The 144,179-nt window shown below is 45.3% G+C and overlaps 1 protein-coding gene and 10 non-coding genes across 11 annotated transcripts; 4 read left to right on the top strand and 7 right to left on the bottom strand.

Moving 5' to 3' along the window:
- Nucleotides 1–23,590: 23,590 nt before the first annotated feature.
- trnay-gua (transfer RNA tyrosine (anticodon GUA)) lies at nucleotides 23,591–23,683 on the bottom strand. Its single transcript has 2 exons — nucleotides 23,647–23,683; nucleotides 23,591–23,626 (listed from the first exon to the last, which is right to left on the bottom strand). It is a non-coding gene; the product is annotated as a tRNA-Tyr (tRNA).
- A 9,669-nt stretch (nucleotides 23,684–33,352) lies between these two features.
- Nucleotides 33,353–35,456, top strand: LOC137335641 (zinc finger protein 271-like; the record flags this gene model as incomplete). Its single annotated transcript, XM_068000937.1, has 1 exon — nucleotides 33,353–35,456. A coding segment is annotated over one exon (1,692 nt), but the record flags the coding sequence as incomplete, so codon positions are not given.
- A 14,005-nt stretch (nucleotides 35,457–49,461) lies between these two features.
- On the top strand, nucleotides 49,462–49,543 carry trnas-cga (transfer RNA serine (anticodon CGA)). The gene has a single exon. It is a non-coding gene; the product is annotated as a tRNA-Ser (tRNA).
- Nucleotides 49,544–52,487: 2,944 nt separating this feature from the next.
- Nucleotides 52,488–52,561, bottom strand: trnat-agu (transfer RNA threonine (anticodon AGU)). Its single transcript has one exon. It is a non-coding gene; the product is annotated as a tRNA-Thr (tRNA).
- Nucleotides 52,562–57,458: 4,897 nt separating this feature from the next.
- Nucleotides 57,459–57,543, top strand: trnak-uuu (transfer RNA lysine (anticodon UUU)). The gene is given in 2 exon segments: nucleotides 57,459–57,495; nucleotides 57,508–57,543. It is a non-coding gene; the product is annotated as a tRNA-Lys (tRNA).
- A 7,356-nt stretch (nucleotides 57,544–64,899) lies between these two features.
- On the bottom strand, nucleotides 64,900–64,972 carry trnar-acg (transfer RNA arginine (anticodon ACG)). The gene has a single exon. It is a non-coding gene; the product is annotated as a tRNA-Arg (tRNA).
- Nucleotides 64,973–73,518: 8,546 nt separating this feature from the next.
- trnag-gcc (transfer RNA glycine (anticodon GCC)) lies at nucleotides 73,519–73,589 on the bottom strand. Its single transcript has one exon. It is a non-coding gene; the product is annotated as a tRNA-Gly (tRNA).
- Nucleotides 73,590–76,532: 2,943 nt separating this feature from the next.
- On the bottom strand, nucleotides 76,533–76,603 carry trnas-gcu (transfer RNA serine (anticodon GCU)). The gene has a single exon. It is a non-coding gene; the product is annotated as a tRNA-Ser (tRNA).
- A 7,565-nt stretch (nucleotides 76,604–84,168) lies between these two features.
- Nucleotides 84,169–84,250, top strand: trnas-gcu (transfer RNA serine (anticodon GCU)). The gene has a single exon. It is a non-coding gene; the product is annotated as a tRNA-Ser (tRNA).
- A 17,317-nt stretch (nucleotides 84,251–101,567) lies between these two features.
- trnas-cga (transfer RNA serine (anticodon CGA)) lies at nucleotides 101,568–101,649 on the bottom strand. The gene has a single exon. It is a non-coding gene; the product is annotated as a tRNA-Ser (tRNA).
- Nucleotides 101,650–113,025: 11,376 nt separating this feature from the next.
- On the bottom strand, nucleotides 113,026–113,099 carry trnan-guu (transfer RNA asparagine (anticodon GUU)). The gene has a single exon. It is a non-coding gene; the product is annotated as a tRNA-Asn (tRNA).
- Between the last annotated feature and the right edge of the window lie 31,080 nt (nucleotides 113,100–144,179).

Below are 144,179 nucleotides of genomic sequence, written 5' to 3'. Positions count from 1 at the left end.
AAAGGTTTCCATCTTTAAGATGTCCTGAAATCCTTGTTCTTTATTTACACATACAGACTGAGAATATTGTATATATTATAATTATATTTACACATTTCTCTCCAATATTTAGCTCAATGTATTTGGTTTTAAATTTAATTCCTATCTTTATATATTTGTATATTTAAATTATCGTTTACATTTATATCTTTGTTTCTATTTCAAATCGTCATTTATTGTTTATTTTTACATTCAGATCTTATATTTCTCTTTATTTATATTTGATATCAATATACTCAGTATTTATAGAGTATATTCGTTATAGAATTTATACAAAATATGGTTAAAATACGATTCATATTCAGTCTCCAATTTATTTATAGATTCAGTGTTGATATATTCAATTTGCATATATAATTATATAATTTTATATTTTTATTAATGAAGAACAGACAAGATTAGTCCTAATCTAATTTCACCTGAGGACTGAGTTACCCCATAATAACTCTCACTAACCATCGATTGTCCCTCAGCAACTACACTCAGTGTTCACCTGGAGACTGAGATACCCCATGATATCTCTCACTGTCCATCGAGTGTCTCTCACCATCTACACTCAGTGTTCACCTGGGGACTGAGATACCCCATGATATCTCTCACTGTCCATCGAGTGTCTCTCACCATCTACACTCAGTGTTCACCTGGGGACTGAGATACCCCATGATATCTCTCACTGTCCATCGAGTGTCTCTCACCATCTACACTCAGTGTTCACCTGGGGACTGAGATACCCCATGATATCTCTCACTGTCCATCGAGTGTCTCTCACCATCTACACTCAGTGTTCACCTGGGGACTGAGATACCCCATGATATCTCTCACTGTCCATCGAGTGTCTCTCACCATCTACACTCAGTGTTCACATGGGGACTGAGATACCCCATGATATCTCTCACTGACCATCGAGTATCCCTCACCATCTCCACTCAGTGTTCACCTGGGGACTGAGATACCCCATGATATCTCTCACTGACCATCGAGCGTCCCTCACCATCTACGCTCAGTTGTAGGTTAGAGAAGGAGGAAACTTTCCAGCTTTCATTTGAGAGGATTTTCACCCCGGGCGGAGAGTGAATCTGAGGTTATTGGTGCTTCGGGGTGGGGGGTGGGTATAAGCCGCTGCGTAACATTAACTGTACTTAATATTAACATTAAACATCTTTCTGTCACTCAGCCACAGACTCCGCGCTCTCTGACCCGTGTGAAGATCATACAGTCCTGGACCAGTCCTGGAGGAGCACGGATTGTGTTGAGACTCAATGCACCGGTCAGTTGCAGGGTGATGATAAACTTGTCCGAGGATGGTTCAGATTTAAAAGGTAACGTGAATGGGAAATTTCAGGTAAACCAGTCGATAAGGGAGGAGGAAATGTACAAAGGAGAACAGAGTGTGAGTGTTGGACTGAGAACGACAGGGAGAGCGGGGTCATCAGTCAGAGCAATGGGGCAGGGAGTGGATACAGGGAAAGGGGAACAAACGGACTCAACAGAGAGAAACAGGGGAATAAAGGGAGATACACAGCGTAGAAGGAATATAGAACGGGAACAGAGAGTAAAGGGAGATACCCGGGGTAGAGGGGGACATAGAATGGGGACAGAGTAAAGAATGTGCCCCAGTTTCCTATGCTTTTTCCCGGTTCCCGTCTCTCTCTCCGTTAATAAGTTCAATCAGTTCATGGTCTGACTCTGTGATTGTTTTTTTTCAGTTCTGGTGGATGGAAGATTCCGGAGACTGCTGTCCCATTCCGTCACTGCTCCACAAAGTCCCCAGGCTGGTTAAATGGTAATTTCAGACTTTCTAATCTCAGATTTACACTCACTGTCCAGCATTATTCAGATCGCTCACATTCATCAATATTTACAATCCTCATTTCAGGTTCTCATCCCTCCGTGGGACAGGGAGAAGTAAAGAGGACAGTTTGTTTTCACTGGGATGGAAATACCTGCAGGTGGACCCACGAGGCAACAATTAAAAACTGTGCCAGTTACTTCGTTTATGAGTTGGGACCAACAGGCAAACACGTTGTTTATTGTACAGGTACATTGCTTTTTTTAATGTCCCAGGAGGGTGACTCTAAGAAGCCCCCGTATCATCATGTAGTGAGTGAGGGGAGTGGAATGCAGTGACTCTGGGGAGTGGAATGTAGTGACTGAGGAGAGTGGGATGTAGTGACTGAGGGGAGTGGGATGTAGTGACTGAGGGGAGTGGGATGTAGTGACTGAGGAGAGTGGGATGTAGTGACTGAGGAGAGTGGGATGCAGTGGCTGAGGAGAGTGGGATGTAGTGACTGAGGGGAGTGGGATGTAGTGACTGAGGAGAGTGGGATGTAGTGGCTGAGAGGAGTGGGATGTAGTGACTCATGGGAGTGGGATGTAGTGTCTGAGGAGAGTGGGATGAAGTGATTGAGGGGAGTGCGATGTAGAGGCTGCGGGGAGTGGGATACAGTGGCAGAGGAATTGGTTGGAGTGAATGAGGGGAGTGGGATGTCGTGACGGAGGAGTGTGGGAAGTAGTGACTGAGGTGATTCGGAAGTAGTGACTAAGGGGAGTGGGATGTAGTGACAGAGGGGAGTGCGATGTAGTGACTGGGGGAGTGGGATATAGAGCCTGAGGGGCATGGGATGTTGTGACTGACGGGAGTGGGATGAAGTGAATAAGGGGAGTGGAATATAGTGAGCTAAGGGAGTGAGATGTAGTGACAGAGTGGAGTTGGATGTTGTGACTGAGGGGAGTGGTATGAAGTGACTGAGGGGAGTGGGATGTAGTGAGTGAGGGGCGTTGAATGGAGTGACTGAGGGGAGTGGGATGGAGTGAGTGAGGGTAGTGGGATGTCGTGTCTGAGGGGAGTGGGATTGGAGTATTATGAGTTATATTAAGACCAGTTTCTGCCATTCTCCGGACTCCAGTACTAACCCGATGACCTTTTCTTCTGTTCTCCACTCCTGCACTCTCCCATGTTTATGTCCCTTTATTACAGATCCAGAGACATCCACAAGTCAGGGACCCAAGGAACAAAAGACTCGAAAATCCACTGAGAGTCCGTCCTCTATCAAAACGGGGTCTGCAGACTCAGGTATCTGTCTTGTGGGTTCATTCAAACAGACTTATCACCCAATGTGACTCCTGAAATGCTCAGTCCCTGAGTCTCATCCAGTCTCGAACAGACGGGTGTGGGATGTAGTGAGTGAGGGGAGTGAGATGTTGTGACTGAGGGGAGTGCGATGTAGACACTCAGGGGAATGGGATGTATTGACTGAGGGGAGTGGGATCGGGAGAGTGAGGGGAGTACGATTCAGTGACTGAGATGAGTGGGATTTAGTCACTGAGTGGAATGGGATGGAGAGAATGGGGGGAGTGGGATGCCGTGACTGAGAGGAGTGGGATGCCGTGCCTGAGGGGAGTGGAATGCAATGACTGAGGGGAGTTGAATGGATTAACTGATGGGAGTGCGGTGTAGCTAATCAGGGGAGTGGGATCTAGTGACTGAGGGGACTGCGTTGTAGTGACTGATGAGAGTGCGATGTAGTGACTGGGGGGAAGTGTGATGTAGAGGCTGAGGGGATTGGGATGTAGTGACTAAGGGGAGTGGGATGTCGTGCCTGAGGGGAGTGGGATGTAGAGGCTGAGGGGATTGGGATGTAGTGACTAAGGGGAGTGGGATTTCGTGCCTGAGGGGAGTGGAATGTCGTGTTTGAGGGGAGTTGGATATAGTGACTGCGGGGAGTGGGATGTCGTGTCTGAGGGCAGTGGGATGTAATGACTGAGGGGAGTAGAATGTAGTGTCTGAGGGGAGTGGGATGGAGTGACTGAGTGGAGTGGGATTGGATGAGTATGGTTTATATTGAGACGGTATCTCCCATTCTCCGGACTCCAGTACCAGCCCGACGACCTGTGCGAGTGTTCTCTAGTCCTGCACTCTCCCATTTTTCTGTCCCTTTATTACAGATCCAGAGACATCCACAAGTCAGGGACCCGAGGACCAAACGACGCTTGAATCCTCTGAGAGACCGTCCACTATCCCAGCGGGGTCTGCAGACTCAGGTATCTGTCTTGTGGGTTCATTCAAACAGACTCTTCACCCAATGTGACTCCAGAAATGCTCAGTCTCTGAGAATCATCCAGTCACGGACAGACGGGAGTGGGATGTAGTGACTGAGGGGAGTGGGATGTAGTTTATGAGGGGAGTGGGATATAGTGACAGAGGGGAGTGCGATGTAGTGACTGAGGGGAGTGGGATAAAGTGGCTGAGGGGATTGGAATGTAGTGAGCGAAGGGAGTGAGATGTAGTGACAGAGTGGTGTTGGATGTTGTGACTGAGGGGAGTGGTATGAAGTGACTTAGGGGAGTGGGATGTAGTGAGTGAGGGGCGTTGAATGGAGTGACTGAGGGGAGTGGGATGGAGTGAGTGAGGGTAGTGGGATGTCGTGTCTGAGGGGAGTGGGATTGGAGTATTATGAGTTATATTAAGACCAGTTTCTGCCATTCTCCGGAATCCAGTACTAACACGATGACCTTTTCTTCTGTTCTCCACTCCTGCACTCTCCCATGTTTCTGTCCCTTTATTACAGATCCAGAGACATCCACAAGTCAGGGACCCAAGGAACAAATGACTCGAAAATCCACTGAGAGACCGTCCTCTATCCCAACGGGGTCTGCAGACTCAGGTATCTGTCTTGTGGGTTCATTCAAACAGACTCATCACCCAATGTGATTCCTGAAATGCTCAGTCCCTGCGACTCATCCAGTCTCAAACAGACGGGTGTGGGATGTAGTGTGTGAGGGGAGTGAGATGTTGTGACTGAGGGGAGTGCGATGTAGACACTCAGGGGAATGGGATGTATTGACTGAGGGGAGTGGGATCGGGAGAGTGAGGGGAGTACGATTTAGTGACTGAGATGAGTGGGATTTCGTCACTGAGTGGAATGGGATGGAGAGACTGGGGGGAGTGGGATGCCGTAACTGAGAGGAGTGGGATGCAATGACTGAGGGGAGTTGAATGGATTAACTGATGGGAGTGCGGTGTAGCTAATCAGGTGAGTGGGATCTAGTGACTGAGGGGACTGCGTTGTAGTGACTGATGAGAGTGCGATGTAGTGACTGGGGGGAAGTGTGATGTAGAGGCTGAGGGGATTGGGATGTAGTGACTGAGGGGAGTGGGATGTCGTGCCTGAGGGGAGTGGGATGTAGAGGCTGTGGGGATTGGGATGTAGTGACTAAGGGGAGTGGGATTTCGTGCCTGAGGGGAGTGGAATGTCGTGTTTGAGGGGAGTTGGATATAGTGACTGAGGGGAGTGGGATGTCGTGTCTGATGGCAGTGGGATGTAATGACTGAGGGGAGTAGAATGTAGTGTCTGAGGGGAGTGGGATGTAGTTAATGAGGGGAGTGCTATATAGTAAATGAGGGGAGTGGGATGGAGTGACTGAGTGGAGTGGGATTGGATGAGTATGGGTTATATTGAGACGGTATTTCCCATTCTCCGGACTCCAGTACCAGCCCGACGACCTGTGCGAGTGTTCTCCAGTCCTGCACTCTCCCATGTTTCTGTCCCTTTATTACAGATCCAGAGACATCCACAAGTCAGGGACCCGAGGACCAAACGACTCTTGAATCCTCTGAGAGACCGTCCACTATCCCAGCGGGGTCTGCAGACTCAGGTATCTGTCTTGTGGGTTCATTCAAACAGACTCTTCACCCAATGTGACTCCTGAAATGCTCAGTCTCTGAGAATCATCCAGTCTCGGACAGACGGGAGTGGGATGTAGTGACTGAGCCGAGTGTGATGTAGTGACTGAGGAGAGTGGGATGTAGTTACGGAGCGGAGTGTGATGTAGTGACTGAGGAGAGTGGGATTTAGTTACTGAGCGGAGCGGGATGTCGTGACTGAGGACAGATGGATGTAGTGACTGAGGGGAGTGGGATGTTATGACTGAGGGGAGTGGGATGTAGTGACTGAGGGGAGTTGGATGCAGTAACTGAGGGGAGTGGGATGAAGTGATTGAGGGGAATGCGATGTAGAGGCTGCGGGGAGTGGGATACAGTGGCAGGGGAATTGGTTGGAGTGAATGAGGGGAGTGGGATGTAGTGACAGAGGGGAGTGCGATGTAGTGACTGAGGGGAGTGGGATATAGAGCCTGAGGGGCATGGGATGTTGTGACTGAGGGGAGTGGGATGAAGTGGCTGAGGGGATTGGAATGTAGTGAGCGAAGGGAGTGAGATGCAGTGACAGAGTGGTGTTGGATGTTGTGACTGAGGGGAGTGGTATGAGGTGACTGAGGGGAGTGGGATGTAGTGAGTGAGGGGCGTTGAATGGAGTGACTGAGGGGAGTGGGATGGAGTGAGTGAGGGTAGTGGGATGTCGTGTCTGAGGGGAGTGGGATTGGAGTATTATGAGTTATATTAAGACCAGTTTCTGCCATTCTCCGGACTCCAGTACTAACCCGATGACCTTTTCTTCTGTTCTCCACTCCTGCACTCTCCCATGTTTATGTCCCTTTATTACAGATCCAGAGACATCCACAAGTCAGGGACCCAAGGAACAAATGACTCGAAAATCCACTGAGAGACCGTCCTCTATCCCAACGGGGTCTGCAGACTCAGGTATCCGACTTGTGGGTTCATTCAAACAGACTCATCACCCAATGTGACTCCTGAAATGCTCAGCCCCTGAGACTCATCCAGTCTCAAACAGACGGGTGTGGGATGTTGTGACTGAGGGGAGTGCGATGTCGACACTCAGGGGAATGGGATGTATTGACTGAGGGGAGTGGGATCGGGAGAGTGAGGGGAGTACGATTTAGTGACTGAGATGAGTGGGATTTAGTCACTGAGTGGAATGGGATTGAGAGACTGGGGGGAGTGGGATTCCGTGCCTGAGGGGAGTTGAATGGATTAACTGATGGGATTGCGGTGTAGCTAATCAGGGGAGTGGGATCTAGTGACTGAGGGGACTGAGTTGTAGTGACTGATGAGAGTGCGATGTAGTGACTGGGGGGAGTGTGATGTAGAGGCTGAGGGGATTGGGATGTAGTGACTAAGGGGAGTGGGATGTCGTGCCTGAGGGGAGTGGGATGTAGAGGCTGAGGGGATTGGGATGTAGTGACTAAGGGGAGTGGGATTACGTGCCTGAGGGGAGTGGAATTTCGTGTTTGAGGGGAGTTGGATATAGTGACTGAGGGGAGTGGGATGTCGTGTCTGAGGGCAGTGGGATGTAATGACTGAGGGGAGTAGAATGTAGTGTCTGAGGGGAGTGGGATGTAGTTACTGAGGGGAGTGCTATGTAGTGAATGAGGGGAGTGGGATGGAGTGACTGAGTGGAGTGGGATTGGATGAGTATGGGTTATATTGAGACGGTATCTCCCATTCTCCGGACTCCGGTACCAGCCCGACGACCTGTGCGAGTGTTATCTAGTCCTGCACTCTCCCATGTTTCTGTCCCTTTATTACAGATCCAGAGACATCCACAAGTCAGGGACCCGAGGAACAACCGACGCTTGAATCCTCTGAGAGACCGTCCACTACCCCAGCGGGGTCTGCAGACTCAGGTATCTGTCTTGTGGGTTCATTCAAACCGACTCATCACCTAATGTGACTCCTGAAATGCTCAGTCTCTGAGAATCATCCAGTCTCGAACAGCCGGGAGTGGGATGTAGTGACTGAGGGGAGTGGGATGTAGTGACTGAGGAGAGTGGGATGTAGTTACTGAGCGGAGCGGGATGTAGTGACTGAGGAGAGATGGATGTAGTGACTGAGGTGAGTGGGACGTAGTGCCTGAGGGGAGTGGAATGGAGTGACTGAGGGGAGTTGGGTGCAGTAACTGAGGCGAGTGGGATGTAGTGACTGAGGGGAGTGGGACGCAGTGACTGAGGGGAGTGTGATGTAGTGACTGAGGTGAGTGGGACGTAGTGCCTGAGGGGAGTGTTTTGTTGTGCCTGAGGGGAGTGGAATGGAGTGACTGGGGAGAGTGGGATGTTGTGACTGCGGGGAGTGGTTGTCGTGACTGATGGGAGTGGGTTGTAGTGACTGAGGGGAGTGGGATCTAGTTACTGAGGACAGTGGGATGTAGTGCCTGAACGGAATGGGATGTAGTTACTGAAGGGAGTGGGATTTAGTGACAGACGGGAGTGGGATGTAGTGACTGAGGGAAATGGGATGTAGTGTCTGAGTGGAGTGGATTGTAGTGCCTGAGGGGAGTGGGATGCCGTGCCTGAGGGGAGTGGGGTATAGTGGCTGAGGGGAGTTGGATGCAGTGACTGAGGGGAGTGGGATGTAGTGATTGAGGGGACTGGGATGTAGTGTCTGAGGGGAGTGGGATGCAGTGCCTATGGGGAGAGGGATGCAGTGCCTGAGGCGAGTGGGATGCAATGCCTCAGGGGATTGGGATGCAGTGTCTGAGCGGAGTGGGATGCAGTGCCTGAGGGGAGTGGGATGCAGTGCCTGAGGTGAATGGAATGCAGTGCCTTTGGGGTGTGGGATGCAGTGTCTGAGTTAATGTGATGTAGTGCCTGAGGGGAGTGGGATGCAGTGCCTGAGGTGAATGGAATGCAGTGCCTTTGGGGTGTGGGATGCAGTGTCTGAGTTAATGTGATGTAATGCCTGAGGGGAGTGAGATGTAGTTACTGAGGGGAGTAGGATGTAGCGACTGAGAGGAGTTGGATGCAGTGTCTGAGGGGAGTGGAATGCAGTGCCTGAGGGGAGTTGGAAGCAGTCCTTGAGGGGAGTGGAATGCAGTGCCTGAGGGTTGTGTGTGCAGTGCCGCCGTTAAAGTGATGTAGTGCCTGAGGGGAGTGGGATGCACTGCCTGAGGGGAGTGGGATGCACTGCCTGAGGCGAGTGGGATGCAATGCCTGAGGGGAGTGGGATGCAGTGTCTGAGGGGAGTGGGATGCACTGCCTGAGGCGAGTGTGATGCAATGCCTGAGGGGAGTGGGATGCAGTGCCTGAGGGGAGTGGGATGCAGTGCCTGAGGGGAGTGGGATGCAGTGCCTGAGGGGAGTGGGATGCAGTGCCTGAGGGGAGTGGGATGCAGTGTCTGAGGGGAGTGGGATGCAGTGCCTGAGGGGTGTGGGATGCAGTGCCTGCGTTAATGTGATGTAGTGCCTGAGGGGAGTGGGATGTAGTTACTGAGGGGAGTGGGATGTAGTGACTGAGAGGAGTTGGATGTTGTGACTGAGGGGAGTGGAATGCAGTGCCTGAGTGGAGTGGGATGCAGTGTCTGAGGGGAGTGGGATATAGTTGCTGAGTGGAGTGGGATGTAGCGACTGAGAGGAGTAGGATGTAGTGACTGAGGGGAGTTGGATGCAGTGCTTGAGGGGAGTGGAATGCTTTGCCTGAGGGTTGTGGGATGCAGTGCCGCCGATAATGTGATGTAGTGCCTGAGGTGATTGGTATGTAGTGACTGAGGGGAGTGTGATGTAGTGACTGAGGGGAGTGGGATGTAGTTACTGACGGGAGTGGGATGTAGTGACTGAGAGGAGTTGGATGTATTGACTGAGGGGAGTGGAATGCAGTGCCTGAGGGGAGAGGGATGTAGTGACTGGGGGGGAGGGGGTGGGATGTTGTACCTGAGGGGAGTGGGATGTAGTGACTGAAGTGAGTGGGATGCAGTGCCTGAGTGGAGTGGGGTGCAGTGACTGGGGGTAGTGCAGTTTCTGGTGATATGAAGGCCCTTGACCGTGAGCTATTTCTCCTCCCTCCAGTTCCCATGTGACTCTTCTTGCGTTACAGATTCGGAGAGGAAGACAAGTCCGAGAGCCGATGATCAGCCGACATCAGACCGTCTTTTGAATCCGGCAGAGAAGGGTCATTTCAGACCAGGTATCTGTCGTCTTCTGGTCGGCACGATCCAATCAGACCCATTCCAGGGTCCGAACCCAGAAACATTCTGTCCCCGACACAATCCCCCAACATTTAGTGATTGGACCTCCCTAATCTCCTGGTTTATAATCCGACATCTTAGTCCATGTGATCATTGCAAGTCTCTCCCAAAATGAACCTGGAAACCACATCCCATCCCTTTTACTGCGTTTTGGTTGTCGTGCGACTGTGGGTGGGTGGGTGGTCCTCATTTATTGCCCCCTCCCCCGTTGCCCTTTGAAAGTGGAGGTGCGGTGGGAGGGATAGCGAAAGCAGTGACCCTCGTTGCCTCATTCAGCTCCCAGAGCAGAAGACCTCGGGTTGGCCTGGCGCTCCGAGATTGCCCCCTCCTCTCCTCCCCTCCCCTCTCCTGTACCCGGTTGGTGTTACAGACTCTAACTCTGCTCAGGGGTGGGTGGTGCGGCTGAAAACATATCCACTCCATGTTCCAGGGGCGCTGGTCCTGTCGGACGAGGCGTGTGAGCAGGTCAGTGCCGAGGTCCAAGTGATGTACTTCGGGAAAACCAAACTGGACACCCCTGAGAAAAAGGAAGCCCATCTCCGTCAGGTGAGGGATTGATTCTTCATTCATTCTCGGTGTGTGGGCATTGCTGGGCAAGGCTGGCATTGATTGACCATCTCTAATTAGCATTGAATGAGCATCTGTAATTGGCATTGATTGACCACCTGTAATTTGCATTGATTGACCACCTGTAACTGGCATTGTTTGACCACCTGTAATTGGCATTGATTGACAACCTGTAATTGGCATTGATTGACGACCTGTAATTTGCATTGACTGACCACCTGTAATTTGCATTGATTGACCACCTGTAACTGGCATTGATTGACCACCTGTAATTGGCATTGATTGACAACCTGTAATTGGCATTGATTGGCGACCTGTAATTTGCATTGATTGACCACCTGTAATTGGCATTGATTGACAACCTGTAATTGGCATTGATTGACGACCTGTAATTTGCATTGATTGACTATTTGTAATTTACATTCATTGACCATCTGTAACTGGCATTTATTGACCATCCCTAGTTTACATTGAATGACCTTCCCCAGTTTACATTGATTGACCATCTCTAGTTTACATTGATTGACCATCCCCAGTTTACACTGATTGACCATCCCCATTTGACATTGATTGACCATCCCCAGTTTACAGTGATTGACCATCCCCATTTGACATTGATTGACCATCCCCAGTTTACAGTGATTGACCATCCCCAGTTTACATTGATTGACCATCCCTAGCTTGCATTGATTGACCATGTATAGTTTACATTGATTGACCATCCCCATTTGACATTGATTGACCATCCCCATTTGACATTGATTGACCATCCCCAGTTTACACTGATTGACTATCCCCAGTTTACATTGATTGACCATCCCCAGTTTACATTGATTGACCATCCCCAGTTTACAGTGATTGACCATCCCCAGTTTACATTGATTGACCATCCCTAGCTTACATTGATTGACCATTTTTAGTTTACATTGATTGACCATCCCCAGTTTACATTGATTGTCCATCCATAGTTTACATTGATTGACCATCCATAGTTTACATTGACTGACCATCCCGAGTTTACATTGATTGGCTATCCCTCGTTTACATTGATTGACCATCCCTAATTTACATTGATTGGCCATATCCAGTTTACATTGATTGACCATCTCCAGTTTACATTGATTGACCATCCCTAGTTTACATTGATTGACCATCCCAGTTTACATTGATTATCCATCCCTCGTTTACATTGATTGACCATCCCTAATTTACATTGCTTGACCATGTCCAGTTTACATTGATTGACCATCTCCAGTTTACATTGATTGACCATCTCTAGCTTATATTGATTGACCATCCCTCGTTTACATTGTTTGACCTTCTCCAGTTTACATGGATTGACCTGGTGTTGTGGGGAGGAGATTGACCTGGTGTTGTGGGGAGGAGATTGCCCTGGTGTTATGGGGAGGGGATTCTCCGGGTGTTATGGGGAGGGGATTCCCCTGGTGCTAGTGGGGGAGGGATTCCCCTGGTGTTGTGGAGAGGGGATTCTCCTGGTATTACAGACAGTGGATTCCCCTGGTGTTATGGGTAGGGGATTCCCCTCGTTTTATGGGGAGGGGATTCCCTCGTATTATGGGGAGGTGATTCCCCTGCTGTTATGGGGAGGTGATTCCCCTGGTTTTAAGGGGATTCCCCTGGTGTAATGGGGAGGGCATTCCCTGGTGTTATGGTGAGGTGATTCCCCTGGTGTTAAGGGGATTCCCCTGGTGTTATGGGGAGGGGATTCACCGCTGTTAATGGTAGGGGATTCCCCCGTTGTTAAGGAGATTCCCCTGCTTTTATGGGGAGGGGTTTCCATTGGTTTTGTGGGGAGGGGATTCTCCTGGTTTTATGGGGAGGGGATTCCCCTGTTGTTATGGGGAGGGGATTGCCCAGGTGTTAAGTGGATTCTCCTGGTGTTATGGAGAGGGTATTCCCCTGGTGTTATGGGGAGGGGATTCCCCTGGTGTTATGGAGAGGGTATTCCCCTGGTGTTAAGGGGATTCCCATGTTGTTCTGGGGAGGGCATTCCCCTGGTGTTATTGGGAGGGGATTCCCCTGGTGTTATGGGGAGGGGATTCCCCTGGTGTTATGGGGAGGGGATTCCCCTGGTGTTATGGGGAGGGGATTCCCCTGGTGTTAATGGGATTCCCCTGGTATTATGGGTAGGGGATTCCCGTGGTGTTATGGGGAGGGGATTCCCCTGCTATTATGGGGAGGGGATTCCCCTGTTGTTCTGGCGAGGGGATTCCCCTGCTATTATGGGGAGGGGATTCCCCTGGTGTTTTGGGGAGGGGAGATGTTTCCTGAGAACCCCTGGTAATGTGCGGTATAACTGTGATCCCTCTATCGTACCTGACTCCTCACCGCGTAGTTCTCACCCGTTCCCAGATACAAGAGATGCTGAAAGACCATCTCCCCTGCAAGAGATACACGCTGATGGTTAACGGTGAAGAGGAGGATGTGAATGGGAAGAAGTAACAGGTCGGATCCAGGAGATCAGGGAATGTCAGTGAGTGGGTTTCAACCCGACTCTGGGCCAATGTGTTTAAAAGGGGTGTTTAAAGGGTGTTTAAAGTGTGTTTAAAAGGGTGTTTAAAAGTGGTGTTTATTAAGGTGATTTGTAAAGAGGTTTTTGTTAAGAAAGGGTTAATCAGACAGTCTTGAAATGGGCGAATGTAACACTGGGGATGGGTTTCTCTTTATACTGCAGTAATGTCAGTTTTTAGCCTTTGTTTGTTCCGTAGGGAAGTAAGATTCTTAAATTGTAAGCTCTTCACATAGTGAGAATTATACAGCAATTCGAAAGTTGTAACCATCTGTTTGATGGGAGAAGTTAATCGGAGACTCGGGTAAGACGGGATTCAGCACAGACACAGGACGGGCAGAAAGGTTCCTTTGTGAGGGAGAGAAAGATTCCATTCATTAGAAGGGAGGACATGAAGCCTTTCATGCAACGAGAAGAAGGTGAATTTATATAGTGCCTTTAACGTAGTAAATCGTCCCAAGGGGCTTCACAGGAGCGATTACCAAACACAATTTAACACCGAGCCATATAAGGAGTTATTAGGGCAGGTGATCAAAAGCTTGGTCAAAGAGGGAGGTTTTAAGGAGAGTCTAAAAGGAGGAGAGAGGGAGAGAGTCGAAGAGGTTTGGGGGGGTGGGGGGATGCCAGAGCTGAGGCCCGAGGCAGCTGAAGGCACGGCCGCCAGTGGTAGAGCGATGCGAATCGGGGGCTGAGCAAGAGGCCAGAATTGGAGTAGTGCAGAGATCTTGGAGGGATGTAGGGGCTGGAGGGGGTTACAAAGATGGGGGGGGGGGGGGTCATGCAGAGATCTCGGAGGGTTGTCGGGGCTGGAGGAGGTTACAGAGATAGGGAGGGGGCGAGGGCCATGCAGAGATCTGGGAGGGTTGTAGGGGCTGGAGGAGGTTACAGAGATAGGGAGCGGGGCGAGGGCCATTGAGGGATTTGAACACGAGGATGAAAATTTTAAAATCGAGGCGTTGCCGGACCGAGGGCCAATGTAGATGATGATAAGCACCAGCCTGAGAAAGAGCTGAGCCTCGAGCTGGACAGTTAGGGAGAGTGAGTTAAGTTAAGGGAGTTCGGGATCTGTACCCTGAAAGGACAGAACATCATCAATCAGCGTTGACTGAAACATAATCCAAGGCACCTCTTGATGTAACTATGAAAGGGAAGAATTGTGGTGTAGAAGGGAGAGGAAAAGATCCAAAAAGTGGGGGTTGAAACCGAGACTTTGGAATTGGATGAAGATTTGATCAACCTGTATACTGAGCTCAGGACTGGAACGTGTTTGAGTTCTCAAGCTAAAACTCGTAGGGTTTTATTGTAAGTATTGCTGTAAAGTCAGTGTTATTATTGTCTGCTTAATAAACTTGTGACATTGGACATTCTGGGAATCCTGTTGATTTGAGGATTAAATTATCAGTAAGAACAAACACATTTGACTTCGTCCTCACCAATCTACCTTTCGCAGATGCATCTGTCCATGACAGTATTGGTTGGAGTGACCACCGCACAGTCCTTGTGGAGATGAAGTCCCGTCTTCGCACTGAGGACACATCCAACGTGTTATGTGGGACTATCACCGTGCTAAATGGGATAGATTCAGAACAGATCTAGCAGCACAAAACTGGGCATCCATGAGGTCCTGTGGGCCATCAGCAGCAGCAGATTTGTATTCCAGCACAACCTGTAACCTCATGGCCCGGCATATTCCTCACTCTACCATTACCAACAAACCAGGTGATCAACCCTGGTTCAATGAGTAGTGAGGAAGAGCATGCCAGAAGCAGCACCAGGCGTAACTAAAAATGAGGTGCCAAATTGGTGAAGCTACAACTCAGGACAAATTGCATGCTGAACAGCGGAAGGAACATGCGATAGACAGAGCTAAGCGATTCCACAACCAACGGATCAGATCAAAGTTCTGCAGTGCTGCCACATCCACTCGTGAATGGTGGTGGACAATTCAACAACTAACGGGAGGAGGAGGCTCTGTAAATATCCCCATCCTCAACGATGGCGGAGTCCAGCACGTGAGTGCAAAAGACAAGGCTGAAGTGTTTGCAACCATCTTCAGCCAGAAGTGCCGAGTGGATGATTCATCTCGGCCTCCTCCCAATATCCCCACCATCACTGATGACAGTCTTCAGCCAATTCGATTCACTCCACGTGATATCAAGGAACGGCTGAGTGCACTGGATACAGAAAAGGCTATGGGCCCCGACAGCAGCCCGGCTGTAGTGCTGAAGTCTTGTGCTTCAGAACTAGCCGTGCCTCTAGCCAAGCTGTTCCAGTACAGCTGCAATACTGGCATCTACCCAACAATGTGGAAAATTGCCCAGATATGTCCTGTCCACAAAAAGCAGGACAAATCCAATCCGGCCAATTACTACCACATCAGACTACTCTCAATCATCAGCAAGGTGAAGGAAGGTGTCGTCGACAGTGCTATCAAGCGGCACTTACTCACCAATAACCTGCTCACCGATGTTCAATTTGGGTTCCGGCAGGACCACTCAGCTCCAGACCTCATTACAGCCTTGGTCCAAGCATGGACAAAAGAGCTGAATTCCAGAGGTGAGGTGAGAGTGACTGCCCTTGACATCATGGCAGCATTTGACTGAGTGTGGCACTAAGGAGCCCTGGTAAAATTGAAGTCAATGGGAATCAGGGGGAAAACTCTACAGTGGTTGGAGTCATACCTAGCACAAAGGAAGATGGTAGTGATTGTTGGAGGCCAATCATCTCAGCCCCGGGGCATTGCTATAGGAGTTCCTCAGGGCAGTGTCCTCGGCCCAACCATCTTCAGCTGCTCCATCAATGAACTTGCTTCCATCATAAGGTCAGAAATGAGGATGTTTTCTGATGATTGCACAGTGTTTAGTTCCATTCGCAACCCTTCAGATAATGAAGCAGTCCATGCCCGCATGCAGCAAGACCTGGACAACATCCAGGCTTGGGATCATCAATGGCATGTAACTTTCGCTCCAGACAAGTGCCAAGCAATGACCATCTCCAACAAGAAAGGGTCTAACCATCTCCCCTTGACATTCAACGGCATTACCATCGCCGAATCCCCCATCATCAACGTCCTGGCGGTCACCATTGACCAGAAACGTAACTGGACCAACCACATAAATACTGTGGCTAAAAGAGCAGGTCAGAGTCTGGGTATTCTGCGGCGAGTGACTCACCTCCTGACTCCCCAAAGCCTTTCCACCATCTACAAGGCACAAGTCAGGAGTGTGATGTAATACTCTCCACTTGCCTGGATGAGTGCAGATCGAACAACTCTCAAGAAGCTCGACACCATCCAGGACAAAGCAGCCCGCTTGATTGGCACCCCATTCAGCACCCACAACATTCACTCCCTTCACCACCGGCGCACTGTGGCTGCAGTGTGTACCATCCACAGGATGCACTGCAGCAAATCGCCAAGGCTTCTTCGATTGCACCTCCCAAACCCGCGACCTCTACCACCTAGAAGGACAAGAGCAGCAGGCACATGGAAACAACACCACCTGCAAGTTCCCCTTCAAGTCACACACAATCCCGACTTGGAAATATATCGCCGTTCCTTCGTTGTCGCTGGGTCAAAATCCTGGAACTCCCTTCCTAACAGGGCTGTGGGAGAACCGTCACCACACGGACTGCAGCGGTTCAAGAAGGCGGCTCACCACCACTTTCTCAAGGGGAATTAGGGATGGGCAATAAATGCCGGCCTCGCCCGCGACGCCTACATCCCATGAACGCATTAAAGAAAATAAATAAATGCAGTTCAGAGCGCATCTTTATTGGGATGATTCAATGATTTTACATCTTTACCCAATGCTTGTAATTTGTTCACTTGGACTTCATTAATCAAACCATTAAGAGATGCCGCCCCAGCCCTACTACGGCCGCTAGGGTATCGAGAAGGTCACGTTTTACACAGACGTGGACACTGGACACGGACTGTGAGCAATTATTGTAATTCCGCAACACATCAGCAAAGAAAATGCACTATTTTCCAATTCATAACCTGATACAATGCAAGATTCAGGAGGAGCATCGGAACAATAGGACCTGCCCTGATCTGGGCGGGCTCACATCAGGCAGTGACACTGTTTTGCCACTTCCCGGTACAGGAGTTGTTTAGGCATCCACCTTGGGGCAGGGCAAGGGGTTCACCCTTATAGAAACCGACATCCTTTCACCTGCTCTCCCACACAGGACGGTGGGAGCGTTACATGTGACCTCCCAATATTGCCTGTGCGAGTATGTGAAGAATGTACACAGATGTTCACGGCAATATTCTGGTGTTTATTGAAAAGGTTTACGTGTAAGAGGTTTCATTATCATGCCACCACACAGAGAGCAAGACACTGAGGGTCGTTCCGTTATCAGACAGTTACCTCAGATCACTGATGTCACTCCACATGGAGGCCTTTTTGTGAACGACTTCATAATGGATATTGTAACCGATCATAGTGGCCCCTACGATCGTCACTGCAACGCTTAATAGACTGTACCCGCGACGCACATTCCTCTTTCATAATGTATCAAGCCTGAATCATTAATTAATTTACACCGGAAGCACCCTGGCGTAAACATATTATTGTCCCCGCATTCCATACCTGTAAAGATCTTAATTCTGCGACCTCAATTGATCCATTGACTCTCCAAACATTTCACCAAGCCATTATACACAAAGTCTCATTTCGGGTCACATCGGTAAAAGCAATCCCAGAGATACGACATTGATCATTTACTCCTTCCACCCAGTCAGCCCCATGTTTATTAGGGCTCGATGGGACAGAGTCAGAAGTTTCAAAGATGAAAGATTTCTGCGTACTAACAGACACCAACAATATTGTCCCCACCATGAGCAACAATAGACCACAGACAAGAGAGTTCGACCCCGGTCCTTTTTCTCTCCATCTCCTTGGATCGTGGCTGGATTCATTATCGGAGATTCTTTATCAGCGGTCATCTGTAGGAGAAACAAAGTTTTCATCGCTCACTCCAACATTTTCTCCTTCTCCTGATTGTTGTCAAGATTTAAGCCGAGTCAAGCACATACCAGAAACCAAAAAAAGACACAGCTGCTTGTGGAAGGCGTCAATTTCTTATCAGGAAGAAGACGGACCCAGACATGACTAGCCAGTGTCACACAGCTTCTCACAGGTTTCAATTAAACTTTTCTTTTAAAACTTTGCCAAATGAAAAAGAAAAAATATTTCCACTTTTTCAGTCTTTGTGCCTGCAAAAGGTGCACAAAATTCCTAAAAAAACTAAATCCGGATTTCTTTTAAAATGGTCTACTCTGTGAAACAATGCTGCAGACCAATCTACAAGATTTCACCAGTTTGTTATCACAGAGACACCTAAGTTCCTTTGGAACTGCACAGTTTCGAATTTTTCACCTTTTATAAAGTATTCTGATCTATCCTTTTGAGGTCCAAAGTGGATGACCTCACACTTGCTTATATTGAAATCCATTTGCCACAGTTTTGCCCATTCATTCATTGTATTAATGTCTCTCTGGAATTTACCAGAATGATACCCGAACTTCAAGGGTTAAGTTACGAAGAGAGATTACACAAATTGGGGTTGCATTCTCCAGAGTTTCGAAGGTTAAGGGGTGATCTGATCGAAGTTTATAAGATATTAAGGGGAACAGATAGGGTGGATAGAGAGAAACTATTTCCGCTGGTTGGGGATTTTGGAAGTAGGGGGCAATGTCTAAAAATTGGAGCCAGACCTTTCAGAAGCGAGATTAGAAAACATTTCTGCACACAAAGGGTTGTAGAAGTTTGGAACTCTCTTCCGCAAACGGCAATTGATACTGGCTCAATTTATAAATTTAAATCTGAGATAGATAGCTTTTTGGCAACCAAAGGTATTAAGGGATATGGGCCAAAGGCAGGTGCATGGAGTTAGATCACAGATCAGCCATGATCTTATCAAATGGCGGAGCAGGTACGAGGGGCTGAATGGCCTACTCCAGTTCCTGTGTTCCTATTCCTATATAATCTACACTGCTTATAACGCTGCCCATTTTGGTGTCATCGGCAAACTTCCATATGTCGCTCTCTATCCCGTCATCTAATATCAATGAGACCGCCTGAATGGGGGGAATTCACATTCAGCATCAATCTCTGCATCATCTTGAGACATTTTATTTACTTCACATGTGTTGCACTTTGGAAACTTCAGCTTTCTCTCCTCTGGAGCTCAAACATGCACTTTAATCCTACCAACAGGAACACTGAAAAGATGTCAGAAGCTAATTGGTGAATTTTACACTCAACGAAACGGAACAGCAAGAGCTTATCGGGGATTTGAGCCCGGGACTTCTCGGATATTAATCAACCAAAGCCCCCGAAACAAGAATCATACATCGAGACCAACCAGGCGCTGTTACTTGCATCATGCAGCCAGTGTAAAGTTTCGCTGTCTCCCATAGCCGATCCAATCTCGTTTTCTATTCCGGTATACAGCAATATCAAGTTGTACGCTAACTATTTCCAGTCACCAATATTAGTTTCCCTTTACTAAATTGGTTTCGTCTCTACGACTTATATTATCAAGCAAGACGTTTCAGAATTATTTGCTCGGAAACTACATTGCTTTGGAGGATACTGAGGGGTGTGAATAAAAAGAGGGACCTTGGAGTGCATGTCCACAGATCCCTGAAGGTAAGAGGACAGGTAGTTAAGGTGGTTAAAAAGGAAAAAAGGATACTTTGCTTTATTAGCCGAGGCATAGAATGTAAGAGCAGGGAGGTTATTCTAGAACTGAATAAAACACTAGTTCGGACACAGCTGGAGTATTGCGTACAGTTTTGGTCACCACATTACAGGAAAGATGGGACTACACTCGAAATGGTACAGAGATTTACGACGATGTTGCGAAGAGTCGAGAATTTTGGCTATGAGGATAGATTGGATAGGCTGAGGTTGTTTTCTATGGAACCGACGAGGCTGAGGGGAGATTTAATTGAGGTGTATAAAGTTATCACGGGCCTCGATAGAGTGGATAGGAAGGACCTGATTCACGTAGCAGAGAGTTCAATAAAAAGGGTCATAGATTTAAGGTAATTGGTAGAAGGATTAGAGTGGAGCAGAGGGGAATTTTTTTCCACCCTATGGGTGGTGAGGGTCTGGAACTCACTGCCTGAGAGGGTGGGAGAAGCAGAAACCCTCATCGGGTTTAAAAAGGACTTCAATATGCACTTGAAGAGCCGTAACCTACAAGACTACGGACTAAACGCTCGTAAGTCGGTTGATGCTGGATATCTCTTTTCCGGCCGGTACAAACATGATGGGCCGAATGGCCTCCGCTAACGTAAATTTTAATGATTCTATGATTATTTGATATAATTGCCGTCTGTCTCGGCATGGTGATAATATACACTATACTAAACTTTAATCATGAGGGGGAAAACGTAGCGACAGCCAATAACATCGAAACATTGACACCGGCTTTTTAAATAAAAGACAGTATCACACCGACTTCTTATAGAGATAGGACACTGAAAACAAAAGAACTTCTGCCATAGACTAAAGAATCTTACTCCTGTTTTTTCCCCCTCATTTCCCCTTCTGTGTCCCAAACGTTTTAATTTGCGTTACATGCTTCTATGAGACGCCCAATTACCCCATGTTGACAGCATATAAAGAGGGGCACAGTCTGTCAACGACTGTAAACCGAACTTTCCATTTTGTGGAACCAAAATGTACCAAAGGCCTTGTCATTCAGGACCATAACCTTCTGTCCAATCTCCATTTCAGAAATATCTGACCTATCATCACACCGTACAATCCTACGGACAAGGTTAGTTTCATCAGTAGCTCCCACACTCACTTGTACAGCGAGGAGATGCTCTTTAAAGCGTTGCATCCACTCCTGATACAAGACCTGTGTCTGATCATCAGGGGCAAATGGAGGAAGAAGATTCTTCCAGAATTGCATTGGACGGCCCGTGCTTCGTGCCAACCCTGTAGATTTGCACATTCCAGCACGGATCCGCATCAAAACAAGGGGAAGGACCAAGCCCCAATTGGAACAGGTCCGATTCAGAGATTTGACCAGTTCCTTTTTGATGGGGCCATTCATACCTTCCACTTGTTCTGCTGTTTGGGGTGGAAAGTAATATGGAACTTCTGATCAATCTCGAGTATTTCCAGGATACCTTACCACAGTCCCGACAAATGAGGATCCATTATCAGAATCCACTATCCGAGGAATTCCACACTGAGTAAAGACATCATAAACAAGTTTAGTAGCGGTAATTTCAGCTGTCTGATTGCAGGTGGGAAGAGCCTTAAGAGTGGATCTCCCCCAACCAGGAGATATTGATGACCGGGTGAGGTAGTCGGTAAGGGACCTGTATAATCAATCTGTATCCGATCCCATGGACCCGAGGGTGGTTGTCACATCCGAGCCGCCCGTTTGTGTTTCCTTACAGGGTCAGATCGAGCACCAATCACACATCCCGCCACAAGATCTTTAATATCCTGTCTCATACCCGGCCACCATCCAATTTATCCTAATTTTTCCTCCATATCTTCCCATTTAGGGTGTCCGCCTGCGTTAGAGCCACGGATGCACAGCATTTCCGAATCGAATTGGGAAACTCTTGAAGTAAATCACTCTCCTCCTCACAGTTTATTATCCTCACTGTTCACTGCACTTTTAAGTTTTGTGTCATCTGCAAGTTTGGAAATTGTGCCCTGTATACCCAAGTCCAAGTCATTAATAAATATCAAGAAAACCAGTGGTCCCAGCACCGATCCCTGGGGAACACGACTGTATACCTCCCTCCAGTCCGAAAATCAGTCATTCACCACTACTCTCTGCTTCATGTTATTCAGCCAATTCTGTATCAATGCTGCCACTACCCCTTTTATTCCATGGGCTTCAATCTTGATGACAAGCCTATTATGCGGCACGATATCAAACGCCTTTTGAAAGTCCGTACACACCACATCAACCGAATTGTCCTCATCGAATCCTCTCTGTTACCTTATCAAAAAACTGTATCAAGTTAGTTAAACACGATTTGCCTTTAACAAATCCGTGCTGGCTTTCCCTAATCCTTGTCCAAGTGACTGCCAATTGTGCCCGGATTATCGTTGCTAGAACTTTCCCCACTACCGAGGTTAAATTGACTGGTCTGTAGTTGCTGGGTTTTATCTTTCACCCTTTCTTGAACAAGGGTGTAACATTTGTAATTCTCCAGTCCTCTGGCATCACCCCCATACCAAGGGATGTTTGGAAGATTATGGCCAGTACTTCTGCAATTTCCACCGTTATTTCCCTCAGCAACGTTGGATGCATCCCATCCGGACCAGGTGACGTTTCTACTTTAAGTTCAGCCAGCCTTTCAAGTAACTCCTCTTTATGAATTTTTAGCCAATCCAGTATCTCAACGATATCTTCCTTTACTGACATTCTGGCAGCATCTTCTTCCTTGATGAAGACAGATGCAAAGTGTTTATTTAGTACCTCCGCCATGCTCACTGCCTCCCACTGCTACTCCCTCGTTATAACAGGGGCTGGTGGTGCAATGGATAACGCATCTAACTATGGATCAGAACACTGTAGGTTCAACTCTGACTTGGCTCGCATTTTTTTTTGCAAACTGTGCATTATTTTATGGCTTTCAATACCTTGCAAGCTGTCCAACTTGGTGGTGCTGCCTGGCTCCATAAGTGCCTTCTCAGTGCCAGCAAGCAGTGCATCATTGTCATAATCTGAGGGTCCTGAATTCAATCTTCAGAGAAGGCATCAGGGATTACGAAGCTTTTTTTCCATCTCTCACCTCATCTTTCCATCTTTGCTGCAGAGCAAAATCAAGAGCTTTTGCTTACTGCAGCCCATCAAAAGATTTGCTGCCCCTTGACCTCTCTGCACCCAAACAAACAGTGAAGTTTAGGAAGTTCATGGGCTATGGAATCGCTGACAACACTCTTGTTTCTGTATAATTGCACCAAGACAAACGGTGAGTGGAGAATATAATCAACGGTCCCGCTACTTCTCACATGCCAAGTGAGCGCTCGACCAGTTGATCTAATTCCTCGTTTGCTGTTTGTAAATCGCCCTTCACAGTTCCCGCCTCGCACTCGCCTCCAAGCTGCTCCACGACCAGCAGAGAAATCTTGCCTTGGGTTGCTGCACCCTGAATATATTAAGTACTTTGCTCCAATCGGCGGTATTGAGCATCAGCAAGTGAGGAACAGCAGAACGGGAAGCCACAGTAATCATGAATGATGCTGAGAAGAGCCCGAGCCTGCGGAAGGAAGACGAGGTCACTGGAAAGCAACAGCCGCCCGAGCTTGAGGGAACAGCGTGAGCCCTGACTGACTGACTGATCGAAGATCTTTTTTGCCTGAAATTGAGGGCCGTTTGAAGTGTTGCTGCTCAAAGGCACTCCCTGCTGGTGAGCAGAGGCAAATGCTCGAGTGAAACAGCCATGCTCGGGCAGAGACAGAAAGCTTCAAGAAAGGAAAAGTGGTGTCCTGTGCCTTAGTGGCAACATGTTAATCTGCAAACTGCCTGCAAAGTTAAGAGAGCGAACTTGAGGTAATTGCTGCTTATTGCAAAAACACACTCACTCCTTCGAGCCGGAATTAAACCAGCGACCTAAGGATTACTTCAATTGTTTAATTCACTACAGTCCTCCGCTCTACCAGCTGAGCTATCGAAGGGAAGCGAGAGAAAGGATTGTCTTTGGTGATTGTTCACCGTGCGCCTGTTGACATGTTCAGACTCGTGGAGTCCGGTGCTGATCGAAGACTACTTTTGCCTGAAAGCGAGAGCTGAGTGTTTTGAAGTATTGCTGCTCAAAAGCACTCCCTGCTGGTGAGCAGAGGCAAAACAGCCTTGTTTGGGCAGACACAGAAAGTTTTAAGGTTTGAGAAAGGAAAAGAGGCGTCCTGTGCCTTCATGGCAACATGTTAATCTGCACGTTGCGTGTAAAGTTAAGCGAGCGACCTTGAACTCATTGCTGCTTATTGCAAAATCATGCGTACTCCTTCGAGCAGGAATTGAACAAATGACATCAAGATGACTTCATCTTATTTTCTACGATAATCTTTTCGCGCTACCTACTGAGATATCAAAGGGAAGCGACTAAAATGTTTCACTTTGGTGATTGTTCACCGTGCACCTTTGACACACCCGGACTCGTGGATTCCAGTGCTCATGACTGAGGCTGACTCGGTACCTGCTCATACCGCAGCGCTGTGAGAGTGTGAGCTGCTCCGTGTTCTCCACAGCCTGGGCCAGACACAATGAATAATGTGACTGATTATTGATCTGGAGATTGTGGGTTCAAGTTTACGGAGGGTGTAAAGTGGAAGGCCGGGCCTGGAGAGCATTGGAATAGTCGAGTCTAGAGATAAACAAAGGCATGGATGAGGGTTTCAGCAGCAGAACTTCATTCTGGCAATTGGGATTTGTTTCTGCTGATGTTAATAACCGCTATAACTGGGCTGAAATTCAATATTCTGGATTTATGTCAAATAAATCAACTTTGTTTCAAACGGAATGGTTCAATTACTTGCTGAATTCAAGATAAGAGACTAATTGATGTCCTAATTATCGATTATTATGCCTTTTCTCCTTTCTCACTGTAAATTATTTCAGTTCCCATACCTTCAATTACTCTCATGGCCAAGTCCCAGTTCCCCGTTCCTTCCTGAGTGCATTTTCCAGCCTTGGGATCCAGGGAAGGTATCGGTAATGTACCCGGGATCACTAAACACAAAACCCAGTCTCTAAATCACTTTCAGCTACTGGACTTATCGTGTGTCCCACAGCATCTCTCTCACCTTCAATGCGTGAATAGAGCATCAGGCCTGGGAATTTCGGCTTAAATTTAAATCCACTCTGCAAATGTATTTAACAAAATACAAACAAGAAAACACATCACGGCTCAATAATCCAGCAATAAATTCAAAAGAGTAAGTCTGTTATCAAACTCCTTGAGTGGACAGAATAAAGAAAAATCCCAACTCTAAGATTCCCTCGAATCCTTTGCAAATACCTTACAAATCTTGACAATAATCAACAAGTCTAATTTAATGTTGACCTTTATCTTGAGTGGGGTTGGAATACAGAAATGATGCTTCAGTTGTAAAGAACCGTGGTCAGACCCCACCTGGAGAACTGGGCACCGAACCGAGAGAGAGATCAATCGGCCTTGGGAAAGATACAGTGCAGATTCACCAGAATGATGCCGGGGTTAAAGGGATTAAATTATGAGGACGTGTTGCATAAACTTAGTTTTTATTCCATTGATTTTAAAACATTGAGATGTGATCTCATCGAGATGTTTAAGATAATAAAGGTTAACAATAAGGTAGATACAGAGAAATGATTTCTTCTGGAGGGGGAATCCAGAACAAGAGGGCAAAAGAAATAGAAGCAGGAGTGGGGATACGGCCCCTCGGGCCTGCTCTGCCATTCAGTAAGTGCATGGCTGATCTTCTATCTTAACTCCACTTTCCTGCCTGATTCCTTGATTCCCTTGGTGCACAAAAATCTCTTGATCTCATTCTTGAATATACTCAATGACTGAGCATCCACAGCCCTCTGGTGTTGAGAATTCTAAGGATTCACAACCCTCTGATTAAAGAAATTTTTCCTCATCTCAGTCCTAAATGGCCGATCACTTATCCTGAGACTATGCCCCCTCATTCTAGACTTTCCAGCCAGTGGAAACAGCCTCTCAGCATCGACCCTGTCAAGCCCTCCAAGAATGTTAGATGTTTCAATGAGATCATCTCACATTCTTCTAAACTCCAGAGAATATAGGGCCATTCTACTTAATCTCTCCGCATACAACAACCCTCTCATCTCAGGAATCAATCTCGTGAACCTTTGTTGCACCCCCTCTAAGGCAAGTGTATCCTTGCTCGGGTAAGGAGACCAAAACTGTACACAGTACTCCAGGTGTGGTCTCACCAAAGCCCTATATAATTGCAGCAAGACTTTCTTACTATTATTCTCCAACCCACTTAAAATAAAGCACAACATATTATTTGCTTTCCTAATTGTTTGCTGTACCTGCATGTTAACTTTCTGTGCTCTGTGTACAAGGACACACAAATCCCTCTGAACACCAACATTTCTTAGACTCTCACCTTTTAAAAAATATTCTGCTTTTCTATTCTTCCTACCAAAGTGAATAATTTCCACATTTCCCCACATTGTACTCCATCTGCCACCTTCTTCATAATCTTAAAATTAGAGCGAGGTCATTTACGAGCAAAATAAGGTGGCAATTTTTCACACAAACTCACTTCCCTGAGAGGCTGTGGATGCTGGGGCTCGATTGAAATTTTCAATATTGAGATTGATAGATTTGTGTTGTGTGAGGGTTGCAAGGGATATGGAGCAAAGTCAAGTAAATGGAGTTGTGATACAGATTAGTCCTGATCCAATTGAACGGCGGAGTAGGCTTCAGGGGCTGAATGGCTAATTCCAGTTCCTGAACCCAGTCATTGACACCAATCGCCTCCAGTCTGATAAAAAAAACACCACAGGCACTGACACAAATCTCCGCCGAACTGATTAAAACCAACTCCACAGTCACTGATACCAACATCCTCCTGTCTGATATAATCCAACCCCACAGTCACTGACACCCATCTCACTGAATGGTGGAACAGGCTCGAGGGGCTGAATGGCCTACTCCTGTTCCTTATGTTCCGATGCCACACTGAATTTGCTAACATTCCTCTTCACAGTTCATAATGCTCCCTATCTTGGTGTTGTCTGGAAATGTTGATCTTATGCCCTTGTTCCCAAGCCCAGGTCATTTCTCGATATTGAGAAGAGCAATGGTCCCAACACTGCCCCTGGGGGACACCACTGTTTACATCCCCACAGTCTGAAAAACATCCATTAACCACTACTCTGCCCTTTATCCAACTTCCCATCCACACTGACCCACTCCCTTTAATACCGTGAGCTTTAATCTGATCAACAAGCCTCCTGTCCGGCATCTTCTCAAACACTTTTTAACAATCAATCTTCACAACATCTATTGCATTTTATCCCTACACTGTGTTATTCCCTCCAATAATCCCTGCTGTCTGTCCTGAATTAATCCATTTCATTCCCAATGTTGAAATCTTTGCTCCACCCACACGGTTCCATCGGTTTTTCGCCACAACAGAAAGGGCCAGTTTTCCCCAAGAGTTTCACACCAATCAGCTTTCAAAATGAGGCAGAGTTTCAGCCAATGAGGGAGATCCGGGCTCAGCCCCGCCCACTCGGTGCCGCAAGTCCCGCCCCTCACACACTCCCATTGGTTGGAGGACCAACCGCCCGCTCGGTCCTCCAGTCCCTCTCCGCTCTTCCTATTGGTCCGGAGCTCCCGTCAATCACCCGGGCAGTGTGAGCTGAGCATGCGCGGCGGGCGGGGAGTGAGGCCGAGATCGTGTCCGTAACAGGTGAGAGATGGGCGGGGGGAGCGGGTTAATAAACCCCGGGGGAGGGGGCGGGGGCTTCACAAACCCCGAGTGCGGCCCCGGGCCCGAATATCAAACAGTGAACATTCTCCTCTCTCTCTCTACACTCCGGGGGCTCCGGTTTAGATCAGACCCGAAACTCAACACACGGCCCGCGGCCTCCGAGCATGCGCAGAGTCAGCGTCAAACCTCGTGACTCATCGAATCAGGGAGCGTCTGTAAATGAAGGAGAAATGGTGATCGGTCAGGGAGCGTCTGTAAATGAAGGAGAAATGGTGATGGGTCAGGGAGCGTCTGTAAATGAAGGCGAAATGGTGATCGGTGAGGGAGCGTCTGTAAATGAAGGAGAAATGGTGATCGGTCAGGGAGCGTCTGTAAATGAAGGAGAATTGGTGATCGGTAAGGGAGGGTCTGTAAATGAAGAAGAAGTGGTGATTGGTCAGGGAGCGTCTGTAAATGATGAAGTAATGGTGATTGGTCAGGAAATGTCTGTCAATGAAGGAGAAATGATGATCGGTCAGGGAGTATCTGTAAATGAAGGAGAAATGGTGATCGGTCAGGGAGTATCTGTAAATGAAGGAGAAATGGTAATCGGTCAGGGAGAGTCTGTAAATGAAGGATAAGTGGTGATCGGTCAGGGAGCATCTGCAAATAGACGATAAATGATGACAGATCAGGGAGCGTCTGTAAATGAAAGAGAAATGGTGAAGGTCGGGGGAGTCTGTCGATGAATGAGAAATGGTGATCGGGCAAGGAGCGTCTGTATATGCAAGAGAAATGGTGAAGGTCAGGGGGCGTCTGAAGATGAAGGTGAAATGGTGATCGGTCAGGGAGCAATCCCCATATCCCTTGATTCCCTTAGAGTCCAAAAATCTATCAATCTCAGCCTTGCATGTACTCCACAGCCCTCTGAGGTAGAGAATTCCAAAGATTTACAACCCTCCCAGTGATGAAATTCCTCCTCATCTTAGTCTTAAATGGCCGACCCCTTATCCTGAGACAGTGCTAGTACTTCTACACTGTCCAGCCAGGGGAAACATCCTCTCAATATGTACCCTCTCAAGCCCTCTCAGAATCTTACAAGTTTCAATGAGATCACCTCTCATTCTTAGAACCAGAGAAAAGATACAGCACAGAAGGGGGCCATTCGGCCCATTGTGTCCGCGCTGGCTCGAAGAACAACCAGGTGCCCATTCTAATCCCACCTTCCAGTACTCGGTCTGTAGCCCTGCAGCTTACAGCACTTTAGGTGCAGGTCCAGCTACTTTTTAAAAGAGTTGAGGGTCCCTGCCTCAACCACCAATTCGGGACGCGAATTCCATACACCCACCACCCTCTGGGTAAAAAAGTTTTTGTATTATCTGCACATTTGCCAATCATGCTCCTGACATTCAAGTCCAAATCATTAAGATATACCACAAACAGCGGGGACCCAACACTGAGCCCTGTGGCACACCACTGGAAACAGATTTCCATTCGCAAAGATATCCATCAACTTTTACCCTTTGTTTCCTGTTACTGAGCCAATTTTGGATCTAATTCACCACATTTCCCTGTATCCCATGGGCTTTTACCTTTCTGACCAGTCTGCCACGTGGGACCTTGTCAAATGCCTTACTACAATCCATGTAGACAACATCCAACAGCACTACCCTCATCAATCCTCCTCGTCACTTCCTCAAATAATTTAATCACATTTGGAAGGCATGACCTTCCCTGAACAAATCCATGCTATCCCTGATTAAACCATGCCTTTCCAAGTGACAGTTTATCCTATCTCTCAGTATTGATTGTAATAGTTTGCCCACCACCGAGGTAAGACTGACCGGCCTATAATTGTTCGGTCTTTCCCTTGTAACCTTTTTAAACAATGGTCTTATGTTTGCAGTCTTCCAGTCCTCCTGTACCTCCCCTGTATCTAATGAGGATTTGAAAATGATCCTCAGAGCATCCGCTGTTTCCTCCCTGGCTTCCTCTAATAGCCTTGGAAACAATCCATCTGGCCCTGGTGACTTATCAACTTTCAAGAATTCCAGTCCCTCTGGTACTTCCTCTCTCGTTATGTTTACCTTATCCAATATTTCACACCTGTCCTCTTTTAACTACTACGTCCAGATCATCCTGTTCCTTTGTCAATACGGAGAAAAAATATTCATTTAAAACCCTACCCACGTGTTCTGCTTCGACACACAAGTTACCCTTATCATCCCTGATAGGTCCCACCTTTTCCTGAGCTATCCTCTTGTTCTCAATGTACTGATAAAATATCTAACATTCTTCTGAACTCCAGAGAGTATAGGCCCATTCTATTCAATCTCTCCTCATCGGACAACCGTCTCATCCCAGGAATCAATTTACTGAACCTTCGCTGCATATACCCTTCCTTAGATAAGGAGAGCACAACTGTACACAGTACTCCAGGTGTGGTCTCACCAAAGCCCTGTACAATTGCAACAAGACTTCCTTATTCTTCTACTCCAACCCCCTTGCAATAAATTCCAACATTCCAGTTGCCTTCGAATTGCTTGCTGTACCTGTATGTTAACTTTCGGTGTTTCTTGTACGAGGACACCCAAATCTCTCTGAACACCAACATTTAATAGTTTCTCACCATTTAAAAAATTATGTTTTTCTTTTTTTCCTACCAAAGTGAATAACCTCACATTTCCCCACATAATACTCGATCTGCCACCTTCTTGCCCACTCACTTAACCTGTCCATATCCCTTTGCAGACTCTTTGTGTCCTCCTCACAGTTTACTTTCCCACCTAGCTTCATGTCGTCAGCAAACTTGGATACATTACACTCGGTCCCATCATCTAAGTCATTGATATATATTGTAAATAGCTGAGGCCCAAGCACTGATCCTTGCGGCACCCCACTAGTTACACGTCCAGGCCATCAATATATATCAAAAAGAGTCATGGTCCTAATACCCACCCCTGTGGAACACCACTGTATACTTCCTTCCAGTCTGTAAAACAATGGTTCACCACTGCTCTCTGCATTCTGTCTCTCCGCCAATTTTGTATCCATGCTGCCATGGGCTTCAATTTTACCAACAGGTCCATTTGGTGGCACTTTACCAAACGCCTTTTAAATGTCCATGTACACAACATCGAGTCACTACCCTCTCCGTGAGAGAGCGAATGTGAGAGGGTGAATGTGGGAGAGCGAATGTGAGAGGGTGAATGTGAGTACAGCAGTGGGCTCGGTGTGGAGAATGAAGTGGGGCAGGTGGAGCATGTTTCAGTGGGGCAGCAGTGATCATAATCTCATTAGGTTTAGAATAGTTACGGAAAAGGACAAGGAACAATCAAATATGAAAATACTTAACTGGAGGAGGGCTAATTCCAGTGAGTTAAAAAGGGATCTTGTCCAGGTGGATTGGAATCAAAAATTGGCAACAAAACAGTAATTGAACAATGGGAGGCCTTGAAGGAGGAGTTGGTTCAGGTACAGAGCAGACAGATCCCCACGGGGAAGAAAGGAAGGGCATTCAAAGCTAGAGCTCCCTGGATGACTAAAGAGATAGAGATTAAAATGAAACAGAAAAAGGAGGTTTATGACGAATGTAAGGTTCATAATACAGTAGAGAACCAGGCTGAACAAAGAAAGTACAGAGGAGATCTAAAAAAGGGAATAAGAGGTGCAAAGAGAGAGTATGAGAATAGATTGGTGGTTAACATAAAAGGGAATCCAAAAGTCTTTTATAAACATACAAACAGTAAAAGGGGAGTCAGAGGAAGGGTGGGGTCGATTCGGGACAAAAAAGGAGATCTTCTTGTGGAGGCAGAGGGCATGGCTGAGGCACAAAATTAGTACTTTACATCCGTCTTCACCAGAGAAGAGGATTCTGCCATTGTAACAGTTAAGGAGCAGGTAGTAGTGATATTGGAGACGATAGAAACAGATAAAGAGGAGGTACTTAAAAGATTGGCAGTGCTCAAAGTAAAAAAGTCTTTCGGTCCAGATGGGATGCCTCCTAGATTACTGAGGGAAGTAAGGGTGTAGATAGCGGAGGCTCTGACCACAATCTTCCAATCCTCCTTGGATGTGGGAGTGGTGTCCGAGGACTGGAGGATTGCAAGTGTTACACCCCTGTTCAAAAATGTGGGAGAGGGATAAACCCGGCAATTACAGACCAGTCAGCCTAACGTCGGTGGTGGGAAACTTCCAGACACCAGAATCCGGGAAAAAATTAATAGATTTGTAAAAAGTAGATTTGTTAAAAGTAAAATCATTTAATTTGATTGAGTTCTTCAATGATATAACGGAGAGAGTGAATGTGAGAGAGTGAATGTGACATTCACTCTCTCACATTCGCCCTCTCACATTCACCCTCTCACATTCGCCCTCTCACATTCACTCTCTCACATTCACCCTCTCACATTCACCCTCTCACATTCACCCTCTCACATTCGCCCTCTCACATTCACCCTCTCACATTCACCCTCTCACATTCACCCTCTCACATTCACCCTCTCACATTCACTCTCTCACATTCACCCTCTCACATTCACTCTTTCACGCTCTCTCACATTCACCCTCTCACATTCACTCTCTCACATTCGCCCTCTCACATTCACTCTCTCACATTCGCTCTCTCACATTCACTCTCTCACATTCCCTCTCTCACATTCACTCTCTCACATTCACTCTCTCACATTCACTCTCTCACATTCACTCTCTCATATTCGCCCTCTCACATTCGCTCTCTCACATTCACTCTCTCACATTCACCCTCTCACATTCGCCCTCTCACATTCATTCTCTCACATTCCCTCTCTCACATTCACCCTCTCACATTCACCCTCTCACATTCATTCTCTCACATTCCCTCTCTCACATTCACTCTCTCACATTCACTCTCTCACATTCACTCTCTCACATTCACTCTCTCACATTCACCCTCTCACATTCACTCTCTCACATTCACCCTCTCACATTCACCCTCTCACATTCACTCTCTCACATTCTCCCTCTCACATTCACTCTCTCACATTCACTCTCTCACATTCACTCTCTCACATTCCCTCTCTCACATTCCCTCTCTCCCATTCACCCTCTCACATTCGCCCTCTCACATTCGCCCTCTCACATTCACTTTCTCACATTCACCCTCTCACATTCACTCTCTCACATTCATTCTCTCACATTCCCTCTCTCACATTCACCCTCTCACATTCACACTCTCACATTCACTCTCTCACATTCGCCCTCTCACATTCGCCCTCTCACATTCACCCTCTCACATTCACTCTCTCACATTCGCCCTCTCACATTCACCCTCTCACATTCACCCTCTCACATTCACCCTCTCACATTCACTCTCTCACATTCACACTCTCACATTCCCTCTCTCACATTCCCTCTCTCACATTCACACTCTCACATTCACACTCTCACATTCACTCTCTCACATTCACTCTCTCACATTCACTCTCTCACCCTCTCACTCGTGGTTTAGGACCACTGAAAGAAGATGCGATGGGTTTTTGAGTTCTGTACAGGGAGGAGGGAGAGTGCGCGGGATGGGGGATTTGCAGCTTTGAGGGAACAAGAGAGGAAAGAATGTTCCGTAGACACTAACATAGCCTGTTCTGAATTTTGATCCTGTATTTACAGTGATGACTTTTAAACCTCTAAATGTCAAGATCTGACAGAGTCATTCGAATCATCAGGACCTGAATATCATCGGCCTTTGAATGTGGAAGGAGAAATGTTCGTCTGTTCTGTCTCTGGGAGAAGATTTCAAACACCCGAGTGAGAGTGTTCCAATGCACTGACTGTGGAAAGAGCTTTAACCAGTGACACAGCCTGAAAAAACATCACATCATTCACAGCGGGGAGAAACCGTCCACGTGTTCTGTGTGTGGACGAGGCTTCAACTGATCGTCCAACCTGGAGAGACACAAGGACACCCGGACCACGGAGAAACCGTGGAAATGTGGGGACTGTGGGAAGGGATTCAATTACCCGTCAGAGCTGGAAACTCATCGACGCAGACACACCGGGGAGAGGCCGTTCACCTGCTCCGTGTGTGGGAAGGGATTCACTCGGTCATCCAACCTTCTGACACACCAGCGAGTTCACACTGGGGAGAGACCGTTCACCTGCTCCGTGTGTGGGAAGAGATTCACTCATTCATCCCACCTTCTGACACACCAGCGAGTTCACACAGGGGAGAGGCCGTTCACCTGCTCCGTGTGTAGGAAGAGATTCACTCAGTCATCCAACCTTCTGACACACCAGCGAGTTCACTCTGTTGAGAGACCTTTTAAATGCTCTGACTGTGGGAAGAGATTTAAAAGCAGAAACGATATGCTGTCACACCAGCGAGTTCACACTGGGGAGAGGCCGTTCTCCTGCTCTGTGTGTGGGAAGAGATTCACTCAGTTATCCAGCCTTCTGACACACCAGCGAGTTCACACTGGGGAGAGGCCCTTCACCTGCTTTGTGTGTAAGAAGAGATTCACTCAGTCATCCACCCTGCTAATACACCAGCGAGTTCACTCTGTTGAGAGACCTTTTAAATGTTCTGACTGTGGGAAGAGGTTTAAAAGCAAAAGGAATCTGCTGACACACCAACACACTCACACTGGGGAGAGACCGTTCACCTGCTCTGTGTGCGGGAAGGGATTCACTATTTCATCTGAACTGCTGTTGCACCACCGATTTCACACTGGGGAGAGGCCTTTTAAATGTTCTGACTGTGGGAAGAGATTTAAAATCAGAAACGAACTGCTGAAACACCAACGCACTCACACTGGGGAGAGGCCGTTCACCCGCTCTCAGCATAAGAAGAGATTCACTCGGTCATCCACCCTGCTGACACACCAGCGAGTTCACTCTGAAGAGAAACATTTTAAATGTTCTGACTGTAAGAAAAGCTTTAAAAGCAGAAACGAACTGTGGAGACACCAACGCACTCACACTGGGGAGAGGCCGTTCACCTGCTCCGTGTGTGGGAAGGGATTCACTCGGTCATCCCACCTACTGAGACACCACCAAGTTCACACTGATGAGAGACCTTTTAAATGTTCTGACTGTGAGAAGAGGTTTAAAAGCAAAGTTAATCTGCTGACACACCAACGCACCCACACTGGGGAGAGGCCGTTCACCTGCTCCGTGTTTGGGAAGAGATTCACTCGGTCATCCACCCTGCTGACACACCAGCGAGTTAACTCTGAAGAGAGACCTTTTAAATGTTCTGACTGTGAGAAGAGGTTTATAAGCAGAAACGAACTGCTGAGACATCGACGCACTCACACTGGGGAGAGACCATTCTGCTGCTCCGTGTGTAAGAAGAGATTCACTCGGTCATCCCATCTTCTGTCACACCAACGAGTTCACTCTGAAGAGAGACCTTTTAAATGTTCTGACTGTGAGAAGAGGTTTAAAAGCAGAAACGAACTGCTGAGACACCGACGCACTCACACTGGGGAGAGGCCGTTCACCTGCTCCGTGTGTAAGAAGAGATTCACTCGGTCATCCCACCTTCTGACACACCAACGTACTCACCCTGGGGAAACACCTTTAAATGTTCTGACTGTGAGAAGTGTTTTAAAAGCACAAATGATCTGCTGAAACACCAACACACTCACACTGGGGAGAGACTGTTCACCTGCTCCGTGTGTGGGAAGGGATTCACTAATTCATCCCACCTTCTGAGACATCAACTTGTTCACACTATTGAGTGACCTGTTAATTCACTGACTGTGAGAAGAGCTTTAAAAGCAGAAATGAACTGCTGACACATCAACTCACGTCCATTGGTTGAGAGACTGTTCACCTGCTCCGTGTGTGGGAAGGGATTCACTCAGTCATCACACGTGCTGAGACACCAGCGAGTTCACATTTGACTGCAGGGGTTGGATTCTGCTGTTAATCCCATCCAGGACTGAACCATGTTCATTCTGACAGTTGGGGTTTGTTTCTGCTGATGTTAATAACTGCGATAACTGGGCTGGAGTTTAATATTCTGGATATCTGCAAAATAAATCAGCTTTATTTTAAACCCTTGTTGTAGATTTTGGTCTTTCCCACCTGAGTGTTTAGCATCACCTGACTGGAGCTCAGAAAGGACAATCTCGGGGGAGGATCGCCCGGTGGGAACAGAACTTCAGCCTGGACACAGTCCTTCAGGGCACACTGAGAGGGGCAAACGGCACTTTGGTCTTTCTGGTCTCTCTTCACTGACAGCAAAGTCACTGTGCGGCGTCTAGTCTAAAAATGACTGTGGTAATTATTCTATGGAGATTTCAACTGTTTGTGTGACAGTCCTGAGTCTACCATTTAAGGCAGTCGTTAACTCATTTAAAATAAACCCGTTAAAAATAAATGTTAAAGTCTGCATTAAAATAGCAGAGGGAGGAGTTTACAGGAGCCTGTTAACTGCTGGTACAATTATACAACAGTCATTCGATCTCCAGATAAAGAAGGACCTGCAGTGTGTTTCCAGAATTCATGGTTTTATTGCTGTTTGCGTGTTGGACACCAGGATCACTAAAAATACACAACCCTGACCATCCACAGGGTGGGGGCGATCCCGACAGTTACTCTGTGATCACTCCCACTGCAGAACTCCACCACTGACCCTGCTCAAGGTTGCAGGCTCAGGGAGTGGGACCTCCAGAAGTGGACTGTAAGAAAGCTGGGTTTCAGTATCCTGATAAATATATGCCGAGGAACCAGAGGAATCCTTACGAAGGAACCGTCTGGGATTTTACCTGTCAGTGTGGGTCTCGGGGTGAATGATTCCTGACTCCCTGAACTGTCTTACATTTAACCCAGAACGGATCAGGATGAATTCAGTTTACAGGAGAATTGGGACAAATACCACCCACAATCGAGGGAGACACAAGCAGCCATTAGAGAAACTCAGAGATCTTTGGAAAAGAAGATGGTGCACAATTGTGGGAATAATAGCAAACGCCTTTCCAGCTACGTCAGGATTCAGAAGACCATTAAAGATGGTTTTAGGGCCACTGAGAGACAGTTCAGGACAGATTCCCGGGCTATGGCAGAGATGTTAAATGACTATTTCTCATCAGCCTACACTCCTGTGGATGAGGCTCGGATTCCAGCTGTGGGATGTGCTGTCGACAATAACATCATAAATATTAAAATAGAAAGGGATGTCATCTTGGATAAAATATGAAATCTCAAAATACTTTGTGCTCCAGATCCAGATGATATCCACCCACGGGTGTTTAAAGAGATGGGACAGGTGCTCTGTGAGCCCCATGCCTGTATCTTCAACTGCTCAATAGAGTCAGGGATTGTCCCCTGAGATTGTAAGGTAGCTCACGTAGTTCCCATTTTCAAGAAAGGGGATAAGTCAGAGCCGGGGAATGACAGGCCCTTCAGTGTGACCTCGATCAGAGGGAAGATGCTTGAATGGATCCTAAGAGATGCTGTTTATGATCACAGGGAAAGAGAAGGGACCGTTCGAGATGCTCCACACGGCTTCTGGAAAAGAAGTTTGTGTCTTTCAAACTTGCTTGAGTTTTTTGAAGAAGTTGCTGGGTTTGTGTATGAGGGTAATCTGGTTCACATTGTTTATCTCAGGGGTGTCAAACTCATTTTCTATGGTGAGCCTGACCCGATATCCTGACACTTGGCCTGGGCCACATTCAGCAAAAGTTATTAAACTAGAAATAGATGATGATGAACTATATTGGTACTTAATTACATTTAGATTTTATTTACAGCTGCTGCTGCTCCCGATACCTGGCGCCTCTTAGCTTGAATCATTCCATCAACATTTGGAGTAAATGACTGGGCTGAGGCCTGCTTTGGATAAAAACACGAGGAGAACTTGTCACGACAGAACTTTGGAAGTGAATTCCTCAGTCTCACAACTCCCTCTGTAAAGAAGTTTCTCTTGATCACTGCTCTACTCAGACTGGTAAAAGGTGGAAGTTGGTGTTGCACAATGATCACAATTTATATAAACGATTTGGACTCGGGAATCGGATGTACAATTTAAAATTTACAGATGACACCTGATTGGAGGGGTGGGTATAATTAATACTGATGAAGACTAAGACAAAATACAAGAAGACATTAATAAACTTGCAGAATGGGGATGTAATTGGCAAAGGAATTTTGAAAAGATGAGTGTGAAGTCGAGCATTTTGGTAACAAGAACAAGGAGGCCACATAATGCATGGATAATAAGTCTAAAAGGGGGTTCGAAGAGCAAAGGGTTCGAGGGCCACAGATACACAAATCACTAAAAGTAGTGACGCAGGATGAAAAGGCCACAAAAAAGCAAACCAAGCACTGGGGTTCATTTCTCGAGGGATAGAATTGAAAAGCAGAGAAGTTATGTTCAACTTGTAGAGAACCTTGATTAGACTGCACGTGGTGTACTGTGAAAAGTTTTGGTCTCCATATTATAAAAAGGATATCGAGATACTGGAGAAGGTGCAAAAAAAGGATTCAAATGGATGTCACCATATAAGTTTTCCCTGTACTTGGTGTCCCAATGGAAGTTGCCCCTGGATTGGGTGTCTCAGTGTAAGTGGTCCCTGGATTTGGTGTCTCAGTGTAAGTGGTCCCTGGATTTGGTGTCCTAGTGTAAGTGGTCCCTTAATTTGGTGTCCCAGTGCAAGTGGTCCCTTAATTTGGTGTCCCGGTGCAAGTGGTACCTGGATTTGATGTCCCAGTATAAGTGGTCCCGGGATTTGGTGTCCCGGTGTAAGTGGTCCCGGGATTTGGTGTCTCAGTGTAAGTGGTCGCCGGATTTGGTGTCCCAGTGCTCGTGGTCCCTGGATTTGGTGTCCCAGTGCAAGTGGTCCCGGGATTTGATGTCCCAGTGCAAGTTGCCCCTGGATTTGGTGTCCCAGTGCAAGTGGTCCCTGGATTTGGTGTCCCAGTGCAAGTGGTCCCGGGATTTGATGTCCCAGTGCAAGTGGTCCCGGGATTTGGTGTCCCAGTGTAAGCGGTCCCTGGATTTGGTGTCCCAGTGTAAGTGGTCGCCGGATTTGGTGTCCCAGTGTCAGTGGTCCCTGGATTTGGTGTCCCAGTGTAAGTGGTCCCGGGATTTGATGTCCCAGTGCAAGTTGCCCCTGGATTTGGTGTCCCAGTGCAAGTGGTCCCTGGATTTGGTGTCCCAGTGCAAGTGGTCCCGGGATTTGATGTCCCAGTGTCAGTGGTCCCTGGATTTGGTGTCCCATTGTCAGTGGTCGCCGGATTTGGTGTCCCAGTGTCAGTGGTCCCGGGATTTGGTGTCACAGTGTCAGTGGTCGCCGGATTTGGTGTCCCAGTGTAAGTGGTCGCCGGATTTGGTGTCCCAGTGTCAGTGGTCCCGCGATTTGGTGTCCCAGTGTAAGTGGTCGCCGGATTTGGTGTCCCAGTGTCAGTGGTCCCGGGATTTGGTGTCCCAGTGTAAGTGGTCACCGGATTTGGTGTCCCATTGTCAGTGGTCGCCGGATTTGGTGTCCCAGTGTCAGTGGTCCCGGGATTTGGTGTCCCAGTGTAAGTGGTCGCCGGATTTGGTGTCCCAGTGTCAGTGGTCCCGGGATTTGGTGTCCCAGTGCAAGTGGTCCTGGGATTTGGTGTCCCAGTGCAAGTGGTCCCGGGATTTTGTGTCCCAGTGTAAGTGGTCCCCGGATTTGGTGTCCCAGTGTAATTGGTCCCCAGATTTGGTGTCCCAGTGTAATTGGTCCCTGGATTTGGTGTCCCAGTGTAAGTGGTCCCTGGATTTGGTGTCCTAGTGTAATTGGTCCCCAGATTTGGTGTCCCAGTGTAATTGGTCCCCAGATCTGGTGTCCCAGTGTAATTGGTCCTCGGATTTGGTGTCCCAGTGTAAGTGGTCCCTGGATTTGGTGTCACAGTGTAAGTGGTCCCGGGATTTGGTGTCTCAGTGCAAGTGGTCCCGGGATTTGGTGTCCCAGTGTAAGTGGTCCCCGGATTTGGTGTCCCAGTGTAATTGGTCCCCAGATTTGGTGTCCCAGTGTAATTGGTCCCTGGATTTGGTGTCCCAGTGTAAGTGGTCCCTGGATTTGGTGTCCTAGTGTAATTGGTCCCCAGATTTGGTGTCCCAGTGTAATTGGTCCCCAGATCTGGTGTCCCAGTGTAATTGGTCCTCGGATTTGGTGTCCCAGTGTAAGTGGTCCCTGGATTTGGTGTCACAGTGTAAGTGGTCCCTTGTGTTTTGAGGCATCGCTCGTGGCATTTTTCTCCTCTTTCCACCTTTATAAAAATTGTTGCCAGCTTATTAATGCCATTAACCGGCTCTCGGTAGGGCACAGAAAAAATTTGACCTCCTAAGTTTCCCTGAGAATGACAGGTCTGAATTCTAGTTGGAGAACATTTAGCAATTAAACCAGACTGGGCGGGGCGGGCCTGAGGTGCGAATTAGCAACTGAAAAGTGGCGGCACCACGGGGGAGGGCCCGAGCACTCGGGTTTCTGTATTATTTATTATTTATTTTGTTCATTGCCTACCTGGCACAGACCTCGATGGGATGACAATAATTAATGTTCTGTTCACTAATTCCAGCTTGCAATGGTTCAGTATTTCCCCAGAATCCCCCGCGGTTCAGAATGTGCCCTATCAATGACGGCAGGAGACCAGTGCGCAGGTGCAGGACCGGACCGTGCTCTGAGCATGCGCAGTGCGAGTGGTGGAGATGCACTGAGGCCGGGGAGGAATTGGATCTGTGGGTGGGCGGGGAAGTTTCACAAACACCTGGGGGCGGCTTGAGGCAACGAAAAAGAGTAAAAAGGTCCCGTGTTTGCACTTCGGTGACAGGCCTGTCCGGCGGCCGCCCGGATGAGCAGTGTGACTGGCCGCCATCTTGGGAGAGGAAGTCATGGTGGAATTATGGCGCATGCGCGGCCATCTTGGTACGGAACAAAGAGTGGGCGGGGCTTCAGGGTCCCAGTGACCGGTCACAAAGAGTGTGCGGGGCTTCAGGGTCCCAGTGACCGGGAACAAAGAGTGGGCGGGGCTTCACGGTCCCAGTGACCGGTAACAAAGAGTGGGCGAAACTTCAGGGTCCCAGTGACCGGGAACAAAGAGTGGGCGGGGCTTCAGGGTCCCAGTGACCAGGAACAAAGAGTGGGCGGGGCTTCAGATTCCCAGTGGCCAGGAAAAGAGTGGGCGGGGCTTCAGTGTCCCAGTGACCAGGAACAAAGAGTGGGCGGGGCTTCAGTGTCTCAGTGACCGGGAACAAAGAGTGGGCGGGGCTTTAGGGTCCCAGTGACCAGGAAGAAAAAGTGGGCGGGCCTTCAGGGTCCCAGTGACAAGGAACAAAAAGTGGGCGGGGCTTCAGGATCCCAGTGACCGGGAACAAAGAGTGGGTGGGGCTTCAGTGTCCCAGTGACCAGGAACAAAGAGTGGGCGGGGCTTCAGGGCCCCAGTGACAGGCAACAAAGAGTGGGCGGGGCTTCAGGGTCCCAGTGACCGGTAACAAAGAGTGGGCGGGGCTTCAGTGTCCCAGTGACCGGGAACAAAGAGTGGGCGGGGCTTCAGGGTCCCAGTGACCGGGAACAAAGAGTGGGCGGGGCTTCAGGGTCCCAGTGACCGGGAACAAAGAGTGGGCGGGGCTTCAGGGTCCCAGTGACAGGCAACAAAGAGTGGGCGGGGCTTCAGCGTCCCAGTGACCGGGAACAAAAAGTGGGCGGGGCTTAAGGGTCTCGGTGACCGAGAACAAAGAGTGGGCGGGGCTTCAGGGTCTCGGTGACCGAGAACAAAGAGTGGGCGGGGCTTACGGGTCCCAGTGATCGGGAACAAAGAGTGGGCGGGGCTTCAGGGTCCCAGTGATCGGGAACAAAGAGTGGGCGGGGCTTCAGGGTCCCAGTGACCGGGAACAAAGAGTGGGCGGGGCTTCAGTGTCCCAGTGACCGGGAACAAAGAGTGGGCGGGGCTTCAGGGTCCCAGTGACCGGGAACAAAGAGTGGGCGGGGCTTCAGTGTCCCAGTGACCGGGAACAAAGAGTGGGCGGGGCTTCAGGGTCCCAGTGACCGGGAACAAAGAGTGGGCGGTTCTTCAGGGTCCCAGTGACCGGGAACAAAGAGTGGGCGGGGCTTCAGGGTCCCAGTGACCAGGAACAGAGAGTGGGCGGGGCTTCAGGGTCCCAGTGACCGGGAACAAAGAGTGGGCGGGGCTTCAGGGTCCCAGTGCCTCATTTATTTTATTCTCACTCTGCCCACAGCGGGTTTAGAACTGAACCCAATCAGAGGAGAGGGAGGGAGAAAACTGGGAGTGGAGGGAAGAAATATTGGAGATGGTGGGATGGGTTTGGATTTCAGCACAGGGAGGAGGGAGAGTGTGTGGGACGGGGATTTACAGCTTTGGGAAACAAGAGAGGAAAGAATGTTCCACAGAGACTAGAATTGTCTGTTCTGAATTTCGATCCTGTATTTACAGTGATGACTTTTGTAAACTCCTTTTACAGGGTACGAGAAGGTGAGGATTTGCAAACATCAGTGTGAGTGGAAAAGCACCGAGACACACACCCGAGTGAGAGTGTTCCAGTGCACTGACTGTGGAAAGAGCTTTCACCAGTTCCACAGCCTGAAAAAACGCCGCACCATTCACAGCGGGGAGAAACCGTACACGTGTTCTGTGTGTGGACGAGGCTTCAACTGGAGAGACACAAAGACACCCGCAACACGGAGAAACCGTGGAAATGTGGGGACTGTGGGAAGGGACTCAATTACTCTCTGAGCTCGAAACTCATCGACGCAGTCACACCGGGGAGAGGACGTTCACCTGCTCCACACGGAACAGGAAAAGCACAGTTTCTGGTCTGGGGTGCGCTTCCTGATCTCACCCGGAGTGGTATCAAGCATCAGAAAGCAGGAAACGCCCAGGCTCAGTCCCAGGCCTGTGCGGAGTTAGCTGTTCTCAGGCTCGTGGGTTCGAGCCCCACTTTGGGTGGTTTATGTTTTAATATTTCGGCTGATTTCACAGGCGATCCCCAGTTCGAAATTCCCAAGGCAGAGAGTTCAAGGAGTATTTGATATAAAGTAGATTCAAGGGCAGTATCAGAAATGTCCTCCTTGATTCTGGACCTTGATCTCTCTCCAACCGCTCGCTGCTACAGATTCAACTTTATTTCAATTCACCTGCAGCTCGGCGTCAGTGCGGATCAGAGGGGATTCGGGCCCGTCTCTCCCTTCACAGCCCATCAGAGGGTCTTCGGGCCCGTCTCTCCCTTCACAGCCCATCGGAGGGTCTTCGGGCCCGTCTCTCCCTTCACAGCCCATCGGAGGGTCTTCGGGCCCGTCTCTCCCTTCACAGCCCATCAGAGGGTCTTCGGGCCCGTCTCTCCCTTCACAGCCCATCGGAGGGTCTTCGGGCCCGTCTCTCCCTTCACAGCCCATCGGAGGGTCTTCGGGACCGTCTCTCCCTTCACAGCCCATCGGAGGGTCTTCGGGCCCGTCTCTCCCTTCACAGCCCATCAGAGGGTCTTCGGGCCCGTCTCTCCCTTCACAGCCCATCAGTGCGGAGAAAACAAGGGAAACTTTACACACATAATGTTTCTTCAACTTTTCATAAACACTTCAGTATTTTTCGCTCCACGTCCAATATTGTGAGTTCTCCCCTGGTGTGTCCACTTTCTGTGTTTATAAACACTTCAGTGTATTTCGTTCCGTGTCCAAAACTGTGAGGTATCCCCTGGTGTATTCGTATTTAGTGTTTATAAATAGTGTAAATTATTGACCGGGGGTTTGTGTGTAGGGGGTTTGAGGGTGAGCTCTGATTCCCGCTCCCTGATGGATTGAAAGAAGGAAAGAATGAATGAGAGGCGCGATGTGGGAGACGGGATGATGAAAGAACGTGTCCACAAACCTGGTTAAAAGTGGCCCAAGCACAAGATAATATTAAGATATCCTCAGCAGAACATGAACATAACCTGAGCTCCGAGATCTGGTCGGGTCCCATTCCCCCGAAGTAAGGAATGAGCGGGAGAGGCAATTCCGCCCGGTTTATATTTTCTTCCAAGGCGATGCCAAAAACTCCCACTTGCGATGGAGCCGAAATTGGGAATGCGAAAATCTAAACGTCCCCGTTTCAATTCCGAATTTCCGCAATATTTGGTTGTTTTGCTTTCGTCCTTCTGGTTTAAACTCGCATTTATTTACACTGAAACTTTAACCGGCACTGGAGGCTTGTGGAAGTAGTAGAGAGGCATCAAGGATGAGAAATACTGATAGCATCTTTATTTAGCTTTTTTTCTCTATTTCGTTCTGCATTTTTCTCTGTTTTTTGCCTCTCGGTGCCAGGCGAACATTTGATTTGAAGCATTTTATTCCAAAACTGATGCCTTTTCCACATCTCGGGGCGGTCAGACACGCTCTGTCTGTTTGTTACTCCTTGTGACCATTAAAGGGAACAGGCCCCGAGTTAAACGTCTATCAGCAAATCGACAGAGAGATAACACAGCGGGAATAAAACTCGATGCCTCACATTGTTAGATACTCAGTGATACAGATTGTAATGTCTGTCAGTAGACATACCCGGATACTGAGTATTGTAAACAATTTTACAACAAATTTTATAGTCCAACAAATTTATTTTAAATTCCACAAGCTTTCGGAGGCTTCCTCCTTCGTCAGGTGAACGGTGTGGACTGAGTGACACAGATTGTAATGTGGGTCAGTAAACATACCCGGATACTGAGTGACACAGATTGTAAAGTGTGTCAGTAAACATAACCGGATACTGAGTGACACAGATTGTAATGTGTGTCAGTGAACATACCCGGATACTGAGTGACACAGATTGTAATGTGTGTCAGTAAACATAACCGGATACTGAGTGACACAGATTGTAATGTGTGTCAGTAAACATAACCGGATACTGAGTGACACAGATTGTAATGTGTGTCAGTGAACATACCCGGATACTGAGTGACACAGATTGTAATGTGTGTCAGTAAACATACCCGGATACTCAGTGACACAGATTGTAATGTGTGTCAGTAAACATAACCGGATACTGAGTGACACAGATTGTAATGTGTGTCAGTGAACATACCCGGATACTGAGTGACACAGATTGTAATGTGTGTCAGTAAACATAACCGGATACTGAGTGACACAGATTGTAATGTGTGTCAGTAAACATACCCGGATACTGAGTGACACAGATTGTAATGTGTGTCAGTAAACATACCAGGATACTGAGTGACACAGATTGTAATGTGTGTCAGTAAACATACCCGGATACTCAGTGACACAGATTGTAATGTGTTTCAGTGAACATACCCGGATACTGAGTGATACAGATTGTAATGTGCGTCACTAAACACACCTGGATAGTGAGTGACACAGATTGTAATGTGTGTCAGTAAACATACCAGGATACTGAGTGACACAGATTGTAATGTGTGTCAGTAAACATACCAGGATACTGAGTGACACAGATTGTAATGTGTGTCAGTAAACATACCCGGATACTCAGTGACACAGATTGTAATGTGTGTCAGTAAACATACCCGGATACTGAGTGACACAGATTGTAATGTGTTTCAGTGAACATACCCGGATACTGAGTGATACAGATTGTAATGTGTGTCAGTAAACATACCCGGATACTGAGTGACACAGATTGTAATGTGTGTCAGTAAACATACCCGGATACTGAGTGACACAGATTGTAATGTGTGTCAGTAAACATACCCGGATACTGAGTGACACAGATTGTAATGTGTGTCAGTGAACATACCCGGATACTGAGTGATACAGATTGTAATGTGTGTCAGTAAACATACCCGGATACTGAGTGACACATATTGTAATGTGTGTCAGTAAACATACCCGGATACTCAGTGACACAGATTGTAATGTGTGCCAGTAAACATACCCGGATACTGAGTGACACAGGTTGTAATGTGTTTCAGTGAACATACCCGGATACTGAGTGACACAGATTGTAATGTGTGTCAGTAAACATACCCGGATACTGAGTGACACAGATTGTAATGTGTGTCAGTGAACATACCCGGATACTGAGTGACACAGATTGTAATGTGTGTCAGTGAACATACCCGGATACTGAGTGACACAGATTGTAATGTGTGTCAATGAACATAACCGGAGAAATGATTCTGGAAATGGAAAGAAATAGAGAGATAGAAAAAGAGAGAAAAGAGACAGATCGAAAGGGATGGAGACACAGAAAGGTGAGTGGGGAAAGAACGTGAAAAGAAAAATAAGAAGGTGTCTTTCTCCGCCCCAAGGGCAAAGACATGTCAAACATTGTAATGGATGTTATTCAAAAAATACTCCTTATGACTTTTTGTTTGGATTTGCTCGTTTGTAAAGTCTACCAAACTTTGAAAAGTTACCAAAACAACATAAGAGAAATCTCACGGCCCATACAAGGATCAAGCCCGCGACTATGGTGTTATTAACATCACGCTTTAACCAACTGAGCTAACCGGCCATGGATGGAGTGCCATGGTCATGGGCTTAGCCACGTGTTTTGGGTGGTCTGTGTTTTATTTTTTGCACAGGGTGATATGGTTATCGCACAAACATTGAATAAACCACTTCCGGTAAACATTGTTACTTCTTTCTGTATAAAACTTACCATGGTGTAAATCAAAATTAACAGATAAAGAGCACGTTACTGTAAAGAATTAAATTCTGATAAATATTATTTTACTAACAATGAACAGCCCATCCCCCAAACTCTGCCACGCTATAAAACCTGAGGGCAGGACCCTGAGCTACTGTGAGGATGATATCACCCCAACGTGATTCTATCACGCTTCGTTTTGACGTGTTGTCAGATGTCTGTCTGTCTGTCTATCTGTCTGTTTATCCGTCTGATTGCGCCTCTGCCTTATTCTCGGGCTTTTTGTTTGCGGGCTGCAGGCCTCCATCCCAGACTGACCGTCTAACCTCCCGGACCGTGTGAAGGTTGATGTGTATGTGGGCTTTCAAAAGGCGTTTGATAAAATGCCAAAGAAGAGGCTTTTCAGCAAAATTGAAGCCCATGGAATAAAAGCATGGATACGAAATTGGCTTCGTGACAGGGAACAGAGCAGTGGTGATCTTTTGTTTTTCGGACTGGAAGAAGGTATACAGTGGTGTTCCCCAGTGCTCGGCACTCGGATCACTGCTTTTTTCATCTATATTAATAACTTGGACTTGGGTGTGCAGGCACAATTTCAAAATTTGCACATGACACAAACCTTGTAAATGCAGTAAACAGTGAGGAGGATAGTAATAGACTTCAAGAGGCTGGTGGAATGGGCGGACAGATGAAATTAAACGCAGAGAAGTGCAAAGTGATAGGTCTTGACAGGAAGAATGGCACAATTCTAAAGGGGGTGCAGGAACAGGGGGTATGTGTGCACAAATCGTTGAAGGTTGCAGGACAGGTTGAGAAAGTGGTTAAAAAAGCAAACGGGTCCCTGGGCTTTGTAAATAGCGGCATAGAGAACAAAATCAAGAAAGTTATGTTGAACCTTTATAAAACACTGGAGCACAGCTCCATGTGTGTTGCGTCGACAAACCCTCTGCGTTCTGGCCCCTAAATGTCAAACATGCTCTAGAATTAAGTCAATCCTGTTTTCTGCAGCGCTGAAATGTCTCACGGCGGTATATAGATTGAAGCGGAAGGTGAGTTTATCACAATTCAGGCGATCTCATAGGTGCAGAATGAAAATGCTCCTTTCATTGGCCGGGAATCAATTTCCGTTTCCTCGGGTGGCAGGTGAGAATTCGACCAGTGAAACAGCTCCGTCCACACATTAGCGGGCTGCATGTGTCCAGTTGGAAACCTGTCTGAAAGAACATTTAGTCTCACAAATCTCCTCTGCTTACCCTGCACATTCTGATTTGCATCCCTGCAGTGGAAACGCTTGCAACTGCCGTTGTCGTGTAGTAGGGCGTTGGACAAATTTGGAATCGCGCTACCGGTGCTATTTTATATAAGTTTTGTTCAATGCTCAAATAAATATGAACTGGAGATAATGGGCCGCATTTCCTTCTCTCAGAGAGATCCTCCACCGCGGCAGAGCCTTTTAATTGGGAGCACAGTGATCTCTTGCAAAATTTCAAGATGCGTGAAGGAAACTTCACAATATTCCACAATTGGAGTATGGATAGACTGGAGAAGCTGGGATTGTTCTCCTTAGAGCAGAGAAGGTTGAGGGGAGATTTGATCGAAGTGTTCAAAATCATGACGTGTTCAGATAAAGTAAATAAAGAGAAACTGTTCCGATTGGCAGAAAGGTCCAGAACCAGAGGACACAGATTTATGGTGGTTGACAGAAGAACCAAAGGCGATATGAGGAAAACCTTTTTTTACTGAGCGAGTAGTTATAAACTGGAATGCGCTGCCAGAAAGGAGGGTTGAAGCAGATTCCATCGTGGCTTTCAAAAATATTTGAAGGGAAAATATTTGCGGTTCTCCGCGGAAAGAACGGGGGAATGGGACGAACTGGATTGTTCTGACAAAGAGACGGCACAGGCTCCATGGGCCAAATGACCTCCTTCTGTGCTAAAGCGATTCTATGATTCTATGATTTTATCTCTCCCAAGCTCCATCTTAAATTCTGCTCAATTGATATTTAGGTTATTTTTTCCATACTTTTATCTCTCTGTCTCTGTCTCTCTCTATGTTTTCCCCTGATGGACTCCTCAGGCTTCCTTGAACGGTTAAGGCTGATCGAACCAGCGACAGCAGCAGAGAAGGGTAAAGATAGAAAGACAGAGACGGTAGGAAAAGTAAACGGCCAACCCAGAAGAGGAATTCGTAGCTAACGTCTACGCATTCATGACTCTTTGTCCTCACAGTAATTTTAGCCCAGTATAAAAGGAAAGACAGTCTTGTATTTATAAAGCGCTTTTCACGACCTCAAGACGCTTTACAGACAATGAAGTATTTTTGAAGTGCAGTCATTGTTATACTTGTGGTAGAGTGGATAATCTGCGGATGCCGAGGGAGACAACAATGTAGCTTTAGAGCAATTAATTCTGTAAAGTCTCACTTGATAATACAAGTCGCACATTCAAAACGAATGTGGTAAAGAGAGGCTAATATTGTTGATATGAAATAGAATACAACTAGACATTGCTGTACATCGGAATAGAAAATCTGATCAGATGGACCGGTCGGCTGTGGGTGGCACCGAATTCTGGGTTGGTTGAACCCCTCTGTTATCAGTGGCTCATTGATCTTGGGATGATTCTCGCTTTGAGTATTTGCTGATTGACATATGAGAGAACCCGGTCGAGCCCTGCCGTGTTACCATTTTTAGTGCAAAATCACTAATTGGCTTCTCACGTCTTGTCAGCGGTGTAGTCGGCAGGATTGACTTAATTCCAGTGCATGGAGGAGGACAGAATGCAGAGGTTCTGTCGACGACAACACACATGGAGAAAGGAAAATGTCTCAAGATGGTGTTAAGATTGAAGCTGAATGTAAATGTATCCCAATTCACGTGACCTCATGAATGGAGAATGAAAATGCTCCTCCATTGGCCGGTAAAGAAACGCGAACATCCCGCATGGCAGGCGAGAATTTTGCCCCTGAAACAGCAATTCCCGCACAGGAGTCGGCTGCATGTGTCCAGCTGGAAACCGCTCTGCAAGAACATACAGTCTCATAGATCTCCTGCGATAACCTTCCGCATTCTGATCTGAAGCCGTGTAGGCTTCGTCGTTTGCAGCTGCGATGACCCAAAGATTAAGGCGTTGGACTCGCAATGTGATTTTCCTACCCAGCTTCGACGCAACACACGTTGAGAAAGGAAGATATTACAGAATGGTGAGCAGATTGAAGCTGAGTGCGAATAGATCCCAATTCACCCGATTTTATGAATGGAGAATGAAAATAATCCTGAATTGAGCGGGAATCGAAGTCCCACCTCACCACGTGACAGAGGAGGATTTCCATCACAAAAACAGCAATGCCCGCGCGTGAACAAGCTCCAACCATCGAGTTGGAAACCTGTGGGAGAGAACACAGTTTCACAGATCGCTTGTGATAAATCCACGCATTACAGCCGTGCACTACCTATGTTTGTGGCTGCGATGGCCGAGTGGTTAAGGCGTTGGACTCGAAATCCAATGGGGTTTTCCTGCGCAGGTTCGAATCCTGCTCGCAGCGCTAGTTTTTGAAGTTATGTTCACTGCTCAAACAACGATGAACTTGAGTTGACGAACCGCATTCCCTCTCTCAGAGAGATGCTTCAGCACGGCACATGCTTTTAATTGGGAGCCCAATGGTCTCTTGCAAAATTGCAAGACACGTGAAGGAATTTCTCCCAAGCTCCATCTTAAATTCTGCCCGTTCGCAGAACTTGACATTTGTACGATTTCTTCCTATACTTTGATCTCACCTTGTCTCTGTCTCTTGACTCTTTGTGTTTCCCCCTCATGGACATGGCAGGCTTCCTTGAACGGCCACGGATGATTGAACCTGGAACACCAACAGTGAAGGGTAAAGATGGAAAGACTGAGAGGAGGGGAGAAGCAAAGGTGCAACCCAGCAGATGAATTCGTAACTAATGTCCACACATTTATGTCTCTTCGTCCTCACAGTGAAAAATCAGCAATTTGAGTACAGTACACTTATGGTAGAGTGTATAATATGCGGATGCTGAGACCGACAATCAAACCGTTGTCATGGTGATGAAAGCGCCGAATCCTAAACACTGGACCGCAAGGAAACCCATGAAAATTATTTGCTGCGAACAAGCAGAGCAACGCGGCCTTTCCCACTCGCCCCTTTGAAATTCAGGTCATTTTTGTGGCAGACAAGCTGCTCGCACAAAATGGCATTTTCTGTTCGAACTTCTATCGCGACAGAAGGTGATGTTCAGGCAATGACATCACCAAGTGCAACTAGGCATGTACATGAAATGGAAAGTGATTTATAATACTACCACAATCTGCTGATGGACATGTTTCCATTTCCAAAATTCACGCACCGAATCAATGGAAAAACTGCAAGGCAACGCAGGTCCATCGTGCATCATTTGAAGCAACTGGCAGTTTAAAGTGGCATTTCCTGCTGCTCCTGTCGGGGGTGAGGGAGAGACACTGTCGGTACCTGCGTACAGTTTGATTTTGTACAGAACTGTCCAGTAAAGGAGCAAATATACCGGGGCTGTGAGATATTCTATATTATTCATATTTAACGACAGGAATATCCGCAATCAGAAGCTGAAAAGAAGGGAGAGATAAGAGGCCTGAGAATAAACACAGAGCTGAATGAATCACGGAAGTGTGAAAGTAAAATAAATTTCATCAGTTCCACTTTATTTCGTGCGCAATCCTGGGAGCTCCCCGGTGGACTGATGGTTAAAATTCAGTGCTCCCACCGCCGCGTGGTTCCATTCCCAATCAGGGAATTAACTTCAACAAGAGTTATGAACTTATTAAATTAACCACATGAAGCGAATTAAACCCTGTTCGTAGTTGAATGACTGTTTTAATCACCATTAATCAAACGATAACTTTCTATTTCAGACTGAAGGAGATGCTGACTTGATTACCGAGAGACAGTCAAAACTTTAATAAGATTGTTGTGCTTTGCATGCGATGAAATTTCTTCATTTTATAGACTGAATCTTAAGAGTGCGATTATAAGCTCAGTGCAGCCGTTGTTAAATTTCAAATTAACAGGCAATTGTCGCCGTTTATCACAGGAACGCCCGAACTGGTTCTACAATCAAGATGAAAGTAACGCAACGAGGAACATCTGATACAACAGGAGAGGCATCGGGCGATGACAAAAATCGCCACCGTTTTGCTTTTCCAAAATAAAGGGTGTGACATTTCTTCTCTGAACATAGAAAGAGTCTGGTCTCGCTCATCACAGAAATCTCGATGTCACAACGAACCTTCTCTCCTGCAGCTAGTGCGGCCTCCCTTCGGGCCTTTCGGGGGCTTGTCTCTCAAGATGAATTGTGATTTCCGTGAAGCCAATGTTCCATTCCTTTATATGATTCATGTGGCTGATTTCCGACCGCAGGGTAAATGGCGGACTATCAGCCCTGCTCAGCTGGCAATGATCACGGTACATTTTCTTGCAGACAAAACACACATTGAAACCCTGGAATTGTGAGGCGATGAATCCTGAGGAAAAATAAAAAAAAGGACTCGAACATCAAACTTTTGCACCACTGAAACAGACGGAAAAGCCCTCTGCTAAATGCGTAATTCACTGAGCTAAACCTTAAGGCGGCAACAGCCTATTTAACAGCTGTCAATGTCAGTTCACTTTTGCAAAATCAATAGTTGAAGCTTGCAGGAGTGAAAATCCAACGAGCCGCTCTTCACTCTTAAACCAGCAACTGTGAAGTTAAGAGAAACGTGCCGGAGAAATACTCGATTTCAGCGCGGTGACACTGGGCCAGAGTAAAGCTCAGTTAATATGATCACCGAGTGGCTGGCTGGTGGATTTGGAACTCCTGAGCGACTGCACTGCGCAATTTCCAGATCCGCTTGGAGCACCAATCCCTTCACTTCATCACTGACAGGGACAATTCGATTCTCGGTTTCTTTTCCCAGAGCTTGGAGAGATCTTAAAAATTGAAAGCGACCAATATCAAAGCTAACCTCGTCACCGACATGCTCACAGATACAAAGTGGCCACACTCTGCTTCAGTGAGATGAAAGCCCAGAGCGGTTTCAGGGTCGAATGCAATTGTAAGCAAAGCTCGTTCAATGAAAGTGCAGGTCATTGAGGTGTCTTTAAAGTCCTGATTGTTTGAACTGAACTTCTTCCGAAAGCGTTTGAGATTCAGGTGGAGTGATTTGGGGACTCCTTTTCCCTCTTTGCAAAAGTTTGAACCGCAGCTCAAGATCCAAAATCTCGGGCTAAATTAGGGTTTCTCCGGGGTATGAACCATCGAATCAATAATTGTACCACGACCTGAAGGAGCGCAGAAACAAGAACGTGTCACGAAGACATTCTCTGAGAGGGCTGTCCGTACGATGAAACGGCATTTCTGAAGAGACTTGCTGATCAGTTCCGTGTTTGCTCCTGAACAAAACACAGCACTGCATGCTTCTCAAATTCACGAAACACCATGAATTACAAAAAAAGGCACCGCTGGGAGTTGAACCCAGGATCTCCTGTTTACTAGACAAGCGCTTTAACCAACTAAGCCACGGTGCCAATTCACGGGGTTGCTTCCCACCTCCTCATTAATATCTATCAGCTACACGTCACATTCTGTTGTGGGTTCAGACTGTTTTATCTTTGTCGATTTCGCTTGCCAGTTCACCTGTGAATCCCGATACTGCCTGCATTTCAAGCTGTGTTTGCCTTTCTGTGTCCATCAGTGCTTTGATACACGAATGAATATGTGTGCTTCTGTTTGTTTGTTACTTTAAATAAAAATTAGTGATGGACAATTCTCGCTCTGACACTGAAGAACTAATTAAGCAAATTTCACAGCGAAGTGTTGTTTATTGTGGTGCTGAAACTAAAAAAAATCGCAAAAGGTGCAAAGAGGGAAAACGAGAAAAACTTGTGATTGAAATTAAGGACAACTTTCAAGGTTTTTACACGTATATTAAGAGACAGAAGGGTGACTAAGAGTAATGTGGGCCCCTTAAAGACAGATGGAGGTTATATTGTAATTGAAAATCAGGAAATGGCAGACTTGCTGATACTCACAGAAAGGCATGAGGACAATATACCACAGACAGAGGAAAACTGAAAATAAATCAAGGAGATTCAGTGTAAGTAAAATAATGGTAATGGAGAAAATAATTAGACTAAAGATAAACAAATCTCCAGGACATAATGTTCACCACCCTAGGGGATTAAAAGGAATCGGTGAGGACATTGTACATGCTTTCGTCATGATCTTTCAAAACTCTCTTGATTCAGGAATTGTTCCACGGATTGAAAAATTTCAAATGTCATTCCATTATATACGAAGGGTGGGAGAGATAACGCAGGAAATTATAGACCTATTAGTCTGACGTCTCTTGTGGGGGAGTTACCACTATCTGTCATTAGGGAAAGAATAACTGAGCACTTGGATAAACATGAATTGATCAGAGAGAGCCAGCATGGATTTGTAAAGTGTAAGTCAAGTCTAACGAAACTAGATGAACTTTTTGAAGATGTAACTAACGTAGTAAATAATGGAGTGTCTATGGGTGTTATATGCATATTGACTTCCAGAGCCATTCGATAAGGTTTAGCATCAGAGACTGTTAACAGAAATGAGAACATGTGGAATTCAAAGCAACCCATTGCCATGGGGAGCGAGTTAGTTCGGAGGTAGGAGACAGAGAGTCGGGTTAATGGGTATGTACACAAATTGACAGGATTTGATTAATGGTGTCCCCCAGGGATCTGTACCGGCGAATCATCTTTTTATTTTTTGTATAAATGAGGGAGATAAAGGAATAGAGAGCGGTATATCCACGTTTGTCGACGACACCAAGTTAGGTGACTCAGTGAGTAGTGTCGATGGGAGCATAAAGTTGTAAAGGGAAATTAACAGATTAGGTGAGTTGATAAAAGTGTGGCAGATGGAGCTTACATAGAATTACATAGAATGTACATCACAGAAACAGGCAATTCGGCCCAACCAAACTATGCTGGTGTTAATGCTGCAGACGAGCCTCCTCCAACCTCTCTTCATCTAACCCGATGAGCAAACCCGAATATTCCTTTCTCCTCCATGTGCTTATCGAGCTTCCCCGTAAATGTATCCATGCTATTTGTCTTAACTACTCCCTGTGGTAGCGAGTTGCACATTCTAACGACTCTCCGGATAAATATGTTTCTCTTGAATGCGATATTTGATATATTGATGACTATTATATTCATGGCCCTAAGTTTTGACGTCCCCAATCCCAAAAGGAGAAACGCCTAATCTACATCTGTCCTATCAAACCCTTGCATAATCTTAAAGTCCTATATCAGGTCACCCTCAGCCTTCTATTTTCTATAAAAAAGAGCCCCAGACTGTTCAAAGTTTCAATATGGGGAAATGTGAGGCCATCCACTTTGTCCCTAAGCAAGATAAATCAGAGTATTTCCGAAATGGTGAGAAGCTAGGAACTGTTGGTGAGCAGAGATATTTTGGGAAATCAAGAAGAGTTGGCAGACAGGTGCAAAAATAATTAAAAGGGCTAATGGAATGTCGGCCTTTATCTCAAGGGAGCAGGAATTCAAACGGGTGGAAGTTATTTTACAATTATATAAACTCTGTTGAGACCAAATTTAGAGTACGGCTTTTAGTTCTGAGCACCATACCTCAGGAAGGATATATTGGCCTTGCAGGAGGTGCAGCGCAGAAAGACCAGAATGCTACCGGGGCTAAAATGGTTACACTGTGAGGACAGGTTGCGTGGACAAGGCTTGAATTTCTTTGTGTATTGAAGATTAAGTGGTGATGTAATTCAGGTGTTGAAGGTGATTAAATGATCCAATGGTGTGTGAGTTGGTGCTGAATTGGTCCCCTTCAGTGAAGAGAGGGTCGGCAGGCGCCCAGCAGACACGGCTCGGAACAGGACTCGCTTCTCTCCGGCGGCAGCGGCTGGTTTAGAGAGATCACTCTGTGTGCTGCTGTTATTCCGCCTCCCGCACTCTTGGAGAACCGCGGAGATCGGTCCTCATTTTTCTGTTATGAATCCGGCTCCATCTGTTTACTTTTAACGGGAGTGCGTCTGATCTCAAGTCAGTCAGAAGCGGGTGCAAATCATACCACAAGCACAGCGGCTCGGGGACTGGCGACTGTTTTTTTATTGGGTCTTTTTTAAGGAATAAGCTGTGCAATGTTTGTATAATAATAATAATCAGAATTAAGTTTGATGCAATGAAGGTTTCTTCAGTTATTTTCCATTTCCACCCTCACCAGTTTTATACAGTAACAGGTAACAATGTTTAAGGGATGTGATGTACAGTGTTGGTAGAATCAGTGTAATTTAACTTGATACATTGAAGAATCTCTTGTCTATCCCAGACTCGTATCTTAGGTTTAGACCCTCACCTAGTTTAAAATCGGTCACTCACTGATATAAATAAACCAGTAACATCCCCGAAACCTCAGCGTGAATGTTTGTTCCAATACTTAGTGACGGTCCCAATTTCTACTGAAATTCTCAATCAGCAAATCCCAGAGGCTGTTTCGGGTTTGACAAACTGTGAAACAGATTGTTCTAAAAGCCGGAAAGAGGGAAACGCCGGTGGTTGATATAAAGTGTTAAAAATTATCTCTTTCTGTTTCAAATTCATCTTTGTGTGTTACTGACTGGAACGACTATAACGGAACCCAGTGACTGGTTAACGAGTTGAACTGAGTCATTGGCCTGTGTTACAGACCGGCTCGTTGGACCTGCTCATTTCGACTCATGTCATTGTCAGCAAACGGGAAATTGCTGAAGTTGAGGCTGGTGAATAAAAGCTCGAAATATCAATCCTCTCCAACACTGGGGACAGAGTCTTCCGACAAAGAGGGATTTTCACTCGTGCAAGTTCCATCCACGTATTCTGCTCTTCATTTCCCTGATCTGTTTGATGCGCCTTTCACTTCAATTCACGACTTAAAGGAAAAACTCGGTTTTACAGTCGATTTTCGGGTCATGTGGTTAGATTTCATGTCATTGAACTCGACCCTTATCAACCCCAATATCATCATCTGCACGTTTGACAAATACAAAGCGGCTTCAATCGCGGTTTTGCTGCCCAACCGGTTCAAAGATACTGTCGGTAATTGGAGGGTCTTTCAAATCATGACACGAACATCACAGTTCGCACTGCCGTTTTCCCCAAGACGCTTCAGATTCATGTGGAATGATTTCGGTCTGGCGGTTAAATCCGTTCCCTCTTCACAAATCCGTCTTTGAACCTATGTCTTTTAATATTTTTGATAACTGATACCAAATCGGTTTGCCCCGTACTGTACATTACTTTTTAAATATTACAGATAAGCGGAGCACTTGAGCTGTCACAGCTGTGACTTTGACTTTTCTGCCCCTCCTCTCGATCTCCCCGGCAACTGCCACTAACCACAATCTTCTGTCACACTTCTCCATCGGAAAGTTCCGAACCTCAGTTTTCAAGTCAAATAAGGCCCATCTCTTCAGTCAACGACAGCCCAGAGAGAGTTTGTTAGTTTCATCTCACATTTTCTCCAAATCCTTCTTAAAGTACCATCAAAAATTGTCCTTAAGTTAATAATAATAATATAATTAAAAGTTCTTATCTTCTGGGGTTTTGTTTCAGATTCCACGGCTTTTAAAGTTTACTGCGGATATTGAACGAAGCGCATCTTGATTGGAGGCTTCTGTTTGTCACGAAACGATAATCGAGAGACCGAAAGTTAAACGCTTTTGTGCTCTTGTCGCGCAATCGAACAGTTCGCGAAACGTTTTTGGTGCTCCAGAAATGCTCAGGTTGTGAATTCGAACCTCACCGATAAAAGTCGAACTTTTCGCTTCAAACATTTTGACCGGAGTTCAAGATACAACTGGTCTGTTCCATGTTGCATCAACTTCTTAGTGTTCCCATCTGGGCAGTTGGGTTCCTCTGGCCTACCGTCTTGCAATAGCAGGTGCCTGTTTACTTGTTCATAGGGGGAGAGGGGCAGCTGATATGACAACGGGGCCGTACGAGATCTTTAAATCAAAAGAACCAAACACACAATTTTTCTTTTCGTTAAGAGGTTATTCATCGGTTGGAAGTTTCGTGTAAGGAAAATTTGGAAGGGAAATTTGCTGCCTGGTGTCAATGTATAACGGAAGAAATTGTTCAGCTCACAGATGTTCATACGGTGAAAGGTCGAGAGGCATTTTCCATCTCCCGTGTGGGACAATTTAGCTTTTGAGCCACTGGGTAAAGTGTTTTTTTAATTGGTGCTCACTAATAACAAGACATTTGGCAGAAAAAAGAATTATAAATCACAAGTTCGGAGTCCATGTTTCTTACGTCATGTTCAACACGTTACTGAGAATTTTATAAATCGGATCTTCACCATGGTTCGACGTCTCCGAGGGATAAGTCAGAGTCCTACCATGGATCTGTATAATAGAAGCTTTTTGAATATAGCGCCTGAGTAGCTCAGTCGGTAGAGCATCAGACTTTTAATGTGGGTAGTGATCTGAGGGTCCAGGGTTCAAGTCCCTGCTCAGGCTATAAATTTTGAAACAGCTGGCTTCACAAAGTTCTGCTTTGCATCGGAGCAACAACTGCGGGTCAAACGATGCCTGCGATGTGTTGTCAAAGCTTCCGTGGCATCTTGTTTCCCAGGGATGGGCAGTAATGCTTTGTCTGAAGCGGAATTTTCTGATTTCCACCAGCAACAAGGACATATTTGCATTGGAGGCAGTTCAGAGAAGGTTCACTGGGTTGATTCCGAGTATTGAAGGGTTGTCTTGTGAGGAAAGATTGAACAGTTGGGTTTATACTCATTGGAATTTAGAAGAATGAGAGGAGATCTTATGAAACATACAAGATTCTGAGGGGACTCGATAGGGTAGATGCTGAAAGGATGTTACCCCTCATGGAGGAATCTAAAACTATGGGGCATAGTCTCAGAATAAGGGGTCGCCCGTTTAAGACGGAAATGATGAGGAATTTCTTCTCCAAGAGGGTTGTGAATGTTTGGAATTTTTACCTCAAAATGCTGTGGAGGCCGAGTCATTGAGCACATTCAAGGCTGAGTGAGACAAATTTTTTGATCAGTGAGGGAGTTAAAGGATATGGGGAAAGGGCGGGAAAGTGGAGTTGTGGTAAAAATCAGATCAGCCATGATCTCATTGAATGGCGGAGCAGGCTCGAGGGGCCGAATAGCCTAGACCTGCTCCTATCTCTCTTGGTCTAACGTGTGAGTGGAGAGAGCGAGGCCGGACAGACGGCCTGAATGTTGTTGCTGTCGTGGCCTCACACAATCCAGGAGCTGGGGAACATCGAACATCGAAAAACTGATGTGTTTGTTGCCGCGGCTGCAATGTTGTTTATGACTGTAGTTATTAACCGAGGCAGCGCAGCAGGATCATTTAATGATCTTTCACAAAACAACTGAAACCAGTCGCAATGTGCAGCTTTGAGAGGGGCTTCCTGTACCGTCAGGGCAGGAAACGGGAGTGAGGGAGAGATACTGTCGGTATATGTGTAGTGCTTGAGTGTGTGTAGAACTGGGCAGAGGAAGGAAACTCTACCGGTTCTGTGAGGCGTTGTATTTTATTCATATCGAAACACAGAGTGAATTCTTCCTTTTTTATATTTAGTGATTCTGAGTGCACTACTTTTTCCACAATATTTCCGTTTGGTTGTGTGTCGGGGACTTTTCGCGGGTTAGTTGAACGTGATAACCACGACACGACGGAAACTCTACCGATGGAGCTGTTATAGGAAAATCGCAGAAGAGAGCTGCCTTCTGCAAATGCTCTCAGTGCGGGAGACGGCTCCGGTTCCCGTTGAGGGAATTAACTTTTACAAAATGATTCACTTTATCAATTACGCAAAACTCATTCGCTCTGTAAAAAAGACGAATGCTTGTTCAAATCGCGATTAATCAACCAGTAACTTCCTGTTTCAGACTGAAGGAAATCCTGACATGTTTTTTTTTTATTCATTCATTCACCAGGCAGAATATTGAAAGCTCAGAGGGGAAGTGAAAAAGGAAATAAGAGGGACAAAGAGAGAGTATGAGAATAGACTGGCGTCCAACATATAAGGGAATTCAAAAGTCTTCTACAGACATGTAAACGTTAAACGGGTAGTATGAGGAGGGGTGTGGCCGATTAGGGACCATAAAGGAGATCTACTCATGGAGGCAGAGGAGATGGCCGAGATCCTAAATGAGGGCAATTAGCGATGGGCAATAAATGGCGGCCTCGCCATCGACGCCCACATCCCATGAACGAATAAAATAAAAGGACTTTGTGCATGTGTTTACCAAGGAAGAAGATACTGCCAGAGACTCAGTAAAGGAAGATATAGTTGAATTACTGATGTGCTAAAAAATAATAAAGAAGAGGTATTTGAAATTCCAGCTGCACTTAAATTAGATAATCACCCGGTCCTGGTGGGATGCAACCCAATTTGCTGAGGGAAGTAAGGGTGGAAGTTACGGAGCTTCTGGCCATAATCTTCCAAACATCCATAGATACGGGGGTGGTGCCTGAGAACTGGAGAATTGCAATGTTACACCGTTCTTCAAAAAAGGTTGTAAGGATTAACCCAACAACAATAGGCCAGTCAGTTTGACCTCAGTTGTGGGGAAACTTTTAGAAACGGTAATCCAGGATAGAATTAACAGTCACTTGGACGCGTGTGGATTGATTAGGGAAAGCCGTGTTTAGCTAACCTGATAGAGTTTTTTTGATGACGCAACAGAGAGGGTCGTTGAGGGTAATGCAGTTGATGTGGTGTATATGGACTTTCAAAAGGCGATTGATAAAGTGCCACACGGTAGGCTTATCATTAAGATTGCAGCAAATGGAATAAAGGGGTCAGTCGCAACAGATGCAGAATTGGCTGAGGGACATGAAACAGAGAGTGATGGTGATATTTTTTTGACTGGAGGGAGGTGCACAGTGGTGTTCCCAGCGGTCAGTGCTGGGACCATTGCTTTTCTTGATATAAAGTGATGACTTGGACTTGGGTGTGCAGGACACAATTTCAAAATTTGGACATGATACAGAACTTGGAAGGGAAATAAACAGTGAGGAGGATGGTCATAGACTTCAAGAGGTTATAGACAGGCTGGTGGCATGGGCCGACAAGTGGCAGATGCAATTTAACGCTAAAAATGCGAAGAGATAAATTTTGCTGTGAAGAACGAGGAGAGGCAATATAAATTAGAGGGCACAACTGTAAAGGGGTACAGGAACAGAGAGATCTGGGGGTTTATGTGCACAAATCGTTGAAGGTGGCAGAGCACGTTGAGAAAATCATTAAAAAAGCAGACGGGATCCTGGGCTTTATATAAAGAGGCATAGAGTACAGAAGTATGGAAGTCATGATCAACTTCAATAAAACACTGGTTCGGCCACAACTGGAGTATTGAGTCCAGTTCTGGGCACCGCACTTTAGGAAAGATGTGAAGGCCTTAGAGAGGGTGCAGAAGAGATTTATTAGAATGATTCCAGGAATGAGGGACTTTATTTACGTGGATAGACTGGAGAAGCTGGGATTGTTCTCCTTGGAACAGAGGCGGTTGCGAGGAGATTTGATAGAGGTATTCAAAATCATGAAGGGCCGAGACAGAGTAGATAGAGAGAAACTGTTCTCATTGGCGGAAGGTTCAAGAACCAGAGGACATAGATTTTAAGTAATTGGCAAAAGAACCAAAGGTGACATGAGGAAAAACTTTTTTACACAGCGAGTTGTTAGGATCAGTAATGCATCGCCCGAGGATGTGATGGAGGCAGAATCAACCATGGCCTTCAAAAGGGAATTGGATAAGGACATGAAAGGAAAAAAATGCTGCGCTACTGGGAAAGGGTGATGGAGTGGGATTACCTGGATTGCTCTTGATAGAGCCGAATGGCCTCCACCCATGCTGTAACCTTTCGACAATTTGTATATTTTCATGGGATGTGGGCGTTGCTGGCAAGGCCGGCATTTATTGCCCATCCCTAATGGCCCTTGAGAAGTTGGAGTTGAGCCGCCTTCTTGAACCTCTGCAACACGTGTGCTGAATGTTCTCCCACAGTGCTGTTAGGTAGGGAGTTCCAGGATTTTGATCCAGCGACGATGAAGGAACGGCGATATATTTCCAAGTCGGGATGGTGTGTGACTTGGAGGGGAACGTGCAGGTGGCCGTGTTACCTAGCGCCTGCTGCCCTTGTCCTTCTAGGTGGTAGAGGTCGTCGGTTTGGGTGATGTTGTCGAAGAAGCCTTGGCGGGTTGCTGCAGTGCATCCTGTGGATGGTGCACACTGCAGCCACGGTGCGCCGGTGGTGAAGGGAGTGAATGTTTAGGGTGGTGGCTGGGGTGCCAATCAAGCGGGCTGCTTTGTTCGGGATTGTGCCAAGCTTGTTGACTGATGTTGTAGCTGCACTCATCCAGGCAAGTGAAGGGTATTCCATCACACTCCTGACTTGTGCCTTGTAGATGGTAGAAAGGCTTTGGGTACGCACGAGGTGAGTCACTCGCCGCAGAATACTCAGCCTCTGGCCTGCTCTTATAGCACAATATTTATATGGATGGTCCAGTTAAGTTTGTGGTCCATGGTAACCCCCAGGTTGTTAATGGTGGGAGATTCGGCGATGGTAGTGCTGTTGATTGTCAAGAGTATGTGGTTAGACTCTCTCTTGTTGGAGATGGTCATTGCCTGGCACTCGTCTGGCGCGAATGCTACTTGCTATTTATCAGCCCAAGCCTGAATGTTGTCCAGATCTTGCTGCACGCGGGCAGCGTCCACAATGTTCCTTCTTGCACGTGCAGTGAAGTGGACCGCAGTTTTCACTTTTAAACCAATGTTAAGAAAAAAATGTGTCCGGGAAAAACTCCATTTCAGTGGGTGACTCTGGGCCAATGGATATTTCGGTTAAAATTTGTAATTGCCGACTGGCGAGAGGGTGGATTTGGAGCTCCTGTGTGGCTGCACTGCGCTCTATCCCGATCTGTTTGGAGCGACATTCCCCTCACCTCATCACTTACAGGGACAGTTCGACTCTAAGTTTCATTTCCCTGGCGCTTGGTGAGATTTCAAAAATTGGATCAGACCGTGCCTAGTCCAACCTCGTCACTTCCAGGCAGACAGATACAAAGCGGCGACACTGTGCTTCGGTGATATGAAAGCCGAGTGCGATTTCCGGTTCGAATGCAATGTCGAACAAAACTTATTCAAAGAAAGTGCAGGTCATTGAAGTGCCTTTAAATTCCTGATTATTTGCACTGAACTTCTTCCCCACGTGCTTGAGATTCACGTGGAGCGATTTGGGCGCTTCTTTTCATTTCCTGCAGAAGTTTCAACTGTAGTTCAAGATCAAAAGTCCTGGGACCACTGTTGTTCACAATTTATTGGTGCTGGGACCAGTGTTGTTCACAATTGATCGGGGCTGGGATCACTGTTCACAATTTATTGGTGATGGGACCACTGTTGTTCACAATTTATCGGTGCTGGGACCACTGTTGTTCACAATTGATCGGTGCTGGGTTCACTGTTGTTCACAACTAATTAATGTTGGGACCATTGTTGTTCACAATTTATTGGTGCAGGGACCACTGTTGTTCAAAATTTAGTGGTGCTGGGACCACTGTTGTTCACAATTGATCGGTGCTGGGATCACTGTTGTTCACAATTGGTCGGTGCTGGGATCACCGTTATTCACAAGTTATCGGTGCTGGGACCATTGTTGTTCACAATTGATCGGTGCTTGGATCTCTATTGTTCAAAATTTATCGGTACTGGGGCCGTTGTTGTTCAAAATTTACATTATTGATTTGGACACGGGAATCGGAAGTGCATTTTGAAAATTTACGGACGGCGCCTAATTGGGAGTTCCAATTAATACAAAGGAAAAATGCGAAAAATACAGGCAATCATTCGTAACCTTACAGTATGGGCGAGTAAATGACAAATTAATTGAAATATAGCTTAGTGTGAGGTGGTGCATTTTGGTCGGAAGAATAAGTGGGCCACATACGGCTTGGATAATAAGAGTCTAAATGGGATAGAGGAGCAAAGGGATCTAAGGACACAGATACACAAATCACTAAAAGTCGCGACATTGGTTGATAAGGCCACGTGAAAACAAACTAAACACTGGGGTTCATTTCTAGAGGGATAGAATTGAAAAGCAAAGAAGTTATATTAAACTCGTAGTGAACCTTGGTTGGACAAAACTTGGAGCACTGGGCAAAGTTCGGGTCTCCATATTATAAGAAGGATATAGGGACATTGGGGAAGGTGGAAAAGATTCACAAGGGTGATACAAGAACTGAGAGGAGAGACTTATCAGGAAAGGACGAATAGGCTACGATTTTTTTCTCTGGAAAAGAGAAGGCCGAGGGGTGACCTGATAGAAGTCTTTAAGATAATGAATGGGTTTGATAGGGTCGACATAGAGAAAATGGTTTCACTTGCCTTGTGGGCGAGTCCAAAACCAGAGGTCATAAGTATGAGATAGTCACGAATAAATCCAATAGGGAATTCAGGATCAACTTCTTTACCCAAAGATTGGTCGGAATGTGGAGCGTGCTACCACAAGGAGTAGTTGAGGCAAATCACATAGATGCATTTAAGGGGAAAGTGGATAAAATCTTGAAGGGTCCAGTCAGAGTTGCTGCTCCCATTGTCAGAAAGGTCAAGAACCAGATGACAAAGATTTAAGGTGATTGTAAAAGAATCAAAGGCGATATGAGGAAAAACGCTTTTGTGCCGCGAGTGGTTAAGATTTGGAATTCACTGCCTGAGTGAGTGCTGGAGGCAGATTCAATCGTGACTTTCAAAGGGGAATTGGATAAGTACGTGAAGGGAAAAACATGAAGGGCTACGGGTAAATAACTCAAATTGCAGAAACCCGAGATCTTCAGATCTTTAGACCAACGCCCGCCCAACTGAGTGATTTGCGACTAATGTTAATTGAACTTTGTGTCATTCGTTGGAACAACAGATAACCCCGGGTGGAATTGTCACTTCAGGTCATTCCGCACTTGATGTATAAACATCGCACTCATATATACACACCCTCATTTCATATATGAACATCGCACTCATATATACACACCCACAGTTCATATATGAACATCACACTCATATATACACACCCACAGTTCATAAATGAACATCACACTGAGATATACACACCCTCAGTTCATATATAAACATCGCACTCATATATACACACCCACATTTCATATAAAAACTCGCTCACTCATATATGCACACCCATAATTCATATATAAACATCACACTCGGAAAGACACACCCACAATTAATATATAAACATCTCACTCATATATACACACCCACAATTCATATATAGACATCGCACTGATATCTACGCTCCCACAGTTTATAAAAGAACAGCGCACTCCGAATACACACCCAGTTAATATCTACCCAAATTCCTGCTTATAGTTCTCACCAAAGTCTGAACACTGAAAGTTTAACTGTTTTCCAGATACTGTCCGTCCTGCTTTGTATTTTCAGCATCGGATTTCCTGCAGAACGGCAAAGGCAGCGCGATATCGGTGCTGGCGGTGAATGCTGCTTCTGCCGGACGCCTCGATGTTCAGGAGGTGGCGGGGATTGGAAAGCTCTTTTGTCACACGAAGTGTCTGAAAGGTCCGTAAACACATGAAGGCCATTTGCGCGGTGGCGACACCTCGTGCTGCAATGTTAGTGTGTCTGACATCAACCTAAAAGGCGGCTTGTTGGAATCACGTTGTGGTCAAAGTTTTTTCTTACATAACTGAAACTGAACCATTCAAAATGGAATGTTTGTTTTATTTGCTGCTTCACCATAAACAATACCTAATTATAATGTCTGACTCATTCATTCCCCAGTGTCACGGGGAAAATTCCATAAAACCGAGCCAGGTAGGAGTCGAACCTACAATCTTCTGATCCGTAGTCAAACGCGTTATCCATTGCGCCACTGGCCCACCTGATAATTAAGACCTTTTATTTCATTTTTCATTCAGAATCAATCCACACATTGCCACAGCGAGCGAAACGGAGCGAGAGATACAAACGGTTTTGGTGAACACAGCGAAATCGACGCGACAAACAGAAAAGTACAAAACGGCCAAAAACTCCAACAGACAGTGGAGGGTATCTGACAGGTATCAGTGAGGGGAGGTCGTGAAGTTGCAGCTTGATTTGGCTCCGTGGCGAAGCTGCTCAAAGTGCCCGTTTGGTCGGGGCCTTTTTTGTCTTAAGTCTCCAATGTGATATTTACCCAATTTGTGAATTCAGCAACAAAATAACAAAGGGCGGTATTTGTATTAATTCCGGAGCCAACAAGGAAAGGATTCCAGAGCTTCAATGCGGAAATGTTCCTTCACTTGCAGACGGACCTCTCATACAATGTGTCCGAAACACGTTTCGAGGATATTGATCCAAAGGCCTGTGTGTACAACCTTCTTCACTTACAACCAGTAGCCCATCGCTATTAAAGGTTGCAAAGCGAAACTCGTTTCAAAGTAGTTTTCGCTGCACAGCTTTTGTAAAATTGGTAGAAACTCATTTTGAACACATCTTGGTATTAATGAGAATATCAGGCACAGGATAGTTTGGGTGGAACCGTCTCTTACAATAAGTACAAAGTGCAATCGATTACAAAGTGAAAAGGCCAATCCAATCTCTCAGTCTCTCTCTCTCTCACTTTCTCGGTGAGTGAATGTAAACCAGCAGAAGAAGCGAAAACAAAGAACTGAGCAGTTTTGTTTGTTTCCTTTTCCTTCGGGCGAGTACAGTTAAAGAGAATGATTTATGTTTCCTGCTGAACAAATAACTGGAATGAGCAATGTATCCGGTTCCCATGGTACCCAGTGAAACAACCACGATTAGATCTCCCATTTACACTGATACCTCCCTTCCTCACTAATTATAGGAAACTTTTGGTAAGGTTCAATCACATTTCAGAAGTCCAGAAGCGCAAAGAAAGGTAGACACCTCATGGTGACGTCACCCACAGGCGAGAGAGGTTTGCAGGTTTACCTGGAGCTTTAAATGTATAAACTCCTTTCAATGTACAAACTCCCCTCAACAACAGTAATTAAATTCCAACTGATCTGAGACTTTGGTTATTTATGGTGATTATACTTTGTGGAGTTAAACCAGCAGTAAAATCCGTTGTGTGTTGTACACATAGCCGTTCAGTCAACATAAAACATCCGGCCTACCATGTGCAATGCCATACAGGGTATGTTGGGTTACGGACAGTTCTGCCAACAGCAGTTGTTCTCTCGGTCACACATCCGGCATCACCTCTCGGTCTCACACTTCAGAGTCACTCCTGAATATAAACACATTTCTGTTTCAGACTTTTACCTGGAGGTCAACAAATCACAAGTCAAGAAGGAGGGAACAAACAAATCAAATATTTAACAACGTTAACAGGTAGAAAATGAACCATAAATAACTGAGGAAAAATGAAGCAAACGGATCAAGATGAACAATTAGCAAAAGGTATCAATTAAAGAAAGGAGATGGGGAACCCATCAAATCGCTCCAAATAGTTTTTGAAAAATCCTTTCGGTTTTCATCTTAGTTTCTCCGTTAAGTTGGGGACGGACATCTAGAAATATTTTCCGTAACATCATAAAGACAATTAGAATGCAAATTTCACAAAGTAATGATTGATCTTACTTATACATGAGCATCATGCTCTGTGTTTGAAATCTGGGATTGTTTTACCATTTTTTAAGTTTAGAGGGCAGTTCTGAATGTATGTTCTACATTTAAACGTAAGCAAATAAAATAAATGCGTAATTTGTTTTTAATGACAGGAAGAGTTGCTTTTCTATGTTACATGTCGAGATTTATTTATTTCTGCAACTGTCATTTGCGAAATGAACGAATGTATTGATTCAATTGCCGGTACGGGTAAGGAAATCCCAACTGTATCATTTCCAGGAAACAGTCAAGCAATTAAATTAGTTTATCAAACCCAAAATACCCGCTGGGATTTGCTGATTGAAATTTTCAATGGAAATCGAGATGGTCACTGAGTATTGGAACAAATATACCCGCTGAGATTTCGGGGTTGTTACTGATTTATTTATATCACTGACTATCCCATTTTGAACTAGGTGATGTTACAAATCTAACGACAAGAGTTTGGGTTGGAGAAGGAATAGACTAAAGTAGCAGATTGAATTTCACTGATACCACAAACATTGCACACTGGAGTCCTTAAAAATTGAGACCTATTTCTATGTTAAACTGGAGAGGGTCTAAATAGAAAGTTACAGAAAAAGCCATTCAATGCATCAAATTGAATTACACTGATTCCACAAACATTGGACAGCACACCACTTAAACATTGATATCTGTTTCTATATAAAACTGGAGAGGGTGTAAATAGAAAGTAACAGAAAAAAAAACAATGATGTTTGAAATTTAACTTTGTTATTACTGCGCAAACGCTGAACAGCCAATCCCCAAAACACTGTCCCAATTTTGAATCAGTCGCAGAGCCCTGAGCCGCAGTGAAAATGCTGGGACCCAACGTAATTCAAACACGGAGTCTTCGGATCTGGAGTCAGAAGCTGCAGTTCTGCAACCAGCTCCACAGGAAACGTGTGGACCCGGATACATAGGATGGAGATTGGTACCGACCTCCACCGCGCCTCTCGGAGTGCGGGGGACGGAAGCAGCAGCCCGCCACACTTCCTCACCAAAAGCGCAGGAATCCCACTCCTGAGAGATTCACTTCTTTAAACGTTGTTTAGATTCGGTGAATTGCGATATAATTCAATCTTTAATTGTCCTCCGCTCCGTCAGTTCAGGATTTTATTTAAACCGATATTTGGAGCTCTGTTTTACAGGGTGCCGGCTGTTTAAGCATTTCTCAGTCCCACTATTCCCATTAATAACACTTTTTGCTGCTAACTTCTGTTTGATGCAAAACACCGGTCCTGTGAAATTGAACAGCGGTTGCACTGAACATTTTTACAATTACTTACCGTGTTGCGGTTTCTGTATTATAGCGGTTAGCACGTTCACCTCACATGCAAAAAGCCCCCATTTAGATCCCGGGCAGATTTTCTTCATTATATTGGAACTTGCTCGATATGTACCTTCAGGGGCGAGTTTCTTCTCCTGTGTTGATAGGCCGACAATCGGCGGTTCCTGTTCAATTTAACAACGGCTGCACCAAACTCCTGGTGTCATACACACTGACCATTTCTAAAATGCAGTCTGAAAAGCGTTTCACATGCAAAACAAATCATTATTAAACTTGTGAGTGTCAGTCGGTAACCACGTTAGCGTCTCTTTCAGTCTGCAACAGAAAATAATAGGTTGGTTAATGGTGTTTACAGAAATATTCATCTTTTCGTCGAGTTTATTTGGTTTCATGTAATTCATTACATAGGTGTGAATGCCGAATCATAACCACGAGCCCACCAGGCACCTGCACAGACAGTTCACCCAATCCGGTTACTTTGATCATCTGCCCTACTGTGCTTGAAAAACAAAAGGATGAACAGCCCTTTTCTGTGAAAATGTGTCTTGATGAAACTGGTATCTGCAATTGATGAACTGGAGCGAATTGCGGTCGAATAGATCTGGAAAATGCGCAACGCAGCCGCACAGGAATTCCAAGTGAACTCTACGTGGAGGAAAAGGAGTGACAGAAGCAGAAGGAGATGCCACGTGAAAGATTTGGACCTGGACCTGCTGCATGAGACTTTAAATGTGTTCAGCCTTTAACTGTAGCTCAGAGTGTCAGAACAGTCACTGTTATCATTACCCTTTTAAGTATCTTCTTGCACTGCATCTCCTCAATAGTTCCGGGTTATCACAGCATCGCTTTCTTCAAATTTAATCCAAGTGCGAAAACATACACGATTTCAAACCTAAGCAAAGGTGTGTGAGATTGGAAGGAGAGTGTGAGTGGGGATCATGGGCCTGGGGGGTAGTGAGATCATCTCCTGAACAATAAGATATTCCGCAAAGCGAAGAAGCAGGGAGATGAGACCTTTCCCGGCATGTACAAAATCCATCCCTTCTCAATGGCCAGCACCGTTCTTGCCCTCTCTCTCCCTGCTGACCAGGTCAAGATAGGTTTCATGTATTGGCTGTATTTGCATCAGGCATCGAATTCAATTGGCAGCTGGAGGAGTAGAGGAAGCAGGAGGGTAAGAAGATTCAGAAACAGGAGATGCCACGTGAAACGGGCCGAATCTTGTGTGTTCCAGTTGCTTCAAATGATCCACGGCAGTCCTGCTTCGCCTCGTAGCTTTCTCTGCATCGATTCGGCCCGTGCGTGCGTGCGTTTTGGAAATGGAAACAGAGACATCAACAGCTTGTGGGAGTATTTCACCTCACTTTCCATTTCACGCGCAGGCCGACCCGCACTCGGTACTGTTTTTCGCGTTCTCACAGAAAATGCCACTTTGTGCGAGCAGCTTGTCTGGACTGGACTGCACTGAACTGGAACACGAAGGAAATCAGTACTTCAAACAGAAAACATTCTTCACTCACACATCCTGATACATTACGGTCCCTGTACTTGAATTATTGTTCCATTCATTGGAACACAGGAACAGGAATAGGCCATTCAGCACCTCGAGCCTCCAGTTTCAGACATCCTTCCTGAGGTGGGGCGCCCAGAACTGAATGCAGTCCTCCAGATGGGGTCTCACCAGAGCTCTGTGCAGCTGTAACATGACAACCACCCCTTGTATTCCAACCCTATTGAGATAAACGGGGAGAGTGAGAACTCGAGAGAAAGCGGGAGTGTGCAAATGGGAGAGAGAGAAAGAGAGAGCAATTGGGATGGAGAGAGCACCATGCATTGCACATACCATCGCTGTGTCGATTTCTCAGCAGCGCTTTGAATCCCCATTGAGCTTTCGAACCATTTACTGCACCGCAGCAAAAGTTCCAAAGCAGCATATGGGTAACGTGAAATAACCTAATCGATAGCCGATTTGTGATGCCATGAGTAGCACGTGGGACTTCTAATCACTGCAAAGGTTGTGTGTCTGAATCTCACCATCGTTGAATTTTAGCTCAGGGTTCGGTGATTTCCGCGCTGGGAAGCGAAATTTTGCAGCAAAACTACAACGGGATCATTAATGTCCGTCAAGGAAGGAAAACAACTCCCTACACTTCATCTTACACAAGTGGCTCCAGTCCCACCCGAATTTATAATGCTTAATCCACTCTGAGCTGGATTGGCGAAACACTCTGAAGAAGGAGGCTGATCATCTGCTCACCGCAAAAGTCAATCTGCTGAACTTCCGGCTCTGTCAGACTGCATGTTCCTTCAGACTGGTTTCCAACTGGACACATTCATCCTGCTGCTTTTCGAGCATTGGTGCTTGAGGGGTATAATTCTTGCTTGCAGTAATTCAATTCCTGTAAAAGTAGCTCCTGATGATCGCAAGATGGAAAGTATCGTGGCTGAGCGTTCTAACGCGCTGGTTTAAAACTCAAGCTAAATCCCCAAATTAGTAGATTGATCAAAATCATAGTTTATGGTTCCAATACCGCAGCCTCCCACCTGTAAACTAATAACACTAAATATCTCATCACTATTGCAACAAGAGGAACCACGTAGCGATACAACTAATTGATGCATTTTGGAGCACCTCAATTATACGTTCAGCTCCGTTCGAAATGTTCACAAGGAAAAGGATTCGTTCATCTTGGTGAGACTCAACTAACAACCTCGGCATTTCCCGACCCTGTACTGTCAGATAAGGAGCGTGCACTGACTGCGCCGCTGGAGCCCGGTCACTCTGATCACCTGTCCCACTCTGCTGGAAATAATATTAAGGTGAGAGGCCCTTACCTGTGGAAACGTGTCCTGTCCCCGTGATGAAAATAATATCTGCAGTTACACTTTCAGCTCCTTTCACATCCTCTGCTCCATCGCACTACAATCGGGATTTCTGTGAACAGAACAAAATAAACATTGGCAGAAATTCTAAAAGCAGCGGGATTCAAACCCACACATCGAAAGAAATTAAATTTAACACATTAGACCGCGAGGCCACGCTACCATAATTTCACAGTAACGTTTAAAGAGCTGTTTAATGCTCAAATTAATGAATTGAGGCTAATTGATCGCATTTACCCCGTGCTGGAGTTGTTCTCCTTTGAGCAGAGAACGTTAAGAGGAGAATTGATAGAAGTGTTAAAAATCATGAAGGGCTTAGATAAAGTAAATAAAGAGAAACTGTTCCCATTGGCGGAAAGGTTGAGAACCAGAGGACACAGATTTACGGTGATTGGCAAAAGAACCAAAGGCGATATGAGGAAACACTTTTTTACCCGGCGAGTAGTTATAATCTGGAATGCGCTGCCTGAAAGGATGGTGGAAGCAGATTCAATCGTGGGTTTTAAAAAGGAATTCGATAAATACTTGAAGGCATAAAAATTTCGAGCTACCGGAAGGAGCGGGGGAATGGGACTAACTGGATTGCTCTTAAAATGACCCGGCACGGGCTCGATGGGCCGAATAGTCTCCTTCTGTTCTGCAACCATTTTATGATTGTATGATTCTATTCATAACATTTATTTTCTTTGCATGCATTTCTCTATCTTTCCCTGTCTCTGTCTCTTGTGTTGTCCTCTGATGGACTTCTCAGGCTTCCTTGAACGGCGACGGCTGATCGAACCTGCAACGACCAGAGAAGGTTAAAGAAAGACTGAGACGGTAGGAAAAGTAAAGGTGCATCCCAGCTGCTGCAGCCAATGTCTACACATACATGTCTCGTCGCTCTCACAGTGAAACAAATCACCAATTTGATTAAAGTATTCTTATGGTAGAGTGTATGTTATCGCCATGCCGAGACAAACATATCAGAGAATCAGACAATCTTAAAAATTTACGCCAGCGGAGGCCATTGCGCCCATCTTGTTTGTACCGGCCGGAAAAGAGGTATCCAGCATCGCCCGACTTCCCAGCGTTTGGTCCGTAGTCTTGTCGGTTATGGCTCTTCAAGTGCATATTGAAGTGCTTTTTAAATCCGATGAGGATTTCTGCTTCTCCCACCCTTTCAGGCAGCGAGTTCCAGACCCCCACCACCCGCTGGGTGGAAAAAAATCCCCTCTGCTCCATTCTAATCCTCTACCAATTACCTTAAATCTCTGCCCCCTTTTTATTGACCTCCCTGCTAAGTGAAACAGGTCCTTCCTTTCCACTCAATCGAGGCCTGTAATAATTTTGTACACCTCAAATAAATCTCCCCTCTGCCTCCCCTGTTCCAGAGAAAACACACTCAGCCTATCCAATCTATCCTCATAGCTAAAATTCTCCAGTCCTCCAAACATCGTCGTAAATCACATCTGTACCATTTCTAGTGCAGTCACATCTTTCATGTAATGTGGTGACCACAACTGTCCGCAATACTCCAGCTGTGGCCAAACTAGTGAATTATTCATTCCTAGAATAAGCTCCCTGCTCTTACATTCGATGCCTCGGCAACACATGTAAAGTAAATAAAATGTCTCAAGATGATGAAGAGAATGATGCTGAATGTGAATTTCCCCCAGGGCAGGCGGTCTCATTGATATTGGATGACGGGATAGAGAACGAGATATCGAAGTTTGCCAATGGGCACGTTGTAAGCAGTGAAGATGAAAGCATAACATTCCAGAGAGACATTAACATAATAAATGAATGGCCAAAACCGTGCCAAATGGATTTCAATTTCGGCAAGTGTGAGGTCATCCACTTTGGACTTCACAATGATAGATGAGGATACTTTCCAAAAGGTGAAAAATTCGAAACTGTGGAGTTCCAAAGGAACTTAGGTGTCCATGTACATAGATCAAAAACAGGTCATGGACAGGTGCTGGAATTAATCAAAAAGGCGAATGGAATGGTGGACGATATATTTAGAGGACGAAAATACAAGGGAATAGACATTGTTCCAGAGCAACACAAAGCTCAGGTTGGACCACACCTGGAGTATTGTGTTCAGTTCTGGACAGCGCACCTTAGGAAGGATATACTGTCCTTGGAGGGAGTGCAGTGGAGATTTACTAGAATGATACCTGGACTCTAAGCGTTAAATTACGAGGAGAGATTACACAAACTATGGTTGTATTCCCTGTAATTAAGTAGATTAAAGGCTGATGTGATCGAAATTATCAAGCTATTAAGAGGAACTGATGGGGTCGTTACAAAGAAACTATTTCCGCTCGTTGGGGTGTCTAGGACTTGGGGGCATAGCCTAAACATTAGAGTCAGGACTTTCAGGGGTGAAGTTAGGATACACTTCGACAAGCAAAGAGAGGAAGTCTCTTCCACAAACGGCAGTTTGATGTGAGCACAATTGTTAATTTTAAACCCGTGATTAAAGATTTTTGTTAACCAAAGGTATTTGGAGATATGGGACTAAGTCGGGTGCAGGGAGTTCAGTCACAACTCAGCCATGATCTCATTGAGTTGCGGAACAGGCTGGAAGGACCAAATCCCGGAATCCTGTTCCGAAGTTCCTCCTTGGTGCAGAATGCAAAATAGTCGTGCATTAGCCGGGAATCGAACCCGGGTCTCCCGCGTGGCAAGCGAGAATTCTACCCCTGAACCACCAATGCTGACTTGGGCAAAGTGTCCATGTTTCCAAATGGAATCCTGTCTGAACGAACATGCTGTTCACAGCTGCGATGGACGAGTGGTGAAAGCTGTTGTCTCAAAACTCCAATGGGGTTTTCCTGCTCAGGTTTGAAGTCGGCTCGCAGTGCTACGGCTTAAAGATCTCTTCAATGCTCAAATACATTAATTGGAATTAATTGACCGCATTTACCTCTCTCCCAGCATGAGAGATACTTCAACGTGGCCGGTGCTATTAATTGGGCGTCCAATCTTCTCTTCCAAGATTTCAAGACCGAGAAGCAATATCTCCCAATCTGTAACTTAAATTCTGCTAGCTTGCAAAACTTAAAATTTATACTCTTTATTTTGTTTGCACGCACCTCTGTATCTTTCCCTGTCTCTGTCTCTTGTCTCTGTTTGACCCCTGATGGCTTCTCAGGCTTCCTTGAACGGCGAAGGCTGATCTAAACTGCAACACCAGCAGAGGAGGGCAAAAAAGGGACTGAGACGGTAGGTAAAGTAAAGGTGCAACCCAGCTGCTGTAGCTAATGCTTATACACTTATGTCTCTTCGCTCTCACAATGAAACAAAGCACCAATTTGATTAAAGTATACTTATGGTAGAGTGTATGTTATCACGATGCCGAGACAGACGGCAATCATATCATAGAATCCGAGAAAGTTCGGCCACAGAAGGAAGCCATTCTGCACATCGTGCCTGTGCCGGCGAAAAATCGGTACCGAGCCTCATCTCACTTTCCAGCGTTTGATACCTAATCCTGTTTGTTACGGATCTTAACTTGCATATTGAAGTTTTTATTTTGCCAATGCGCTGAGGGTTTCTGCATCTCCCACCCTTTTCGGCAGTGATTTCCCGACCCCCACCACCTGCTGGGTGGAAAAAAATCTTCCTCTCCCCTCTAATCCTTCTACCAATCACCTTAGATCTATGTACCCTGATTATTGACCTCCCAGCTAAGGGAAATAGATCCTTGCTATCCACTCTATCTAGGCCCGTCATAATTTTATACACCTCAATAAAATCTGCCAACAGCCTCGTCACCTCCAGTGCAAACAACCTTATCCTATCCAATCTAATCTCATAGCTAGAATTCTCATGTTCTGACAACAGTGTCGTAAATCTCCTCTGTACCATTTCTAGTGCAATCACATCTATGCTGTAATGTGGTGACCACAACTGTATGCAGTATTCTTGCTGTGACCTAGCTATTGTTTTAAAATTTCTGCCATAACCTCCCTGCTCTTACATTCTCTGCCTCGGTTAATAAAGGAAAGTATCCTGTATGCATTTGTAACCACGTTAACTATCTGTCCTCTTACATTCTGGGATTTGTGGACATGCACTCCAAGGTTCCTCTTTTCATTTACACCTCTCGGTATCCTCTAAAGCAATGTTGTTTCAGAGCAACTAATTCTGAAACGTCTTACTTGATAATACAAGTCGTACAGACGAAACCAATTCAGTAAAGGGAAACGAATATTGGCGACAGGAAATAGTTAGTGTACAACTTGATATTACCGCACACCGGAATAGAAATCGAGATTGGATGGATAGAAGAGGTCTGAAAGGATGGCCGATCGGCTTTGGAAGACAGCGAAACTTTACACTGGCTGCACGAAGCAAGTAACAGCGCCTGGTTGATCTCGATGCATGATTCTCGCTTCGGGACTTTAGTTGATTAATATCCGAGAAGTTCCGGGTTCAAGTCCCGGATGAGCCTTGCTATGCCACTACTTTGAGTGAAAAGACACCAACTGGCTTCTGACATCTTCTCAGAATTGCATTTGGTAGGATTGAATTACATGCAGATCATGTTTGAGCTCCAGAGGACAGAGTGCTGAAGTTCCCAAGGCACAACACATGTAAAGTAAATAAAATGTCTCAAGATGATGAAGAGATTGATGCTGAATTGGAATTTCCCCCATGTCAAGGCGGTTTCATTGATATTAGATGACGGGATAGAGAACGACACATCGAAGTTTGCCGATAGCCCCAAAATGGGTAGCGTTGTAAGCAGTGTAGATGAACGCACAACATTCCAGAGAGATATTAATATAATAAATGAATGGCCAAAACCGTGGCAAATGGATTTCAATTTTGGCAAGTGTAAGGTCATCCACTTTGGACTTCACAAAGATAGATCAGAATACTTTATAAAAAGTGAAAAATTCGAAACTGTGGAGTTCCAAAGGAACTTAGGTGTCCATGTACATAGATCAATAACATATCATGGACAGGTACAAGAAATAATCAAAAAGGCTAATGGAATGGTGGCCTATATATTTAGAGGACGAGAATACAAGAGAATAGACAAAATTCTAGAGCTGCACAAAGCTCTGGTTGGACCACACCTGGAGTACTGTGTTCAGTTCTGGACACCGCACCTTCGGAAGGGTATATTGTCCTTGGAGGGAGTGCAGTGTAGATTTACTGGAATGATACCTGGACTCTAAGCGTTAAATTACGAGGAGAGATTACACAAACTATGGTTGTATTCCCTGCAATTTAGTAGATTAAGGGCTGATGTGATCGAAATTATCAAGATATTACGAGGAACTGTTGGGGTAGTTACAAAAAAACTATTTCCGCTCTTTGGGGTGTCTCGGACTTGGGGGCTGAGCCAAACATTAGAGTCAGGACTTTCAGGAGTGAAGTTAGGACACACGTCGACAAGCAAAGGGAGGTAGAAGTGTGGAAGTCTCTTCCACAAACGGCAGTTTGATGCGAGCACAATTGTTAATTTCAAACCCGTGATTAAAGATTTTTGTTAACCAAAGGTATTTAGAGATCTGGGACTAAGGCGGGGACAGTGAGTGCGGTCACAACTCAGCCATGATCTCATTGAGTTGCGGAACAGGCTCGAAGGACCAAATACCGGAATCCTGTTCCGAAGTTCCTCCTTGGTGCAGAATGCAAAATGGTCGTGCATTGGCCGGGAATCGAACCCGGGTCTCCCGCGTAGCAGGCGAGAATTCTACCCCTGAACCACCAATGCTGGCTTGTGCAAAGTCTCCATGTTTCTAAATGGAATCCTGTCTGAACGAACATGCCGTTTCCAGCTGCGATGGACGAGTGGTTAAAGCTGTTGTCTCAAAACTCCAATGGAGTGCTGCGGCTTGAAGATCTCTTCAATGCTCAAATACATTAATTGGAATTAATTGAACACATTCACCTCTCTCCCAGCATGAGAGATACTTCAACGTGGCCGGTGCTTTTAATTGGGCGTCCAATCTTCTCTTCCAAGATTTCAAGATCGAGAAGCAATATCTCCCAATCTGTAACTTAAATTCTGCTAGCTTGCAAAACCTGACATTTATACTCTTTATTTTCTTTGCATGCATCCCTGTCTCTGTCTCTTGTCTCTCTTTTTGACCCCTGATGGCTTCTCAGGCTTCCTTGAACGGCGCAGGCTGATCTACCCTGCAACACCAGCAGAAGAGGGTAAAAAAAGGGACTGAGACGGTAGGTAAAGTAAAGGTGCAACCCAGCTGCTGTAGCTAATGCTTATACACTTATGTCTCTTCGCTCTCACAATGAAACAAAGCACCAATTTGATTAAAGTATACTTATGGTAGAGTGTATGTTATCACGATGCCGAGACAGACGGCAATCATATCGTAGAATCCGAGAAAGTTAGGCCACAGAAGGAAGGCATTCTGCACATCGTGCCTGTGCCGGCCGAAAAATCGGTACCGAGCCTCATCTCACTTTCCAGCGTTTGGTCACTAATCTTGTAGGTTACGGATCTTCAGGTGCATACTGAAGTTTTTATTTTTCAATGCGCCTCTCCCACACTTTCAGGCAGTGATTTCCCGACCCCCACCGCCCACTGGGTGGGAAATATATCTTCCGCTGCCCTCTAATCCTTCGACCAATTATCTTAGATCCATGTACGCTGATTATTGACCTCCCTGCTAAGGGAAATAGGTTCTTGCTATGCACTCTATCCAGGCCCGTCATAATTTTATACACCTAAATTAAATCTCCCGACAGCCTCATCAGTTCCAAAGCGAACAACCCCAGCCTTTCCAATCTATCCTCAAAGCTAAAATTCTCCAGTTCTGGCAACATTGTCGTAAATCTCCTCTGTCCCATCTCGAGTGCAATCACACCTTTCCTGTAATGTGGTGACCACAACTGTATGCAGTATTCTTGCTGTGGCATAACTATTGTTTTATAAATTTCTAACATAACACGCCTGCTCTTATATTTTATGCCTCTGCTAATAATGCAGAGAAACCGTTATGACTTCTCAACCACATTATCTACCTGTTCTGCTACCTTCTGGAATCTGTGGACATGCACTCCAACGTTCCGATGTTCATCTGCATCTCTCAGTCTCCTCCCAAGCAATGTAGTTTCAGAGCAACTAATTCTGAAACGTCTTACTTCTTAATTCAAGTCGTACAGTCGAAACCAATTTGGTAAAGGGATGCTGATATTGGTCACTGGAAATAGTTAATGTACAACTTGATATTGCTGTGCACCAGAACAGAAAACGAGATTGGATGGACAGAAGAGGTCTGAAAGGGTGGCCGATCGGCAGTGGGAGGCACGACTGCACTGGCAGCGGTTCGTGGGTCATGGGTTATGATTCTCGCTTCGAGGTTTGCGTTAAATGATATACGCGAGATCTCAGCTTCAAATCCCGCACGACCTCTCCTGTCGCAATGCTTTTCGTGAAAAATCAGCAATTAGCTTCCGACATCTTTTCGGTGTTGCTGTTGGGAGAATTGAATTATATCCAGAGAATATTTGAGCTCCAGAGGACAGGGTGCGGAAGTTTCCAAGGCGCAACACACGTGAAGGAGCGGGTGAGCGGGTGAGTGGGACGGACTGGATCGCTCTTACAATGAGCCAGCACGGGATCGATGGACCGAATAGCCTCCTTCTGTGTTGTACCCATTTCATAATTGTATGATTCGATGCATTCTCTTTATTTTCTTTGCATGCATTTCTCTATCTTTCCCTGTCTCTGTCTCTCGTATTGTCCACTGATGGACTTCTCAGGGTTCATTAAACGGCGATGCCTGTTCGAACCTGCAACACCAGCAGAGAAGGTAAAAGAAAGATTGAGACAGTAGGAAAAGTAAAGGTGCAACCCCGCTGCTGCAGCCAATGTCTTCACATTAATGTTTTATTCGTTCATGGGATGTGGGCGTCGCTGGCGAGGCCGGCATTTATTGTCCATCCCTAATTGCTCTTGTGAAGCTGGTGGTGAGCCGCCTTCTTGAACCGCTGCAGTCCGTGTGGTGAAGGTTTTCCCACAGTGTTGTTAGGAAGGGAGTTCCAGGATTTTGACCAAGCGACGATGAAGTAACGGCGATATATTTCCAAGTCGAGATGGTGTGTGACTTGGAGGGGAACGTGCAGGTGGTGTTGTTCCCATGTGCTTCTCGGTGGTAGAGGGTGTGGGTTTTGGAGGTGCTGTCGAAGAAGCCTTGGCGAGTTGCTGCAGTGCATCCTGTGGATGGTACACACTGCAGCCACTGTGCGCAGGTGGTGAAGGGAGTGAATGTTTGGGGTGGAGGATAGGGTGCCAATCAAGCGGGCTGCATTGTCCTGGATGGTGTCGAGCTTCTTGAGTGTTGTTGGAGCTGCACTCCTTCAGGCAAGTAGAGAGTATTCCATCACACTCCTGACTTGAGCCTTGTGGATGGTGGAAAGGCTTTGGGGAGTCAGGAGGTGAGTTACTCGCCGCAGAATACCCAGCAGCTGACCTGCCCTCGTAGCCACAGTATTTATATGGCTGGTCCAGTTCATTTTCTGGTCAATGTTGACCCCCAGGATGTTAATGGTGGCGGATTCGGCGATGGGAATGCCGTTGAATGTCAAGGGGAGGTGGTTAGACTCTCTCTTGTTGGAGATGGTCATTGCCTGGCACTTGTCTGGCGTGAATATTACGTGCCACTTATGAGCCCAAGCATGGATGTTGGCCAGGTCTTGCTGCATGCGGGCTCGGACTGCTTCATTATTTGAGAGGTTGCGAATGGAATTGAACACTGTGCAGTCATCAGCGAACATCCCCATTTCTGACCTTATGATGGAGGGAAGGTAATTGATGAAGCAGCTGAAGATGGTTGAGCCCAGGACACTGCCCTGAGGAACTCCTGCAGCAATGACCTGGGGCTGAGATGATTGGCCTCCAACAACCATTATCATCTTCCTTTTTGTTAGGTATGACTCCAGCCACCGGAGAGTTTTCCCCCTGATTCCCATTGACTTCAATTTTACGAGGGCTCCTTGGTGTCACACTCGGTCAAATGCTCTCTTGATGTCAAGGTTATTCACTCTCACCTCACCTCTGGAATTCAGCTCTTTTATCCATGTTTGGACCCAGGCTGTAATGAGGTCTGGAGCCGAGAGGTCCTGGCGGAACCCAAACTGAGCATCGTTGAACAGGTTATTGGTGAGTAAGTTCCGCTCGATAGGACTGTCAACGACACCTTCCATCACTTTGCTGATGATTGAGAGGAGACTGGTGGGGCTGTAATTGGCCGGATTGTATTTGTGCTGCTGTTTTGGACAGGACATACCTGGGTAATTTTCCACGTTGTCGGTTATATGCCAGTGTTGTTGCTGTACTGGAACAGCTTGGCGAGAGGCGCAGCTAGTTCTGGAGCACAAGACTTCAGTACTACAGCCGGAATGTTGTCGGGGCCCGCAGCCTTTGCTGTATCCAGTGCACTTCGTCGTTTCTTGATATCACGTGGAGTCAATCGAATTGGCTGAAGACTGGCTGCTATGAATATGGGGAGGAGGCCATGATGGATTCATCCACTCGGCACTTCTGGCTGCAAACGCTTACAGCCTTGTCTTTTGCACTCACGTGCTGCACTCTGCCATCATTTAAGGATGGGGAAATTTACAGAGTTTGCCGAGCCTCCTCCTCCCGTTAGTTGTTTCATTGTCCACCACCATTCACGATTAACTGTGGCAGGACTGCAGAGCTTTGATCTGATCCATTGGTTGTAGAATCGCTTAGCTCTAATCTATAGCATGTTTTTTTCCGCTGTTTAGAATGCATTTACGCCGGAGTTGTAGCTTGACCAGGTTGGCACCTCATTTTGAGGTGCACCAGGTGCTGTTTCTGGCATGCTCTTCTGCAGTCCTCATTGAACCACGGTTGATCCCCTGGCTTGTTGGTAGAGTGAGGAATATGCCGGGCCATGAAGTTACAGATTTTGCTGGAATACAATTGTGCTGCTGCAGGATGGCCATACTGCACCTCATGGAATGCACAGTTTTGAGCTGCTGGATCTGTTATGAATCTATCCCATTTAGCACGGTGGTAGTGCCACGTAACACGTTGGATGGCATCCTCAGTGCGATGACAGGACTTCGTCTCCACGAGGACTGTGCAGTGGTCACTCCCACCAATACTGTCATGGACAGATGCATTTGCGACAGGTAGATTGGTGAGGACGAGGTCAAGTTGGTTTTTCCCTCATGTTGATTCATTCACCATCTACCGTCAGCCCAATCTTGCAGCAATGCCCTTCAGGCCTCGGCGAGTAGTGGTGCTACCGAGCCACCTTTGGTGATGAACATTGAAGTCCCCCAGCTACCCTCAGTGCTTCCTTCAAGTGGTGTTCAACATGGAGGAGGACTGATATCAGCTGCTGAGGGCTGGTCAGGAGGTGGTTTCACTTGCCCATGTTTGACCTGATGCCATGAGGTCCACAGTCAATGTTGAACACTCCCATCCTGACTGCATATCACTGTACCGCCACTGTCTGGTCGGTCTGTCCTGCCGGTGGGACAGGACATACCCAGGGAGGTGATGGAAGAGTCTGCGGACTTTGGCTGAAAGGTATGATTCTGTGAGTGTGGTTATGTCAGGCAGTTGCTTGACAAGTCTGAGGGACAGCTCTCCCAATTTTGGCACAAGTCCCCAGATGTTCGTGAGGAGGACTTTGCAGGGTCGACTGGGCTTGGTTTGAGCCTTTGTCGTGTCCGGTGCCTATTGGCCCGTCCGGATTTATTATGACTTTTAATCGAGATTTTACAACTGAGTGGTTTGCTAGGCCATTTTAGAGGGCAATTAGGAATCAACCACATTGGTCGCTGTGGGTCTTGAGTCACATTTCGGCCAGACTGGGGAAGGACGGCAGGTTTCCTTCCCTGAAGGGCATGAGTAAACCAGATGGGTTTTTACAACAATGCGGTAGTTTCATGGCCACCATTACTGATGCTGGTATTTTAATTCCAGGTTTAATTTTTATTAATTGAATTGAAATTCTCCAGCTGTCATGGCGGGATTATGAACTCGTGACCCCGGATTATGAGTCCAGGCCTCTGTCTTATTAGCCAGTAACATAACCACTATGTTACTGTATCTATTCGCGCTCCACGGAGTCACTCTCTTTCCATTCATCTTATTTCGTGCTTTTTCTTTCTGCCTCCAGCACCTTTGTCTGTATCCTGTTTTTGTTCTCTCATGTGTCTCTGCTGGATGATCCAAAATTCAGACCTGCCGCTTCTTCCAGCTTTTTCTTCCTTCCACAATCATGGTCCATTTCATTGAGAATTTAATGCGGCCTTGCCTACTCTAACATCCACTTTCACATTCTTACCACTTAAATTTGCTCTGCATCGACCGCTGTTTCTCGGGGGAAAATGTCCAAATGTTCATTTGTTCCTTGAAACCAATCAATACTTTTTGATCTGCGTGACTGTTCCAGAGACAAGCACTAAGAAAGCAGGGCTGGCATTCGGAAGGACAGCGGCATACTTTTCGGTGAAATTTCCATGGGGTATCTTGTGACACGGGGGATGTTAACTGAAGAACTGGGTTTTGTTTTCATGGTCGTTGGCGCTTTTCCCCGAGCAGTTGATGGGCGGGAGAGACGGGCGGCGCGACATAGCTGCGAATGACGGCTGAAAGGTGCACTTTTGGCAATCTGGGCGGTGCAGTCAGGTCGGAAATGTTCCGCTTGATCTTAATTGGTCTGTAGAAATGTACTATTGAAAAGGAATGAGGAGAAATTAGAAGAGCGGGAATGGTGTAAAAGTGACGATGATTGGAGGTTGGCCGTGAGCGAAAGGTCCTTTGAATGTGCGGCGCGGAGGGGATTTTGTTCAGAAACGATACACTTTAAAGCGCGTGGGGAAAGTGAAGTGTGAGCTTTGTCCTTGGGTCAGACTGGGTGTTTTCAGGAAAACAGCCATTGTGAAATCACAAAAATGAAAACAGAAAATATTCAGCAGGTCAGGCAGCGCCTGTGGAGAAAGAACCAGAGGTAAGGTTTCAGCCCTCCGAACTTTTTCATCAGAAATGGGCAGGCTGGTATGTCGGAGAACAGCTCAGCTGTCCAAGATGCTGGAGTCCATCTTTCGATTACGTGGGTTCGAATCCCCCAATTGCTGGAACTGTTTATTTTGGCCGCGTCACCTAAAAATCTTCTTTCCAAAGAAGTGCGTTTCCGCATTGCTGGCTTACATCTGTTTGCACAAGTCAGCAAAGTCTGAATTGCCACCCAAAATGTTTCTTGCACGGAGGTGTTGGGAGTGTAAGGGGTGATCCAGGTGAAGTATCAATCAAAGTGCACAATGCCCCCTGGTAAACGAAGTATCTCTTATGGTGTGCATATGATGAAAGATATGGACCATAATTATGTATTTCTTCTTTGCATCACACGAGGATTTATTATCGGGAAATGGACATGAGCAGGAGCATGACGATTTACGTCATGCTCCGGTCGCTTTGCATCGCCCCCGACACAGAGAATAGAATCATAGAAAGGTTACAGCATGGAAAGAGGCCATTCGGCACACGAGTCCGGACCGGCTCTCTGCAAGAGCAATCCAGCTAGACCCCACCGCCCCGCCCCACCCCGCCCTTTCCCTGCAGCCCTGTATTTTATTTTTCGTTTCAAATACTTATCCAGTTCCCTGTTGAAGGCCATGATTGAATCTGCCTCCACCACCCCCTCGGGCGGTGCATTCCGGATCCTAAACAATCGCTGTGTAAAAATTTTTTTCCTCATGTCACCTTTGGCTCTTTTGCCAAACACCTTAAATCGATGTCCTCTGGTCCTTGACCCTTCCGCCAATGGGAACAGTTTCTCTCTATCTACTCTGTCCAGATCCTTCATGATTTTAATTCCTCTATTCAATCTCCTCTCAACCGTCTCTATTCCAAGGAGAACAACCCCAGCTTCTCCAGTCTATCCATGAAACTAAAGCCCCACCTTCCTGGAATCTTTCCAGGAATCACCCACCATCAACATCCAAGTGGTCACCATGAACCAGAAAGTTAACTGGACCAGCCACCTAAATGGTGTGGCGACAAGAGCAGGTCAGAGGCTGGATATTCTGCGCCGAGTAACTCAACTCATGAATCCCAAAAGCCGTCCCACCATCTACAAAGCGCAAGTCAGGATTGTAATAGAATACTCATGTGATGGTCATCTACATGAAATGTTAACTCTGTTTCTATATCTAAAGATTCTGCCTGACCTGCTGAGGATATCCAGCATTTCCTGTTTTTATTTCAGTTTGGCAACATAGTCAGTATTTTCATTTTGAATGAAGGAGCTTTCGCAAGTTTGAGCATGCGACGAGGTGGCCGAGTGGTTAAGGCGATGGACTGCTAATCCATTGTGCTCTGCACGCGTGGGTTCGAATCCCATTCTCGTCGATGTTGTGTTTAATCTTGTTTCTTTCATTCAGTCCATCCAGAAAGTCTGGACAAGTCCCTTCCTTCTCGAAACGGCAAACGGAGGTTTTTGCGTTGAAATCTGCAACAGTTCCGACCAAGAAGTTGTTGAGATTGCAAGGTCGCGAATAATCCAAGTGCACAGTGGTGTCATTGCCAAACGAGAAAATCTTATGGTCAACGGAAGAGAAACTTATGTACCATAATTATGATTTATGTCCGGATCATTCCGTTTATGTGTCTGTTTAAAAGCGATGTGCTGAAAATCCCGGATCATTCCGAATCTGTGTCTGTTTAAAAGGGATGTGCTGCAAGTCCCGGATCATTCCGTGCCTGTGTCTGTTTAAAGGGACGTGCTGTCAGTCCCATATCATTCCGTGTCTGTGTCTGTTTAAAAGGGATGTGCCGTAAGTCCCGGATCATTCCGTGTCTGTGTCCGTTTAAAAGGGATGTGCTGTCAGTCCCGGATCTTTCCGTGTCTGCATCTTTTTAAAAGGTATGTGCTGTAAGTCTTGGATCATTCCGTGTCTGTGTCTGTTTAAAAGGGATGTGCTGTCAGTCCCGGATCATTCCGTGTCGCTGTCTGTTTAAAAGGGATGTGCTGTTCGTCCCGGATCATTCCGTGTCTGTTTCTGTTTAAAAGGGATTTGCTGTCAGTCCCGGATCATTCCGTGTCTGTTTCTGTTTCAAAGGGATTTGCTGTCAGTCCCGGATCATTCCGTGTCTGTTTCGGTTTAAAAGGGATGTACTGTCAGTCCCGAATCATTCCTTATCTGTTTCATCCGATTTTCTTGATACCTTTTCTCTTCTGAACTGAAATGACGAACCTCTCTGGAGAAGAACAGCCTGCTGTTGAGACCAAATTTATTCTGCTGGGCTTCCATCCCAATCTCCGCACTCTATCCCCCATTCAGTCCCACCCCGCCTGGACATTATAATCTGCGATATTCATAAGGGAATGGAGAAGCCGAATATCATGGTTAGAATTTTCTTGGCTCCACAACACTGAATATTATCAATTCCAACCATTCAGAAGGTAATCATAGAACCATAGAATCTTACAGCATGGAAGGCGGCCATTCGGCCATCGTACCTGTGCCGGCTATTTTTCGAAGACCTGTCCAAATTAGACCCACACCCCAGATTTTCCCCATAACCCTGCAAATTAGTCCTCCTCAAGTACATGTCCAATTGCCTTTTGAATGATCCTGTGGAATCTGCTTCCACCACCCTTTCAGTAAGTGCGTTCCTGATCTTAACAAACCCTGTGTGTGAAAAAAAATCTCTTAGATTCCTCTCTAGTTATTTTGCCAAATATTTTAAATCTATGATCTCTGGTTACCGACCCAGTTGCCAGAGGAAACAGTTTCTCCCTACTTGCTATTTCAAAACCCCTCATTATTTTGAATACCTGTATTAGGTCTCCCGTTAACCATCTCTGCTGTAAGGAGAATAATCCCAGCTTCTCCAATCTCTCCACATAACTGAAGTCCCTCATCTCTGGTATCATCCAGGTCAACCTGCTCTGAATCCTCTTCAATCCCTTTTCATCCTTCGTATAGTATGGTGCCCAGAAGTGTACAATACATTCCAGCTGAGGCCTAACCAGTGATTTGTAAAGGTTTAGTGTGATTTCCTTGTATTTAAATTCAATGCCCCCATTTACAAAGCCAAATATCCCAAACGCTTTTTGAACTACCTTATCAACTTGCCCTGTTTTGTGAATCTGCTCCCCCAGGTCCCTCTGCTCTTGCAACCCCCCATAAATTGTTCCATTTAGATTATACTGCCTCTTCTTGTTCTTCTTCCAAAAGTGCATCACTTCACACTGATCGGCGTTAAATCTGTCACGTGACTGCCCATTTCACCAGTCTGTCCATGTTCTCCTGAAGTCTGCTACTATCTTCCTCACTATTTTCTACGTTGCCAAGTTTTGTATCATCCGCAAACTTCGAAACTGTACTCCCTATTCTTACATCCAAGTCATGTATATATAACAAGAAAAGCAATAGTCCTAATACCGACCCCTCGGGGATCCCACTGCATATTTCTCTCCAGTCAGAAAAACATCCGTTCACCACTACTCTCTGCCTCCTATCCTTTAGCTAATTACGTGCTCACGTTACCACCGGTCCTTTGATCCCACGTGCTTCTAGTTTTCAAATAAGTCTGTTGTGTGTTAATTTCTAAAATGTGTCCTCAAAATAACTGTAACCCCGTAATTTTATTCTTAAGCAATGAGAATACAGATTTTAAGACCGAGTGATGGATTGTGTTCATTCCCATTACCCGAAGGTGACGGGACCCGAGGAGGGGAAATCCCATCTGGGTTTATATTTTCCAAAAACGGAGACGGAATATAGCAAAACTCATCCCGTCGAAATCCAACAATTGGACTGAAGATCCGACATTCTGGAAACCCGGGCGTTCCAGAAACCCTTCTCGAACGCCCGGGTTTCCAGACCTGGCCGTTCAAAGAAGCCGCATAAGTCCATCAGGGGGAAACACAGAGAGAGAAGAAACGCAGACAGAGATAGAGAGTTACCTGCAAAGAAAACTAGCATAAATCTCCAAATTCTGTGATTGAGCAGAATTTAAGGTACAGCTTAACGGCAATTCGTGAAATCTTCGAGGTGGACATACGGGAACTCTGCCAGACTGCATGTTCTAGACATGTATCCAACGCCACACGTGCAGTCTGCAGCCGTGTGTGCATTGGTGGCTCAGTGTGGAACCCTTGCCTGCCGGCGGTAAACCATGAGTTTGTTTCCAGGACAATGCCTGAATTGGGATAAATTAATGTGACGGCTTCAATCTGTCCAACTTCTTGAAAGATTATCTTCATTTCGTCTCTGTGTGTTGCGTGGACAAACCCTCTGCATTCTGTCCTCTGGTGCTCAAACATGCTCGGCTGGAGATAAGTCAAACCTGCCTTCTGCACCGCTGAAAGGAAATGAGAAGCCAATTGGTGATCATTGACTAAAAATGGGAACACAACGGGGCTCATCCGGGATTTGAACCAGTGAAACTCCCTGACCGAAATCAGACCCAAAGATCAACTGGCAACAGAGCCGTACAGCCACTGTAAAATTTTGTTGCAACGCAACCGATCCGCCATCCTTTCAGGACTCTCTGTCCCGACAATCCCGCTTTCTTGTACGATATACGATGTAGAACAATGTCAGGTTCTGCACTAATTATATTATATCAACAATATCAAATTCGTTTTGAATGTACGACTTGTATTATCAAGTAACACTTTACAGAATGAATTGCTCTGAAACGACATTGTCGTTTACACTCGACCATAAGTACACTTTACTCAAATTGCTGCTTTCATTCACTATGAGAGCGAAGATCCATGAATCTGGATACATTAGCTACCAATTTATCAGCTGGGTTGCAACTTTCCTTTTCCTACTGTCTCAGTCTTTTTTTCATTACCATTCTCTGCTATTGTTGCAGTTTAGATCATCCTTTGCTGTTCAAGGAAGCCTGAGAAGTCCATCAGGGACAACACAGAGAGACAAGAGACAGAGACAGGGAGAGAGAGAGAGATGCAGGCAAAGAAAATGAAGAGTAGAAATGTCAGGTTTTGCAAACTAGCAGAATTTAAGTTACAGGTTGGGAGAGATTCCTTCTCGGGTCTTGAAATCTTGCAAGAGAAGATCTGACACTAATTAAAAGCACCGGCCACGCTGTGGAATCTCTCATTCTGGGAGAGAGATAAATGCGGTCAATTAACTCCAATTAATCTATTTCAGCACTGAAGTGATCTTTAAACAGCAGCTCTGCGAGCAGAATTCAAACCTGCGCAGGAAAACCTCAATTGAATTTTGAGTCCAACGCTTTAAACACTCGGCCACCGCAGCTGTAAACGGCATGTTCATTCAGATAGGATTCCAAATGGACACTTGCCGCTATTAAGAACGCGCGCAGTGGTTGTTCAGGGGTCGAATTCTCACCTCTTATGCGAGAGACTTTGGTTCGATTTCCGGCCAATGCAGAATCATTCTCACCAATGAGGAGCTGAGGAACATAAGTATGCCATTTCACCCCTCGAGCCTGTTCCGCAATTCAAACAGATAATGGCTGATATGTGACCTAACTCCATATAATCGCTTTAGCCCCGTATCGCTTAATAACTTCAGTTAACAAAAATCTATCAATTTCAGTTTTACAATTAACAATTGAGCTCGCATCAACTGCCGTTTGCGGAAGAGAGTTCCAAACTTCTCCCTCCCTTTGCTTGCAGAGGTGTTTCCCAACTTCACTCCTGAAAGTCCTGATCCTAATGTTTAGGCGATGTCTCCTAATCCTAAACATCATAACCGGCGGAAATCGTTTTTTCTCGACCTACTCCATCAGTTCCCCTAAATATTTTGAAAAGTTCGATCAAATCAGCCCTTAATCGACTAAATTCGAGGTAAACCCAAGTTTGTGTAATCTCTCCGCGTAAAGGAGGAAAATTATTGGAAAAAAATCTGAAGGACAAAATTAGTTTCCACTTGGAGAAGCAAGGATTAATCAGGGATAGTCAACATGGCTTTGTCAAGGGAAGATCATGTCTGACTAATTTGATTGCATTTTTTGAGGGGGTGACTGGGCGTGTGGATGAGGGTAACGCAGTGGATGTGGTATACATGGATTTCAGTAAGGCCTTCGATAAAGTCCCGCACAGGAGACTGGTCAATAAGGTACGAGCCCATGGAATCCAGGGTGCCTTGGCACTTTGGATACAAAACTGGCTTAGTGGCAGAAGGCAGAGGGTGATGGTCGAAGTTTGTTTTTGTGACTGGAAGCCTGTGGCCAGTGGGGTACCACAGGGATCGGTGCTGGGTCCCTTGCTGTTTGTGGTCTACATTAACAACTTGGATATGAATGTGAAAGGTATGATCAGTAAGTTCGCTGATGATACAAAAATTGGTAGGGTGGTAAATAGCGAGGAGGATAGCCTTAGTCTGCAGGACGATATAGATGGGTTGGCGAGATGGGCGGAACAGTGGTAAATGGAATTTAACCCGGAAAAGTGCGAGGTGATGCACTTTGGAGGGGCTAACAAGGTAAGGGATTACACAATGAATGGGAGGACCCTAGGCAAGACAGAGGGTCAGAGGGATCTTGGTGTGCAAGTTCACAGATCCCTGAAGGCGGCGGAACAGGTAGATAAGGTGGTAAAGAAGGCATATGGGATACTTGCCTTTATTAGCCGAGGCATAGAATATAAGAGCAAGGAGGTTATGATTGAGCTGTATAAAACACTGGTTAGGCCACAGCTGGAGTACTGTGTGCAGTTCTGGTCGCCACACTACAGGAAGGATGTGATCGCTTTGGAGAGGGTGCAGAGGAGATTCACCAGGATGTTACCAGGGCTGGAGCGCTTCAGCTATGAAGAGAGACTGGCAAGATTGGGTTTGTTTTCCTTGGAGCAGAGGAGGCTGAGGGGGGACATGATTGAGGTGTACAAAGTTATGAGGGGCACAGATAGGATGGATACGAAGGAGCTTTTTCCCTTCGTTGAGGGTTCTATAACAAGGGGGCATAGATTCAAGGTAAAAGGCAGGAGGTTTAGAGGGGATTTCAGAAAGAACTTTTTCACCCAGAGGGTGGTTGGAGTCTGGAGCTCACTTCCTGAAAGGGTTGTGGAGGCAGGAACCCTCACAACATTCAAGAAGCATTTGGATGAGCACTTGAAATGTCATAGCATACAAGGCTACGGACCAAATGCTGGAATATGGGATTAGATTAGACAGGGCTTGATGGCCGGCGCGGACACGATGGGCCGAAGGGCCTCTATCTGTGCTGTATAACTCTATGACTCTATGACTCTAATTTAACTTTTGGGGTCCAGGTAACAGTCGAGTAAATCGACGCTGCACTCCCTCCACAACCAATATATCCTTCCTAAGGTGGGTTGCCCAGAACTGAATACAATATTTCAGGTGTGGTCTAACCAGGGCTTTGTATAGCTGTATCATAATGCCTATCTCCTTGTATTCTAGTCCTCTAGATATAAAGACCAACATTCCATTAACCTTTTTGATTATTTTTTTACCGGTCCATGACATTTTAATGATGAATGTAGATGGACACATCAGTCTTTTTGGACCTCCACTGTTTCGAGCTTTTCACCATTTACAAAGTATTCTGATCTATCTTTTTTGGTCCAAAGTGGATGACCTCACACTTGACTAAATTGATATCGATTTGCCGCAATTTTACCCCTTCATTTATTATATTAATGCCTCTCTGTAGTTTTATGTTTCCATCTGCACTGCTTACAATGCTGCCCATCTTGGTGTCATCGGCAAACTTGGATATGTGGCTTTCTATCCCGTCATCTAATATCCGCCTGAATTGGGAAAAATCCAAATTCAGCTTCAATCTCCTCATCACCTTGAGACATTTCATTTGCTTCACGTGTGTTGCGCCGACGAAACTTCGGCATTCAGTCCACTGGAGCTCAAACATACTCTGGATAAAATTCAGTTCTTCCAACAGCAAAACTGAAAAGATGTCAGAAGCCAATTGGTGACTTTTCACGAAAAGGAGCAACACAGGAGGGCTCGTCTGGGATTTGAACCCGGGATCTCTCGCATATCACTCAATGAAACTCCCCAAACGAAAAAAATCATACCCCTGGACCAACGAGCCACTGTTGGTTGAACTGTGCAGCCAGTGTAAAAGTTCGTTGCGTCTCACAGCGGATCGGCCATCCTTTCAGACCACTTCCATCCATCCAATCTCGTTTTCTATTCGGGTGTCCAGCAATATCAAGTTCTACATTAAATATTTCCAGTCACCAATATTAGTCACCCTTTACCAAATTGATTTCCAGTGTACGACTTGCGTTATCAAGTAAGACGTTTCTGCATTAACTGCTCTGAAACTGCATTGCTTGGGAGGATATTGAGAGTTGTGTCGATTTGTGGCACGCTCTGTTCCCTGAACATTGCCTCCGACACATAGAGTTGATTCATGGAAAGGTTACAGCACGGAAAGAGTTCATTCGGCGCATCGAGTCCGTGCTAGCTCTCTGTAAGAGCAATCCAGCGAGAACCACTCCCCCGCCTTTCCCCGAAGCCCTGCATATGTTTTCCTTTCAAGTACTTATCCAGCTCCCCTTTGAAGGCCATGATTGAATCTGCCTCCATCACACCCTCGGGCAGTGCATTCGAGATCCGAACCACTCACTGTGTAAAAAAGTTTTTCCTCATGTCACCTTTCGTTATTTTGCCAATCATCTTAAATCTCTGTCCTTTGGTTCTTGAACCTTCCGCCAATGGGAACAGTTTCTCTCCACCTCTTCTGTCCAGACCCTTCATGATTTTGAATACCTCTAACAAATCTCTACAAATCCGTCTCTGTTCCAAGGAGAACAACCTCAGATTCTCCAGTCTATCCTCGTAACTAAAATCCCTCATCCATGGAATTATGCTGGCAATTTTTTTCTGCACCCCCTTCAACGCCTTCACATCTTTCCTGAAGTGCGGTGTCCAGAACCAGACACAATACTTCAGTTGTGTTCGAACCAGTGTCTTATAAAGTTTCATCCTGACTTCTATAGTTTTGTACTTTTGTACTCTATACTTCCATTTATAAAGCCCAGGATCCCTTCTGCTTTTTAACCGCTTTCTCAACCTGCCCTGCCACATTCAACGATTTGTACACATAAACACCTCATTGTTCCTGTGCCGCTTTTATATTTGTGCCCTCGAGTTTATATTGCCTCTGCTCGTTCTTCCGACCGAAATGTATAACTTCGCATTTTTCTGCGTTAAATTTCATCTGTCACGTCTCCGCCCATGCAACCAGCCTGCCTATATCCTTTGAAGTCTACCACTATCCTGATCACTGTTTACTACCCTTCCAAGTTTTGTTTCATCTGCAAATTTTCAAATTGTGCTCTGTGCATTCAAGTCCAAGTCATTAATGTCTATCAAGAAAAGCACTGGTCCCAGCACTGATCCCTGGGGAACACCGCTGTACACCTCTTTCCAGTTCTAAAAACAACCGTTCACCAGTAATCTGTTTCCTGCCCTTAGTCAATTCTGCATTCATGTTCTTACTGTCACCTTTATTTCCTGGGCCGCAATCTTGACGATAAGCCTACCATGCGGCACTTTATCAAACACCTTTTGAAAGTCCATATACACCACATCAACAGAATTGTCCTCATCTATCCTCTCTGATACCTCATCAAAAAACTCTTACAGGTTCGTTAAGCACGATTTGCCTTTAAAAAATCCGTGCTGGCTTTCCCTAATCAATCCACCCTCGTCCAAGTGACTGTTAATTCGGTCCCGGATTATCGTTTCTAAAAGTTTCCCCTCCACTGAGGTTAAGCTGACTGGCCTATATTTGCTGGGTTTATCCGTACACCCTTTTTTGAACAAGGGTGTAACCTTTGCAATTCTCCAGTCCTCTGGCACCACCCACATATCTAAGGATATTGGTAGATTATAGCCAGTTCCTCCGCAATTTCCACCCTTACTTCCCTCAGCAACATAGCATGCATCCCATCCAGACCTGGTGGTTTATCGACTTTAAGTACAGCCAGCCGTTCAAGTGCCTCTTCTTTATCAATTTTTAGACCATCCAGTATCTCAACTATACCTTCCTTTGCTGAGACTCTGGCAGCATCTTCTTGGTAAAGACAGATTCAAAGTACTCATTTGGTACCGAGGCCATCCTCTCTGCCTCCATGAGTAGATTTCCTTTATCGTGCCTAATCGACCTCTCCCCTCTCCTTACTACCCGATCACTGTTTACGTGCCTGCAGAAGACTTTTGGATTCGCTTTTATGTTGGCCGTCAGTCTATTTTCATATTTCTCTTTGCCTCTCATTTCCTTTTTCACTTCCCCTCTGAACACCCTAAATTCGGCCTGGTGAATGAGCGCATAAAAAAAGTTAGCATTTCTTTCAGCCGGAAACAGAAAGTTACTGGTTGATCAATGGCGATTTGAACAATTATTCGTCTTTTTTTAGAGAGTTTAATGAGCTTTGCGAAATTAATGCAGTGAATTAATACAGTAAACTATTTTGTAAATGTTGAATTCCTGATGGGGAACCGCCTCAGACAGCGCATTACTGCCCATCCCTGGGAAACAAGATACAACCGATACTTTGACAACACATCTCAGGTCATGTTGCAAAGACACAGCTTACCAGCTATTACGAAATTTGGAGGCTGGACAGCGAGTTAAACGCTGGACCTTCAGCTCACTACCCACTTTAAAAGTCTGATACTCTACTGACTGAGCTACCCAGGCTCGATACTACATAAGCTCCCATCGTACATATTCATGGGAAGCCTCTGAATTATCCCTGCAGCCGTCGAGCAAGGGTGAGGTCCGTTTGATAAAATTCTCAGTGACCTGTTGAGGAGAATCCTTGTTCCTGTTGAACATGATGTAAGAAACATGGAGAGTGAACTCGTGAGTTTACAATTCTTCTTGTTTGTGCCAAATGTCTTGTCATTCGTTAGCACCAATTAAAATAACACTTTACCCAGCGGCTCAAAAGCTGAACTTGCCCCACACGGGAGCTGGAAAAGGCCTCTCGGCCTTTCAGCGTATTAACATCTGTAAGCTGAATAATTTCTCCCGTGACACAGTGAAACCAGGCAGCATATTTCTCTTCCAAATTTTCCCCACACGAAACTTCCAACCGATGAATATCGGCTCAAAGAAAAGAAGAATTGTGTGTTTGGTTCTTTAGATTTAATGATCTCGTACCGGCCCCTTTGCCATATGAGCTGCCGCTAAAAGCCCCCTCTCCCCTATGAACAAGTAAACTGGCACCTGCTATTGCAAGACGGCAGGCCAGAGGAACTTAAGTGCCCACATGGGAACACTAATTAGTAGAAGCGTTATGGAACATACCAGTTGTACATTGAACTCCGGTCAAAATGTTCGGAGTAAAAGGTTTGATTACTTTAGAAGACGCTCGAACTCACAACCTGGTCATTTCTGGAGCCCATACTGCTATAAATAAGTAATGCATGGTTAACAATTGTGCAACACGAGAGCAGCGAACAACCGACAGCATCAGCGCTCCTGCCAAACAGCTTTATTTTCGGTCTCTCAATTATCACTTCGAGATCTTTCTCAAAAAGAAGCTTCCAATCAAGATGCGCTTCGTTAAATAACAATTCCCGAATCAAGAGAGTTTTGATCGATCATGACTAAAGTATGTACAATTTCCTCACCTATTCCTTTTAATCCCTGGGATAGTAAACATCAGGTCCTGGAGATTTGTGTATCTTTAACCTAATTATTTTCTCTATTGCCATTATTTTACTTATACGAATCCCCTTGATTTATTAACAGTTTTCCTCGTGTCTCTGGTATGTTAGCCTCATCCATTTCTGTGACGACCGATGCAAATTAAAAATTTAGCAAATCTGCCATTTCCTGATTTTCAATCACAATATCACCTCCATCTTGTCTTTAAGCGGCCCACTTTACTCTCAGCCTCCCTTCTTTATGGAATCATAGAAGTTTACAACATGGAAACAGGCCCTTCGGCCCAACATGTCCATGTCGCCCAGTTTATAACACTAAGCTAGTCCCAATTGCCTGCACTTGGCCCATATCCCTCTATACCCATCTTACCCATGTAACTGTCCAAATGCTTTTTAAAAGACAAAATTGTACCCGCCTCCACTACTGCCTCTGGCAGCTCGTTCCAGACACTCACCACCCTTTGAGTGAAAAAATTGCCCCTCTGGACCCTTTTGTATCTCTCCCCTCTCACCTTAAATCTATGTCCCCTCGTTATAGACTCCCCTACCTTTGGGAAGAGATTTTGACTATCTACCTTATCTATGCCCCTCATTATTTTATTGACTTCTATAAGATCACCCCGAAACCTCCTACTCTCCAGGGAAAAAAGTCTCAGCCGATCCAACCTCTCCCTATAAGTCAAACCATCAAGTCCCGGTAGCATCCTAGTAAATCTTTTCTGCACTCTTTCTAGTTTAATAATATCCTTTCTATAATAGGGTGACCAGAACTGTACACTGTATTCCAAGTGTGGCCTTACTATTTGTGTTGTACAACTTCAACAAGACATCCCAACTCCTGTATTCAATGTTCTGACCAATGAAACCAAGCATGCTGAATGCCTTCTTCACCACCCTATCCACCTGTGACTCCACTTTCAAGGAGCTATGAACCTGTACTCCTAGATCTCTTTGTTCTATAACTCTCCCCAACGCCCTACCATTAACGGAGTAGGTCCTGGCCCGATTCGATCTCCCAAAATCCATCACCTCACATTTATCTAAATTAAACTCCATCTGCCATTCATCGGCCCATTGGCCCAATTTATCAAGATCCCGTTGCAATCCTAAATAACCTTCTTCACTGTCCACAAGCCACCAATCTTGGTATCATCTGCAAACTTACTAACCATGCCTCCTAAATTTTCATCCAAATCATTAATATAAATAACAAATATCAGGTGGACCCAGCACTGATCCCTGAGGCACACCGCTGGTCACAGGCCTCCAGTTTGAAAAACAACCCTCTCCAACCATCTTCTGTCGTCAATCCAATTTTGTATCCAATTGGCTACCTCACCTTGGATCCCGTGAGATTTAACCGTATGTAACAACTTACCATGCGGTACCTTGTCAAAGGCTTTGCTAAAGTCCATGTAGACCACGTCTACTGCACAGCCCTCATCTATCTTCTTGGTTACCCCTTCAAAAAACTCAATCAAATTCGTGAGACATGATTTTCCTCTCACAAAACCATGCTGACTGTTCTTAATCAGTCCCTGCCTCTCCAAATGCCTGTAAATCCTGTCTCTCAGAATACCCTCTAACAACTTACCCACTACAGATGTCAGGCTCACCGGTCTGTAGTTCCCAGGCTTTTCCCTGCCGCCCTTCTTGAACAAAGGCACAACATTTGCTACCCTCCAATCTTCAGGCACCTCACCTGTAGCTGTCGATGATTCAAATATCTCTGCTAGAGGACCCGCAATTTCCTCCCTAACCTCCCATAACGTCCTGGGATACATTTCATCAGGTCCCGGAGATTTATCTACCTTGATGCGCGTTAAGACTTCTAGCACCTCCCTCTCTGCAATATGTTCACTCCTCGAGACATCACTATTTATTTCCCCAAGTTCCCTAACGTCCATGCATTTCTCAACCGTAAATACCGATGTGAAATATTCATTTAGGATCTCACCCATCTCTTGTGGTTCCGCACATAAATGACCTTGTTGATCCTTTATATCTTTCTCTTAATATACTCGTAAAAACCTTGAGAGTTGTCCTCATTTTCCCTCACAAGATTTTCTCCTTTTCCCTTTTTGCTCCTCTTACGATTTTTTATTTTCAGCACCACAATAAACAACACTTCGCTGTAAAGTTCGGCTCAATAGTTCTCCAAAGTCAGAGCGAGAATTGTCTGAACCCCGAATTTATTTAATGTAACAAATGCAATCACACATAATCATCCATGTATCAACGCACTGATGGATACACAAAGATAAACACAGCGAGAAATGCAGGCAGCATCGGAATGCACAGGTGAACTGACAAGCGAAACAGACAAAGATAAAATTGCCTGAACCCCCAAAATTGAAGTGTTGCTGATAGGTATTAATGAGAGGAGGTAGTGGCTTAGTGTCATCAATTGGCGCTGTGGCTTATTTGGTTAAACCATCTATCCAGTGAACAGAAGAGCCTGGGTTCAACTCCCAGCAGTGCCTTGTTGAGCTTGCTATTTTACCTAATTTGTGGAATTGAGCGGCAAAATAACATTGTGGTATTTGTTCAAGAGGAAACTGATACCAGAATGCCTGTTCAAAAACGCCCTTTCATTGTGCAGACAGACCTCTCACAGAATGTGTGTGCAACACGTTAATTTAAAGACACGTTCTTGTTTCTGGGCTCGTTGGGGTCACGATTTGAGGTTCAAACCCGGAAGTCGTCCTAATTTGGACCTGGACTTGTGATCTTGACCTGCGTTGGAAACTTTTGCAAAGAGGGAAAGGAAGTCCCCAAATCACTCCACCTGAATCGCCAGGCCCGGATGAAATATATCCCAGGCGGTTAACAGAAGCAAGGAAGGAAATAGCGGAGGCTCTGACCATCATTTTCCAATCTTCCCTGGCTACAGATGTGATGCCGGAGGATTGGAAGACTGTTGAAGTTGTACCGTTGTTCAAAAAGGGAGAAAGGGATAGATCGAATTATTGCAGGCCAGTCAGCCTAACCTCTATATTGAGCACAATTCTGGGGGAAAGTATTAATCTTCATTTAAAAAGGCACGGATTAATGAAGGACAGTCAGCATGGATTTGTTGAGGGAAGGTCGTTTGAATTGAATATTTTGTGGAGGTATCAAGGAAGGTCGATGAGGGTAGTGCGTTTTTTGTAGTCTACATCGATTTTAGTGAGGCTTTTGACAAATTCCTACATGGCAGATTGTTCAAAAATGTAAAAGCCCATTGGATCCAAGGGAAATTGGCAAGTTGATCCAAAATTGACTGAGTGGCAGCAAGCAAAGGGTAATGGTCGACGGGTGTTTTTGTGCCTCCAAGGCTGTCTCGAGTAGGGTTCCGCAGGGCTCCGTACTAGGTCGCTGCTTTTCGTAGCACAGATCATTGATTTGGATTTAAATGTAGGAGGTATTATTAACAAGTTTGCAGAAGATACAAAAATTAGTCGTGGGGTTGATGGTGAGGAGGGAAGCTGTGGACTGCAGGAAAATATCAGTGGACTGGACAGGTGGATAGAATAGTGGCAAATGCAATTCAATCTGGAGAATGAGGTATCGCATTTAGGGAGGGCAAACAAGGGAAGGGAATACACAATAAATATTGAAACTAATTTGCCATTTACACGCCCATTTTGCAAGTTTACTGACGTCTTCCTGTATTTTTCGCATTTTTCTTTTGTATTAACTACAGCTCCCAATTAGGTGCCGTCTGTCAATTTTGAAATTGTATTTCCGATTCCTGTGACCAAATCATTAATGTAAATTGTGAACAACAGTGGTCCCAGCACCGATAAATTGTGAACAGTTGTCCCACCACCGATAAATTATGAACAACAGTGGTCCCAGCACCGACAAATTGTGAACAACAGTTGTCCCAGCACCGATAAATTGTGAACAACAGTGGTCCCAGCACCGATAAATTGTGAACAACAGTGGTCCCAGCACCGATAAATTGTGGGCAACAGTGGTCCCAGCACCGATAAATTGTGAGCAACAGTGGTCCCAGCACCGATAAATTGTGAACAACAGTTGTCCCAGCACCGATAATTTGTGAACAACAAGTGGTCCCAGCACCGATAAATTGTGAACAACAGTTGTCCCATCACCGATAAATTGTGAACAACAGTGTCCCCAGCATCGATAAATTGTGAACAACAGTGGTCCCAGCACCGATAAATTGTGAACAACAGTGGTCCCAGCACCGATAAATTGTGAACAGCAGTGATCCCAGCACCGATAAATTGTGAACAACAGTGGTCCAAGCACCGATAAATTGTGAACAACAGTGGCCCCAGCACCGATAAATTGTGAACAACAGTGGTCCCAGCACCGATAAATTGTGAACAACAGTGGTCCCAGCACCGATAAATTGTGAATAACAGTGGTCCCAGCACCGATAAATTGTGAACAACAGTGGCCCCAGCACCGATAAATTGTGAACAACAGTGGTCCCAGCACCGATAAATTGCGAACAACAGTGGTCCCAGGACTTTTGACCTTGAACTGCACTTGAAACTTCGGCATAAAAGGAAATGAAGTCCCCAAATCGCCCCACGTGGCTCTCAAACGCATTGGGGAGAAGTTCAATGCAAACAATCAGGACTTTAAAAGCAACTCAACGACCTGCACTTTCTTTGATTAAGTTTTGTTCGCCATTATATTTGACCGTGAAATCGCTCTCGGCTTTCATCTTGCTGAAGCAGAGTGTGGCCGCTTTGTATCTGCGAGCATGTCGGTGACGTGGTTAGCTTTGACACTGATCGCTTCTAATTTGTAAAATTTTCCAAGCGTCAGCGAAAAGAAACCGAGAATCGAATTGTCCCTGTAAGTGATGAATTGAAGGGATTGGTGCTCCAAGCAGATTTGGAAAATGCACAGTGCGGTCGATAAGGAGTTCGAAATCCACCCTCCAGCCACTCACCAATCACATTAACTGAGCTTTACTCTGGTCCGTTGTCACCGCACTGAAATCGAGTATTTCTCCGGCATGTTTTTCTTCATAGTTGCTGGTTTAAGAGTGAAGACCGGCTGTTTGGATTTTCACTCCTCCAAGCTTCAACTATTCATTTTGGACTGACTGCAGACAGTTGTTATATTGGTCGCTGCAAACTCAAAGTTTAGCCCAATTAATTATTGGTTCAGCAAGTGACCTCTTCGCCTGTCTAGTTGGTGCTGTCGGTTTGCACGGAAGTTTGATGGTTCGAGCTCTGATTTGATTTTTCCTCAGGATTCTTCGCCTCAAAGTTCCAGGGTTTCAATGTATGTTTTGGAAGCAAGAAAATCACAATTCTCCTTGGCAGACAAGCCCCCGAAAGGCCCTAAGGGAGGCCGCACTCGCTGCAGGAGAGATGGTTCACTGTGACATGGAGATTTCTGTCGTGAGCGAGACCAGACTGTTTCTATGTTCAGAGAATAAATGTCACACCCTTTATGTTGGAAAAGCAAAACGGTGGGGATTTTTGTATCAGATGTTGCTCGTTGCGTTACTTTCATCTTGATCGTAGAACCGGTTCGGGCGTTCCTGTGATAAACGGTGACAATTTCCTATTCATTTTAAATTTAACAACAGCTGCACTGAGATTTTAATCATACCCTTAAGATACAGTCTGTAAAATGATGAAATTTGTTCACCTGCAAAGCATAAAAATCTTATTAAAGTTTTGATTGTCTCTCGATAACCACGTCAGCATCTACTTCAGTATGAAATAGAAAGTTATCGTTTGATTAATGGTGAATAAAACAGTCATTCATCTACCAACAGGGTTTAATTAGTTTCATGTAATTTATTTAATAATTTCATAACTCTTGCTAAAGTTAATTCCCTGATTTAGAATCGAACTCATGTGGTCGGGGATCCCAAGGTTGCACACGGAACACAGTGGAACTGGTAAGATTTAATTTTGTTTCACTCTTCCGTGATTCATTCAGCTCTGTGTTTTTTCTCAGGCCTCTCATCTCTCCCTTCTTTTCAGCTTCTGACTGCGGATATTCTTGTGGTTAAATATGAATAATATAGAATATCTCACAGCCCCATCTTTACCCTTCTCTGCTGGTGTTGCAGGTTCGATCACCCTTGGCCGTACAGTTCTGTACAAAACCAAACTGTACGCAGATACCGACGGTGTCTCTTCTTCACCCCCGACAGAAGCAGGAGGAGATGCTACATTAAACTGCCAATTGCTTCAGATGATTCACGATGGACCTGCGTGGCCTTGCAGTTTTCCCAGGAGCTTCATTCGGTGAGTGAATTTTGGAAATGGAAACATGTCCATCAGCAGCTTGTGGGAGTATTTTACCTCTCTTTCCATTTCATGTACATGCCGAGTTGCACTTGGTGCTTTCATTGCCTGAACATGACCTTCTGTCGCGATCGTAGTTTGAACAGAAAATGCCATTTTGTGCGAGCAGCTTGTCTGGCAGGAAAATTACCTGAATTACAAAGAGGCAAGCAGGAAAGGCCGCGTTGGACTGCCTGTTCGCAGCAAAGAATTTTCAGCGTTTCCTTGTGGTCCAGTGTTTAGATTCGGTCATCACCATGGCAACGGATCGACTGGTGTCTGTCTCGACATCCGCATTTGAACACTATACTATAAGTGCAATGTACTCAAATTGCTGATGTTTTCACTGTAAGGGCGAAGAGACATAAATGTGTGTATATTAGCTAAAAATTGATCAGCTGGGTTGCACCTTTGCTTCTCCCCCCGTCTCAGTCTTTCCATCTTTACCCTTCTCTGCTGGTGTTGCAGGTTCGATCATCCTTGGCCGTTCAAGAAAGCCTGAGAAGTCCATCAGGGGAAAACTCAGAGAGTCAAGAGACAGAGACAGGGAGAGATTAAAGTATAGAAACAAATAGTATAAATATCAAGCTCTGCGAACGAGCAGAATTTAAGATGGAGCTTGGGAGAGATTCTTTCACATGCCGTGCAACTTTGCAAATGACAATTGGACTCCGAATTGGAAGCGTTTGCCTCGCTGGAGCATCTATCTGAGGGAGGGAACACGGTCCATCAACTCCAGTTCATATTTATTTGAACATTGAACAAATCTTTAAGAAATAGCGCTACGAGCAGGATTCGAACCTGCGTAGGAAAACCCCATTGGATTTCGAGTCCAACGCCTTAACCACTCGGCCATCGCAGCTGTGAAATAACCTGACAGCTACTGCTACCAAAAGGGTGCAACCAGTGCAGAATTCGGTGCCACTCATCGCCGATCGGCCATCCGGCAATCCATCCGATCACTTTTTCTATTCCGATGTGCAGCAATGTAAAGTTGTACACTAACTATTTCATATCAACAATATTAGCCTCTCTTTACCACATTCGTTTTCAATGTGCGACTTGTAATGCCAAGTGAGACTTTGCAGAATTAATTGCTCCAATGTTACATTGTTGTCTCCCTCGGCATCCGCAGATTATCCACTCTCCCACAAGTATAACAGTGACTACACTTCAAAAATACTTCATTGGTTGTAAAGCACTTTGGGACGTCTTGAGGTCGTGAAAAGCGCTTTATAAATACAAGACTTTCTTTCTTTTTATAGTGGAATAAAATTACTGATGTTTTCACTGTGAGGACGAAGAGACATTAATGTGTAGACATTAGCTGCGAATTCATCATCTGGGTTAGATTTTTACTTTTCCTACCGTCTCAGTCATTCTATCTTCACCCTTCTCTGCTGGTGTCGCAGGTTCGATCAGCTATGGCCGTTCAAGGCTGCCTGAGAAGTCCATCAGGGGAAACACAGAGAGACAAAGACAGAGAGAGATAGAGAGATAAAAGTACAGAAAAAACCTAACATCAAGTCAGCAGAATTTAAGATGGAGATTGGGAATCATAGAAGCGTCACTGCACAGATGGAGGCCATTCGGCCCATCGAGCCTGTGCGGGCTCTCTTTAAGTGCAATTCAGATCGTCCCATTCCCCCGTTCTTTCTACGGACACCTGCAAATATTTTCCCTTCAAATACTTATCCAATTCCTTTTAGAAACCACGATTAATTCTGCTTCCACCACCCTTTCAGCCGATGCATTCCAGATTATATCTACTCGCTAGTTTAAAAAGTTTTTCCTCATATCGCCTATGGTTCTTTTGTCAACCACCGTAAATCTGCGTCCTCTGGTTCTCGACCCTTCCGCCAACGGGAGCAGTTTCTCTTTATTTACTTTATCTAAACCCGTCATGATTTTGAACACTTCTATCAAATCTCCACTCAACCTTCTCTGCTCTAAGGGAACAACACCAGCTTCTCCAGTCTACCCACGTAACTGAAGACCTCATCCCTGGAATCATTCCAGTAAATGTTTCTCCACCCTCTCTGATGCCTTCACATCCTTTATAAAGTGTGGTGCCCAGTTTTGGACAGTTGTGGAATATTGTGAAGTTCCCTTCACGTATCTTGATATTTGGCAAGAGACCACTGGGCTCCCAATTAAAAGGATCTGCCTCGGTGGAGTATCTCACTGAGGGAAGGGATTGCAGCCCGTTATCTCCAGTTCATATTTATTTGAGCATTGAACAAAACTTTACACAATAGCGCCGATAGCACGATTCCAACTTCTGCCGGAATACCCCATTGGGTTTCAGGCCTAACGTCTTAACCACTCGACTACCGCAGCTGCGAGAGCTTTTGATGCACGGCTGTAAATCGGAATGCACAGGGTACTCACAGGAGATTTGTGAGACTATATGTTCTTTCAGACAGGTTTCCAACTGGACACATGCAACCGCTTCCGTCGGACGTTGCTGTTTCACTGGTAGAATTCTCACCTGCCACCCGAGGAGATGGGGATTGATTCCCCGCCGATTAAGGAGCATTTTCATTCTGCACCTATGAGATCGCCTGAAAAGGGATGCATTCACATTCAGCTTCAATCTGCACACCACGTTGAGAAATTTTCCTTTCCCTATGTGGTGTTGCGTCGACAAACCCTCTGCATTCGAGCCACTAAAGGTCAAACATGCTCTAGAATTAAGTCAATCCTGTATTCTGCAACGCTGAAAAGATGCGGAAAACAAATGAATGAATTTCCACTGAAAATAGTGACACAGGAGGGCTCGTCTGGGAAATTGAACCCCGGACTTCTGACATATGAATTAGTGAAACGCCCAAAGTGAAAACCATAATCCGAGACCAACGAGCCGTCAGTAACACAGCTGTGCAACCAGTCGAAAGTTTCCCTGATACCCACAACAGATCGCCTATCCTTTCAGACGGCTCTGTCCATCCAATCATCGAATCATAGAATGGTGACAGCACAGAAGGAAGTCAATTCGACCCATCCAGACCGTGCTATCTCTTTGTAATAACAATCCAGTTAGTCTCATTCCCCCGCTCTTTCCACGTGGCCCTGCAATTTTTTCCCCTTCAAGTATTTATCCAATTCCTTTTTGATAGCCATGATTGATTCTGCTTCCACCGTTTGAGGCAGCACCTTCCAGATAATAACCACTCGCTGCGTTAAAAAGTTTCACTCATTTCGCCTTTGGTTTCTTTTGCCAATCACCATAAAGCTGTGTCCTCTGGTTCTCGACCCTTCAGCCAATGGGAACAGCTTCTCTTTATTTACTTTATATAAATCCCTCATGATTTTGAACACTTCTATCAAATATCCACTCAACCTTCTCTGCTCTAAGAACAATCCCAACTTCTCCAGTCTGTCCACATAATTGAAGTCCCTCATCCCTGGAACCATTCTAGTAAATATTTTCTGCATGCTCTCTAAGGCTTTCACATCCTTCCGAAAATGCGGTGCCCAGAATTGGAACAATACTCTGGTTGTGGCCGAACCAGTGTTTTATAAGGTTCAACATAACTTTCTTAATTTTGTACTCTATGCCTCTATTTACAAAGCCCAGGACCACGCTCTCAGCCTATCCTGCCACCTTCAAAGATGTGTGCACATATGCCCCTAGGACTCTCTATTCCCGCACCTCATTTAGAATTGTATCATTTAGTTTATATTGCCTCTCCTCATTCTTCCTGCCAAAATATATCACTTCGCACTTCTCTGCATTAAATTTTACCCATGATGTGGAGATGCCGGTGATGGACTGGGGTTGACAATTGTAAACAATTTTACAACACCAATTATCGTCCAGCAATTTTATTTGAAATTCACAAGCTTTCGGAGGATTCCTCCTTCCTCAGGTGAATGCTGTGGTCCACGAGGAAGGAGGAAGCCTCCGAAAGCTTGTGAATTTCAAATAAAATTGCTGGAATATAACTTGGTGTTGTAAAATTGTTTACAATTAAATTTTATCTGCCATGTGTCCGCCCATTCCACCAAGCCCATCTGTGTACTCTTGAAGACTATTATTATCCTCTTCACTGTTTACTACAATTCCTAGTTTTGTGTTATCTGAGAATTTTGAAATTGTTCCTGTACGGACAAGTCCAAATCATTAATATATATCAAAAAGCAGTGGTCCATTCCAGACCAATGGAAAACAACACTGTCTCCCTTCCTCCAGTCCGAAAAAAATCCGTTCACCACGACTGTCTGTTTCCTGTCATTTATCCAATTTAGTATCCATGCTTTTATTCCACGGGCTTCAATTTTGCTGACAAGCCTATTATGTGGCACTTTACTTCATCGAAAAACTCAATCAAGTTAGTTAAACACGATTTGCCTTTAACAAATTCGTGCTGGCTTTCCTTTATTAATCTGCACTTGTCGAACTGGCTGTTATATGTATCCCGTATTTATCGTTTCCAAAATCTTCCCTACCACTGAGGTTAAACTGACTGGCCTGTAGTTGCTGGGTTTAACCTTGCACACGTTTTTAAAAAGGGAGTAACATTTGACATATTCCAGTCGACTGGCACCACCCCCATATCTACGGACGATTGGAGATTATGGCCAGCAACTCTCAAATTTTCACCCTTACTTCCCTCAGGAACCAAGGATGCATCCCATCCGGACCGTGTGACTTGCCCACTTTAAGTACAGCCAGCCTTTCTAGTACCTTTTCTTTATCAATTTTTATCCCATCCAGTATCTCCACGACCTCCTCTTTTACTGACTTTGGTAGCTTCTTCTTCCTTGGTGAAGACAGGTGCAAAGTACTCATTTAATACTTCAGCCTTACCCTCTGCCTCCGTGCATGCATCTGCTTTTTTGGCCCCGAATCTTAATTTGGATTCCGATGTGGTGCAATGTCAAGTTGCACACTAACTATTTCAAGTCAACAATATTATCTACTCTTCATCAAATTCATTTATGGTGCATTTTCTTACAGTGAAAACACACATTGAAATCGGAGATATTGTATCGTCCCTTGGGGGTCATCGAACCACCAAATTTTGTTTTAAGAGCCCAACGCGCTAAATGATGGTGCCAGAGAAAAACATCACATTGCATGGTTAACAAAATTAATATTTCACCGAGCTAAAGCTTGCGGTTGCAGTGACCAATGAACGTTATTAAATTAATTAATGGAACTAATAAAAGACTATGAAAGTTGAATAATTGTTGAAACCGATAACTTTATGCTGCAGACTCACGGAAATACTAACATGGATAGTGAAACTTTAGATAAGTTTTTGTGCTTTGTATGCGATGAACTTTCACCGATTCTCACTTTCCAGACTGCATTTTAAGAGTTGGGTTTAAAATGTTGATAGTTTATGACACTTGGAATTTGGTACAGCCGTTGTTAAAGTTAACAGCAAGGAACAATAATTGTCCCTTCTCTCAGCACAAGTTGACGCCTGGAGGTTTATCCGAAGCAAGTTGTTCAAAACTATGTTTTTATGCGGGAAATGAAACAGAGCTTTTTCACGTAAAAGGCGAACATGATAAGCACTACAATACGGAAACCTCAGCACACGATTTTCGCAGTACCTCAGGGTCCTGCCCACTGGTTTAACAGCGGTGCAGTGTTTTAGGGGTGGGGTCTTCATTGTTCGGAACATAATTATTACCAGAATTAAATTTGTCGCATTAATGTGCTCCTTATCTGTTAATTTCGATTTACACCCTTGCCAGTTTTATGCAGAAACAAGTAACAATGTTTAAGGGATGTGGTGTGTTCAATGTTGGTGCAATAACCGGATGACGCAGTGTGAGAAGTAAAACACAGGCCGCCCAACGTCTGCCCAAGCCGATGACGGTGAAAAAAGCGAATAGTCGTTCAGCTCAGTTGGTTAAAGCGTGGTGCTCATACCGCTTAAGGTCGCGGGCTCGATCCTCGTATGAGCCATCAGTTGTTCATTACATTATTTAGGTAACTTTGAAAATCCAGATTTTACGAGCAATTCACGCAAAAAGTCAGAAGGAATAGTTTTTGGAGTAGCATTCATTACAATGTTTGATATATCTTTGCCTGTGGGCTGGAGAAACACATCTTTCTTTTCATTCTTCATTTATCCTTCTTTTCTCACTCACCTTTCCGTGTCTCCATCTCTTTCTATCTGTCGCTTTTCTCTCTTTTTCCATCTCTCTATTTCTTTCCATTTCCGGCACCTCTTTTCCGGGTATACTTACTGACAAACATTACAATCTGTGTCACTCAGTATCCGGGTATGTTTACTGACACACATTACAATCTGTGTCACTCAGTATCTGGGTATGTTTACTTACACACATGACAACCTGTGTCACTCAGTGTCCGGGTATGTTTACTGAAACACATTACAACCTGTGTCACTCAGTATCCGGGTATGTTTACTGACACACATTACAATCTGTGTCACTCAGTATCCGGATATGTTTACTTGCATACATTACAATCTGTGTCACTCAGTATCTAACAATGTGAGGCAAAGAGTTTTATTCCCGCTGTGTTATCTCTCTGTCGGTTTGCTGATAAACCTTTAACTCGGAGCTTGTTCCCTTTAATGGTCACAAGGAGTAACAAACAGAAAAAGCGTGTCTGGCCGCCCGAGATGTGGAAAAGGCATCAGTTTAGGAATCAAATGTTTCAAATAAAATGTTCACCCGGCACTGAGAGAGGCAAAAAACAGAGAAAAATGCCGAAAGAAATAAAGCTAAATAAAGATTGTATCAATATTTCTCAATCTTGATGCCTCTCTCATCCTTCCCGAAGCCTCCAGCGCCGGTTAAAATTTCATTGTAAGTTAATGCGAGATTCGATCCAAAGAACGAGAGCCAAACAACCAAATTCTGCTGAAATTCGGAATTAAAGCAGGGACTTTCAAATTTTCGCATTCTCAACTAAGCTATTTCGGCTCCATCCCAAGTTGGACTGTGTGGCGTTGCTTTGGAAAAAAAACACATAAATCTGGTGCAATTGCCTCTCCCGCTCATTCCTGACTTCGGGGGAATGGGACCAGACCAGATCCTGGAGCTCAGGTTATGTTAATGTTCTGCTGATGATATCTTAATGTTATCTTGTGTTGGGCCACTTTGAACCAGGTTCATGGACACATTCTTCCATCATCCCGTTTCCCACATCGCGCCTCTCTCTCATTCATTCTTTCCTCCATTCAATCCATCAGGTAGCGGGAATCAGAGCTCACCCTCAAACCCCCTACACACAAACCGCCGGTCAAAAATGTACACTCTTTATAAACACAAAATGCTAATACACCAGGGGAGACTTCACAGCTATGGACACGGAACGAAATAAACCGAAGTGTTTAAAAGCACAGAAACTGGACACAATAGGGGACACCTCACAGTGTTGGACACGGAGTGAAAAACACTTTCGTTTTCATGAAAAGTTACAGAACATGTAATGTTTGTAAAATTCTCCATTCTTTTCCCGGCACTGATGGGAGAGATGGGCCCGAAGGCACTCTGATCCGCACTGATCCCGAGCTGCAGGTGAATTGAAATATAGTTCAATCTGTAGCAGTGAGCGGTTGGAGAGAGATCAAGGTCCAGAATCAAGGAGGACATTTCTGATACTGCCCTTGAATCTAATTTATATCACATACTCCTTGAACTCTCTGCCGGGGGAATTTTGAACTTAGGATCGCTTGTGAAATCAGCCTAAAAATTATCACACAAACCACCCGAAGTGGGGCTCGAAACCACGAGCCTGACAGTCGAAAACTCAGCACAGGCCTGGGACTGAGCCTGGCGTTTCCTGCTCTTTGGGGCTCAGCACCACTTCGGGTGAGATCAGGAAACGCACCCCAGACCGGAAACTGTGCTTTTCCTGCTTTGTTTGGAGCAGGTGAACTGCCTCTGCCCAGTGTGACTGCGTCGATGAGTTTCCAGCTCTGATGGGTAATTGAATCCCTTCCCACAGTCCCAACATTTCCACGGTATCTCCGTGGTGCGGGTGTCCTTGTGTCTCTCCAGGTTGGATGATCAGTTGAAGCCTCGTCCACACACAGGACACGTGTACGGTTTCTCCCGGCTGTGAATGGTGCGGTGTTTTTTCAGGCTGTGTAACTGGTGAAAGCTCTTTCCACACTCAGTGCACTGGAACACTCTCACTCGGGTGTGTGTCTCGGTGTTTTTCCAGTCACACTGATGTTTGAAATCTTCTCCCACAGACAGAAAATACAAACATTTCTCCTTCCACATTCATAGGTCGATGATATTCAGGTCCTGGTGAATCGAGTGACTCTGTCAGATCTTGACGTGATCTTTGGTTTGAATTTCCCGTCTGCAAATCCTCCCCTTCTAATACCCTGTAAAAGTTTACAAAAGTCATCACTCTAAATAAAGGATCGAAATTTGGAACAGACAATTCTAGTTTCTATGAAACTTTCTATCCTCTCTTTTCCGCCAAAGCCGTCAATCCCCGTCCCACGCACTCTCCCTCCTCCATGTGCTGAAATCCAAACCCATCCCACCATCTCCAATATTTCTTCCCTCCACTCCCAGTTTTGTCCCTCCATCTCCTCTGATTGGGTTCAGTTCTACAACCATTGTGGGCAGAGTGAGAATAAAATAAATGAGGCAATGATTTTCTCTCCTGGTCACTGAGATCCCGAAGCCCCGCCCGCTCTTTGTTCCTGGTCATTGGGACCCTGTAGCCCCGCCCACTCTTTGTTACCGGTCACTGGGACCCAGAAGCCCCGCCCACTCTTTGTTACCGGTCACTGGGACCCTGAAACCCCGCCCACTCTTTGTTCCTGAGCCAAGATGGCCGCGCATGCACCAAGATTCGACCATGACTTCCGCTCGCAAGATGGCGGCCAGTCACATTGATTTTCGGACGGCTGCTGGTCGGGCCTGTCACCGAGGTGCAAATACTGGGCCTGTGGACTCGGATTTGTGGCCTCAAGATGCCATCAGGTGCTTGTGACGCTTCTCCGCCTAACCATAGGTCCAATTACTCCCTCGTCTTCTCCCGGCCTCCGACACGCCTGTTCCTCCTCAGTCCTTCGCCACCACTCGCACTGCGCATGCTCAGAGCACAGCCCGGTCCTGGCACCGCGCACTGGTCTCCTGTATTCATTGATAGGACACATTCTGAGGAACGGGGGACTGTGGGGAAATGCCCCGCCATTGAAAGCCGGAATTGGTGAACAGAAAATTAATTATTGTCATCCCATCGAGGTTGATGCCAGGGAGGCAACAAACATAATAAATAAATAAATTATACAGAAACATGAGTGCTCAGACCTTCCCCATGGTGCGAAGTAAACTGACCGCTACTTTTCCGTTCGTAAGTCGCAACTCAGGCCCGAGCCGCCCAGTCTGGTTTAATTGCGAAATGTTCTCTGACTCGAATTCAGACCTGTCATTCTCAGGGAAACTGACGAGGTGTCATTTTTTTCTGTGCTCTACCCGAGAGCCAGTTAATGGTTTTAATAAGCTGGCAACAATTTTTTGCAAAAGTGGAAAGAGGAGAAAAATTCCACGAGCGATGCCTCAATTCACAAGGGACCGCGAATACTGTGACACCAAATCGATGGCAACTTACACGGGACAACAAATCCGGGAACAACTTACACTGAGACACCAAATCCAGGGACCACTTACACTGGGACACCAAATCCACGAAACACTGACACTGAGACACCAAATCTAAGGACACGTGGACAGGGATACCAAATATCGGGACCACTTACACAGAGACACCAAATCCAGGGAACACTTACATTGGGACACCAAATACAGGGATCAGTTGCACAGAGACATCAAATCCAGCGACCACTTATATGGTGACATCCTTTTTGCACCTTCTCCAGTATCTCCATATCCTTCATATAATATGGAGACCAGAACTGTTCACAGTATTCCAAATGTCGTCTAATCAAGGTTCTATATAAGTTTAACATCGCTTTCCAATTCTATCCCTCTAGAAATGAACCCCAGTGCTTGGTTTGCTTTTTTATGGCCTTTTTAACCTGCATCACTAATTTTAGTGATTTGTGTATCTGTGTCCCAAGATCCCTCTACTCCTTTACCCCATTTAGACTCTAATTGTCCAAGCATTATGAGACCTCCTTGTTCTTGCTACCAAAATGCTCCACTTCATCCTCATCTTTATTAAAATTCATTTGCCAATTACACCCCTATTCTGCAAGTTTATTAATGTCTTCTTGTATATTCTTGTAGACTTCATCAGTATCAGCTATACCCCGCCCCAAACTGGTGTCATCCGTAAATTTTGAAATTGTACATCCGATTCCCGAGTCCAAATCGTTTGTATAAATAGTGAACAGTGGTCCCAGCACCGATCATTGTGGAACACCACTTTACACCTTTTACCAGTCTGAGTAGCGACCCTTAACCCCGACTTTCTGTTTTAGTGCAGTGATCAAGAGAAACTTCTTTACACTGTGAAACTGTGGAAATCACTTCCAAAGTTCTGTAATGAAAAGTGGCCTCATGTTTTTATCCAAGACATCACACAGCCCAGTCATTTACTCCAAATGTTGATGCAATGGTTCAAGCTACGAGGTGCTAGTTATCGGGAGCAGCAGTAGCAGTAAATAAAATCTAAACGTAAGTAAGTACCAATATGGTTCATCTTCATCTATTTCTAGTTTAATAACTTTTGCTGAATGTGGCCCAGGCCAAGTGCCATGATATCGGATCAGGCTCATCATCCAAAATGAGTTTGACAAGCATGACCTAGACAATGTGAAGCGGATTACCCTCATCCACTAACACAGCAACTTCTTCAAAAAACTGAAGCAAGTTTGTAAGACACGACCTTCTTTCCCGGAAGCCGTGTTGAGTATCTCTAATGGCTCCTTCTCTTTCCCCGTGGTCATAAACAGCATCTCTTAGGATCCCTTCAAGCATATTCCCTCTGATCAATGTCACACCGATGGGCCTGTCATTCCCTGGCTCTGATTTGTCCCCTTTAATGAAAATGGGAACTACGTAAGCTATTTTCCAATCTCAGGAGACAATCGCTGACTCTACTGAGCTGTTGAAGATACAGGCAAGGGGCTCACAGAGCACCCGTCCCATCTCTTTAAACACCCGTGGGTGAATATCATCTGGACCTGGAGCACAATCTATTTTGAGATTTCATATTTTATCCAAGATCACATCCCTTTCTATTTCAATATTTATGATGATGTGGAGATGCCGGTGATGGACTGGGGTGGACAAATGTAAGGAATCTTGCAACACCAGGTTATAGTCCAACAGATTTATTTTAAAATCACAAGCTTTCGGAGATTATCCCCTTTATCTGACGAAGGAGATAATCTCCGAAAGCTTGTGATTTTAAAATAAATTTGTTGGACTATAACCTGGTGTTGTAAGATTCCTAATATTTATGATGTTATTGTCGACAGCACACCCCACAGCTGGAATCGGAGCATCATCCACAGGAGTGTAGGCTGATGAGAAATAATCATTTAACAGCTCTGCCATAGCCCGGGAATCTGTCCTGAACTGCCTTTCAGTGGACCTAAACTATCTTTAACGGTCTTCTGACTCCTGACGCAGCTGAAAAGGCGTTTGCTTTATTCCCACAATTGTGCACCATCTTCTTTTCCAATGATCTCGTCGCATCTCCAATGGCTGCTTTTGTCTCCCTCGATTGTGGGTGATATTTGACACTATCCTCCTGTAAACTGAATTCATCCTGATCTGACCTGAGTTAAATGTAAGACAGTTCAGGGAATCAGGAATCATTCACCCTGAGACCTAAACGAACAGGTAAAATCCCAGACGGTTCCTTCGTAAGGTTTCCTCTGGTTCCTCGGCATATATTTGTCAGGATGCCGAAACCCAGCTTTCTTACAGTCCACTTCTGGAGGTCCCACTGCCTGAGCCTACAACCTTCAGCAGTGTCAGTGGTGGAGTTCACAAATGAACTGAAACCCTTCGGAATGCGAAAACAATTTTGCGTTTCCAAAATAAAAGGACTGACATTTATTGTGGAAACAGTCTGGTGTCGCTCACTGCAGAAACATCCATGTCAGAGTGAAGCGGCTCTCCTGAAATCTTTGGACTTTGTCTGTCAAGAACAATTCTGATTTTCGTGAAGGCAATCTCAGGTGAAATGGTGGAAGATCGGCCGTGCTCAGCTGGCCATCGAAACCGTGCATTTTTTTGCAGACAAAACATATATTTGAAACCAGGAAACACGAGACGATGAACCTTAAGGCAAAAGTTCCCCTACCGTCCTTGGGTGGGCTCGAACCACCAACCTTTCAGTTAACAGCCGAACGCGCTAACCGATTGCGCCACAGAGACACGACACGTTTGTGTTTGAATCATTGATTAAACGAGTTAAAAATTCAGGTTGCCGCGATCAATATCACATCTCTCGACTATCAGTTTACTTTTCCAAAATAAAGGGTGTGAAGTTTGCACGAGTGAAAATCTGTGCTGTCTCATTTCTGAACATTAAACTCACCTTGCCATTAAACACCTGTATGTTGGAAGTCTTCGTCCCATCGTGGCAGAGAGGATTGATTTTTCGAGCTGTGATTCTCCATTCTCTATTCCAGTAATATTCAGGTGTGGTGAAAATGAGATGAGATGAAACGAGCAGGTCCAACGAGCGGGTCTGTGGCACTGCACGGTGTCTACAAAGTTGTCTCTTGTACTTACAGTGCAGCGGACGGCAGTTTTCACCATTACACCAGTAACTATGATGTTAAGAAAAAATGTGGCCGACAAACATTCGATTTCAGCGCGGTGACACTGGGTCAGAGTAAAGTTCAGTTAATGCGATTGCCGAGTGGCGACAGGATGGATTTGGAACTGTGCGGCTGCGCTTCGCATTGTCCAGATCTGCTTGGAGCGATATTCATTCAATTCATCACTGACAGGGAGAGTTTGATTCAATGTCTCTTTTCTCTGGTAATTGTTGAGATTTCAAAAGTTGAAAACGACCCGTGCTGACCCCAACCTCGCCACTGACACGCTGACAGATACAATGCGGTCAGAGTCTGGTTCATTGAGATGAAAACCGAGAGCGATTTCATAGTCGAATGCAAAGCGAACAAAACTCATTTAAAGAAAGTGCAGGTCACAGAGGTGCCTTTAAAGTCCCGATTGTTCGAAGCAGAACTGGAAAATGCGCAATGCAGCCGCACAGGAATTTCAAATGAACTCTCCGTGGAGGAAAATGAGTGACAGGAACAGAAGGAGATACCACGTGAAAGATTTGGACCCAGACCTGCTGCATGAGACTTTAAATGTTGTCCACCTTTAACTCTCGCTCACAGTGTCAGAACAGTCACTGTTATCATTAGCCTTCTTGCACTGCATCTCCTCAATAGCCGCAGGTTATCACAGCATCGCTTTCTTCAAATTGAATCGCAGTGTGAAAACGTACACGATTTCAAACCCAAGCAAAGGTGTGTGAGATTGGAAGGAGAGTGCGAGTGGAGATCATGGGCCGGGGTGGGGTGGGGGCAGTGATATCATCACCTGAGCATTAAGATATCCCACATACCAAAGAAGCAGGGAGATGAGATCTGTGTGTCTATTTTTCCCAGTATGTGCAAAATCCATCCCTTCTCAATGGCCAGCACCGTTCTTTCCCTCTCTCTCCCTGCTGTCCAGGTCAGGATGGGATTCATGAATTCCCCTGTGTTTTCATCAAGCATCTAATTCACCTGGCAGCTGGAGGAGTAGAGGAAGCGGGAGGGGAAGAATAGTCAGAAACAGGAGATGCCACGTGAAACGGGCCGAACCGTGTGCGTGTCAGTTGCTTCAAATGATCCACGGCAGCCTTGCTTTTCTTCGCAGCTTTCCCAGGAGCTGCATCGATTCGGCCCGTGCGTGCGTGTATTTTGGAAATGGAAACAGAGACATCCGCTGCTTGTGGTAATATTTCACCTCACTTTTCCATTTCATGCACAGGCCTATCCCCACTCGGTACTGTCATGGCCTGAACAAGTCTTTCGTGTTCTCACAGAAAATGCCACTTTGTGCGAGCAGCTTGTCAGGACTGGACTGCACTGAGCTGGGACACTGAAAATATTCAATGAATGAAATCAGTACTTCAAACAGAAAAAAAATCTTCACTCACTCATCCTGATACATTCGGGTCTCTATTCTTGAATTATTGTTTCATTCATTGGAAAATAGGAACTGGAGTAGGCCATTCAGACCTTCGAGTCTCCAGGTTAACACATCCTTCCTGAGGTGGAGTGCCCAGAACTGAATGCAGTCCTCAAGATGGGGTCTCACCAGAGCTCTGTGCAGCTGTAACATAACTTCCACCCTTTTGTATTCCAGCCCTCTTGAGATAGATGGGGAGAGTGAGAGCTCAAGAGAGAAAGCGGGAGAGAGCAAAAACGAGAGAAAGAGAGAGAGAGAGGAGTGAGAGAGAGCGCGCACTATGCATTGCATAAACCGTCGCTGTGTCGATTTCTCAGGGGCTGCTTTGAATCCCCACTGAGCTTTCGAACCACTTGTTCCACCCGACCAAAAGTTCATAAGCAGCATATGGGAAATCTAAAATCACATCGACTGCAACCGGTTTTGCAGCGCAATAGTAACACGTCGGACTTTTACTTCAAAGATTGTGGATTCGAATCTCGCCACGGTTGATTTCGAACGAACAAATTATTCCTCATCTCTGAATTTTATACGTGTTAATGAGATCACCTCATTATTCTAAACTCGAGAGAATACAGGCCCATTCTACTCCTCACAGGACAATCCTCTCATCCCAGGAATCAATCTTGTGAACCTTTGTTGCACTCATTCTAAGGCAAGTATATCATTCCGCAGGTAAGGAGATCAAAACTGTACACAGTACTCCAGATGCCGTCTCACCAAAGCCCTAGATAATTGCAGCAAGACTTCCTTACTCTTGTACTCCAACCACCTCGCAATCAAGGTCAACATATCATTTGCTTTCCTTATTGCTTGCTGCACCTGCATGTTAACTTTCTGTGATCCGTGTACAAGGACACACAAATCCCTTTGAATACCAACATTTCGTAGTCTCTCACCTTTTCAAAGATATCCTGCTTTTCTATTCTTCCTAGCAACGTAAATAAACTCACATTTCACAACTTTATACTTCATTTTCCATCTTCTCGCCCACTCAGTTAACCTGTCTTTATCACTTTGCATCCTCTTTGCGTCCTCCTCATCGCTCACTTTCCCAACTACCTTTGTATCGTCAGCAAACTTGGACACATTACACTTGGTCCCCTCATTAAGTCGTTAATATAGATTGTAAATAGCTGAGGCCCAAGCACTGATCCTCACGGCAACCCACGAGTTACAGCCTGCCTACACGAAAATTATTCCGACTTTATGTTTTCTGTACGTCAACCAATCCTCAATTCATGCTAATATACCACCCACAATCCCATGAGCCCCAATCTTGTGGAACAACCTCTTCTGTGACACCTTGTCGAATGCCTTTTTAAAATCCAAATATACTACATCCACTGGTTCTCCCGTATCTATCCTGCTAGTTGCTCTCTAAAAAGCTCTAATAGATTTGTTACACACGATTTCTTTTTCAAAGAACCGTGTTGCATGTGACTAATCGAATTATGATTTTCAAAGTGCCCTGTTACCACGGCCCTGGTAATAGATTCTAGCATTTTCCCTATTACTATTGTGAGGCTAAATGGCGTGTAGTTCCCTGTTTTCTCTCTCCCTCCTTTCTTGAAAAGCGGGGTTACATTTGCTACCTTGCAAATCAAGGGGAACTTTCTAGAATCTAGGGAATTCTGGAACATCGAAACCAATGTATCCACAGTCTCTGCAGCCACCTCTTTTAAAACCTTATGATGCAGGCCATCAGGTCCAAAGGATTTGTTGGCTTTTAGTCCGGTTAATTTCTCCAGTACTTTTTCTTTACCAATCTTAATCTTTAAGTTCCTCACTCTCATTTGCCCCTTGGTTCCCCACAATTTCTGGTATATTTTTTGTGTCTTCTACTCTGAAGAGAGATAAAAGTAGTTTTGTAACGTCTCTGCCATTTCCTTATTCCCCACTATAATTTTCCTGTCTCTGCCTCCAAGGGACCCATGTTTACTTTTGCTAATGTCTTCCTTTATGCATACTTGTCGAAGCTCTTACAATCCATTTTTATATTTCTTGCTGGTTTACCCTCATTCTATTTTCTCCCTTTGTATCAATTTCTTGGTCATCCTTTGCTGGTTTCTTAAACTCTCCCAATCCTCAGGCTACCAGCCTTTATTGCAACATTGTAAGCCGCTTCGTTTAACGTAATACTATCCTTAATTTCTCCAGTTAGCCAAGATTGCACCACTTTTCCAGTGGCATTTTTAATCCTCAAGGGAATGTATTATCATTGAGAATTATTATACATTTATTTAAATGTTCGCCATTGCTTAAAACCATCATATTTTAATCTAATTTCCCAACTACCTCTGCCTACTCGCCCCTCATAAATACGCAATTCGTTTTGTTTAAATTTAAGACCCTAGTTTCGGACTTAACGACATCACTCTCAAACTCAATATGAAATTCTATCATATTATGATCATTCTTCCCCAGAGGATCATTTATTATAAGATTACTAATTAATCCTGTCTCATTACACAATACTAGATCTAAAATAGCCTGTTCCGTGGTTGGTTCCTCGACATATTGTTCTAGAAACCTGACTCGAATGAATTCCATGAACATAAATCAGGTTATCTTGAGTTGCTAACATGATGTAAGCACGATGGGGTGAATTATGACTCGAAGACATGGCCAGATCTGCCAGTTGAATTAGATGTTTGATGCAAACACGGAGAATTAATGAAACCAAGACTTCCCTGCAGAGCAGGGAGTGGGAAAGAAAGATGCTGGGCATTGAGAAGTTGAGGATTTTGTATGTTGCAGGATGAATAGATACAAGGATCTCATCTCCCTGCTTCTTTCAGATAATGAATATCTTGACGCTCAAGAGATCACTGATCCAAGCCAATTATCCCCAGTCTCACTCTCCTTCTAATCTTGCACACGTTGCTCAGCTTTGAAACTGTGTATTTGTTCTCACAGGGGTTCAATTTGAAGACATTAGTGCTGTGATCAGCTAGTGTTGTTAAAGAGCTTTGGTGCAGCAAGCTACATCAAAGGCCAATGATAACAGTGACTGTTCGGACACTGTAAACTACAATTAAAGCTTGGGAACATTTAAAGTGTCAGTCAGCAGGTCTTTTCCAAATCTTGACAGAAATGGAAAGAAAACTTCATGCAGCTTTTGAAAAAGACGCCATTTTACACAAGGCAAAAAAGTGCATTGTGTATCGCGATAATGGTTTGTAAGATTAAGGAATGATGCGCTGCTGGCTGTTAAGGCAGGAGCAGTGGTGGTGAAAAGGCTCATGTTGATTCGAGGGATTTTGGTAGGTTTGGCGTCTTTCAGATACTGACTATCTTAATGCTCAAGATATTTTTTCACTGTCCCAGGCCCATTATCTCCAGTCGCATCTCCTTCCAATCCTGGACACGATACTTCCATTTAAATTGTGCATTTTTTCACACTGGGATTCAATTTGAAGGAAACGATGCTGTCATCAGTTGGTGTTGTTCAGGAAATAGAGTGCAAGATTATACATAAAAGGCTAATGATAAGTCACTGTTCGGACACTGCGAGCTGCAGTGAAAGGTTGGCAACATTTAAAGCGCCAGTCAGCAGATATTTTCCAAATCTTGACAAAAATGGCAAGAAGACTTCATGCATACTTTGATGAGCGGCACGACTTTAAAACAGGAGGCATTTTACACAAGGCAAGAAAGTGCATTGTGTATCGCTCTTATGGGTTGTAAGATTAAAGCTTGACCGGTTGCTGGTTGTTAAGAAAAGAGCAGAAATAGCTCATGAGCAAGCATTATACGTTGATAAAGAAATTTGGTTGGTGTCAGTTTGAGTAATATCAACAAGGTCAAATTCTCCTATCGGGAATTGAACATGGGCCACAGAAACAACAGTACCGCATCTAAACCACCATAGAATCGACCGCAATGTTACGGCAAGAAAGCAGACCAGCACTGCTTTTCCTATTTGTCCCTTTGATGCTCAAGTCACTTTCGCCCCAGACAAGTTACTCGGACAAATAGGCATTTACTTTTGGAACACGAAAGACTTGTTCATACAACGTCAGCACCAACTGCGGGTTGGCAGGTACATGAAATGGACAGTGAGGGGAAATATTAGAACAAGCTGCTGGTGGAACTGTTTCCATTTCCAAAACGCACGCACCGAATCTGTGCAGCTCTCGGGAAAGAAGCAAGGCAATGCAGGGCTGTCATGTCTCACTTGAAGAAATTGACACACACAAGATTCTGCCATCACGTGTCATCTCCTTCTGTTTCTGTCATTACTTTACCTCCAGCCTCCTCTGCTCCTCCAGATGCCGGTGAAATAGATGTTCAAAGCAAATACAGCGACTTAACGAAGAAAAAAACCTTTAACCGGAAAGCAGGAGAGTGGAAGAAAGATGCTGGGCATTGAGGGATGATGTATTTTGCATATACTAGAACAAATAGACAAAAATACCTCATCTCCCTGCTTCTTTCAGATACTGACTATCTAATGCTGAAGAGATGCTCTCGCTGCCCCAGACCCATAATCTCCAGTCGCACCTCCTTCCAATCTTGCACACGTTGCTTCGCTTTGAAATTATGCATTCTTTTCACACTGGGATGCTATTTGAAGACAGTCATAAGCTCGTGTTTTTAAGAGCTCCGACTAGCTCCCGGCAGTAGTGCTGAAGACTTGAGCTGCAGAACTAGCCGCGCATCGAGCCAAACTGCACAGCTACAACACTGGCATCGACGCGACAACATGGAAAATTGCCCAGGAGTGTCCTGTCCACAAAAAGCTGGACAAATCCAACCTGGCAAATTACCGCCCCATCAGTCTACTCTCAATCATCACCAGGTGCTGGAAGGTGTCGTCTAAAATGCCAACAAGCGGCACTCACTCACCAATGATCTGCTCACCAATGTTGAATTTGGGTTCCGCCAGGAACACTCGGCTCGAGACCTTGGTCCAAACATGGACAAAAGAGCTGAATTACAGACGTGAGGTGAGAGTGACTGCCCTTGATAACAAGGCAGCATTTGACCGAGTGTGGCACCAAGGAGCCCAAGTAAAATTGTAGTCAATGGGAATCAGGGGGTAAACTCTCCAGTGGCTGGAGTCATACTTAGCAAAAAGGAAGATGGTCGTGGTTGTTGGAGGCCAATCATCTCAGCCCCAGGACATTGTTGCAGGAGTTCCTCAGGGCAGTGTCTTAGGCCCAACCATCTTCAGCTGCTTCATTATTAACCTTCCTTCCATCATAAGGTCAGAAATCGAGATGTTCGCTGATGATTCTACAGTGTTCAGTTCCATTCGCAACCATTCATATAATGAAGCAGTCCGTGCCCGCATGCAGCAAGACCTGCACACCATCCGGGCTTGGGTTGATAAGTGGCAAGTGAAATTCGCGCCAGACAAGTGCCAGGCAATGACAATCTCCAAAAGAGGGACTCTAACCACCTCTCCTTGACATTCAAGAGCATTTCCATCGGCGAATCCCCCACTATCAACATCCTGGGGGTCACCATTGACCAGAAACTTAACTGGACCAGCCACATAAGTAATGTGGCTACAAGTGCAGGTCAGAGGCTGGGTTTTCTGCGGCGAGGGATTCGCCTCCTGACTCCCCAAAGCTTTTCCACCATCTGCAAGGCACAAGTCAAGAGTGTGATGGAATACTCTCCACTTGTCTGGCTGAGTGCAGCTCCAACAACAATCAAGAAGCTCGACACCACCCAGAACAAAGCAGCCCGCTTGATTGGCACCCGACCCACCACCCTAAAAATTCACTCCCTTCACCACTGACGCACTGTGGCTGCAGTGTGTACATTCACAGGATGCACTGCAGAAACTCGCCAAGGCTTCTTCGACAGCACCTCCCAATCGCGCGACCTCTACAACCTCGAAGGACAAGGGCAGCAGGCACATGGGAACAACACCACCTGCACGTTCCCCTCCAAGTCACACACCATCCCGACTTGGAAATATATCGCCGTTCCTTCATTGTCGCCTGGTCAAAACCCTGGAACTCCCTTCCGAACAGCACTGTGGGAGAACCTTCACCACACGGACTGCAGCGGTTCAAGAAGGCGGCTCACCACCACCTTCTCAAGGGCAATTAGCGATAGGCAATAAATGCTGGCCTCGCCAGCGACGCCCACATCACTTTAACGAATGAAAAAAGATATGGAATGCAAGGAGATACATCAAAGGATATATATCATATGATATCAGTGACTGTTCGGACACTGTGAGCTACAGCTAAATTTGAGCAACATTTAAAGTGTCAGGCAGCAGGTCTTATCCAAATCTTGACAGAAATGGTAAGAGATCTTCACGCAGACTTTGATCAGCGTCATGACTTCAACAAAGTGGCATTTTATACAGGCATTCCACACTCTGGGCTTTGACCCTTCCCCTGCGATCCTCACTTCGAGCAGCTGGGATTTGTTTTGAGACAGGATGTCCCAGCTCTTCACCTTTAAAGGGACAAGGAAAGCCCAGATGGGCTGAGTGGCACTGTTTATGACATTACAGCAGTGGCTAGAAACCCTGCTCAGTATAGTCTGTGAGTGTTTGATGGCTTGGTGTAAAAGTAGTTTTACTCTGCACCTAACCCGTGCTGTACCTGCGCTGGGAGTGTTTGATGGGAAAGTGTTGAGGGAGCTTTTCTCTATATCTAACGCTTGCTGTGCCTGACTGGAGAGTGTTTCAAGCAGATACTAGGTGCTCAGAATGCCAAATTCTCCGACGCTGACATCCATCACCTCGACGAGAACATTGAATCAGAAGATAGAATCATAGAATCATAGAATCATGGATTCATCACAGCACAGAAAGAGGCCCGTCGGCCCATCGAGCCTGTGCTGGCTCTTTGTAAGTGCAATCCAGTTAGTCCCAGTCCCCCGTTATTTCCCTGTAGCTTCCGTAGATAAGATAAAACCATCAGTTTCTCCCCTGACACAGATCTGGAAGAACAGTGAGTGTCCCTAACATTTTTGTACAGTGTGTTCGATATTTTATCCCTGGAGCTGAGTCTTTTGGTGAAGATTTGAAATTGATTCCCTCCAGTTACTGACTCACTGACCAATGGGAATAGTTTTTCTTGATTTACCTGATCAATTTTTGAACACCACGCACCCTTCTTTGCTCTAATGAAAAGAGCCCCAGTTTCACCAGTCTCTCCTCACAACTGAAGTCTCTGCTATCATCTCCGTCAATCTCTTCCACACCAATGGCCTTGACATCTTTCCCAGTGTAAGATGCCCAAAACTTTATACAATATTCTAACTGCAGATTAATCAATGATTTGGACAGTTTTACATGACCTCTGTCCTTTTGTACTCTATACCCCTATTTGTGAAACATAGGGTTCATTGTGCTTTTTTAACCACTTTATCAACTTGCCATCCCACTTTTAAAGATTTCTGTATCTGAACCCCTTGTAGATTTTAGAGATATTAACATAACATGTTTAAAACACATTGAATTAAATCTGATCTAATGTGTATTATGGGAACGATAAATTTAGTCTGAGTTAGAAACTCAAACAAGCGTTTCACAGCAGACAGGTCGCCATGGAAACATTGATCAGATATTCCATTCCACAGAATCGGCTAGTTGGAAACTCTAACCTGATAAGGAGAAAGAACAGGAGTTTGTCTGTTATTAACCAAACTATAAACTTAAACCAGAGTAAGCAAAATAATAGATTGGATTATAACGTGTGATGTTTCTACCTGTAATTGTAAAAGTATAAGAAATAATATAATTAACAGTAGGCAGGGTAGCTTAGGGTTAATGAGAAAATTACTGAACAAAAGTAATCACTGGGAACCAAGGAATGCGTCCTTGTAAATCACAGATTGGAGAAGTTCCAGCTGTCATTTCCTCGCTTCCGGCCGAAACCCAGCAGAGAAGACAAAGAAAAGTCAGGTGACAGAGATGGATCACTAAAGGGTATAAAAGTGAGGGGTTGCTGATGGAAGTGGGCAGTGGGGACTGGAGACACCAGAGATCAAGCTCAGGGCATCCGAGGTTCCGTCCAATGGGCTGACCTCGTTCACATTACTGTGGACACCAGGGTCTTGCATGTTTACTCTGATTGATGGACCGATATAAGATACGGTTGAGGACAGGCAATCTGCTCATCTTGTATCTATTAATAAAGTATTAAAGTTGCTAACGCTAGACACACGATTCTGCTAATTAATAAGACAAGGCGTTCGTTAGAATCTTGCACCCCGCTACTGTTCCGCTCCTCTACTCCCTTTAAACTTTTATCATTTAGTCCCGATTTTATCTTTTTTATAAATCACAAAATGTATCACCTCATATTGCCCCGCTTTAAATTTCATCCGACACCCACCTGCCCCATTTACTAACCTGTGTATGTCATACTAAAGTCACTAACAGTCCTTTTAACAGTTTGCCCTGGTTCCTTTTTTGGCGTCAACTGATGGTTTTCATCTTGTGCCCCATATACCCAAACCCAGATCATTCCTTTATATTGAGAAGAGCAATGGTCCCAACACTGACCCTGGGGGACACCATTGTTTACATTCCTCCAATCTGGAGAACATCCATTCACCACTACTCTCTGTTTTTTGCCCTTTACCCAACTACCTATCCGCGCTGTCCCACTCCCTTTAATTACTTCAGCCTTCATTTTATCAACAAGGCTCCTGTACGTCACCTTATCAAACACCTTTTCACAATCCATCTACACAACATCCGCTTCATTTCCTTTGTCATGGTGTCCTTAATTAATCAATTTTACCAACAAATGTTGAAACGTTAGATCCGCTTCACAGGGTTTCATCTGTTTAAAGCCACAATATAAAGGTCCGGTTTTCTCCTGGTGTTTAAGATAAATTAAGTTTTAAAAATGATGCAGAGTTTCAGACAATTCGGGTCATCCGGGCTCAGACCTGCCCACTCCGTGCCGTCAGTCCCGCTCCTCACACACTCCGACTGGTTGGAGGATCAGCAGCCCGCTCGGTCCTCCAGTCCATCTCCGCTCTTCCTATTGGTTCGGAACTCTCCTTAGTCACCAGGGCGGGTTAATGGTGAGAGTGACGTCCCGAGGGACAGTTGGGCAATAAACATTAATTGAACCCGCCAGTTGCAACATTTAATAAAACGAAATTAATAGCCACGGGAAAAAAATCAAATGTGCGGTTCACCAAAGTAGCGGGTCGCGACTGCACTGAGTGTTTGTTGCGGTTTTAATAGCACCAAGCGTTGGGGTTTCAGTTTATTTTATTACCCTTGTTCCAAATTCGTCCTCCCTGATTCCAATCTCTTTGCTTTCAGTCCGGAGATTAAGCGCATCGATGGCGGCTACAGCCCCCAGCAAGCAGCGCGGAACAGAATGTCGCCTATCTGAACCAGAGGAGACCAGTGCGCAGGCGCAGTATAGGTTCATTGTTCGGCTGTGTGTTCGGTGCATGAGCGGTCGTGGAGGCTGCGGGAGTCGGAGCGATCGGTGTTGGTGAGAGGATCGGACGGAACAGGTTAATAAACCATGGGGTGAGTGGGCCCCAGGCCCGAGTATAAAGCAGTGAACGTTATCCCCCCAACGCGACCCAACCCGACGGATTCCGGTTTCTCCCCTTTCGCTTCGGTCCAACTCTCAAACAAAGGCCCGTGGCCCCGCGCATGCGCCAAACTCTGGGACAGCCTGGAGGTGCTCGGAATTCTCAGGGAATGTCTGAAAATGAAGGAGAAACGGAATCATGTCAGGGAGCTTCCTCAATTGAAGGAAAAGTGTTGACATATCAGGTAGCGTCTGTAAATGAAGAGGATATGGTGACATGTCAGGGAGTGTCTGTAAATGAAGGAATGATTGTGACGGGTGAGGGAGTGTCTGTAAATGAAGGAGAAATGATGACGGTCAGGAAGCGTCTGCAAATGAAGTAGGAATCGTGATCGGTCAGAGAGTGGCTTTAAATGAAGGTTAATTCGTGACTGGACAGGGAGCGTCTGTAAAGGGAAGTGAAATGGTGACCGGTCAGGGAGTGTCTATAAAGAGAACTGAAATGGTGACAGGTCAGAGCATCTGTAAGTGATGGAGAAATGGTGATGGGTCAGGGAGATCCCTTCAGCAGAGTTGGGAGATATTGCAGATGGACAGCTCACAAGGAGGGACAGGGTGATGGAACGTGGGGAGAGAGACAGAGAGAGAACATATTGATAGAGGGAGACAATTAAATATGAGAGTATACCAGCAAGAAATATAAAAAACAGATTGTAACAGCTTCCTACGCGAAGTAAAAATGAAGAGATTAGCGAAAGTAAACGTGGGTCCCTTACAGGCTGAGACAGGAGACATTATAATGGTGAATAAGGAAATGGCAGAGACGTTAAACAAATGTTTTTTTATTTGTCTTCACAGTGGAAGACACAAAAACATATCAGAAATAATGGGGAACCAAGGAAAAAAATCCTCTCCCTCTCTACTCTATGGAATCCTATTATCAGTTTAAACACCTCAAGCAGATCAGTCCTCAACTTTCTAAACTCAAGGGAACACAACTCAGGTTTATGCAACCTGTCTCCGTAATTTAAACCTTTTATCACCGGTTCATTTAGGTCAATTTTCACTGTTCCCTTTCTCAGGCCAATCCATCCTTCCTGAAGTTTGGTTCCCAAAACTGAACACCGTTCTCCAGATTGGGTCTGATCAAGGCCCGAAACAACTGAAGCATCACTTCTGCCCCTCTGTATTCCAGCCCCCTCGAGATATAAGCCAACATTCCATTCGCCATCTCGATTCCGTGTTATACCTGTTTAGCAGTTTTTAATGATTTGTTTCCTGGAACTTAAATAATATATTTGGCAATTGTTTGCTTGTTTAAAATAATTGGCAACATTTGGGGATTCCCTAAAAATGCGGCACAATCATAAAATTAGAGCAAGGACATTCAGAAGTCAAATCAGGAAGCAGTTTTTCACCAAAAGGTTCGTGGAAATCTGGAATTCTCTTCCCAAAAGGCAGTGGAGGCTGGGTGAATAGATATTTTCAAAAATGATAGATAATTTTGATGAGATAAGTGTCTCGAATATCATTGATCAAAATGGCTATATTGAGTTGAGTTAAAGATCAGCCACGATCGAATGAAATGTCGGAACAGGCACGAAGGGCTGAATGGCGTCGTCCTTTTCCGGAGTTCCCTCTGCTGGTGAATACTGGACGATGCAGCAGTTAGACTGAAAACGCCCTCTGTTGGTGAGTAATTGCATTATTTCACTTTCAAAATTAAAATCCAAAAACATTGGCCCTGAAATTGTGATCAGATTCTCCTGATCTCCCGCCACACTCCGGAATCCCCAGCAACAGGTGTAGGGCAGTGAAACAACATTGTGGTGTGTCTGCGAACCGGTAGTAGGGAAGTGCACAGTGGTGTTCCCCAGAGGTCAGTGTGAGGACAAGTGCTCTTTTTAATATATATTAATGACTGGACTTGGGAAGAGAGGATTTAATTTCAAAGTTTGCAACTCGGAAATATAGTAAACATTGTGCAGGATAGTAACGGACTTCAGGAGGCCAGAGATAGGCTGGGACAGACACATGGTGGATGAAATTTAACACAGAGAAGTGTGAAGTGATACATTTTAGTCGGAAGAACGAGGAGAGGCAATATAAACTAAATGGTACAATTTTAATGGGGGAGTGCAGGAACAGAAAGACCTGGAGATCTATGTGCACAAATCTTTGAAAGTGACAGGACAATTTGAGAAGGCTGTTCATAAATCTAAGGATCCCATATGCCTTTTCAATCTCTGTTTAAAAAGCATATGGGATCCTTAGATTCATTAACAGAGGCTTCCAGTACAAAAGCAAGGAATATTTGCTAAACCTTCATAAAACACTGGTTCGGCCTCAGCCTTATTGTGTTCAATTCTGGGCACCACACTTTGGAAAGACAAGACCTTAGAGAGGGTGCAGAAGGGATTTACCAGGTTTGTACCATGGATGAGGGACTTCAGTTATGTGGAGAGACTGGAGGAGCTGGGGTTGTTCTCCTTAGAACAGAGAAGTTTAAGGGGAGATTTGATAGAGGTGTTCAAATTCATGAACGGTTTTGATAGAGTAAATAGAAACAGAGAAAATAGGAGCAGGAGTTGGCCATTCGGCCCTTCGAGCCTGCTCCGCATCTCAATACTATCATGGCTGATCCTTTCTCTCAATACCTTATTCCCGCTCTCTCCTCATACCCCTTGATGCCTTTTGTGTCTAGAAATTTATCTGTCTCCTTCTTAAATATATTCAGTGACTTTGCCTCCTCTGCCTTCTGTGGCAGAGAATTGCACAGGTTCACCACCATTTGAGTGAAGGAATTTCTCCTCACCTCCGTCCTAAATGTCCTATCCCATATCCTGAGACGGTGACCCCCTCGGTCTGGAGCCCATAAGAACATAAGAACATAAGAACATAAGAAATTGGAGCAGGAGTAGGCCAATCGGCCCCTCGAGCCTGCTCCGCCATTCAATAAGATCATGGCTGATCTGATCCCAACCACAAATCTAAAGAACACAAGAAGTCGGAGCAGGACCCGGCCACATAGCCCCTGGGCCCTCTCCGCCACCCACAGGGCATTGACCGATCCGTGGAAACACCATCCCTGCATCCAGTCCGTCTAGCCCTGTCAGAATTGTTTATGTTTCAATGAGATCCCCTCTCATTCTTCTAAACTCGAGTGAATACTGGCCTAGTCGACCCTATCTCTCCTCATATGACATTCCTACCATCTCAGGAATCAGTGTGGTGAACCTTCGCTGCAATCCCTCTATTGCAAGTATATCCTTTCTTAGGTAAGGCGAACAAAACTACACACAATACTCCAGGTGTGGTCTCACCTATGCCATGTATAACCGCAGTAAGACAACCTTGCTCCTGTACTCAAATCCTCTGGTAATGAAGGCCCACGTATCATTTGCCTTCCCAACTGCTTGCTGCACCTGCATGTTTCCTTTCAGTGACTGGTGGACAAGAACACAAAGGTCCCTTTGCCGATCAACATTTCCCAATCTATCACCATTTAAATAATACCCTGCCATTCTGTTTTTCCTTCCGAAGTAGATAACTTCACATTTATCCACGTTATACTGCATCTGCCATGTATTTGCCCATTCACTCAACTTGTCTAAATCGACTTGAAACCTCTTTGCATCCTCCTCACAACTCACGATCCCACCTAGTTTTGTGTCGTCAGCAAACTTGGGAATACAAAATTTGGTTCCCTCATACAAATCATTGATATATATTGTGAATAGCTCGGGCCAAGCACCGTTCCCAGCGGTACACCACTAGTCACCGCCTGCCACGACGAAAAAGACTCATTCATTCCTACTCTATGTTTCCTGTCTGTCAACCAATTTTCAATCCATGCCAGTATATTACCTCCAATCCCATGTGTTTTAATTTTGCACACTAACGTCTTACGTCGGACTTTATCAAAGGCCTTCTTAAAATCCAAATGCACCACATCCACTGATCCTCCGTAATCTATTCTAACAGTTACATCCTCAGAAAACTCCAGTCGGTTCGTCCAACACGATTTCCCATTTATAAATCCATGTTGAATTTGTCTAATCCCGTTAACATTTTTAAGTGTCCTGTTGTCATATCCTTTATAATAGACTTAAGCATTTTCCACACAAAGGATATTAGGCTAACCGATCTGTTGTTCCCTGTTTTCCCTCTCCCTTTTTTTTAAATAGTGGAGTTACATTTGCCACCCTCCAATCTGCAGTCCATAAACAGTAGAATTTTGGAAGATGACAACCAATGCATCCATCATTTCCTCTTTAATACTCTGGGATGCAGATTATCAGGCGCTGGGGATTTATCAGCTTTCAGTCCCATGAATTTCTCCAGCACTATTTGTTTTACTAATACTAATTTCCTTTAATTCCTCCTTTTCTCTGAACCCTTGGTTCCTTAGCATTTCTGGGAAGTTGTTTGTGTCCTCTTCCGTGAAGACAGATTTTGTTTAATTGCTCTGCCATTTCCTTGTTCCCCATTATAAATTCTCCCGTTTCTGACTGTGAGGGACCTACAGTTGTCTTCACTAATCTTTTTTCTCTTTAGATTCTTGTAGGAGCTTTTACAGCCCGCTTTTATGTTCCTTGCAAGTTTACTCGCGTAATTTATTTTTCCCCTCTTAATCAATCTCTTGGTCATTTGTTGCTGAGTTCTAAACTTCTCCCAATGCTCAGGCTTGCTACTTTTTCTGGCAACTTTGCATTGCTCCTCTTTGGATCTGATGCTGTCCTTAAATAAGGAGAAATTGTTTCCAGTGGCAGAAGGGTCGGTAACCGGAGGACACAGATTTAAGGTGATTAGCAAAACAACCAGAGAAATATGAGGAAACATTTTTCTTTACGCAGCATTTTTTTAATCGGGAATATGCTGCCTGAAAGAGTGGTGGAAACAGATTCAAGAGTAACTTTCAACAGAGAATTGTATAAATACTTGAAGGGAAAACATTTACAGGACTATGCGGAAACTGCAGGGGTGTGGAACTAATTGGATAGCTCTTTCATAGGCATGGTAGGCCAAATGCCTTCTGTCTGTGCTGTCCTATTCCGTGAGACTACGATACGATGTTCATAACTTGAACATCGTAAACAGAATTACACCAATAAAGGAACACATTCCAACTAAAATAGTGAACAAACGTATTTTTTTTATTACAATTGAACGCTATTTAAGCTGTACATCACCACTTACATTATGAGACTGCAGCAGTCTCTGCACATCGAGCATAAGGTGTGAAATCATCTGTTGTTTCAGCTTCTGTGGCTGTGGAGGGACCAGTTATAATAAAGGGAGATAAAACAAAGACCATCCATTGGGGCCCCCTGCGGGTTCTAAAACTCATTTAATGATGAGATGTGAAAAAGTGAAGCGATCACATAATGAAGTTCCTGTAAACCCACTGTTAATAAACATAGGTTCTCTATTACAAAGTTGCTCCATCCATGCAGAACAGCGTACATACAGTATTAACACAAACTGAGCAATGATCAGAAATACATTGTTTCTGTTTTACATTTGTCAATTAAACAGAACATAGACACTTTCAGATAGAATATGGAGAAAAACCAAATCCAGTTATTTCAACACAACGTGACATGGTGATCGATTAAAATATAGTGATGTTTATATCATGATGAAAAGCACATTCAGCATGTTCTCACGGATGGAAAAGTTAATGGACATTCTCTCAGAATGAACACAGAACATTTCCCGCCAGTCTGTGACACGTCTCGGGACATCACATCCTGGATTTTACGTTGACTTTTACCTGGAATATAAACAAACGATGAGAGAGAGAGTGAGAGAGAGAGAGAGAGAGAGATCGCGGTGAAAACAATTCCCCCCAGCACACCCCAGAATCAAATTTAGTCTTTCATCATCACTAAATATTCAGAATATTCTCTCTGATAGTTTCTGTATCATTAACTGTAATAACTATATCCCCACTATCACACAATTAAATAAAATGCGGTTAGTATAAAGGGAACTTTAATTTAATTATAAAGCTACAGCAGTTTCTCTTTTATAGTTTATGAATCATAAATTGTAGGAAACACACGCCACACAATAAGACAATATAATTAAATACAGCCAGTATTAAAGGGGATTTATATTTAAACAGTAAAGACACAGAATGTTCTCTCTGATACTTTCCATCACTCTGCATTATAGGACAGGAGATATCACCCGGGTCTCAACGCTTAACCAACACTGGGATATCAGGGAGAGAAACAACTGCAGCCCTTGGTTAATATGTGTATCATTATATCATAGTAGATACAGCACAGAAGGAGGACATTTGGCCCATTGTGCCTGTCCCGGCTCTTTGAAAGAAGTCCTGCTCCCCCTGCTCTTTCCACATAGCCCTATAAATGTTTTCCCTTCAAGTACTTATCCAATTTCCTTTTGAAAGTTACTATTGAATCTGCTGCCACCTTTCAGGCAGTGCATTCCAGATCATAACAACTCGCTGTGATAAAATATGTTTCCTCATTTCGCCTCTGGTTCTTTTGCCAATCACCTTAAATCTGTATCCTTTGTTTACGGACCATTCTGCCACAGTTTCTCCTCATTTATTCTATCAAAACCGTTCATGATTTTGAACACCTCCAACAAATCTGCACTTATCCTTCTCTGCTCTAAGGAAAACAATCCCAGCTTCTCCAGTCTCTCCACAAAACTGAAGTCCCTCATTCCTGGTACCATTCAGGTAAATCTCTTCTGTACCCTCTCTTAGGCCGTGACATCCTTCTTAAATGGTGGGGCCCAGAATTGTACTCAATACTCCAGCTGCGGCCTAACTAGGGTTTTATAAAGGTTTACCATAAGTTCATTGCTTTTATACTCCATACCTCCATTGATAAAGGCCTGGATCCTGTATGCGTTTTTTAACGGCCTTTTCAACTTGTCAATGTCCCGGAAACGGGGTGGAGGAGGGGAAGGGGTTCATGGTGTGGGGGGAGGGTGTGGTGGGGCGCCTCCTGCAAGTTGCCAGGAAGCAAGCTGCCTGTCCCATCCCGTTGGACATGAGTGTCCAAACCACAGCTCATGGACACACGTCAACCCTCACCAAGCACTGGTAATTGGGCCCTCAAAGCCCAGACAACTCGTTCCTCTTTGCGCTTACATTTCTCATTTGCTTTTGTCCAGCTCGAATTTTGTGGATCTGAAGGTTTGCACAGGTCTGCTCTTGGCACTGTTGGTGGATAAACCCTCAATCAGACACCAGGATGGTTCGGATTCACGGCTTGAGACTTAACGCAGATTAACAGGAACAGGGATTTAAACTTACATGTGGCCCAGGAGGCTCAATGGTAAGTAGCTATGTCGCCCTTGAGGACGAAAAGCTTGTACATTTCTGATTTGGGTATATGAAGTCCATGACTCTGAAGTGACCAGCAAGGGGGATGGAGGATGAATGGGAACAGAGGAACATTAGGAACAGGAGGAGACCGTTTAGTCTCTCGAGCCTGTCCCGCCATTGAACTCGATCATTGCCTTTCTGTACCTCAACTGCTTTTACCCACCTTTGCTCCATATCTCTTCATAACTTTGCCGAACAGATATCTATCAATCTTAGCCTCGAAAGCTCCAATTATCCCGCAGCATCCACAGCCTTATGAATATCAATAACACCCGGGACTGGACACTCCCCCAGCACTGGGATATCAGGGATAGAAACAAATGCAGCCCTTGGTTAATATGTGTAATAAACAATATCACCCGGGACTGGCCACTCCCCCAGCACTGGAATATCAGAGATGGAAATAACTGCAGCCCGTTGTTAATATGTGTAATAATCAATATCACCCGGGACTGGACACTCCCCCAGCACTGGGATATCATGGAGAGAAACAACTGCAGCCCTTGGTTAATATGTGTAATAATCAATATCAACCAGGACTGGACATTCCCCCAGCACTGGGATATCAGGGAGAGAAACAACTGCAACCCTTGGTTAATATGTGTAATAATCAATATCAACCGGGACTTGGCACTGATCCAGAAATCAGCCTAAACTTCTCTTGGATTCTTCTTCACTTTAAGATCGGGGGGAGAATTGCTGCTCCCGCTCTACCTGAATATCCTGATTGATTCAGACACAGAAATATTCTGCTTATCCGGACTTATAGATATTTGTTGTACATTTCGGAAAGTTTATCCGATTACCGTCCTCTTGTACTGGGATTCAATCTTTGCGATAAAGGCTAAGTTTGTTTTCAGACATTCAGCTGTCATGTGTTTTCAGTGAATTGATGATATTTCCCAGATATACTTCCCTCTGATACATTGACCTGCTGGATGTTATGCCCCTTAAGTTCAAATCACAAGGGGAAAGTTCCAGCAGCATTATGTCAATATTTCATGTGAGCAGACAACAAAACTCGACCACAGAAATCCCCACAACGCCAGGTGCTTCCTGTCAGTTCAACAGAACAGCAAAACACACAGTGACTGGTCTGAGACACTGCAGACTGTGAGCGGCTTTTCACGCACTGGGGTTATGGAAAGTCATCCTCGATTCCAAGTGATCACCTTCTATAAATCACTTCCCTTTTTGTCAACAGGGAACACATCGTGTCTTTCCCTCGCACATTTCATCGATGGTGATAATGTGCAACTTCTGATTCCCAGTAAACGTGTCCGTCGGCTCTGCTTCTCTGTGAGAGTCTCACTGAGCGTTCACAACACATTTCCTCTAATCTTTGGCAAGTTGCCATAAAAAGTTACAAGCTCATTTATAGATTGTGACTGTTAAACTGTTCAGAATGGCACAGTTCAGAGACGGTCTGTCCCTGGACAGTGGGTAAATACAGCAAAACTGGGCGATAAACAATGGGTGTTCCAGTACAGTGGGTAAATACAGCGAAACTGGGCGATAAATAACGGGGTCTCTCTACAGTAGATAAATACAGCAAAATTGGACGATAAACAATAGGCATCCATGTACAGTGGATAAATGCATCCTCACTACAGTGAGTGAAAAGACTCAGAGCAGGGTCAGCTCCAAAACAAAACCCTTCAATAAACAATGGGGTCCACATATCCAACCACATACGCACTGCATCCCAAAGACCGCCTAATTCCATCTCTGTAATCTGGCCTGTCACCGCCCCTGCCTCAGCTCATCTGCTGCTGAAACTCTCATCCATGCCTTTGTTGCCTCTGGACTTGAATATTCCAACGCTCTCATGGCTGGCGTCCCAGCCTCCACACTCTATAAACTTGTGGTTTTCCAAAACTTTGCTGCCTGCATCCTAACTCACACCAAGTCCCGTTCTACGATGGCCCCTGTGCTCGCTGACCAACATTGGCTCCCGGTCCAGGAACGCCTCTATTTTAAAATTCTCATCGTTGTTTTCAATCTCTCCGTGTCCTCGCCCTGCCTATCTGTCTAACCTTCTCCAGCCCTATAACCCTCCGAGATCTCTGCGCTCCTCCAATTAATGCCTCTTGTGCTTCCCCAATTTTAATCGCTCCACCATTGGCCTTCAGCTGCCGAGGCCCTAAGCTCTGGAAACCCCTCCCTAAACCCCTCCGCCTCTCTACCTATTTCTCCTCCTTTAAGACATTCCTTAAATCCTAACTCTTTGATCAAGCTTTTAATCACCTGTCCTGATACCTCCTTAACTGGTTAGTGTCAAATTTAGTTTGAAAATCGCTCCCGTGAAGCGTCTTGGGACGTTTTACTACGTTAAAAGCGATGTTAAATGCAAGTAATTTTTATTGTTTTGGTCCCTATACAGTGGGTAAATTCAGCATCGCTACAGTCAGTGATAATTACATAGAATTGCATTGAATTACGTAGAATTTAGAGCACAGCTACTGGCCATTCGGCCCATTTGATCTATGCCCGTGTTTATTCCCCACACGAGACTTCTCCCACGCTTCTTCATCTCACCCTATCAACATATCCTTCTATCCCTTTCTCCCTCATGTACTAATCGAGCTTCCCCTTAAATGCATCAAAGCTATTCGCCTCAACCACTCGATGTGGCAGCGAGCTCCACATTCGCACCACTCTCTGAGAAAATAAGTTTCTCCTGATTTCCTTATTGGATTAATTAGTGACCATCTTATATTCATGCCTACTAGTTTTGTATTCCAACACAAGTGGAAACATCTGCTCTCCGTCTACCCGACGAAAACCCCAACATTATTTGAAAGACCTTTATTGTTTCATGCCTCAGCCTTCTCGTTCTAAGAGAAAAGAGCCCCAACATGTTCAGTCTTTCCTGATAGATATCAACTCTCAGTTCTGTTGTCGGCCTTATGAATCTTAATTGGACCGTCTCCAATGCCTCTCTGTCTTGTTAATGATATGGAAGCCAGAGCGCTGCAAAGTGCACTTTAGGTGTGGTCTAAACCAGGTTCTATATAAGTTTAACAGAATTTCGCTACTGTTCAATTCGATTCCTCTAGAAATGAACCCCATGGCTTTGTTACAATTGTTATGGCCTTGTTAACCTGCGTTTCTAATTTTAATGATTAGTGAATCTTTTCCCCGAGAACTCTTTGCTCCTCTACCCCTTTTCGAATCTTATTTTCCAGGGTGTATGTGGCCGCCTTATTCCTCCTGCCGAAATGTACCATCAGCCATAATGTGAGCAGGGTCAGCTCCAATACAAAACTGTACAATAAAAAATGGGGGTCCTTGTAGAGTGGGTGAATGCAGTATTACGACAACTCGGGATAATAGTCAGAGCAGGGCGAGCTCCAATACAAAACTATTCAATAAACAGTGGGGGTTCATGTACAGTGAGTAAATGCAATATCACTACATTCAGTGATAATAGTCAGAGCAGGGTCAGCAACAATACAAACTGTGCAATAAACAGCCATAAGTCTATGTCCTCTGGTTGCCGATCCGTCTGCACTGGAAACAGTTTCTCCTTTTTTCTCTATCAAAACCGTTCATAATTTTGAACACCTCTATCAAATCTTCCCTTAACCTTCTCTGCTCTAAGGAGAACAACCCCAGATTCTCCAATCTCTCCACATAACTGAAGTCCTTCATCCCTGGCACCATTCGAGTACATCTCTTCTGTACGGCTTTCACATCCACCCTAAAGTGTGGCACCCAGAATTGAACTGAGGCCTAACCAGTAATTTTAATGGTTCAGCGTAACTTCCCTGCTTTTCCTTTGTATGCCTCTGTTAATAAAGCCCTGGACCCCATATTCTTTTATTAGCAGCCTTCTCAACTTGTCCTGCCACCTTCAAAGATTTGTGTATGTGCATCTCCAGGTCTCTCTGTTCCTGCACCCCCTTTACAATTGTACTATTTGCTTCATATTGCCTCTCCTCATTCTTGCTACCAAAATGTATCACTTCACATTTCTTTGCGTTAAATTTCATCTGCCATCTGCGAATTGACCAGTCCGTCTGTGTCCTCCTGAAGTCTGCAACTATCTTCCACATTGTTTACTACATTTCCGAGTTTCGTGTAATCTGCAAACTTTGCAATTATACCCTCGATGCCCAAGTCCTGGTCATTAATATATATCAAAAAGATCAGCAGTCCTAATACAGACCTCTGGCGTACACCACTGTCTACTTCCCTCCAGTCTGAAAAACAACCGTTCTCCACTACTCTCTGCTTTCGGTCCCCTCGCCAATTTTGTATCGACGCTGCCAATTTCGCTTTGATCCCGTGGGCTTTAAATTTGCTAACCCGTCTAGTATGTGGTACTTTATCAAATGCTTTTTGAAAGTCGATATACTCAATATCAACATTACTCCCCTCATCAATCCTCTCCGTTACTTCATCAAAGAACTCAATCAAGTTCGTCAAGCATGATTTTCCTTCAACAAATCCGTGCTGACTTTCATTTATTAACCCATACTTTTCCACGTGCCGATTTATTTTGTCTCGGATTATTGTCTCTAAAAGTTTCCCCACCACCGACGTTCGGCTGACTGGCCCATAATTGTTGGTTTATCCTTCTCCCCTTTTTTGAACAGGACTGCAACATTAACAATCCTCCAGTCCTCCGGCATCATCCCCATGTCTAAGGAGGATTGGAAGAATGTGGCCAGAGCCTCCGCAATTTCCACCCTTACTTCCCTCAGTAATATGGGATGCATCCCATCTGGACCGGGTGAAATTTCTACATTGAGTTTTGCCAATCTTTTAATTACCTCCACTTTATCTATTTTTATCCTATCCGATATCACTACTACCTCCTCCTTTATTGGTATACTGGCAGCATCATCTTCCCGAGTGAAGACTAACATTATTAAGTTAGTGCTTCAGCCAAGCGCTCTGCCTCCACAAGTAGATTTACTATTTTTATCCCTAATCGGCCACACCCTTCCTTTGACTGCACCTTTAATATTCATATACAGAGAAACGACTCTGGGTTCCCTTTTATTTTAGCCGCTAATCTATTCTACTCTCTCTTTGCTCCAATTATTCCCTTTTTTAGATCTCCCCTGTACTTTCTTTATTCAGCCTGGTTCTCAACTGTATTATGAACCTTAAATTCATCATAAACCTCTTTTTTTCTGTTTCATTTTAATCTCTTCATCTTTCGTCATCCAGGTAGCTCTAGCTTTGGAATCCCTTCCTTTCTCCCCTGTAGGAACCTGTCTACTCTGTACCTGAACCATCTCCTCCTTGAAAGCCTCCCATTGTTCAGTTACTGTTTTGCCTGCCAATTTTTGATTCCAATCCACCTGGACAAGATCCCTTTTTAACTCACTGAAATTTGCCCTCCTTCAGTTAAGCATTTTCACGTTTGATTGTTCCTTGTCCTTTTCCGTAACTATTCTAAACCGAATAATATTATGATCACTGTTCCCCAAATGCTGCCCCAGTGAAACATGCTCCACCTGCCCCACTTCATTCCTCAGAACTAGATCCAGGCACCATTTCCCTCGTGGTTGGGCCGGAAACACATTGTTCCAGAAAGTTTTCTTGAACACATTTCAGGAATTCTTCTCCCCCTTTGCCCTTTACTCTGTTACTGTCGCAGCCTATATTGGGATAATTTAAGTCCCCCATTATCATAGCTCCTCTATTGTTCCTTAATTCTAACCAGATTCTGTCTTTCACCCCTTAGCTACATCATCCCTTTTCAGTGCTATTATCGTTCATTTGCTCAAAACTGCCATGCCCCCTCCTTTATCTTTCTTCCCTATCTTTCCTGAATACCTTCTAGCCCGGAATATTAAGTTCCCAATCCTCCCCTTCTTTAAACCATGTCTCCATTATTACCACTCCATCGTAGTCCCACGTGCCGACTTGAGCCTGCAGCTCATCAACCTTATTTATCACACGACTTGCATTTACACTCATGCACTCCAATCACATACTGCCTCACATTTGCCACCGATTTGATCCGTCCTCCTTCTGAAATATTCGTTATTCTAGTGCTATTTGTTCCTCCCAGTCCTTTTGCACCTTGATTCTCCTCTCTAATGTGTCATCCAAGTGTCCATTCCCCAGCCAAATTAATTTAAACGCTCCCCCACAGCACCAGTTATCCTCCCCGTGAGGACATTGGTCCCAGTTCTGTTGAGGTGCAACCCGTCCAGATAGCTCCTGCCTCCGAACTGGTCCCAATTCCCCAGGAACCTAAAGCTATCCCTCCTGCACCATTTCTCTAGCCACGCATTAACTTGCCTTATCTTCATATTACTAGATTGACGAGCACATGGCACTGAGTGTAATCCTGAAATTACTACCTTTGAGGTCCTGCTTTTTAACTGCCGCCCAGCTCCTGAAACTCTGACTGGAGTACCTCCACCCTTATCCTTCCTATGTCATTGATCCCCACATGGGCCACGAAGTCTGGCTGTTATCATTCCCCCCTCAAGTTGTTCTGCACCCCCTCAGTGATGTCCTTTACCCTGACAGTAGTGAGGCAACACAGCATGCGGGACTCACATCGTCGGTTGCAGAAACGCCTGTCTATCCCCCGACTATCGAATCCCCTGTAACAACTGAATTTCTTTTGCCCTCCTGTGCAGCCGAGTCCCCCAAGATGCCGTGGATTTGTTCCTGACTGCACTCCCCCGAGGTGTCAACTCCCTCACTGGTGTTGAACACTCAATACTGGTTGTGAGTGCCACACTCCCAGGGGACTCCTGCATTGCCTGCCTGTTACTCCTCGTTTGTCTGGTGAACACCCATTCCCTCTCCGCCTGAATTCTCTGTAGCTGCCGGCTGACCATCTCCTGAAACGTGCTATCCACATAACTATCTGCTTCCTGTATGGACTGTATTGACGCCAGCCGCTCCTCCAGCTCAGAAAGCGAAGAGCTCGAGCTCGAGCAGTTGGCGGTACTTCCTGCACATGTGGTTCTCCAGGATACACACAATGTCCTGGAGTTCCCACATGGCGTAGGATGTGCATGCAACAGGCCCCAGATATCCCGCCATGTTAGCTACAGTCATTTAAACTTTGTTTAGCTTAAATGCACTTTACTGTTTATCTGTCACTAAAACACTAACCAATAAAAACACCACCCAATGAACTAAATACTGACTTACCATCGGCGCTCCTCCTTGCCTTATTTAGGTTCCTCGTGCGGCTCCGTTCATGCTCCGCTCAGTCTTAGTCTACAGTGCTTTGGTTTAAATCACTTAGCATCTCCTTCCCCCTCTGCACCTAATTCCCACACTCACCATATTCCCACACTCACCTAATTCCAAGTTGAAAGTCCTCACCCTGTTTGCATTTCAGTCTGTTAGAGATTCACTCTCTGTCTTTCACAACTTCTGTGCTCAAGCCTTTATTGTTTTTACCTCTTACCTAATCTCACCATATTCACTTTTGTCATTCTCTCCTTCATTGTAATGTGTGAATGCCTTTTTCTTTAGATTCAATTTCATCCTCACCTCTTTATTTATCCATGATATCTCATTTGTTGCTCGATTGTTCTTATTTCATCATGAAAGCATAAGAACATAAAACTTAGGAGCAGGAGTAGGCCACACAGCCCCTCGAGCCTACTCCGCCATTCAATAAGATCATGGCTGATCTTCGAACTCAACTCCATTTTCCCATCCGATCCTCTTATCCCTTGTCCCCGAGAGTCTAAATATCTATCTATCTCAGCCTTGAATATACTCAATGACTCAGCATCCACAGCCCTTTGAGGTAGAGAATCCCAAAGATTACAACACTCTGCGTGAATAAATTCCTCCTCATCTGTCGTGAATGGCCGACTCCTTATCCTGTGACTTTGCCCTCTCGTTCTAGACTCTCTATACCAGGGGAAACAATCTCTCTGCATCATCCCTGTCTAGTCCCCTCATAATCTTATATGTTTCAATGAGATCACCTCTCATTTTTTTTAAATCTCCAGAGAGTATCGGCCCATTGTACTCAACCTCGTGGAATGTATTTCTCCTGAATTCTATTGCTCTCTCCTTTAAATGTTGCCCACTGTTGTTCTATCCCTTTGTCTGTCAAAATGTTTCTCCAGTTTACTTTCCTTAGATCCATCCTCGTTCCCTCATGATTGACCCCACCCCTACACCTTTATGTCTCTCAATCATTACCTTAAACCTCCTTATACTGTGATCACTAACCCGTAGATCTTCTCCCACATTACTCCACTTACCTGCTTCAGCTCATTCCCCATTACCAGATCTCCCAGTGCTTCTCCCCTTGTTCGGGTTCTTACACATTGGGTCAGAAACACACAGTAAAAAGCTCATTCCCCTTTCCCCTTTCACCCCCTCTTCCTGTCAGTTTATTTGGGGTTAGTTGAAATCTCCAATGATTCCGATTCTGTGTTATTTCCTCATTCCATATATGTACCGACATATTTCCCTCTCCACTTCCTTGCCACTATTTGGTGGGCTGGAGTATATCACCAATAGTGTGACTGATCCATTCCTATCCTTCAACTTAATCCTATGGATTGTGTTTTAACTCTTTGTTAGTTATATCCTCTCCTGCGACGGCCATTAGGTTACTTCTGATGAATACCTCCACCTCACCGTCCCTTGCTCCTTTCCTCTTATTTCTAAATACATTATATCTGCAATATTTAACTACATGACGAAATCCAGCGTCATTCTGCCGCAGTAAATGGAAGATGAAATATCAGAGCAGGTGTTCAACATCACACGGATGAGGTAAGCCTCGAGAGGAAGCTAGAAAGATCATTCATTGGATACCCGCTCTCTAAAGGGTGACACGATTTGTGGCTCGAACCTCTATTGACAGTAAAGTGATAAACAACGGAAACTGTCCAAGTATTGAGTGAAGAGATGTCTTTGAAATTGTCGTTGGAACTTAATTGAACCAATGCAGAAAAAAACGAGAGGGCAAAGGAGACTGTATCGCTGTACTGAAAGTTCACTCACAATCTAACAACAAGAAGTAAATGCTCGGAGAACAGACACACGGTGATCTGTGCACCAAAAACAAACAGTCTGAGCTTCAGATAATATTGAGACGAAAGGTTATCTCAATCCCATCATTTTGCTGAATGTCCCCTGTTAGAGCGGTTGTTCTCTCTAAAATGGAAACCAATTCTTTTGATATCTCTGTGGGACTTCACTGTGAAATTCTCCCCTCTAATCGCTTTCCTTCACTCATAAAGCATGGATTTGGGATTCTGGAGAATCCACCGAATTGTATAATAATCAGAAACACAAATCCCAGTCCAAACTAACAATATTACAAATAGCGGCACAATTGTTAGAAATGTTTCTCTGAGTAATTTGAAACTGGCCACTTTTGGGGAGTTTTCGTCATCGAGGGTGGAAAGAAAAACTTTAAGCAGATATTTCAGATGAATATCGCGGTTATGTTCAAACATGATCGAAAGGCCAGTGTAGATTAGGTGTGGATGGTTCATGTCAGTTTCTGTCTGTGTGTTAAACGGCGTGCTTAACATTTGGTTAAAGACTTTGCAGTCTGTGACTGACAGTAAACGGAGTAAACCACAAGCTCTCTCAGTTAATACACTGATTATAAGCAGGATTTAGAAAGGGCAATACATTCGGTCTAAACATAGAAACATAGAAAATAGGAACAAAACTAGGCTATTCGGCCCTTCGAGCCTGCTCCTGCATTCAATATGATCATGGCTGATCCTCTATCTCAATACCATATTCCCGCTTTCTCCCCATACCCCTTGATGCCTTAAACTGTAACAGAAAATGAGAGTGCGCACAAATAAATGAAGAACTTTCTCTGAGACTAACTAATGAGTTATCAACATATAATATCATCTTTATATCAAGGATTAAAGGATGATATTAAGCGATTACATTAAAAGATTGAACAGTTTCCTTTTTGCTCTGTTGCCAGTAGACAGGTTCCCTCTCATTCCAAAATTGCACTTCTAGCTGGAGAATAATCATCTCTTTTCACTTAAAATGTACATTACATTTCAGGTGAGATTTCTGTCTGATCCCAGCCCCCCCCCCCCCCCCCCCCTCCTAACTCTATAGTGTCTGTCCATTACATTTCAGGTGAGATTTCTATCTGATCTCAGGGCCCTCTCTAACTGTATAATGTCTGTCCGTTACATTTAAGGGAAGATTTCAGCCTGATCCCAGGGCCCATCGAAATCCAGACAAAAGCGTGGCAGATCTAGCAGCTCAAAACTGGGCATCCATGAGGCGCTGTTGTCCATCAGCAGCAGCAGAATTGTATTCCAGCACAATCTGTAACCTCATGGCCTGGCATATCCCTCACTCAACCATTACCAACAAGCCAGAGGATCAAACCTTGTTCAATGAGGAGTGTAGAAGAGCATCCAAGGAGCAGCACCAGGCGTATTGAAAAATGAGGTGCCAACCTGGTGAAGCTACAACTTAGGGCTGCATGCATGGTAAACAGCGGAAGCAACATGGCATAGACAGAGTTAGGCGATTCAACAACCAACGGATCGGATCAAAGCTCTGCAGTCCTGCCACATCCAGTCGTGAAAGGTGTTGGACAATTAAACAAATAACGGGAGGAGGAGGCTCTGTAAACATCCCCATCCTCAATGATGGCGGAGTCCAGCACGTGAGTGCAAAAGACAAGGCTGAAGCGTTTTCAACCATCTTCAGCCAGATGTGCCGAGTGGTTGATCCATCTCGGCCTCCTCCCCATATCTCCACCATCACAGAAGCCAGTCTTCAGCCAATTCGATTCACTCCACATGATATCAAGAAACGGCTGAGTGCACTGGATTCAGCAAAGGCTATGGACCCCGACGACATTCCAGCTGTAGTGCTGAAGATTTGTGCTCCAGAACTAGCTGCGCCTCCAGCCAGGCTGTTCCAGTACAGCTACAACACTGGCATCTGACCGACAATGTGGAAAATTGCCCAGGTATGTCCTGTCCACAAAAAGCAGGTCAAATCCAATCCGGCCAATTACCGCCCCATCAGTCTACTCTCAATCATCAGCAAAGTGATGGAAGGTATCGTCGACAGTGCTATCAAGCGGCACTTACTCACCAATAACCTGCTCACCGATGCTCAGTTTGTGTTCCGCCAGGACCACTCGGCTCCAGACCTCATCACAGCCTTGGTCCAAACATGGACAAAAGAGCTGAATTCCAGAGGCGAGGTGAGAGTGGCGGCCCTTGATAACAAGGCAGCATTTGGCCGAGTGTGGCACCAAGAAGCCCGAGTAAAATTGAAGTCAATGGGAATCAGGTGGAAAACTCTCCAGTGGCTGGAATCATACCTAGCACAAAGGAAGATGGTAGTGGTTGTTGGAGGCCAATCATCTCAGCCCCAGGGCATTGCAGCAGGAGTTCCTCAGAGCAGTGCCCTAGGCCCAACTATCTTCAGCTGCTTCATCAATGACCTACGCTCCATCATAAGGTCAGAAATAGGGATGTTCGCTGATGATTGCACAATGTTCAATTCCATTCGCAACCCCTCAAATAATGAAGCAGTCCGAGCCCGCATGCAGCAAGACGTGGACAACACCCAGGCTTCGGCTCATAAGTGGCAAGTAACATTCGCGCCAGACAAGTACCAGGCAATGAATATCTCCAATAAGAGAGAGTCTAACCACCTCTCCTTGACATTCAACAGCATTAACATCGCCGGATCCCCCACCATCAACATCCTGGGTTCACCATTGACCAGAAACTTAACTGGACCAGCCATATAAATACTGTGGCTACAAGTGCAGGTCATTGGCTGGGTATTCTGCGGCGAGTGACTCACCTGCTGACTCCCCAAAGCCTTTCCACCATCTGCAAGGCACAAGTCAGGAGTGTGATGGAATACTCTGCAATTGCCTGGATGAGTGCAGCTCCAACAACATTAAAGAAGCTCGACACCATCCAGGACAAAGCAGCTCGTTGATTGGCACCCCATCCACCACCCTAAACATTCACTCCCTTCACCACCGGCGCACCGTGGCTGCAGTGTGTACCATCCACACGATGCACTGCAGCAACTTGCCAAGGCTTCTTCGACAGCACCTCCCAAACCCGCGACCTCTACCACCTAGAAGGACAAAAGCAGCAGGTACATGGGATCAGCACCACCAGCACGTTCCCCTCCAAGTCACACACCATCCCGACTTGGAAATATATCGGCCGTTCCTTCATCACTGCTGGGTGAAAATCCCGGAACTCCCTTCCTAACAGCACTGTGGGAGAACCTTCACCACACGGACTGCAGTGGTTCAAGAAGGCGGCTCACCACCACATTCTCAAGGGCAATTAGGGATGGGCAATAAATGCCGGCCTCGACAGCGACGCGCACATCCCTTGAATGAATAAATAAATGAAAAGGTGTAATTCGACATAGGTCAGTGTGAGCTCATCCATTTTGGACCATTTT

This window comes from Heptranchias perlo, chromosome 20 (assembly GCF_035084215.1).
Source record: "Heptranchias perlo isolate sHepPer1 chromosome 20, sHepPer1.hap1, whole genome shotgun sequence".
NCBI lineage: Eukaryota > Metazoa > Chordata > Chondrichthyes > Hexanchiformes > Hexanchidae > Heptranchias > Heptranchias perlo.
Note: the sequence above shows the minus strand (reverse complement) of the source record. Positions and strands in the feature narration are given on the sequence as shown.